At 40.6% G+C, this 129,006-nt stretch overlaps 2 protein-coding genes across 3 annotated transcripts; both read right to left on the bottom strand.

Annotated features, from left to right (window-relative positions):
* Positions 1 to 15,638: 15,638 nt before the first annotated feature.
* Positions 15,639 to 21,685, bottom strand: LOC125372083 (mucin-2-like; the record flags this gene model as incomplete). The annotated part of the gene is made up of 7 exons (XM_048381036.1): positions 15,639 to 15,697; positions 16,318 to 16,425; positions 19,630 to 19,796; positions 20,246 to 20,268; positions 20,780 to 20,864; positions 21,046 to 21,104; positions 21,311 to 21,685. Coding segments are annotated over 7 exons (876 nt in total), but the record flags the coding sequence as incomplete, so codon positions are not given.
* A 37,558-nt stretch (positions 21,686 to 59,243) lies between these two features.
* LOC124129059 lies at positions 59,244 to 128,710 on the bottom strand. Of its 2 annotated transcripts, XM_048381061.1 has the most exons (7): positions 128,555 to 128,710; positions 76,306 to 76,454; positions 75,603 to 75,731; positions 73,771 to 74,422; positions 64,691 to 64,872; positions 63,721 to 63,941; positions 59,244 to 59,810 (listed from the first exon to the last, which is right to left on the bottom strand). In XM_048381061.1, the coding sequence occupies exons 3-7, from the start codon at positions 75,687 to 75,689 to the stop codon at positions 59,648 to 59,650; spliced, it is 1,305 nt and encodes a 434-aa protein (XP_048237018.1). In that variant the 5' UTR covers positions 75,690 to 75,731; positions 76,306 to 76,454; positions 128,555 to 128,710; the 3' UTR covers positions 59,244 to 59,647. The 2 variants fall into 2 exon arrangements, with proteins under 2 accessions (XP_048237018.1, XP_048237017.1); XM_048381060.1 differs by lacking the exon at positions 76,306 to 76,454 and having other exon boundaries at positions 128,555 to 128,709.
* Between the last annotated feature and the right edge of the window lie 296 nt (positions 128,711 to 129,006).

Here is a 129,006-nt window from a genome sequence, read left to right as displayed (position 1 = left end):
GCGAAAAAAACGGAATGACAACAAACCTGGCTTGATCATGGTACAGTTAGAATCTGGAGAACAGAAAAATAAACTACTTCAAAACAAGAAGATATACTTTGATATTGCGTTAACTCAGGCTGAACTCGTAGCGCGAAACAACATGCAGACAATGATCACGGAACTACGTTTCCAAGGAAATCGTCTGGTTGCTATGAAAGACGCATAGGACACGGTGCGGCTGGGTGCATGGAATGTTGGCGGCTGGTCTAGACGTGAGTCAACTAATAAACAATTTCGCGAGTCGCTGATTAAAGATCTCGACTGTGACATTTTTGGTGTGTGCGTAACCTTTTTAAGAAATAAAGAAAATATTCAGGTAGAAGGCTATACGTGGTTTGGCAATAATCGTAGCCAGGCCAACCCAAGGGCCAAGCGTTGATCGGGTGGAGTTGGCGCCCTTTTCAAAAACTCTCTTTTAACTCTGTTTGATGTGACTGTTTTAGATTCATCTGTTGATGACGTCATCTGGTTCAAACTTGTGTCTAAAACTAATCAAGAAGTTTCCTTAGTATTATGTATCTGTTATCTACCGCCGTCTGGTTCCACTAGAACTAATGATGGAGAGAATTTTGTCCAGACTGTGAATGGAAGTAATGCCCCTGATGTTATTCCGGACCACTCTGTCTTATTGTGTGATTTTTCGATTCCTTATAACCGTGATGATACAAACGAAACTCATTCACATAATTCACCACCTGCTTTTAAACAATATAATTTGAAGAATTTCTCCAATGATTTTTTGGCAAGTGAAGATGCCCTGACAAGTATTGATAATACTTTTACATATATCGAGTTTCATCTTTCTTCCCAAAATGACATAAATGCTGCTTATAATGAATTTTTAACATGTTTATATACTGAACTAGATAATAAGGTTGGCACCTCAAAAGACAAAAAAAACAACCACAAGAGGTTAATCATTTTATAAACCATACTGGAAGGACGAACTACAGTCATTGTGGGATATTGTTAAAGACTGTGAGCGTAAGTGGTTAAAATACAGATCTCCTGTTCTAAAGAAATCGTTGAAAGTTCAGTATCTTTATGAAAGGAAATCCTTTGATAAGCGGTTGAGTAAAATCAAAACGGTTATTTAAGTTGCAGGAACAACAGCGGTTGATGGATAAGTACGAGCATAAGGATTCCCGCGAGTTTTGGAAATCCATTGGTAAACTCGGTATTGCTTACGATAGACGTGGCTCAATACCCTGGGAAGTAACTCTAAATGGGTCTGTTGCTACGGATAGAAAAGTTGTTCTGGAGAAATGGAAAACTGATTATTGCTCATTGTATAATGCAGATCCTACTGACTCGTTTGATGAATTATTTTATGAAAATATTTTACATGATGTAAATAGCACTTCTACTAACCCACAGCAATATGACGTTAGCAGTCTAAATGCTCCGGTAACACGAGAGGAGGTAGTTAATGTTATCAACCGTACTAAGCTTGGTAAGTCCCCTGGTATTGACCAAATCCCAGCTGAAGCATTGAAAAATAACACATGTGTTGCTCTATTGCTTAAAATTTTCACTTACTGTTTTGAGTATAATACCTGTCCGGACACTTGGCAAAAAAGCATCGTAACCCCTATCAAAAAGCCAGATAATATCGCCGACGATCCTCTTAGTTACCGTGGTATATCGTTGATATGAATCCCGTGTAAACTCTATGCTGACTTATTAAACCTCCGCTTTACAAAATGGCTGGACGACAACGAAATTCTCGCAGAAGAGCAAAATGGCTTTCGCGCAAAAAGGAGCAAACTGATCATCTGTTTACAATTTACTCAGTCAATAACAACAGAAAGGCAATTAAGAAATCTACTTTCGTGTGTTACATTGACGCTGTCTGTGGTATAAACTGTTAAAATTGGGTATTGGCGGAAAGTTTTATTTTGCAGTTAGATCGATGTACGAAAAAACTAAGTCGTGTGTGTCGGTAAACGGTGTTCTCACAGACATGTTCCCCGTAAGCGGCGTCAGACAAGTGTGTACCTGATCCCCCACATTATTCTCCGTATTTATTAATGATTTGGCGCATGAAATCAACAATCTTCATTGTGGTATAGACGTCGACGGTACAATGCTAAGTTTATTATTATATGCGGACGACATTGCACTTATAGCCCCTGGCGAGCGCTCTCTCCAGTCTATGTTGGACTGTGTCGCGGACTGGTGTAAAAAGTGGAGACTGCAAATCAATTTAAATAAAACTAAGGTCGTTCATTATAGACTTCCGAGTGTCGCAAAAACTACCTATTTGTTTAACTGTGGTGAAAGTTTGATTGACATCGCTCCGAGCTATAAATACCTCAGGCTTTGCTTCCAGGAACATCTCGACTTAAATTATACCGCAAAAGAAATATCTAAATCTGCGGGTAGAGCGCTCGGCGCTATAATTAGCAAATTTAAAGTAATGCCGGAATGCCATTCGAGGTTTTCAATACATTGTACGATAATCTGGTTCAACCGGTGTTATCCTATGGTTCTGCTATTTGGGGTAATCGTGAGTTTGGATGTATTAACGCTGTCCAAAATAAAGCGTGTCGTTTCTACTTTGGAGTCGGTCTCAAAACCCCTAACTTGGCTACTCGCGCAGAAATGGGATGGCTATCACCTCTAACGAAACAAAGAATCGATATCTCACGCTTTTGGTCAAAATTGAATAATGCACACTGGACAAAATATCATCCATTCCAAAAAATCCAAAACTTGGAAATACCACCATTCCAATTGGAAATATGACCATTCCAATATTTGGAAAGGTCATATTTCCAAACTTGGATTTGTTTGGATTTGTTTGGAAATGTTTGGAAATGTTTGGATACAACATGTCATAATCATATCTGTTAAAAGTTGTACAACTTTTGACCTTTTGTGAGATTAGTAATGACATGAAAGTAAATAATTAAGAGTATTTTGGCACTATGTACCACGAAAAGACCAAGTCATGAGCAAATTTAACTAAAAGAAATTCTGTCTTTTAAAGTGGCTACTCTTTATATTTAACGTCTTATTTTCCTTGTCTATAATCATATGACATTGACTATGAACTTTGAACAATTAAACAAATATTTTGTTTTCCCATACCGACTTACGGTTGTCATAGAACAAAGACCGTTTCGAGAATATAGAGGGCCTCATTATTATAATTTGAACTAATATACATATGTACATAATAGAACTAGGTATAAATGAATTTCTTGTTCGTACAAGAATATGAACTTCGAATTATCTCGGAATTATGCGCAACACATAGGCCTGAAAATTTAATAATTGTTCTGGAACTATCTGACGATAATTCAAAACAGGGAACAAGATTTCGTCAAATGAATCATTGAGCCAGGAATGCAACGATTTAAATGCTGACAAAATGAATAAACATATCTGGAACAGAGTAGACTGTTCATGTGGACAATACGTCTATTGCTAATGAAGTTTATCAGCCCATGTTATAGCATTTGTTTCATATAAAAGATAGAAACCAAATAAATGGGACAATTAGTTGTTATGAATTAGCTTTACCTCTGTGACATATCACACAACTAAATGTGAATATGTTTATCAAATAATCAATTACAGTAATTAACCTAGTGTCCTTATTTATACACAATTTAATTACGTATTGGGGTACAATATATAATACACATATACACGGAATGATTTCTTATTTTGTCAATTTAATCATAACCCAAATCATACAAATCAAAGTGTGAAAGTAGTGACTAACTTTATGATAAAGGGTATAAATACTCAATTGTATCTATTAATCCTAATAGTATAACAATAAACCCTGTGTATATACTGAGCATATTTAGAAACATCCGGATCTACGACCGCAGCCATACAATCAATCAAGGAAAGTATATTAGATTGAATTACAAATGTGCTATCACTTAAACAAAATTTTCCGTTATCCAGTAAGCCTAAACCTGGGAGAAATAAATTTCTTTTCTGTTCTGAAGACGCCGTCATGATTAGTTGGCGCCAGTCTAGACTGTCCAATCAACGTGAATATACAAACCGTGATGTTACTTGACCAGTTGATGACACCTGTCAAACTCAAAGTACCCCTGGTCCTCCACCCACCATGTGTAATACTTTAGCGTACTTGATTGTTTAATTTGCAGTTATATCACTGTTAGGCTGAGTGATGAGAGAATACATTTTGTTGTTTTTGTTAACGATCGTTTCCATTTTCAACGTTGTAACCTTATAAGTGACTTACTTTTTTATCATGATGAAATGAAACATATTAAAATAATCAGAGGGACTGACGATCGCTTTTTTTGCATAAATGTCATGCTCGCATTAATTTCATGATTTACTGAAGATAGATTTGAACATTTCTGAGCAACGATCATGTTTGGGTAAGGGGAGTAATCTTGTCTCCGCTTGCAATTGGATTCAGTTCCGAGATCGCAGCTTGACTGTTCGGTACGGCCGAAAGGCGGCATCCATGTTGTTCACGCTCCGCTGATCACGGGGCCTCATTTGTCTGTATTCTGCTTATGAGCCGGGATGCGCATGAAACACGGGTGTCAAAACGAATATATTTACCAATTATATGTACGGTCAATTAGCCAGTCCAAGAGTCAATACCCTGGTTCTACCACCTTTAGGTGTAATTACGTCGCATGCCCTGGTTCACGGTTCGTCTGATCTCCCGTCATAAAACCACGATGTTTATTTACCTGGAGCCTCAGACAGCGCCGACTTCCTGTGTACATGTACGTACATGGCAATAAATGGTTTGACAGTTGTTTAACGGAATCAATCAATAATTATTGACAGAGTGATGTAATTAAAATTTGTCACTATTCACAACTCCTATTTTGATTTTCTATTGTTTAGCTGTATTTTCGATCAGTTTTATATGTATAAAAAATCTTCTCTTGTATTTATAAACCAAACCTAAAAACATTATATAAGAACAATTAGGTTTTTAAACCGTAAGTTTTCTATTAAAAGAACCATGCAAGTAAGATTTCAGCCGTAATATTACTTTAGTCACTCCACAGATTACACATCTTATATGCTGCAAACGCAGCGAATGTAATGCTACTACGTCACAGCTGCCTCGGTAATTAAGGGCTGGAATGTTTTTGTGAAGGCAGTTAGAGCAGACGAATTCCCCCCTCGCTGTATAAAGACGGTCGCTAACCATATATGTGTATTTTTACTGTTTTTGGCTTGATTTGATTGTCCTTTGGTGAAAACAAATGTTCAATTGTGAAAGCAAACCCTTTTCCCCTGAACGTTAAAAGACAGCTGACTTTGTTTTTGTCTGAAATATCAACGTTTGGGGTCGTTTATATATTCGGAAATCCATATTATGGTTAATATTTATAAAATAATATGGACAATGGTAAAATTCATTATCACAGTTTAAGTGCTATTCACAAATGTATGTAAATCTACTTCGTGATGAATGAAGCATGGCAATAAATGTATGCATCTGATTCTTCATTTGTTCTGTATTCTTTGATGAGAATGAGTTTCGTTAATGATGATCACTCTCACATATTTTTTGATAAGAGGATAGGACTTTAACTGGAGAATAGTTATGAAAAAAAAATATATATAAGTATAGGCGGTCTGTGCACATGTGGTGAAACCGATACCTCATTGATTTGATAATCGGGACTTGGAAATCATAGTCTGTTATTAAATTGATTTTATAATATATGGTTTTGACTGTAGTACGTCCTGACATCATAATATTATGTTGTAAACAACTTATCTTATCTTATGTGAAGTAAAAAAATTATTGATAACTTCCTGAATTCCAATTGTTCAATGAACAGAATTATTCGCAGCTCTGGCGTGAGACAACAATAAATTAGATGTTACCAAAGATTGTCCATTTTATGATCTTAGGCACATGTCGGCGCACTTACATGTGAGCCGTCTAGACGACTGTCTGTTTTGTAATTAAATGGCAGCTGCCATCCAGCCGAATACTTAATCTTGAGACCTATTAGTTGTCTCATAATTAACCAAAACATTAGCCCAAGAAACCAAGCTCTAGCTCGCAAACACCCCTTACTCACCCCAATATGCCAAAGAATAACTAACTACCTCAATGATCACCAAACTCAAAATCTTAAACAAAACTGTAAAAAATCAAATATCTTCACCCCTAAATTCAAAATACCCAAAATAGACACAACGCTAGCTAACCAAATAAATAAACAAACCGACCCAAACATAGCTAAAACCACCACACTTGCATACATACACGAAAATTGGCCAAATGGGTGTCACATATACACTGACGGATCTTCAGACCCGATCTCCAACTACACAGGCTTCGGAGTCCATACCACACAACCAGTTATATCCACACAATCTTCCCGACTCCCTAACAACCAATCTATATTCATGGCCGAACTTATGGGCATGGCCTCAGCCCTGCATAACCAACAATCTAAAAACAACAATAAAATCCTAATTCTCACCGACTCCCTTAGTGGACTACAAGCCCTCCAAAACAAAAATACCAAAAAACGACCTAAATTAATAAACCAAATACTTAAAAGCTCCAACGACCTAACAAAAGCAGGCAAACTAATAACCTTCTTGTGGATCCCCGCCCACGTAGGAATTTACGGCAAAGCAGCTAAATTATCTCTTAAAATACCAGAAATAAGCCTAAACCTACCCATCTCAAAATCAGAAATTAAAAGTGTAAACAAACAAAAAATAACCAAAAAATGGCATAATCAATATCAAAACTCAAATAGCCAAATAAAAAAAGTGCTCAGAAAACCACTAGCCAAACCTAAAATCCTACACCCCTCTTAAAAAATTGACAGATTAATTACAAAACTCCAAACAGGACACACGAACCTAAATAACCACCTAAAAAAACTTAAAAGACACACCACAGGCAACTGCCCCCACTGCAAACAAACCGAAACCACAGAACACGCACTCATCCACTGCACCAAATACCAAACACACAGAACCACACTACAAACCACCCTCAATCTAAATAAGGTTCCTACTCTAGATAAAATACTAAACCCTCAAAATAAACTAGAAAACTTCAAGGCCCTAGGCGTATTCCTAATCAAAACAGACCTAATTAAGCGCATCTAAAAACTAATTAATCTACCAATCCAAAATCCAATAAACATACAAACACCCACCTCACCCGGCTCCCTTAGTTCCCTCATCCACCCACCTCAGCATTTATTCCAAATTCAAAAATGTCAAAAATTCAATATAAAAGCCCCCTCTTGGGTTGCACACACCACTTTCACCCTTTTCGGAATACACTAAATGGTCCGGCCAGGCCCGTGTGCGAAATACGCTGCAGTCGGAAAGCGCACGTTAAATCTTCTATATCAGTCAGTAGTTGTCTCAGCACTACACAATCAGCAATCTAAAAAACATAAAAAAATCCTCATCCTAACCGACTCCCTCAGTGGACTACAAGCCCTCAAAAATAAAAACACTAAAAACCACCCCAAACTAATAAATCAAATACTCAATAGCTCAACAACTTAACTAGGGCAGGTAAACAAATAGAGTTCATTTGGACCCCCGCCCACGTAGGAATCTTTGGAAATGAAAAGGCAGATAAAGCAGAAAAATTATCCCTTTAACTCCCAGAAAAAAGCTTAAACTTACCCAGCTCAAAATCAGAAATCAAAAGTCTCACTAAACAAAAAATCAACAAAAAATGGCAAAATATATACCAAAACTTAAATAGCCAAATCAGGAAAGTACTAAAAAAAACCCTAAATAAACCAAAAATACTACACCCATCCAAAAAAATCGACAGAATAATTACTAAACTACAAACAGGCCACACCAAACTAAATAATCACCGTAAAATAGCTAATCTACACACAACAGGAAACTGTCCACATTGCAAACAACAAGAAACACCAGAACACGTACTCATTCACTGCACACACTACCAAACACACCGAACAACACTACAGACCACCCTAAATCTTAAAACCGGACTTACACTAGAATCAATTCTAAATCCACAAAATAAATTAGAAAAAATTAAAACCCTTAGGTTAATACCTAATTAAAACAGGACTAATTAGTCGCATTTAAACCCCAAATAAAATAATAAAACCAAAACTACCTTATCTAACAACCACCAAACACACACAGCTCCCTTAGTTCGTCCCCCACCCACTCTTGTCATTCTTTCCAAATCTCAAAATTTCAAAATTACTATATAAGCAACCCCTAAAGCCCCTAATTCATAGACTTTTCATTGTTCAAATTACTGATAAAACATATTTTAACTTGTTCCTTCTAACCATATTTCCAAACAATTACAAACCATTCCAAACCATTCCAAGTCATTCCAAACATTTCCAGTGTTGGAAATATGTTTGGAAATGTTGCCATTCCAATTTGGGATTTTCTGGAAAGATCGATCTTTCCAAGCTTTGGAAAATTTGGAATGAGCGATCTTTCCAAAGCATTCCAACGTTCATTCCAAATTGGAATGGACGCTATTTGGTCTTGTGGCACCCCCCAAACGTTTGATTTGCCTCCTTAAAACCTGGTCAAGAAAATTCAGTAAATCCTGGGGTAACACTGTGCTAAACATGCTTAACAGTTTACAGCTTCCTGGTTTAGATGTTTATAATGTCTCACCGAGAGATATACATATTATTAAAGAAAAACTGATTAGTATTGATGGTGAAAGGTGGCATAGTGCCTTATGGAACGATTCTGGTCAGCCTAACGGTAATAAACTCCGAACATTTCGATTATTTAAGAACACGCTTCATACTTCCTTTTATGTCTACAATAACTGGAAAAGGTCAAACCGTAGCTGTTTAGCTAAACTTCGTTGTGGCACTCTTCCGTTAGAAGTTGAAGTTGGACGATTTTCTCGCCCTTTAACACCTCTGCCAGAACGTACCTGTAAGTTTTGTAACTTAGATAGAGTTGAGGACGAAACGCACTTTTTAGTTACTTGTGACCTTTATTCAGACCTAAGATATAACTCATTCCATCAAGCGTCTTTAAATAATCCATTTTTCGTGGCTATGACTCCTACTAACCAGCTCGCCTTTTTAATGCAATGCGATGAATTATCGGCAAGCCTTGCCGCTTTAGTGAACCGGATGTTTCAGCGTAGAAAGCATTTTACAATAACTAGTAATATGCCATAGATATTTACCTATATCTATCCAATCATTTACTTAATGCGGGATACATGTCGCGCACCCGCGCGTCTTACACGTTTTACATCGTTTATTTTAAATGTACTTTTTTTCTTTTTCTTTTTTTTTTTTTTTTTTTAACATCTGTGTTTTTAGCACACTATGTGCTTTTATGTGTACTCATGAGATGTTTGGTGTCCCATAGGCCATATCGGCCTGATGATATACAATAATTGTGTTTCACTGTCTGACCTTATGTATGTATATCATGCGACACCTTAATAAATTATTTTCTTCTTCTGTATTTTTCGTGTTTTTGGCTTGATTTGATTGTCATTTGGTGAAAACAAATGTTCAATTGTGAAAGCAAACCCTTTTCCCCTGAACGTTAAAAGACAGGAGTCTTTGTTTTTGTCTGAAATATCAACGTTGAAGTGGTTTATATATTCGGAAATCCATATTATGGTAATTATTCATTGAATGCATGTCCTGTTTTGTATATATGTATATATTATTATGTTAATATGGACAATGGTAAAATTCATTATCACAGTTTAAGTGCTATTCACAAATGTATGTAAATCTACTTCGTGAAGCATGGCAATAAATGTATGCATCTGATTCTTCATTTGTTCTGTATTCTTTGATGAGAATGAGTTTCGTTAATGATGATCACTCTCACATATTTTTTGATAAGAGGATAGGACTTTAACTGGAGAATAGTTATGAAAAATATATATATAAGTATAGGCGGTCTGTGCACATGTGGTGAAACTGATACCTCATTGATTTGATAATCGGGACTTGGAAATCATAGTCTGTCATTAAATTGATTTTATAATATATGGTTTTGACTGTAGTACGTCCTGACATCATAATATTATGTTGTAAACAACTAATCTTATCTTATGTTAAGTAAAACAATTATTGATAACTTCCTGAATTCCAATTGTTCAATGAACAGAATTATTCACAGCTCTGGCGTGAGACAACAATAAATTAGATGTTACCAAAGATTGTCCATTTTATGATCTTAGGCACATGTCGGCGCACTTACATGTGAGCCGTCTAGACGACTGTCTGTTTTGTAATTAAATTGCAGCTGCCATCCAGCCGAATACTTAATCTTGAGACCTATTAGTGTCTTGTCGAGTCAAGTGCGGGTCTCTCTCTCACCTTAGGGAGAATGCGACTGTAAAAGCCCCTCGCTTGACAGACAAGCAGTGAATGTTTGAGATAAATTTAATATTTATTATATATAGTTTAAACTCAATAAATAATTCATAGTCTTTTTATTGTTCAAATTACTAATAAAACATATTTTAACTTGTTCCTTCTAACCATATTTCCAAACAATTACAAACCATTACAAACCATTCCAATCATTCCAAACATTTCCTGTGTTGGAAATATGTTTGGAAATGTTGCCAATCCAATTTGGGATTTTCTGGAAAGATCGATCCTTCCAAGCTTTGGAAAGTTTGGAATGAGCGATCTTTCCAAAGCAATCCAACGTTCATTCCAAATTGGAATGGACGCTCCTTGGTCCTGTGTTAGTCAAAACGGCAAAAGCCAAAAACTGGAAAAAATTCTGCGAAGAAATAAACCATCACACAGACGCAAGAACAGTATGGCGCAAATTACACGCAATCCGAGGTATTAAACGAACCAAAAAAACACCTACCATAAATAACTCAACAAACCCTAAACAAAAAGCAAATAACCTCGCAGACAACTTCTCAGCCATTTGAAGTAATAGTAACCTCCTTGAGGAATTCCAAAAACAATTAAAAAATCATATAAATTCTTCAAATTACCGAAAGATGATAACCTAGAAATTAACCAACAATATACACTAGAGGAACTATTCCATGTACCTAATAATAGAAAAAAAGGAACAGCCCAAAGGAGTAGACCTTACCTCACACCAAATAATTAAACAGCTAGCCCAAAACCTACTGGAATGACTACTTAAACTATACAATAACATCTACCAAAACGGTCAGGTTCCTACTTCATGGAAAGAGGCATTGGTCATCCCAATACCAACGCCGAACAAACCAGCAAACGAAGCAAACTCCTATCGTCCAATCTCCCTAACCTCAAACTTATGTAAAATCATGGAGGCAATGGTCAAAAATAGACTCCAACACTGTCTAGACCAAAACAATATAATAAACCAAGATCAAAGTGGATTCACCCCAGGCCGATCAACCTTAGACAACCTTGCCCGATTAGAAGAAGACATCAAAACGGGCCAACTAAACCGACAATACACAGTAGACATATTTCTAGACTTCTCTAAAGCTTTTGATATGGTATGGCATAACTGGCTAATACAAAAACTAAAAAAAGCAGGACTTAAATCGCAAAATAACCGTGGGTATTGACCAAACGCTTATCGGACCTGTGTCCCTTAGAAAATGGCACACCTCAAGGTAGCATTCTAAGCCCAACTCTTTTCAACGTTATGATTAGTGACCTATTCGAGGGAATACCCAATAATATTCAAACTTCCAAATACGCGGATGATGGAGCCGTCTGGGTCCGCACCAGAAGCATAACTATGGCTAAACAATTACTGCAGAATGCATTCAATTAAATTCAAACATGGGCAAATAAATGGGGTTTCTCACTAAATGCCGAAAAACAACAACAGGGATAGCATTCAAACACAGAATTAGGCTTGCAAACAACCCAAAATACAAAAAAACAAAAAACCCATACAATTCCAAAAAGAAACCAAATTCATTGGACTAATCTTTGATGAACACCTCACCTGGGGTGCTCACATTAAAAACCTAACAAATAGACGCACTAAAGACCTAAACAACACTACGCTGCCGGACAGGTTCCAACTGGGGGGCCTCCAAGGAGACCCAACTATCACTTTACAAATCACTAATTAGATCAAAAATAGGCTATGGATGCCAAATATACAACACCTTAAACTCCTCATTAAGCAATAAACTAAACTTAATTCAATATCAAGCACTCAAGATAATCACACGCACTCAGCATGGCACACCGCACATATCGCTCCAGGCACTAACAGGCGAAATACCCCTTGATCTACGCCGAGAACATCTAACAATAAATTACTGGGCCTCAACCCAACAAAACCAACAAATCCAACAGATCCTTAAAACTAACATAATCTCCAGACTCCAAGCTCTAGCTCGCAAAACCCCTCAATTAACACCAATCTCTCAACGCATAATAAATTGCCTAAATATACACAACCTAAATAATTTACAGTTAAAAACAGCCCCAAATAACACCTTCACGCCCAAACTCCAAACCCCCAAAATCGACATATCTCTCCCCACCAGCCTAAATAATGAAACTGATCCAAATACTGTGGAATACTGTAATTCTCGCGATCTCGACCTTTGGAAATGAGGTAAATATGCCCAAAACACGAGAATGCGATATCGCGAGAACGCGAGATTTCGTGATTGAGATTCTCTTTAATGCAAGCCCCATGCACTTAACTACCCAAGAATGGGTATAACAACATGTGCGTTAACAGTTATTACAGTTATTTGCGCACCGATAAGATAACCCCTACCGACAGGGTGGTGTGGTGGTTCAAAGCCAAAAGATCGATACTGTCGTGTGCCTAATAAAATGCTGTGCGGTGCCTTTGATCAACTAGATTCTTTCGTGTTGTTTATCAAGTCACCAGTTCATCTGTCATGAGTTTTTGTATGTGTGACCAGTGTATCCACAATTAATTAGAATATTTCATATTGACAAACTATATCCAGAAGTTAGGTATTTGCCAATCAAACAGTTAGATATTTGCCCACAACAAATATGCATTTGCTTAGTTGCATCAGTGCGGTTTATTCATGTTATTCACGCTTTTTGTGGCAGATGGAAATTGAAGATAACGATAGCGTCAGCAGGGATTATGGAGGCGATAAGACATAACTTTAGTTGTTTTTCAGGCCACAAACCTTCATAAATATATTCTTCAAAAAAAGAAACGCAAAGCCAGATTTGTGTGAGGAAGGAAAATTGAGGCCATTGATACCAATGCAGTCGTTGTTAACGATGTTATCTACTCAATATGAGGCAAGGACGTCTTGCTCGTAGACCTTCTGCTCTTCAACGTTTTCGTACGGGCTGGTCGGAGATTCTGCGCAGTCCGGGTATTTGGGATGCGGTTGGGGTGGCTATGGGCGTCCTTTCACGTAGGTGGCACAGTCGGATGTAGCGATCTTGGGCAGGGGTGGTTACTCTTTGTGGTCCCCACCTTTGCCGATCACGTGTTGACCCGTGCTGTTGAAGCCTTGTAATGGTGCTGGGCGGTACGTTGAAAAACCCTGGCTACAGCTGATCGGGATTCCCATGTCTGCAAGCAGCCTGTGACGCTGTTTCTTTGCACTCCTGCTAATCTTGGCATGTTGTTGAACTTTGACTGTTCGATTGACGCAGATGCCAGACAAAACCTTTAATACCGTTCACAGTGCTGCTGCACGTGCAGTAGGTGCAGCTCCGTGGCCCTTTTGTTAATGCACTGGGTGCGTTTTTTCCCGAATCGTACGTGTTTCCCGACTAATGGCTTGCAAGTCCTTGTTCTGATCATTTTGATCAGGGGAATTTGTCTCTGACTCTATAATAAATTAAACCTCATCATTTTGCATCTCTTGGTCCGCTCAGTTTTGCTTTTATGGCCAAAAATATCCGTTTTGCGTTTCGTTTAGTGAAGAGTATATATTTAAGTTACATGGCAGCAGGAGTATTTACAGTCTACTACAATTTACAGAGCATATATTGTGTCCAATAAAACAAATCGTAGATACATTTCAACACACTCTTTTCTACTATTTAAGAAACTGGAATGTTGAGACAATTGGCTTTTTATGACAACATCTAGGTAACAAATCATATCTATCGCTGAAATCGAAGAGCATAGTTATGGAGCTGTTAAACATAAAAATCTACCAGGGCAGCTGGTTTTGACCAATCAAGTGCCTTAAAATGAGTTTATTCTTAGACATGTTAAAAGCGATTGACCCCACAGGATATAGCTGAGAACTGTCTCTCTGGCGGCCCTGGGATATGATTGTGGCAGTTACAGGTTTTGTTTGACTGTCAACTAACCAGTAAATCACTTAGTGTCAGTATTAGTATATAGTGTATATAATACACAGTGTAGTTAGTATTAGCATTAGTCATTATTATTATTAATATTAATATTTAGTATTAGTATTTAATATTAGTATTTAGTATATAGTATTAGTATTAGTTTGCAGTATGGGTTTTAGGGATTTTAATGACGATTTGATACTACACCTTTTAACTTAGTTATGCTTGGGTCAGTCACTACCCTATCAGCTCCTTTGTGTCAGCCAGGGCAAATGTTCTGGTTGAGTGGTTGACCCTATTGTTTTCTTTAGGGTCAGCTTTGCATGCTTTTTAACCCACACTTGCACCTCAGTCACTCCACAGACAAGTCACCGACAGACGACAGCAAGTGGGCACATTTTATAGATTTTGTAAAGTCAAGGTATGTTTCGAATTAAATACTCAAACATATATAAACCATCTTTTCATAAATAAGATTATATATAGGTGTACGTTAAATAAGGTATTTGTTATGATGTGTGGGAGATTAAGTCAATGTCTGACTCTCCTGGACAGGGTGTTGTTTGAATATGTTTATAAGGCTTTGTCATATATTTGTTAAATGTTAATTGTAAGTGTGTGGGCATTTATGATAGTTTAAGTATGTTTAGTAATTAATTGTGTTTTATGGTAGTGTTGTGTTCAGATCTGTAAATATGTATAAACAATAGCACTGATTTGATAATAATGTCCACACGTGCAAGAGCATTGTGTAAGGAAGCTAGTTTTATCGTACATTTAGAATACTTTCCATAGTTATAGGTACTGTAGCCCTGGCTATGTAGTCGCGACAGACTAAAGTGTAACCTACATACTTCTGGTATGTTTACTTATCACCACATGCAAATATATTATTATTATTATTATGTTTATCTATTGATCACATTTTACACCACTTAAGAAGTATTTTGATTTGACGTATGCATAAACTATATGTATGTATAATGTAATTCTAATAGTGTACCATGTTCTGACGTATACATATCCTCTATACATGTATAAGGTAATCCTAATAAAGTATCATGTTCTTATTTTAATTGTCATAATTTACAAGATTCTTATTGAGTGTTATTGTGCATTTCAGGGTGTGAAAGAAAGTATACCATACATACTCGTCATCTAATAAAATGAATCACACCCGTAGCCGTGTTTTGACATCATTTTACGGTGCACACACATATTCTGCTACATGATATCGTTATAATACTACTGGGGAATGTTGAAATTAGCTTCTATCATTTGCTCATTTTGTTCAACAGGACCATGACGCTCGTTATATATCGACTCCCTGTATATAGTTAATCGGTATTATTCTTTATACTGCGGTCCAAAGTTATCAGCATTTTCATCTATTGTTGCAAGCTTGACTGAATTGTTTACGCAAAAAGAATCTAACTGATCATGAACTACTGAGGCATTCATATTTTATTAATATGGGTCGGATGCCTTTAAGTCAATAAATATATTTGACCTTGACAAGTGAGACTAGCACGATATGTATATATATTCTAGAATGGGACAAAGATGCTACCCCGAGATGATACATGTTACAGTTAAGAGTCTCAATTAAAGAGAATGTCACCCTTCTGTTTTTTTTAATGAAATTTTTAAACACTCGTCGATGAGCTGGGTATGTCGATGGGTGTGGTGCTGGGTGTGGTGATGGGTATGGCGATGGGTGTGCTGCTGGGTATGGTGCAAGGTATGATGCTGAGAATGGTGCTGGGTGTGGTGCTGGGTGTGGTGATGGGAATGGCGATGGGTATGGTGCTAGGTACGATCATGGATGTGGTGCTGAGTGTGGTGCTGTTTATGGTGCTTGGTCTGGTGCTGGGTGTGGTGCTGGGTGTGGTGGTTGGTGTGATGCTGGGTGTAGTGCTGTGTGTGGTGCTGTGTGTGGTGCTGGGTGTGGTACTGTGTGTGGTGCTGTGTGTGGTGCTGGGTGTGGTGCTGTGTGTAGTGCTGGGTATGGTGATTGGTATGGTACTTGGTGTTGTTATTAGTATGGTGCTGGGTGTGGTGCTAGGTGTGGTGATTTGTGTGGTACTTGGTGTTGTGATTGGTTTGGTGTTGGGTATGGCGCTCGGTGTGATGCCTGGTGGGGTGCTGGGTGTTGGACTGGGTGTGGTGCTGGATGTGGTGCTGGGTGTGGTGCTGGGTGTGGCGATAGGTGTGGTTCTTGGTGGGGTGCTGGGTATGGTGTTGGGTGTGGTGCTGAGTGTGGTGATGGGTTTGGTGCTGGGTCTGGTGCTGGATGTGGTGCTGGGTGTGGCGCTGGATTTGGTGCTGGGTGTGGTGCTTGATGTCGTGCTGTGTGAGGTGCTGGGTGTGGTGCTGTGTATCGTGCTGGGTGTGGTGTTTGGTGTGATCATGGGTGTGGTGCTGGGTATGGTGCTGGATGTGGTGCTGGGTGTAATGCTGGGTGTGATGCTGGGTGTGATGCTGGGTGTAATGCTGGGTGTGGTGCTGGGTGTGATGCTGGGTGTGGTGCTGGGTGTGGTGCTGGGTGTGATGCAGACTGAAGTGCAGGGTGTGGTGCTGGGTGTGGTGATGGGTATGGTGCTGGGTATGGTGCTGGGTGTGGTGCTGTGTGTGGTGCTGGGTGTGATGCTTGGTATGATGCTGGGTCTGGTGTTGGGTGTGGTGCTGTGTGTGGTGCTGTGTGTGGTGGTTGGTGTGGTGCTGGGTCTGGTGCTAGATATGGTGCTGGTGATGGTATTTGGTGTTGTCATTGGTATGATGCTGGGTGTGGTGCTGGGTGTGGTGTTGGGTGTGGTTCTGGGTGTGGTGCAGGGTGTGGTGCTGGGTCTGGTACTGGGTGTGATGCTTGGTGTGGTGCTGTGTGTGGTGCTGGGTGTGGTGCTGTGTGTGGTGCTGTGTGTGGTGCTGGGTGTGGTGCTGTGTGTGGTGCTGTGTGTAGTGCTGGGTATGGTGATTGGTATGGTACTTGGTGTTGTTATTAGTATGGTGCTGGGTGTGGTGCTAGGTGTGGTGATTTGTGTGGTACTTGGTGTTGTGATTGGTTTGGTGTTGGGTATGGCGCTCGGTGTGATGCCTGGTGGGGTGCTGGGTGTGGGACTGGGTGTGGTGCTGGATGTGGTGCTGGGTGTGGTGCTGGGTGTGGCGATAGGTGTGGTTCTTGGTGGGGTGCTGGGTATGGTGTTGGGTGTGGTGCTGAGTGTGGTGATGGGTTTGGTGCTGGGTCTGGTGCTGGATGTGGTGCTGGGTGTGGCGCTGGATTTGGTGCTGGGTGTGGTGCTTGATGTCGTGCTGTGTGAGGTGCTGGGTGTGGTGCTGTGTATCGTGCTGGGTGTGGTGTTTGGTGTGATCATGGGTGTGGTGCTGGGTATGGTGCTGGATGTGGTGCTGGGTGTAATGCTGGGTGTGATGCTGGGTGTGATGCTGGGTGTAATGCTGGGTGTGGTGCTGGGTGTGATGCTGGGTGTGGTGATGGGTGTGGTGCTGGGTGTGATGCAGACTGAAGTGCAGGGTGTGGTGCTGGGTGTGGTGATGGGTATGGTGCTGTTTATGGTGCTGGGTCTGGTGCTGGGTGTGGTGCTGGGTGTGGTGCTGGGTGTGGTGGTTGGTGTGATGCTGGGTGTAGTGCTGGGTGTGGTGCAGGGTGTGGTGCTGGGTGTGGTGCTGGGTGTGGTGCTGTGTGTGGTGCTGGGTGTGGTGCTGTGTGTGGTGCTGTGTGTAGTGCTGGGTATGGTGATTGGTATGGTACTTGGTGTTGTTATTAGTATGGTGCTGGGTGTGGTGCTAGGTGTGGTGATTTGTGTGGTACTTGGTGTTGTGATTGGTTTGGTGTTGGGTATGGCGCTCGGTGTGATGCCTGGTGGGGTGCTGGGTGTTGGACTGGGTGTGGTGCTGGATGTGGTGCTGGGTGTGGTGCTGGGTGTGGCGATAGGTGTGGTTCTTGGTGGGGTGCTGGGTATGGTGTTGGGTGTGGTGCTGAGTGTGGTGATGGGTTTGGTGCTGGGTCTGGTGCTGGATGTGGTGCTGGGTGTGGCGCTGGATTTGGTGCTGGGTGTGGTGCTTGATGTCGTGCTGTGTGAGGTGCTGGGTGTGGTGCTGTGTATCGTGCTGGGTGTGGTGTTTGGTGTGATCATGGGTGTGGTGCTGGGTATGGTGCTGGATGTGGTGCTGGGTGTAATGCTGGGTGTGATGCTGGGTGTGATGCTGGGTGTAATGCTGGGTGTGGTGCTGGGTGTGATGCTGGGTGTGGTGCTGGGTGTGGTGCTTGGTGTGATGCAGACTGAAGTGCAGGGTGTGGTGCTGGGTGTGGTGATGGGTATGGTGCTGGGTATGGTGCTGGGTGTGGTGCTGTGTGTGGTGCTGGGTGTGATGCTTGGTATGATGCTGGGTCTGGTGTTGTGTGTGGTGCTGTGTGTGGTGCTGTGTGTGGTGGTTGGTGTGGTGCTGGGTCTGGTGCTAGATATGGTGCTGGTGATGGTATTTGGTGTTGTCATTGGTATGATGCTAGGTGTGGTGCTGGGTGTGGTGTTGGGTGTGGTTCTGGGTGTGGTGCAGGGTGTGGTGCTGGGTCTGGTACTGGGTGTGATGCTTGGTGTGGTGCTGTGTGTGGTGCTGGGTGTGGTGCTGGGTGTGGTGCTGTGTGTGGTGCTGGGTGTGGTGCTGTGTGTGGTGCTGTGTGTAGTGCTGGGTATGGTGATTGGTATGGTACTTGGTGTTGTTATTAGTATGGTGCTGGGTGTGGTGCTAGGTGTGGTGATTTGTGTGGTACTTGGTGTTGTGATTGGTTTGGTGTTGGGTATGGCGCTCGGTGTGATGCCTGGTGGGGTGCTGGGTGTTGGACTGGGTGTGGTGCTGGATGTGGTGCTGGGTGTGGTGCTGGGTGTGGCGATAGGTGTGGTTCTTGGTGGGGTGCTGGGTATGGTGTTGGGTGTGGTGCTGAGTGTGGTGATGGGTTTGGTGCTGGGTCTGGTGCTGGATGTGGTGCTGGGTGTGGCGCTGGATTTGGTGCTGGGTGTGGTGCTTGATGTCGTGCTGTGTGAGGTGCTGGGTGTGGTGCTGTGTATCGTGCTGGGTGTGGTGTTTGGTGTGATCATGGGTGTGGTGCTGGGTATGGTGCTGGATGTGGTGCTGGGTGTAATGCTGGGTGTGATGCTGGGTGTGATGCTGGGTGTAATGCTGGGTGTGGTGCTGGGTGTGGTGCTGGGTGTGGTGCTTGGTGTGATGCAGACTGAAGTCCAGGGTGTGGTGCTGGGTGTGGTGATGGGTATGGTGCTGGGTATGGTGCTGTGTGTGGTGCTGTGTGTGGTGCTGGGTGTGATGCTTGGTATGATGCTGGGTCTGGTGTTGGGTGTGGTGCTGTGTGTGGTGCTGTGTGTGGTGGTTGGTGTGGTGCAGGGTCTGGTGCTAGATATGGTGCTGGTGATGGTATTTGGTGTTGTCATTGGTATGATGCTGGGTGTGGTGCTGGGTGTGGTGTTGGGTGTGGTTCTGGGTGTGGTGCAGGGTGTGGTGCTGGGTCTGGTACTGGGTGTGATGCTGGGTGTGGTGCTGGGTGTGGTGCTGGGTGTGGTGCTGGGTGTGGTGCTGGGTGTGGTGCTTGGTATGGCGCTGGGTGTGGTGCTGGGTGTCGTGCTGTGTGAGGTGCTGGGTGTGGTGCTGTGTATCGTGTTGGGTGTGGTGTTTGGTGTAATCATGGGTGTGGTGCTGGGTATGGTGCTGGATGTAATGTTGGGTGTGGTGCTGGGTGTAATGCTGGGTCTGATCCTGGGTGTGGTGCTGAGTTTAATGCTGGGTATGGTGCAGACTTAAGTGCAGGGTGTGGTGCTGGGTGTGGTGCTGGTTGTGGTTCTGTGTGTGGTTCAGGGTGTGATGCTGGGTCTGGTGCTGGGTGTGATGCTGGGTGTGGTGCTGGGTGTGGTGCTGGGTGTGATGCAGACTGAAGTGCAGGGTGTGGTGCAGACTGAAGTGCAGGGTGTGGTGCTGGGTGTGGTGATTGGTATGGTGCTGGGTATGGTGTTAGGTATTGTGCTGGGTATGGTGCTGTGTGTGCTGCTTGGTATGGTGCTGGGTGTGGTGCTGTATAAGGCGCTGGGTGTGGTGCTGGGTACGGTGCTTGGTATGATGCTGGGTGTGGTGCTGTGTGTGGTGCTGGGTGTGATTCTTGGTATGATGCTGGGTCTGGTGTTGGGTGTGGTGCCGGGTGTGGTGCTGTGTGTGGTGGTTGGTGTGGTGGTGGGTCTGGTGGTGGGTCTGGTGCTGGGTCTGGTGCTAGGTATGGTGCTGGGTATGGTATTTGGTGTTGTCATTGGTATGATGCTGGGTGTGGTGCTGGGTGTGGTGCTGGGTGTGGTTCTGGGTGTGGTGCAGGGTGTGGTCCTGGGTCTGGTGCTGGGTGTGATGCTTGGTGTGGTGCTGGGTGTGGTGCTGGGTGTGGTGCTGGGTGTGGTGCTGGGTGTTGTCATTGGTATGGTGCTGGGTGTGGTGCTGGGTGTGGTGCTCGGTATGGCGCTGGGTGTGGTGCTGGATGTCGTGCTGTGTGAGGTGCTGGGTGTGGTGCTGTGTATCGTGCTGGGTGTGGTGTTTGGTATGATCATGGGTGTGGTGCTGGGTATGGTGCTGGATGTGGTGCTGGGTGTAATGCTGGGTGTGATGCTGGGTGTGGTTCTGGGTGTAATGCTGGGTGTGATGCTGGATGTGGTGCTGGGTGTAATGCTGGGTATGGTGCAGACTTAAGTGCAGGGTGTGGTGCTGGGTGTGGTTCTGGGTGTGGTGCAGGGTGTGGTGCTGGGTCTGGTGCTGGGTGTGATGCTGGGTGTGGTACTGGGTGTGGTGCTGGGTGTGGTGCTGGGTGTGGTGCTGGGTATGGTGCTGTGTGTGGTGCTGGGTGTGGTGCTGGGTGTGGTGCTAGGTATGGTGCAGGGTGTGGTGCTGGGTATGGTGCTGGATATGGTGCTTGATATGGTGCTGGGTATGGTGCTGGGTATGGTGCTCTGTGTGGTGCTGGGTATGGTGCTGGGTGTGGTGCTAGGTGTGGTGATTTGTGTGGTACTTGGTGTTGTGATTGGTTTGGTGTTGGGTATGGCGCTGGGTGTGATGCCTGGTGTGGTGCTAGGTGTGGTGCTGGGTTTGGGACTGGGTGTGTTGCTGGATGTGGTGCTGGGTGTGGTGCTGGATGTGGCGCTTGGTGTGGTGATAGGTGTGGTTCTTGGTGGGGTGCTGGGTATGGTGTTGGGTGTGGTGCTGAGTGTGGTGATGGGTTTGGTGCTGGGTCTGGTGCTGGATGTGGTGCTGGGTGTGGCGCTGGGTTTGGTGCTGGGTGTGGTGCTGGATGTCGTGCTGTGTGAGGTGCTGGGTGTGGTGCTGTGTATCGTGCTGGGTGTGGTGTTTGGTGTGATCATGGGTGTGGTGCTGGGTGTGGTGCTGGGTGTGGTGCTGGGTGTGATGCTGGGTGTATTGCTGGGTGTGATGCTGGGTGTGGTGCTGGGTGTGGTGCTGGGTGTGGTGCTGGGTGTGGTGCTGGGTTTGCTGCAGGGTATGATGTTAGGTATGGTGTTAGGTATTGTGCTGGGTATGGTGCTGTGTGTGCTGCTTGGTATGGTGCTGGGTGTGGTGCTTTGTGGGGTGCTGGGTGTGATGCTTGGTATGATGCTGGGTCTGGTGTTGGGTCTGGTGCTGGGTCTGGTGCTAGGTATGGTGCTGGGTATGGTATTTGGTGTTGTCATTGGTATGATGCTGGGTGTGTTGCTGGGTGTGGTGCTGGGTGTGGTTCTGGGTGTGGTGCAGGGTGTGGTGCTGGGTCTGGTGCTGGGTGTGATGCTGGGTGTGTTGCTGGGTGTGGTGCTGGGTGTGGTGCTGGATGTGGTGCTGGGTGTGGTGCTGGGTGTGGTGCTGGGTATTGCGCTGGATATGGTGCTGGATGTGGTGCTCTGTGTGGTGCTGGGTATGGTGCTGGGTGTGGTGCTGAGTGTGGTGCTGAGTACGGTGCTGGGTGTGATGCTGGGTGTGGTGCTGGGTATGGTGCTTGATGTGGTGCTGGGTGTGGTGCTGGGTGTGATGCTGGGTGTGGTGCTGGATGTGGTGCTGGATGTGGTGCTGGGTGTGATGCTGGGTGTGGTGCTGGGTGTGGTGCTGGGTGTGGTGCTGGGTTTGCTGCAGGGTATGGTGCAGGGTATGGTACATGGTATGCTGCTAGGTATTCTACATAAAGTATGGTGCTGAGTATGCTATTGGATATAGTGCAGTGTATGGTGCTGTGTATTGTATAAGGTATAGTGCTGAGTATGCTACTGTGTATAATTCAGGGTATGGTGCTGGGTATTCGACTTGGTATTGTGCTTGGTATTGTATAAGGTATGGTGCTGATTATGCTACAGGGTGTGGTACAGGGTATTCTACTGGGTTTTGTGCTGGGTTTGGTGCTGGGTATGATGTCCGTGAAATAGAGCAAACTTATACATTTTGACCAGGTTACTCCATTCCCAAGAGGGTAAGGAAATACATCACCTGGGTAAAGGACAGTTACAGTTATGAAATATGATATCAATGTTAAGCGATACTTACATCTTGACCCCTCCTCCACCATACATAACCACCTGCTGAAAGGAGGCAAAGACAAAGCTAGAAAGGCGCAGACTATTTGTATCTCCGTCGGACAATCACACCAGGTATTTGATAGAGTGCAGCCAGTACGACGCTGCACACTGTTATCTGCTTGACAACAAACCTTTCCTGCTGTGCGGTTTCAAGTACGTTTTTTTTTAATTTTCCCGGTTTCGAAGAGACAGAATGTTAAACATAAGAGGCCAACCATTTGGTACTCGAGGGGTTCTTGAATATGTCACATTCACAAAAACCCGGTGTAAACGTGGATTGCGTTTTTTTTAACTTTCAACGATTCATTTGGGTCATTTTGACATACCACCCTCGTAGTGATAACATAATATTTATCTCGTGACTCTAGTTTGCAATACTGTTGCACCTCATTTACCGTCTACCTGTCTCAATACTGTTGCACCTCACACACCATCTACAGGTCTAAATACTTTTGCACCTCACCCACCATCTGTCTGAATACTGTTGCACCTCACCCACCATGTGTCTCAATACTGTTGCACCTCACCCACCATCTGTCTGAATACTGTTGCACCTCACCCACCATGTGTCTCAATACTGTTGCACCTCACCCACCATCTGTCTGAATACTATTGCACCTCACCCACCATGTGTCTCAATACTGTTGCACCTCACCCACCATCTGTCTCAATACTGTTGCACCTCACCCACCATCTGTCTGAATACTGTTGCACCTCACACACCATCTACAGGTCTAAATATTGTTGCACCTCACCCACCATGTGTCTCAATACTGTTGCACCTCACCCACCATCTGTCTGAATACTGTTGCACCTCACCCACCATCTGTCTGAATACTGTTGCACCTCACCCACCATCTGTCTCAATACTGTTGCACCTCACACACCATCTGTCTGAATACTGTTGCACCTCACACACCATCTACATGTCTGAATAATGTTGCACCTCAGCCACCATGTGTCTCAATACTGTTGCACCTCACCAATCTGTCTGAATACTTTAATACTGTTGCACCTCAACTACCGTCTACCTGTCTCAATACTGTTGCACCTCACACACTATCTACAGGTCTCAATACTATTGCACTTCACCCACCATCTGCCTGAATACTGTTGCACCTGTGTGTTTGGAGGTGTAATCCGTGTAAATGTGACACCAATTTGGCCAATTTTCGTGTATGTATGCTAGTGTGGTGGTTTTAGCTATGTTTGGGTCGGTTTGTTTATTTATTTGGTTAGCTAGTGTTGTGTCTATTTTGGGTATTTTAAGTTTAGGGGTGAAGATATTTGATTGTTTGCAGTTTTGTTTAAGATTTTTAATTTGGTGTTCATTTAGGTAGTTTGTTATTCTTTGGGATATTGGGGTAAGTAAGGGGTGTTTACGAGCTAGAGCTTGGTTTTTGGGGCTGATGTTTTGGTTTATTAAGTTTTGGATGAGAGGGTTTGATTGGGACGCGGCCCAGAAATTTAAGCTTAGCTGTTCCCTGCGTAGACTTAGTGGTATTTCTCCTGTTAAGGCCTGAAGTGAAGTGTAGGAGGTGCCATGTTGGGTGCGTGTAATTAGTTCGAGAGCCTGATATTGTATTGAGTCAAGTTTTTTAGGTAGAGAGTTGTTTAGGGTATTGTATATGGCGCAGCCGTAGTCTAGTTTTGATCTAATTAGTGATATGTAGAGAGAGAGGAGGGTATCTTTGGAGGCTCCCCAGTTAGAGCCAGTTATGCATCTTAGGGTGTTTAGGTCTTTACTGCATTTAGTTGTTAGGTTTGGGATGTGAGCATCCCAGGTGAGATGTTCATCGAAAATAAGTCTTAAGAATTTGGTTTGTTTTTGAAATTTGATTTGATTTGGTTGTTTAGCTGGAGAATTGAGGAGGCGGGTTTCATGTTTTTATGTTTGAATACTATTCCTGTTGTTTTTCCTGAGTTAAGGGAGAAGCCCCATTTGTCAGCCTATTGTTGTATTTTATTAAGAGATTTTTGGAGTAAATTTTGGGCCATTTTCATGTTTTTAGTGCGGATCCAGAGGGCTCCATCATCCGCGAATTTCGATATGTTTACTTTAGGGGATAGGCCCTCGAATAGATCGTTTATCATTATATTGAAGAGGGTGGGGCTGAGGATACTGCCCTGTGGAGTGCCATTTTCTAGGGGACATTGGTCCGATAGAGTTTGGTCTATACCCACGGTCATTTTACGATTGTTTAGGAAGTCCTGGATGTAGTTTATTATCTGACCTTTGAGTCCTATTTTTTTAAAGTTTTTGTATTAGCCCATCGTGCCATACCATGTCGAAAGCTTGAGAAGTCTAAGAAGATGCCTGTGGTATATTGTTTATTTAGTTGTCCTGTCTTAATATTTTGTTCTAGTCGGGCGAGGTTATCTAGGGTTGAGCGGCCAGGAGTGAAACCGCTTTGATCTGGGTTTATGATGTTATTTTGGGTTAAGTAATGTTGTAATCTATTTTTAGCCATTGATTCCATTACTTTACATAAGTTTGAAGTTAGGGATATTGGTCTATATGACTTAGCTTGATTAGCTTGTTTATTAGGTTTAGGGATTGGTATGACTAGGGCCTGTTTCAAGGGAGTAGGAACCTGTCCGTTTAGGTAGATGAGATTGTATAGTTTGAGTAGTGCCTGGAGTAGTTTTAGGGGGAGTTTTTTTAATTATTTGGTAAGAAGTTAGGTCTAATCCTGGAGCTGTGCCCTTTTTCCTGTTTTGGATTACGTAGAGGAGCTCGTCCATTGTGTAGGGTTGGTTTATTTCTAGATTGTTATTGTTTGGTTCTTTTGTGGGTTTGTTTTCTGTTTATCTTGGAATTTTTGGCTGAAGTTGATGTTACTGCTAACGGCCGAAAAGTGGTTGGCGAGATTATTTGCTTTTTGGGTGGGGTTGGTTGAGTTGTTAATGTTAGTTTTTTTTTTATGTCGTTATAAGCCTCTAATGGCGTGGATTTTGCGCCAGACCGTTCTGGCATCAGTACGGTTATTTATACCTTCGCAGAATTTTTTCCAGTCTCTACTTTTGGCTATTTGGACTAGTTTTTGAACCTGGTGGTTTAGTTCGTGGGCTATGTTTAAATATTTTTGTAGTCGCGTTTTGCTTTATTGAGGGCTGATTTACGTTTTTGTCTAGTCTGTTCTATTTCCTCATTCCACCATGGTACCGTCGGTTTGCCTGTGTTGGATGTTTTGAAGGGGATGGAGGTTTTGGCTGCGTTTATTATATAGTCTGTTAGGTTTTTACAATAGAGTTCTGGATCATTATTTTCTATTTCGTTTAAGTTAGCTTCGTTGCAGATATCTTGGAATTGGTCCCAGTTAACTTTATTGTAATGGAATTTTGGTTCTTGGTTTTCTGTTTGGATTGGTACGTTTGTATTTCCTATGGTTATGTTTATGGGGAAGTGGTCACTACCTAACATGTTACCTGTAAACTGACTTGATAAGTAGCATAACAGTCAGTGTGGTTGGAAACTAACTAAGCCGTCACTACTCAATTAAGTAATTAACAGAGAATTGCAAGTGATAATACCCACCTGACACTAATTGCCCTGTTAATCCCAAATCCACCATGAGTTGACATTGAGTTCATATTGCTAATGAGCTGTTGTGAGCGTAACGAGATGATAAACATGAAAGGTGGGACAGGCTTTGATCATGTGTTCTGTAGAAGAGATTATGTCACTTGTTTAAAGGGGCACTGATCTAACGCAATTCCCCGGGACTGGTTGTTGCCTTTGTTATTGTTTTTTCCCAGTGAGTACCCGGATGTATAGCAGAAATCTCGACTAGTTCGCGACCTCTGCTGCGCCTTTCGTAAGCGCATTAGTCACCTTTATGGGTAGTAATAAGGGCGTATGGTCACATTGATCAACAAAATGAAATACAGTTTTCGAGATAATAAGGAAATGTAGGTATCTTGGTGGGTGGCATTGGTAATGGTGACGAAGTTTTGATAAGTCACTTGCTTGGCAATTTTGCGATTTTCGTTTACGCTATTTTGACTTGCAACATAAAGTAAATATTTCACCTGAGCATTGCTTTTTTTATAGTGTGAATTTTGCTTTACTGTCAAAATGTGTAACATTTTCAAATTTATTAAACGTCTAAATATTCAGTTATTTTACAAAGTGACTGAAAAACATTTCCATCTGTATTATTATATTAACGAACTCCAAACATTTTGATGTTTAATATCATCACCAAGAGACTGAAAATGTTACTTTGAAAAGTACATTTCTATGTTGTTTGGCTTCTAATCCTACATAATCTGTTGTGAATGTTTATAGGCCATTTTGATTGTCTTAATCAATCTGGACAGATTTTTTTAGTCAAAATGACTGAAATATTTACACTTTTTATAAATTGCCTGAGAGAATCACATTTTACAAATTGACGGTAATATATACACGCTTACAAAGGAAAAGACCTGTGAAAACAACGTCTATCGCGCACTGAAGAATTTCCCAACCAAGACGTAGAGAAACAAGAACGAATCGGTTCAAAAGAAGGAAAACAAAATGCAAATACTTTTATTACAACCTACCAAATTTATGTGTATAAATGTTAGGCACCTTCCTTGTTCGAGGAAGGTATCCGTGAATATCCACACAAAAGAACATTATCCCACTCGTCTGCAGCTGTACAAAGAAACTTATTCGATGTCACGTGTCCTTTGTCACAATCAAATATTTTAAAAGATATATATCGTTTCGGGATATTATAACCCGTGTTCGTTTCTCAACTGATCACTTGGATTGTTTCAGGTGTTTCACATAGGTGACAAGTCTCAAGGGTCGGCTGAGAAAGCCCACGTGACAACTATTTTCATAACGTCCACGGTTCCTAAAAAATCCAATGATCAATCAATCAACGTATTATCAGTTAACCCTTTGAACAAAGTATGTTGTTTTTACATCGGCACTTCACGCCATGGTATGAGTGTATTCCCTTTGTTTTAGTAAACCTAGACATGTAAACACTCACTTTTGACATATCAACTGTGCAAGATAACAGTGATTAAGCAATCAACATGTTTTCTGTTAATCCTTTGATGACTAGGAACGATCCGTTGATTTACAAAAAAAAGTAAATCAACTGATCATTCACCTCTTGCTGGTCTGCCACGTGCATATTACATAACACACATTTCACCTCACTTCAAACCTGGATTTAGATTGAATAATTACCCCGGACACAATAAATGCCAAACGGGAACCTTTGTCAGGTAATCTAAGTGGTGCTACCACTTATTGTACCTGTAATAAATTCATTAACTGAGCATCAAGTTAATGATGACAAATACACAAGTGTAGGGTTATACGAGAAAACGTGGATGACAACAAGGGAGTAGTAATCGTATTATTGACGCAATCCGAAATCCGAAAATGCTTTCACTGCATGGATACTTTTTTAGTATTAAACTTTAACCATCTGTGGTATTTCCAAATGACGACATCTGATGAGCTCCGCCATTCTTTTTGGCTGTTTGTTTAGGCTGAAGAAATTAATTAACATGAGCCCTTTGTCGAAATCTTTATAGATCACAGTTAACCAATCAGTGTTTATGCAAAAATGCGTAAAACAAATATTGCCTCCAGCCTCCAAGTTTATTTAGCTGTCCTTGCAGACGGTAGCCCAGTCTCTGGTCACGCTCAGTTGCGTTACGTATCATCCGGGTACTCACGGGGGGAAAAACAATAACAAAGGCAACAACCAGTCCGGGGAATTGCGTTAGATCAGTGCCCCTTTAATGTCTATTTAGGATTGGCTACATCCCTTGATGCTACCAAGCACCCCCCTCTGTATCCGCCAATACTATTGCCAGTAGCCGAATTAAGGTCCCTTAAATGTAATATACATAGTTTTTAGTCGATTGTTCAGGTGGTTCTTTAGAAATTGATTTTTTGTATCAGTGTCTATTTTGGCCTACCAATTAATATATATCAAATATCAATAATAAGTGAGATAAATATTTTCAATGTGGCTCCCATTGCAACTAAAGCAAGGAACGATTCAAATTAAGCCTGATTCAGCTGCTACATTGAAATGTATTTGCTCCTCTAATCAGTAATTCAATCAGTTGTATTGTGACTTGATATTTGGCGAAAATATCTGTTGTATGAAATCCTAATGTTACTTACTTTTGTATTTGGGATGATATATGTATTTGGTAGCCTAGTGGGTAATGCGTTCTCCGAAGCACTGGGTTCTATTCCCCACATGGGTACTGTGTGAAAAGCCCATTTCTGGTGTCCCCGCAGATATATTGCTGGAATATTGCTAAAAGCTGTGTGAAACTATACTAACTTGCTCGCTCATTATATAGTATTTTGAGATTGCTTACATGACTTGTGTGATTGAAAGTTTTGATAATTATGAATACCGTATTCGACGTAATAAGCGCCCAGGGAGCTCTCAAAATTTCGTGGTTTATGCTGGCAGCCTGAAATGTTTATGTATGACAAATATATTTTTCCAGAATTAAATTCCACCATAGTTAAGGGTGCATATCACACACGAGTGTGTAAATAAATAAGTCTTGTATACATTGATCAATTGGAAAGGGTGCTAATTGGGTTTGTTCACTAGCCAATATATTAGCAAATATTCCCGTGGGCACTTATTAGAGCGGGGCGCTTATAACTTCAAATACGGTAGTTCTGTTTTTATGTATAAAAACCTATTTTATGCAATTTTGCATTGCCTTGTTTACCCTTCCTTATATTTTGATGTAATGCAAACATTTGAGAAAAATTCAGGTGAGCCTTATGGCACTATAGGAATAGTTTTCAGAAAATCAAATACAATTTTGTATTTTCTGTAAAATTTACTGTTTGCTATGTTTTTTTTACATTGGTAAACATGGTTTGGTTAACAGTTGCTTGATAAATATGTCATTACCTTACTCATTGAGAAACTAACTTTTTACCCTTTGTCAATATATGTCTTATATTTTTAATAACAAGCTTTTAAAGATGTTATAAATTGTTTCAGGTACCTGGATTTCACAATGACACCAGATCAGACAAGTCATACAAAGGACTCTCCGGATGATGAATAATCCTCCCCAGAACAACTAACAGGTTCACCTCAGAAAGTGATGATTCTGAATAAATAATGCCACATCAGTGTGATTCTGTAGGTTGTTTTATTACGACATTAATCAAGTCTAAAGGAATTAATACCACAGCAGTGAGACTATGTGTATGTGGTGTACACTGACGCTGACTATACAAATCTGAATGACTTTTGTGGCTTACTGCACAAACATAATTGACTTTAGATATTCTTCTACCTACCAAATTTTTTGTTTTGCTTCTTTAAGAAATATGATATTGATCATTCATAACATAGGTGCTGAACATATATCAACTATACTAATGCCCGAATGTTTTCCTACAATTAATACAGCTCACTGAACGAAGTTTTGGTTCCATGTCAGTAGAAAAATTACATTGATATTTTTATGTACTGGTACTTTATTAGGTGTGTTCTGTGGATGCCATTAGTCTTATGCACCAAATTTGGGTTAATGATATTCTGTTTCAAACTTAAATGAAGCTCGTCTGTCAAGATGTTACAAGTACTGATACAATTCCAAAATAATCTTTTAATCTCACCAGGAACAAAGGCCCAAGTGAGCAAATAGCCAATGACTTTCATTTTTTTGTCAGAGTGAGTATTGGGTTATGCCACTTTATGAGCAAAATTCCAACAATATCATGATGGGTGAACGGGATACCCGGATGCGTTTGGGTAAGAGTCCGGTGGTATCCGGAAGGTATCCAGATACCGCAAACTGCATTTTTGTTGCTGTGGGAATGCATGCTTTTCTGCAGCAGTTTTCTGCAGCAGCAGACTTGATTCCATACATGTACTACTATATTGAAACCAAAATTTACTTGTTTGTAAAATACACTAAAATATTGATGTCACGGAACTTTTGTTGTTGCGTATATATTTTTAATGTTGGTAATAAATAAAATACCACACGCATTCTCGTTAGATACCATTTTTACGAAACTCGTGAAAATTTGGTTTTCGTTCTTTCAGATACCATAACAAGTCCACTCGTTTCGTAAAAATGGTATCTAACGGGAATGAGTGTAGTATTCTCTATATACGTGACAATAATATCTTAATACTTTTTTCATTGTGACAACTTTGTTTGGAGGGTTATGTAATAATTTGTTTTGTTTGATGTTGACAGTATTTTTACATATTTTACACCAATAATAACATATTTGGTATTAAGCCAGCTTTTTATATAATATATTGCAATTTCTGGAATAAGCAATATGACATTTACAATCTAACAGAGGCCATTTCATTTAAACCATCACAGAAGAAGAAGAAAAATATTTTATTTACGTGTCACATATTGCAATCATATAAAAAGCGACCAATGCAATATCTGGCCGCAGGGCCTATAAGAACGAACATTCACTATTTACATTTCTTTAAATTCGTAAAAAAACCATAATTGAGCAATGTAACTTGCTGAAAACAGCCGAAATGTGCTCGACACTATACTAATAGGTGTATCATACAGAGCGCTGAGCGCTTATTGGATGATTTACAACTTCTTCATACACCTGCAGCGCTACACGCTTATTATATAATATACAACGTCTTCCATACACACAGCCTAAACGCTTATTGGATAATTTACATCAGCTTCCTCTCACCCAGCGCAGAACGCTTAATGGATCATATACAACATATTTCTCTCACATAGCTTTTGAAGCTTATTGGAAAATTTACGAAACCTTCCTCTCCCACAGCGCTGAACGCTTTTTAAATAATATGCACAATCTTCCCTACACAGCGAAAAACCTTATTGGACAAAATTCAAAAATCTTTCTGACACACAGCACTGGACGCTTACTGAAATATGATTCACAACATCCTCACACACATTGCGGAACACTTATTGGGTACAACAACTTTCATACTCACTGCGCTTAACGCTTATTGGATAATTATAACTGTAGTAGTGCATGTATTCTATGTTGGAACATGTGTAATATAGAAGCGGCTAGGGGTTTACAGAGCTTCTCACATTGCAGCATAAATATAACCTGATCACTTGGAGATAAATTAGGAATGATGAATTTAAAATACTAGCTTGATCATACAACTCATACCTAATATCTGAATGCAACGGCAGATAGTAAGGAAGTGACACCTCCATATCCCTGAGATTACAATATTCACACATCTGTCCCTCGGCAACACAAACATCACATCTTTCTTTTTAAACTCTTCGAGTATCTTTATGAATTTACTTTTGGTTCGTTGAATTGGAATGAACGATGCGGGACCATTGGCAATATATATTGTCGGATGCCATGCACCACGTGATATATGGGTACCAATATATGTCATGGCCCACTTGACATGCCGGTGTCACGTGACAAGCAATTAACCAATTGAATTTCAAAGCCAAGCCCCTTAGCTGATTGCAAATAACCACATCCACAACAACAATACGCGGCTTTAAAACCCCTTTCTTATTTATTACCTTTGTGTATATTTTTATTCGACTTTTCTGATACCTTATTTATCATTTGTCAAGTTATCTAACTCCAGTATTACAAATGCAAAATAAATGTAAAGGTTTTGCAACTTTAACATGGAATAACTGTTTAAATCCTAAAGAGTTTAATTATTATACTTATGACCTGATGATATATAAGCTTTGCTCCGTATTACATTTTAAATAAGGGTATATGTGTTCTTCTTGTGGTTTCAACATCTATATTTCTATATTTTCATTATTGATGGAATGCCGCCCGGGTATATATGGAATTGACAGTCATTACGGTACCAATATCAATAACCAGTAGCTTTTATGATGCATGGGTTCTGAGAGAAAAAAACCCCGCCAAATATATTTATACTTATTACAAGCATTCGTAAAACACTGATCCGTATGTCAATGTGATTTAAACAACATTTAATTTCTAGATAGATAAGATTTTAGTGGACGGAAATCGCTAAACAGGGATGCCCTATTTGAATGTCTCTCCGTTGACAACGTCGGGAAACAGTGTACAGAGTGTGGTTGTTGTTGCTTTAAGTGTTTATGAGGTCGCCTTCTGCCTTAGCAATTTCGGCTGACCTGTGCCTCTTTCGAAATCATGTATGTGAGTAGGGTACACATATCTATTGCGAGTTTTGGTATTCATTGAATTTCTGTTCTTGTATTGATATGATTTCAATTTTCGTATATTTATACAATTCATCTCTCAGAAATAGCGTTAGTTTGGCCTTTGTTATTGCACCTTGCGGCTTTACTGGATCTACGGCAGATAGCGGATCTACGGCAGATAGTGGATCTACGGCAGATAGTAGATCTAAGGCAGATAGTGGATCTACGGCAGATAGTGGATCTAAGGCAGTTAGTGGATCTACAGCAGATAGCGGATCTAAGGCAGATAGTGGATCTACGGCAGATAGCGGATCTAAGACAGATAGTGGATCTACGGCAGATAGCGGATCTAAGGCAGATAGTGGATCTACGGCAGATAGCGGATCTAAGGCAGATAGTGGATCTACGGCAGATAGCGGATCTAAGGCAGTTAGTGGATCTACGGCAGATAGTGGATCTAAGGCAGATAGTGGATCTACTGCAGATAGCGGATCTAAGGCAGATAGTGGATCTACGGCAGATAGCGGATCTAAGGCAGATAGTGGATCTAAGGCAGATAGCGAATCTAAGGCAGATAGTGGATCTACGGCAGATAGCGGATCTAAGGCAGATAGTGGATCTACGGCAGATAGCGGATCTAAGGCAGATAGTGGATCTACGGCAGATAGCGGATCTAAGACAGATAGTGGATCTACGGCAGATAGCGGATCTAAGGCAGATAGTGGATCTACGGCAGATAGCGGATCTAAGGCAGATAGTGGATCAACGGCAGATAGCGGATCTACGGCAGATAGCGGATCTAAGACAGATAGTGGATCTAAGGCACAGAGCGGATCGAAGGCAGATAGTGGATCTACGGCAGATAGCGGATCTAAGACAGATAGTGGATCAACGGCAGATAGCGGATCTACGGCAGATAGCGGATCTAACTGCAATTCTTGTTTTAACTGACCCCGGGCTGGAGCATGGTCTTGACATTCCAGTGAGCAATGGAATCAGGTTGATTGCAAGATGGACAAACCTTGTCATAATGCTTTTTGTGACCGAGTCTTAGGCGTGAGATGGCAATTTCAACTCACTTTTCATTTGAGTATGAATATGGCTTTAGGTGGATCTTGGGTTGAAGTTTGTGTAGCTTTCTGCCGTTCTTACTTGCGTCCCACTCGGCTTGCCATCTTTGGGTTATGGAGGCTTTGACTTTGCCTTTTATCTCGTTTACCAAATGGCATAGGCTGTGTCTCCGCTTTGTCTAGAGTTAGCATCGTCAGTGTGTCTGCTGTTGTCAGAGTATAGAGTGTATATCTCTTGCTCTATTTGCGTTACCACACAACACCAACTTCATATCATATTGTATAAGTACATATTGCTTCTTGAATGTGGGTTATTTACACATGAGAAGAATAACTGATTGAAACGGTTCCATCTGCAGTAAGGCTGGTTTTTAGTATACTATTCCTACACTATGTAAAATGCACCCCTTACATTATTCGTGGACTAGTCCAAAGTATTTTGTTTGTTATTATTACTTGACTCTCTGTTGAAAGACATGTTGTTGTTTTATATAGTCAACATATCTCAACATATATAGTCTCAACACCCAGTAGATGAAAGGGAAACTCTGTTATTAATCCTTTGAAACAATAGTTGTGTTCATAGTCAAGCTATTGTTATATAAACCCTATGAGCAGATAGTGAGCAAGACAGTTAAGGAAAAGATTGAACAAAAATAAGAGGTACTCCAAAATAAGTAGGAGATTAAAATATTTAGTAAGTATTGTGTTTTTTAAAAAAATGGGTGCGTTCATAATCAAGCTATTGTTATCTAACTCACATGAGCAGCTAGTGAGCAAGCCAGTTATGCAAAAGATTGAAACAAACACCAAATTGTGAAACATAATAAGATTAACTTAATGCTTAACAAGATTGGCTTAGCTACTCCATACCCGTAACAGAATATTACATAAAAATGGAAAAAAGTAAATTACTAAACTCCAAACAGGACACACCAACCTAAATAACCACCTAAATTTTTTTAAAAAACACACTACAGGTAACTGCCCACACTGCAAACAACCAGAAACCCCAGAACACGCACTCATCCACTGCACACACTACCTAACACATCGAACCGCATTACAAACCACCCTCAATCTAAACAAGGCTCTAACTCTAGAAGCAATACTAAACCCACAAAATAAACTAGAAAACTTCAAGGCCTTAGGCGTATTCTTAATAAAAACGGAACTAATAAAACGCATCTAAAAACATAATAACCTACCAAATCAAAATCACATAAACAAACAAACATCCACCATACCCAGCTCCCTTAGTTCTCCTCCCCAATCCCATCGGCATCTATTCCAAATCTCAAAATTCCCAAATTCTATATAAGCAACCCCTAAAACCCCCCTCTTGGGTTGCACAGACCACCTTCGCCCCTTTCGGAAACACATTAAATGGCCTGGCCGGGCCCGTGTGCGAAATACGCATCAGTCGGAAAGCGCACGTTAAATCTCCAAAGTAAGTAAGTAAGTAAGTAATTAATGGTTATGCAGGTTGATGATGGTTAACTCACAGCGTGTCGGAAGATCCGGGGTAGAATAGGTCTTCAGCAACCCATGCTTGCCGTTAAAGGTGACTATGCTTGTGGTAAAAGGCGACTAACGGGATCGGGAGGTCAGGTTCGCTGAGTTGGTTGATACATGTCATCGATCCCAATTGCGTGGATCGATGCTCATAATGCCAATCACTGAATTCTCTGGTCCAGACTCGATTATTTTACAGACCACCGTCATATAGCTGGAATATTGCTGAGTGCGGCGTTAAACAACTAACAAACAAACAAATCATGTTCAAGATTTCGTGTTTAAATTCCTTAACTGCTAACTCATGAAAACTTTTGCATTATTGTGGGACGATAAGTTAATATTTAATTTGATCTTACATCCATTTTATAAACTTCGAGAAAATTGATTTGATACCAAACTGTTCACCCATTTCCTAAAAATCGTACAACATGGGAGGTCGTTTACCATTCTATCTATACACGAAACACGAAATGAGCGATATTGTTCAAATAACAGCTCATTTTAAAGTAATGAACATATTACTTTCTTTCTTCAAATACCACGAGGTGCCAATTGATATCGTCATTATGTTGATAAATAAAGCGATAAAACCCTTTCCATATCCAATAGAAATCTGCATAAAGCAGAGTCGATTGTTCAATTTCGACTATGTTATGAGCATGTGTTTATGAATCACAAACGGCCTGATTGTCAATACGTTAAGCCGCATTATATGATTGCTTTATATAACATCGGTTCAGTTAACGTTGTAATGGTTTTCATTGCAAACTGTTCACAGTGATGCGTACTGGATTCTTCTAAGCGCAATAACCACAGTATCTCACTATGGAGATCGAGAATTTGTTTTAAACTTTAAGCAGGTTTTGTGCCTTGTGAAATTGTTTGGCATATAGAAAAGAAAATATTAAATAACATTTTGGATTTACATAAGTAAAATATATCAATAAAATCTTAATACGACAACGAGTCGTTTCCTTGTTCTGAAAAGTGTCTACGTAAAGGTATTGCTATCATATTCCCTTTGTTAATAATTTGCATTTGTAACATTTTTATTTATTTTCTTGTGTGTGTTGTGAAATTAATTTATAGTTGTAGAACACAACTTGATTTCTGTATAGTAATAATAAGCGAAATTCCACGGCCATTGCATCAGAACATGATGACTGTTCACATACAATGTTTTCCGTACAATTAAACCGACAGCTCTGCACAAACTAAATTCAGCACTTTTAAGTGATAATATTGAAGCTTTCACCGCCTAAACCTGTGCAATCCACAACGCTGACATTCTGCTATGTGCACGAGAGCATGTTACTTATCACATAGTGGCACACAGTACAAACCAATCCAAGGTAAGCACAAACCAATTTCAACACTTTCAAGTGATTATAATATAGATGTCGGCTGATCTGCTGAGTGCATTAGACAATAATGCTACTCACATACCAAGGAACGCACCAGGAAAAGTACCAGACGCCTTAATCACTAACCTGTCAATATCATTGCAATTATCCCCCACACTTTACTAACATATACAAAGAAACAGATTGATCAACTTAAAACATTGCAATCTGCACATACCTTGCAAAAGTAACGCCAGAAGCCGACATTGATGACCTGCACAGGATCTACGCCAGCATCCCAGGGGAGGCAAATAAACATAAGTAAGAGGCATCATGTGTTCGACTATAGACAGTTTGCATCATAAAATATGGCTACATTGGCTGTGAATAATGCTGCAGCAAATACGTACAGACGTCCACAAACGTCCGCAAGACGAGATTTTCATTCTAGTGGGATCCTGTCTAACGAGCTATAAATAGTACTAAACTGTGAAAAAAGTACTTTATATAAAAACATTATTTAAAGTCAACAATAGGATCGAACCTTGTTTAGGCAATCAAGTGAAAGATCAGACAACCAAGTAACAGAGATTCTACTGCTTATAATTAAAGAGAAACGTTTAAGTAATACGTTCGGGAGCAGTTTTAATGTCTTGCCAAAACACTTCTTTTGTAGTTGACTCATAATTGATAAATGCTTCTGAGCTTATGATGAAACATCGACCTGGTTCAATGCAAGAGAGTAATCAGTCTTGATTACCTGCCGATAAAAAGTCGATTGAGCGTAAAAGGCAAAAGCTAAAATCATAACTGTAAGTTATGTCCATAATAATAACGTTCTGTATTTTTTAATTATATACATGAAGGTCGGAACACGCATGGCTCGGTCTTCTCTACAATGGTAACGAGTTCCTGTGGGCTGACGGGACCCTGGTACAACATTATCGCTGGAACGTCAACGTCAGTGAACCAGATAAGATAGAAACCGAGAGATGTTCGGTGTTGAAACGAAAGGCGCTTCTTTGGCATTCTAAGCCTTGTACTGAGGAGCACCCTTTACTGTGCGGCCCGTATCCTATCTTAGGTGAGACACGCCCCCTAACATAACCCTAACCCTAACCCTAACACTTACTGGACATCCCGTAGACTCAACCAAGCGAGACATGACTGTACTATTCCTCATGTGAGATACGTCCGTACCCTTCTACACGTGTGACACGTTCGTACCCTTCCCCAGGTGAGACACGTGCATACCCTTCCCCAGGCGAGACACGTCCGTACGATTCCCCAGGTGAAACACTCTAACATTTACTGTTCGGCTCTCTTCAAACGCAATCATTGAGGCTGCCAACCTCTCCTTCGCTGAATCCTGACTGCCATATATGAGTCTCATCCCTGAATCCCGAGTACTAAATGCACAATGTACTTTTGCATAGAAAAAAAAGGGTTCGAAGTCAATTAACTGAAAAAAAACCGCCGAAAAATAGTAATATATAAGGAAAAAAATTATTTGCGCCCCGCCTACACCACTGCTAAGTCGCGAATACCCTCTAAATATGCCCCAAATACCACGTGTGAAAACGGGGTGGCAGCCTCATCAATCCATTGTGGCGTTAAACACACATGTAGCAGCGGCCAAGCTCCGCATCACAGGGATTGTCCGGGCAAGCGAGTAATAATTCTCATTGAATACAAAATGATTTTTAAAAAGTGAAACTTAAAAGTGCCTTGGTTATGTTCGTTCTGTAAATCGAAAGTATCGTCTGTGGGGTAAATACATTTTGTGTTTGTTTTCATATTCGACACCAGAACCTTAGTTAATTTCCTTCAAAAAGTGGCGTGAAAGGGTGGAACTTCTAAGCAATGCCACGTTAATCAAACAGCGGGCGTCATCTCGGGCATGTGCAAAGGATTGCTCGAAGCTTAATAACTGTATGTTTTACTCGCTAGGGGGCGCCTGGTGCCAAATGTACAGTGACATCACTTCCTTTTTGACACAGACCAGAATTGGTACTGTGGTGTGGAAGAAGCAACAGTCGCAGTGGACTAAATCCTTGAACCTAGGAACTGACAAAATTGGTGTGATGGTATAGAGATTTTCACCCGAGTTTCTTTTGATATTACACGTTAGTGTCATCACGGTACATTACATGTTATTTGTGATTCATCGACCAATGTAACTTCACTGCAATAGATAACGGCAGTTGCCGTAAATCAATAGTAAACATTTTACATAACTAAATGGGAACGGAAACATGGACATCGATACATTATCAACAGAAACCGTTTGTATGGAGAATTATTGGAAAAGTATTCATTCTATGTATCTGTAAAGCAAGATGTGCCAAATAACACACTTCACATCACAAGGGATAGGTGATCTAAACATGTCATGTACAAGTTTATTGGTATTATTATTGAATAAACGAGACAGTAATCCAAATGCAAGAGTAGTTATGACTCATGAGGACAATAATGAAGTTATGTCTCATAAGGACAATAATGGTTACCGTATTGGACGTAATAAGCGCTCCGCTCTAATAAGCGCCCACGGCGATATTTGCTAATATACTGGCTCGTGAACAATCCCAATTAGCACCCCTTCCGATTGATTAATGTACACAGGACTTATTTATTCGTGTATAATACGTATGTTATTTGCATTCTTAATTATGGGAAATTAAATTCTGGAAAAAATATATCTGTCGTATATAAACATTTCAGGCTCTCAGCATAAACCACGAAATGTACGATCTTTCAACTCTGTTGGTTTTCACCAAAATAATATTCTAATAAGAGCCCCCTATTTCTAACTTTGAGAGCGCCCTGGGGGCTTATTATGTGAATACGGTATAATTTACCAATGGATCCTAGTGTTTATGTATTTTGAGGAAACGCCCGTTGCCACGTGCATTTCACACCTGCAAGGAGTCATGAAGTACGGGGTCACGGGTGGCCCACTCGTCTAAGGCGCCGCGATTCGCTGTGCAGAGTTGCGTCTCTTGGACACGCCAGAAACCTCTGATTGTGGGTTCGAATTCCGGTTCGCCCCGATTATGTTTCTAAGTTTGTCAGCACCATACCCGTGCTCGTGGGTTTCACAGAAGTGGTAAACGTCTGAGACCTGCATCACTTTGGGCTTTCCCCCCACATTAAGCTGTCACGCTGTGATATAACTGGAATAATGTTAAAATCGGCGTTAAACCCAACTCACTCATACAGTACGATCGCAACACAAAGTGCTGTATGTATTTGGGTAGCATGCAAGAATGCTCCATCAAATGAGTGTTGTCGGCGAAATATGAGACACACCCTAAGGCCATATCAGACCACCTCCTCCCCGCCCCAGCTTCCCACCCTATAATAAATGGCGAATCCCTTATTCTGGATACCCCGTCTGTACTGAAACCCCTTTAGTAAGGAATCCCAGTTACTACGACAATCCCGATATTCTGGAAACCCCGTTGGCCTGGAATCTTCTGGATGATTTGATGTGGCAATGTACTGTCCGGAATAAGGGGTGTTCACTCTATATACATCATAATGTCATTACGGTACACTTTGTGTTATTTCTTAGATAGAATGTACAAGCTACAAAAATATTTACCCGTATTAAAATAATGATGACTCCGAGAATACAAACCATTAATGAACAGGGGAGTTACGTTTGGTATCTCCCGGATATTCTCACAATTTTCACTTCCATGCTATGTACTATACCCTTTTCTCCCAAAACAGATTGGCATATCTCGCCCTCATTTGAATGCGACCGCTCAACTGCGGTTCCCAGCTACATCTATGGGGAACATCTCACAAGCCACTTCTCTCTCAAAAATAACGTTATTCAATTTACAATGTCATCGAGTTTGATTCTCCATAAATACGTCATGGTAGAACAGTGTTTTATCGTGAATTAAACCATGCTTCGTTCTTCACAATCTCAGCAGCTGTATGCAGGTTCTCCCTCGCATACCGTCATGTCATCCCGATGCTTGAGGCTTGACTGATGCTCAGTCGTAATAGTAACATGAGAATCCCCTTAACCCCAAATTTATATTGTGTTAAGGTATGTGCTCTATGTATAGTTTTAGCTGTTACGATCACAATAAATAGTCTGTTGCATGTCTGTGTTTTATTGGCATTATTTACTGATGCATTTGTGTCCTTATATACTGAACCGCAAAAGAAACGTCACACCCCATGTAACATTGCATGAAAGGTTTTCATTTAAATATCTGGGTAATATTTGTCAAAGTGTCTAAAATTTAACAATACCTTGTCCGAAAAAATGAAATTTGATGATAAAAAAACCCTAAGCAGATGACAATAAAACCAATCGCCCAAAAGAATCACAGCAACGGCCAGGGTAACCCGATGCACATGAGTTCCGTGCAAATTGAAATGCACATGCGTTCCCCAATTTCTTGCCCTATTAAAAGCTTGACAATCCGCCCGGCAAGTAGCCAATGTATTTCAAGTCCACGTAAGGACCATATACAGACTCCAGCAACGGTACCAGACCACCGACACTACAGATGACCGAGTGGAAGACCAAGGGTCACTACCCGACGTCAGGATCGTCAGATTGTGCGACAGCATCTTCAAGATTGCTTTGTTACTGCTGAGGAAACTGCTTGACAGTCCATGGGGACACACCAGCGACACATCAGTGCGGACACCGTGCGACGACGATTGACGAGCAGACACCTCCACTGTCACAGGCCACACCAAGGACCCATTCTGACACCACGTCATCACCGGGACCGTCTTCAGTGGGCAACACAGCACGAGCATTGGCGCCACCAACAGTGGAGAAGAGTCCTCTTCTCAGACGAGAGCCGTTACTGTATCTAAGCAGCAGCTGGCAGAGAGAGAGTCTGGCAACGCCGTGGGGAACGTTATTCGGTTGCTTGTGTTGTTGAGAGACACTCGTGCGGTGGTCCGAGCATCATGGTGAGGGGTGGAATTGGTCTTGCACAGAGGGTCGGCCCTGTGGTCTTCCAGAACATCGGTCCTGGGAGAGGCAATGGTGTCACAGCAGCTCAGTACATTGATTAAGTCTTGAGACCACACGCCATACCTCATTTGGCACGTCGCCACAACCACGAGTTTTTCAGTATGATAACGCCCGTGTGGCTTTGGCAAAGTTAAGATGTGGCTCACATCGTCTAAAATTAGAAACTGGTAGATACGTGGGCATGCCAAGAAAGCAAAGAATATGTGATATGTGTAGCTGCGGATATGTTTAAAGTGAATACTTTTTTATATTAATATATAGTGCATATGAACACCTACGGCAGTTGTATGTCACCAAGAAGTATTATCTATTTCCTAGTTTACATAAATTTAAGTTTATTTTCTACACGAATAATTTGAGAAAAGAAATGTTAAAAATTGGCTGCAGCACCGTTACAACATGTTATGGGCCGATGGCCTATACTTATTGAATAAATGATGATGAGAACACTGTGTCCGAAGAATCTTTGCCATTGTTTTGATAACATAATATTAGATATAATTTGACATTTTTCACAACCAATAATCATTATTACATAATGTAATGTGCCAGAGGAGACAATACAGTGAAACCTCGTTAATCTGGATTGTAAGATCCATAGGGAAATTGTCCTGATTAAGGAATTAAAGACACGTGACTATTTCCCGTTCATAAGATGTAATTAATTGGATTCCAGCTGTACACGTCCGCAATGACTGAATCCTGCACTGTACCAGGAAATGTCACCCGAACTTGTCATAAATCATCAGTTGCATTCTGAAGATGAACTCTTAAATGCAATTTTTCACATAAACGCCGTCAATGCAAGGAAATAACCAGTCTCGATTATGCACGAAACAGATTCCATTGGACGTACATGGCACAAGCGGTGAAAATTATATGACCACCAAAAACCAGAAATTCCGTCCCAGCTGATGTGCACCAGCCGTCGCTGTCTCAGGAGGAGCTAAATGATAATGCACAAAGTTTCATTGACAATCATTACTTTCCCTGTAAACAGATAATATTCCAATGGATGATAAAAAGTGTTATTTTATATAACTGCAATAAAAATACATATAAAAATCACAGATACTATACAATAGTGACCAATATAGCTAGTGTATAAAAAAACTTCAATCGTTTGATGGACAATCGATGGACAGCTTAGTGACCGATTTGGAAATCAGACTGATACTTTGTATTTGGACAAATGATTGCAAACACCCCTTTTTCCTAATTTATCGACTAACATCGACTTGTATTTTTCGCGAGTGTGTAGCAACACTCTAGCGACAACACTGCTGGAACATTAGAAATGTTCACACGCCCATTTGGGTATCAAACCTAGGCCTTCAGCAGGACGAGAGAACACCTTCTACCACTGGGCTATCACACCTCCCTCATTCGACTATAAAAATAACATGAGTTCATTTCTGTTCGGGTGGGTTCATATCACGATAATTTATGAAGGTATATCTCACACAACACGATGCAAATACATTATTTTTTAACTGTTTTGTATTAATCTCTTTATGGTTCATTCGGATCCTGATGCATTTGTTTGCTGGCAAAAATAACATGCGGTACATTTATGATTTAGTCGGTGGTCTACTGCTCACACTTTTTGTCAATTTGTGCATCGCAAATCTCGAAGGTAAACCTTTTTAATTTGGAAAGTGTTCGTGTGATTTCATTAGTGAATGTGTTGATAGAATTAATTATCAGTCTCAGATTTAATAAAAACAAACTTTCAACTATCTAGCAGAAAGCAATCACGTCAAGCAGATCAATCGAACGTAATGCTCGAGACAATCACTTTCTAATCAGTTTATAGATTTTAAAATATAATAAGAAGCTCGGTAATATGCGTGTCTTGCACAAACGAGATTATTTACAGACACGAAAAGGCTGAAAGATTTAGTCACTCACTTGGTAGAGAGTGGAATCAGATATAGCAGGACTCTGCATGAGATAGAGCTGTCTCAAGACGGTATCGATCTGTCGGCGTCTTTTAAGTCAGTTATACTAGCGGGTAGCGGGTAGCGGGTGATCAGCACAGATTGTAAAGGTGTGGTGATTGTGACACACACAAGGTGCTCGGTGATATAAGCGGGTAGCGGGTGATCAGCACAGATTGTGAAGGTGTGGTGATTGTGACACACACAAGGTGCTCGGTGATATTAGCGGGTAGCGGGTGATCAGCACAGATTGTGAAGGTGTGGTGGTTGTGACACACACAAGGTGCGCGGTGATATATGCGGGTAGCGGGTAGCGGGTAGCGGGTGATCGCCACAGATTGTGAAGGTGTGGTGGTTGTGCCACACACAAGGTGCGCGGTGATATTAGCGGGTAGCGGGTGATCGCCACAGATTGTGAAGGTGTGGTGGTTGTGCCACGCACAAGGTGCTCGGTGATATTATCGGGTAGCAGGTGATCGCCACAGATTGTGAAGGTGTGGTGGTTGTGGCACACACAAGGTGCTCGGTGATGACGGGAGGAGGTGATCGCCACAGATTGTGAAGGTGTGGTGGTTGTGGTACACACAAGGTGCTCGGTGATGACGGGAGCAGGTGATCACCACAGATTGCGAAGGTGTGGTGGTTGTGGTACACACAAGGTGCTCGGTGATGACGGGAGGAGGTGATCACCACAGATTGCGAAGGTGTGGTGGTTGTGACACACACAAGGTGCTCGGTGATATTAGCGGGTAGCGGGTGATCGCCACAGATTGTGAAGGTGTGGTGGTTGTGACACACACAAGGTGCGCGGTGATATTATCGGGTAGCAGGTGATCGCCACAGATTGTGAAGGTGTGGTGGTTGTGGCACACACAAGGTGCTCGGTGATGACGGGAGGAGGTGATCGCCACAGATTGTGAAGGTGTGGTGGTTGTGACACACGCAAGGTGCTCGGTGATACTAGCGGGGAGCGGGTGATCAGCACAGATTGTGAAGGTGTGGTGGTTGTGACACGGTGATGACGGGAGGAGGAGATCCCCGCATGTGGACGTGCTTGGTGTACCTGACTGGAAAACAATTGAATACCTCCCATGTATGAAACCCATTTGCAATTTAATGTAGGAATGAAATTTATGATTGGGAATATGAAGAAGAGCAACTTGTGTTGGTTTGTTGTAACAATGTCCAATGGAGGTCTAACAAACTTACAAACAGTAAATAGAAAAGCGTATTATCCAACTAGTCTCCAAGCCTAACCACTCCATCCATTGTTGTGTTCTCTTGCTAGGGCAAATCAGTTAAATGGAGACATATTCTGACCAGGGTGTCCGAGGGTGCAGTAGAGAAACTAACATGCAAACTGGCTCAGTGACGACAGTGCAATTCGTTGATATTATCTTCTTTGAAACCAGTGACGCCAGTTTAAGATTGTGCTGCTCAATGTCAGGACTGTCCGTTATTAGTAATTTGGTCAGGAGAATAAGTGTTTCTTTCTGAAAATGTGTCATTTCCAGTTTTGTTTCTAACTTTGGATGAACTCATGTATTCTTTTTTACTACTACTACTAGGGGTGACTGAAACGTTCTGAGCCTACGTATGAAGGATGAATAGTGCACCTTTACCAGTCTGTATGTATTAAGTACAATACTTACCTTGCTTTGAGGCTGCATTTGAACCAAACAGACAAACAGACAGCATATTTGTGCAGGTGTTAAAGTGTATCCTTTGCAGATAAAAATGAACAAATTGGCTTCTGTACTGTCAACAAGTATCTCCAACTGAAAGGGCTAACTCCAACAGCCATCCATGCAGACATGGTGTCAACTTTAGGGGATGATAATCCTTCCTTTGCCACTGTAAGGAGGTGTTTAGAGGACTAAGAGAGGGCCTCGAAGATGATCCAAGATCAGGAAGACCTGTGAAGAAAATGTTGATAAAATACAAGAAATTGTTATGGTTGATCAACGACTACACTGGGAAAAAAGTCGAGTGAACTTAATTAGTATCTGCGACCTGAAGCTTAAGTAAACAGCGAATTTGCTATCGTTCTTAGTAGATTCCACGCGTTCGCAGCATTGAAGAGATGGCGCCAAGGACTTCGGTCACTGTTCTGCTCGCCATTTTGAGGAAACAATGCGATGATATGACTCAGAGTGCTCGGTATATAATGGCCTTGTAACGTGGTCAATGCTATTTTTTCATGACTGACAAAGTTATGAAGTTTATAGCTTGTACTCTATAATGAAGTGTGGTTAGCGAAGTTTGCAAGTGTAAAATAAGACAATTTTATGTTAATCAATGCATTTAACGTACTTGTGCTTTGGGAGCTTTTCATTCAAAGAAACGAACAGATAGAAAAGAAATTACTCTTATCTGATCAGGGATATATGATTGCTGACAATAAGCTCATATGCTTCTCTGACTAATGGTAGCTATGGTTTGATTATGGAAATGGTCAGTTAAACCCCTCGGCGTTCCCAGCCTTGGGGTTAAACTGACCATTTCAGCGATTAAACATCGGATCTAATATTGACTCTTTACTTAAAATGCAACTGCATTAGTAAACCTACGACAGATTAGTCCTACTAGTCTAATTGGCAAACATTTACTAACTGGATACTAAAGTCTACTAACGTGTTGTTTTGAAGCAGATCAAGCTGACATTGAGTCAAACATTCACCACTATCAGCCATAGACTAAAACACATTTAAAGCAGTGGAATAATTTAACCTCTCCACCGAAAAAGAAGGCAAAGTTTGTTTGAGGTCTAACTGCTACTAGAATGTGAAAAAAGAATTCATAAAAAAGTTTATTAAAATCAACAATACAATCAGTGACGACAAAACATATAACGTCAAAACCAGAGAATATTCATGGCACTGAATATATATGTGCATATATTTTTCAATTTTGAAATTTACACCCTCCTGGATTTTGTCCTTTCCCTGTTGTTCTGTTATACATTCTTTTGTCCCATATCCCGCTTTTCCAGAATACTTTATGGAAATCTATATCACTCCAACGATTTCCTTGTTCTGCCTGTGTTTTCCAGTGAATGTGGTCAAATGTCATTCCAGATGATACGGTGTGGGACTGTAAATAGTCGCCGATACAGGCTGTGTACTCAAGGTATTCACACAGTCCCTGGGAGTCTAAACGCCCTTCTCCATGTAGTCGAGATAATATTCTTGAGTTCGCGGAGATCCACTGTGACATTGCAATTTCTTCAGGCTTTAGTTTACTATTCTCTCTCATTATGACAAGTTGGCTACTACCTGACCTGAGCACCGGGTCGGCTGCGTTTTTGTTCTTACCGAGTTAAAATAAAATAAAGCTTTACTCATTATTTAGTGCAATATTCAGTCTCGTTTATTTGCCAAAACAGATTCTGTTCCGTGTAAAACGTAAAATAGCGGTGAAAATAATAAATTTTGCTGAAAAAATATTCATAGGTTACTGAAAATTAATGATAGCAAGAAAAGGGTTCGCATGTCCTGCCCTACCGGAAACACCCGCCATTCCCACAATTTGCATAAGAAAGTAAGCGTTTGTCGGTTGGTCAACGCCACAGCAGTACTCCACCTATACAACGGCTGCCTGGAAACAATCGAGTCTTGATCAGACAATTTTTAATTGCTTTTATTGAAACTACACACGATAAGTACATTTTGAATAACGCCTGCTGTGCACAGGTGCAGAGATTCTACTGCTTATAATTGCAGAGAAACGTTAAGTAAGACGTTAGATTTGCAACACATTAGGGGGCAGTGTTAATGTCTTGCCCAAACACTTCTTTTGTAGTTGACTCGGCATAATTGATAAGTGCTACTGAGCTTATTATGATATATCGAGCCAGTTCAAGGCCAGAGAATATTAAGTCTCGATTATCTGCCGAAAGGAATTCCATTGAGCGTAAAAGGAAGAAGAACATAACTGTAAGTTATGGCCATAATAATAACGTTCTGTATTTTTTAATCATATTCGTGAAGGTCGCAGGTGGCATGGCTGGGTCTTCTCTACAATGGCATCAAGTTGCTGTGGCCTGACGGGACCCCGATACAACGTCACAAATAATGAACCGGATAATATCGAAAACGAGAGGTGTGCGATGGTGAAACAGAAGTTACTCCTTTGGCATAATAGGGTTTGTAGCAGAGTGTACCCTTCACTGTGCGGCCCGTATCCTATCTTAGGTGGGACACGCCCCTAACTTAACCCTAAAACTTACTGTGCAGCCCGTATCCCATCTCAGGTGTGACACGCCCCTAACTTAACCCTAAAACTTACTGTGCAGCCCGTATCCTATCTCAGTTGTGACACGCCCCTAACTTAACCCTAATCACTTACTGTGCAGTCCGTATCCTGTCTGAGGTGTGACACGCCCCTAACTTAACCCTAAAACTTACTGTGCAGCCTGTATCCCATCTCAGGTGTGACACGCCCCTAACTTAACCCTAAAACTTACTGTGCAGCCCGTATCCTATCTCAGTTGTGACACGCCCCTAACTTAACCCTAACACTTACTGTGCAGTCCGTATCCTGTCTGAGATGTGACACGCCCCTAACTTAACCCGAAACCTACTGTGTAGCCCGTATCCTGTCTCAGGTGTGACACGCCCCTAACTTAACCCTAAAACCTACTGTGCAGCCCGTATCCTGTCTAAGGTGTGACACGCCCTTAACTTAACCCTAACACTTACTGTGCAGCCCGTATCCTATCTAAGGTGAGTCCCGCCCCTAACCTAACACTAACACTTACTGTGCAGCCCATATCCTATCTTAGGTGAGACACGCCCCTAACCTAACCCTAACACTTACTGTGCGCCCCGTATCCTTCTTAGGCGAGACGCGCTCCCTACTTAACCCTAAGACTTACTGTGTAGCCGTTTCCTATCTTAGGTGTGACACGCCCCTAACCTAACCCTAACACTTACTGTGCAGCCCGTATCCTGTTTAAGGTGAGACACGTCCCTAACCTAACCCTAACACTCACTGTGCAACCGTCTCCTATCTTAGGTGAGACACGCCCCTAACCTAACCCTAACACTTACTGTGCAGCCCGTAGCCTTAACCAGGTAACACAATCGTGCCCTCTCTCACGTGAGACAAGTGTGAACTCGCAACCTTTCCCCAGGTGAGACACGCCTGTACCTTTTCCAGGTGAGCCACACCCCTAACCTCCCCAAGGTGAGACACGTCCGCACCCTTCCCCAGGTTAGACACACGACTAACCTCACCGTAACGCGTACTGAGAGGCCTTCTTCGAACGCTAACATTCTATTGTGGCGTTAAACACAAAGTTAGCAGTGGCCAGGCTCTGCATCATAGGAATCGTCATGGCAAACGAGTAATAATGCACATCGAATACAAAAAAAAGATTATTTAAAAGTAAAACTATAGGTGCCTTTGTTAAAACCAATAATGTTACATTTATGAGCAAAAGGTACTAAAATAATAACAAAATATTTTTTCTGTAAATCGTTCGCCGATTATCGACAGTTGCGTTTGTTTGGTAAATACAGTTTGTATTTTTTTCAGATTTGACACCGGAACCGAAGTTAATTTCCTTCAGAAAATGGCGAGAAGGGGTTGAACTGCTTACCAATGCTACGTTAATCAAACGACGGACGTCATCTCGGGCATGCGCAAAGGATTGCTCGAAGCTGAATAACTGCATGTTTTACTCGCTAGGGGGCACCTGGTGTCGAATGTACAGTGACATCACATCCTTTCTGACACAGCCCAGCACCGGAACTGTTGTGTGGAAGAGAACAATTGCAGTAGACTAAATCCGTGAACCTAGGAACTGACACAAATTCAGTGATGGTATAGCGATTCTCACCCTTGTGTCTGTTATTACACGTCAGTGTCATCATGGTCCATTATGTATTGTTTGTTATTCATTGACAAATGTAACCTCACTGCAATAGATAAAAGTGAATTTTGAGATAAACACTGTTTTCAATGTAGAGCTGGGTCATCTGTAGATTATCTGGAAGTAACCTAGCTTTACATTGGAAACTGTTGATCTCCTGGGTGAACATGCCATGTAACTGATGTAAACACAAAGATGAACATCAGTACAATACATAATCAATAGAAACCATTTGCATGGGCCATTAGTGGAGAACTGTTCATATTATGTTTCTGTTAAGCAAGATATCCGTTGGCAGATAACACACTTCAAATCCTTAGGGATATGTGATCCAAACATGTTACATACAATACATTGCTATGCTCGATATCCGCTTAACATTCCATCACAGGATGAGAAATGTTAGTTTTCCAGACACCTTAATTGGCGTCTAGGGATAACATTGTTTGTTGAACGATTATTTCACAATGTTCTTTCTTCAAAGATGATGATGTCATATTAAAACTGGATTACTGAACCGCAAATGAAACGTCACCTTCGATAGATATATGAGAAACCTTATTTGTCCAAACACTGTGAACATACTCTGAGAGATGAAACTTGGCAAAACTGATCATCAAGGTTTAAATTAAAGTGTCAAATGTTCTTAAAGTGAAACTCGACACTTGTCTCTGAGAAGATGGCATCACCAGTCAGTATCTCGTGTGTCCCCCATGTGCATTGATGACTGCCGTGCAACGTCGATACATGGAATGGGTGAGGCGGTTGATGAAGGCCATAGGCACTTAAGCCCACACTCTGAGGAACGCCTGACGCAGTTCAGCTGTGGTTCTCAAGACTTGATCAATGTTCCGAGCTGCTGTGACATCATTTCCTCTCCATGGACCGATGTTCTGGAAGACCACTAGGGCCGACCCTCTGTGCAAGACCAATTCCACCCCTCACCATGATGCTCTGACCACCCCTCGAGCCTCTCTCAACAACACAAGCATCCGAATAACGTTCCCCAAGGCGTCGCCAGACTATCTCTCTGCTATCTACTATTGATATACAGTAACGGCATTCGTCTGAGAAGAGGACCCTTCTTCCGGCGATGACGTGGTGTCAGAATGGATCCTCGGTGTGGCCTGTGACAGTGGAGTTATCTGTTCGTCAATCGTCGACGCACAGTGTCCGCACTAATATGTCGCTGATGTGTCCCCATGGTCTGTTGAGCAGTTTCCGTAGCAGTAACAAAGCAATCTTGAAGATGCTGTCGCACAATCTGACGATCCTGACGTCGGGTGGTGACCATAGGTCTTCCACTACGTGGTCGGTCATCTGTAGTGTTGGTGGTCTGGTACCGTTGCTGGAGCCTGTATATGGTCCTTACGTGGACTTGAAATGCAGTGGCTACTTGCCGGGCGGTTTGTATAGCTTACAGTCGTCCAAGGGCGTGTGTCGCTGATTCCTTATCAATCTTGGCATGTAGTAGAAATTTAATCACAAATGAAAGTTGGGTGGATTATTATAGGGCAAGAAATTGGGGAACGCATGTGCATTTCAATTTGCACGGAACTCACGTGCATCGGGTTACCATGGACGTTGCCGTGATGCGTTTGGGCGATCGGTTTAATTGTCATCTGTTTGGTTTTTTTATCATCAAATTTCATTTTCCCGGACAAGGTAATGTTAAATTTTAGAAACTTTGACAAAAATTACCCAGATATTTAAATGACAGTTTTTCATGCAATGTTTCTTGGGGTGACGTTTCTTTTGCGGTTCAGTATATATCCCAGCCTCGTATATGCGACCTCTCAGTGTAAATATAAAACGTCAACGCAAGGAAATAACCAGTCTCTACTTGTCCGATCTCTACTTGAGCGAGGCCAGGAAGTATGAAGAGGGGAGATTACTTTGTCAGAGGTTTGACCTTGACCTTGCAAAAGTAACGTCAGAACCCGACATTGATGACCTGCACAGGATCTACGCCAGGACTGCAGGGGAAGCAAATACATATCCGAAAGAGACATCATGTCTCCGACCATTGACGGTTTGCATCATGAAATCTGGCAACATTGGCTCGGAATAATACTGCTGTAAATACGTCCACAAAGAGAACGTCCTAAAGAAACGAGGCTTCCGATCTAGTGGGGTGTCGCCTAACCAGGTCTAAATAGAACTAAATGTTATTAAAGGAGAAAAATAATTGAGCGTAACTTTATTTTTATATTTTCCTTTGGCATATAATCCATATTACGATCAGTGATGATACCAGGTGTTCGTGAAAAGGGAAAGCATGTCCTGCTCTACAGGAATCACCCACCGCTCATACAATTTGGATACAAAAGTACATTTTTGTTGCCTGACGCCGTACAGCAGTACTATATATACTAGTAGTAGTACTATAGACTCATATATAACGTTTTGTCAATCAATAAAAAGATCAGTGACGATAATGCAACGTCAACGCCACAGAATAATCGGTCTCTATTGTTTGCCGAAACAGAAACCACTGGGTGAAAAAGGTAAAAGAGCAGTAAAAATTATAATATTGGTGAAAAGTATAAGAATGGATAACTAAATATTAGTGATGGCACAGGGTGTTCGCACAAAGCGTTAGCCTGTCCCGCTCTACCGGAAGCGCCTGCCACTCATACAATTTGCATAAAAAAGTAAATGTTTGTCTGTTGCTCAACGCCACACAGCAGTACTCGGCGGCCTGTAAACAGTTGAGTCTTGATCAGACAATCAAGTGACAGGCCAGACAACCCAGTGACATGATAGTGCATTTACTGTTTTTGTTGAAACTACACACGATAAGTGAATTTTAAATCACTCCTGCTGTGTACAAGTGCATAGATTCCACTGCCTATTATTAAAGAGAAACGTTTAAGTAATACGTTCACAGCAGGGGGCAGTTTTAATGTCTGGGTCAAACACTTCTTTTGCAGACGACTCAGCATAATTGATAAATGCTACTGAGCTTATGATGAAACATCGACCCAGTCCATAGCCAAAGAATTAACTGCTTTGAGCGTAAGAGGAAACAAATGAAAGATAATAACTGAAACTTACACTACTGCCTAGAAGTTAGGGCAACGCGTGACACAACCCGTGTGCAACCCGTCCGCCACGCGGGTGTGTACCCCGTTCGCCACTCGTCTGCAATGCGTAACACACTCATTAGGGAGGGAACAAACTTTTGACCAAAGGAGGACCCATGTTAAACTGAGATTGGAAGAAGGAGAGCATTTATTTATGTCCTGACGATTTATGATGTACACTTGCTGATGTCTCCTTTTCAGATGTGATTTTGTTGGAAAATGTGAGTACCGTTGTGATCAATCTGTTCCATCTTATTTATACGACCATTGGCTTCTGCTGATCTGTTGCGATGGTGTTGATCCTTGAAAATGTTATTGTTATTGAAAAGTGTGTGTGATTTGACATTAAACGTCTGTAGTACGACTTCCAGTGATCATGTTTATAAGGTGTGGTGGAGCATTGTTTTTATTGGACCCTAATTACTTGATGATGGTTGGGTCTCAGCTCGGTAGCCGTGATGCTGAGAAAGAGCAGCATTTACTTAGTGAGAGTAGGTTATATCATGGAGAATACATTTGAGGAAGAGGGTTCTACTAAGAGAGATACGTTATCTTTTGTGTAAAAAAGTGCTTACACTAGAACATCGTACTGATTACGAAATGACACATCATTTGGACGCATTTACATGTATATGCAACGACAACACTTTGATTCTATAGCACAGAAGATCGTGCCAAGATTATTGCCGTATAACGGTTCACTCCTTTTCAGACGTACCATTCAAATAAATAAGTTCAGGTGTAACGGTAATCACATTCTCACCGTTAATGGAGAAGCCTAAATGACTATGTTGGTGATTTTACGTGCGCTTTCGCAATTTGGTTATTACAGGGGTACATCACAGAGGATTTCGCACACGGCGTTGCAGTTATACTATTGGGTGCAAAAAATGCGTCAAGAATATTATAAAGAAGTGCAAGCGCCCATATAGTTAAACGTTTACGGAACTAGTCTAAAACAGCTCGGGGTTTGGGGGTTGGTTGGGTGTAAAGGAGGTGTAATAAAAGATATAATAATTGTGGAAAGGTTTGGGCTTGGGTTGGTGGGGCTGGGGTCAAGCGGTTGAAGGCATGGCGTCGGCTGGCGAGCGTGTGGGGGACGAGGACCCTTGGAGCGGCTAGTAGAGGAGTTGGGGCAGGAGCTTCCTCGCTGTGCACTCTTCCACTTCGCTGAGGGTCTGGCACAGTCTGATGGTCAGTCAGCCGAGCGGCTGTGTTAGAGATGTAGGCTGAGCTGGTCTTGATAGTTCAGTCCACCAGGCAGTCAACGAGGTCCTGGTATCTGTGAACATCGTGCTCGAACTGTTCCTCCTCCATATACTGAACCGTGACCAGCGGTGGGCGTGGACGGGCGCTCGCGTCAGGGATTGCCTAAAAGTCGGGCCAAGAAAAGTCGGGCAGGGCCGGGCCAGCGGGTTATACTGAAAATGGATTGCAGAACAATAAAACGAAACATGCATATCTAGGCAGATCGCAAATGTCCACAAACGTATCGTTTTGCTCATTTAATTGAGTTTGAATCAAAATGTATCTTCAACAATGTAATAAACTGATAATTATGACTACATACCGTGAGTCAGTGTCTTGACTGTGTGTTTTCTTTGATGAGAAGGTTTCTCACCGACCTTAGCGTGTAAGGGGTCTGATGTCCTGGGCAGGAAACGACAGTGTTTTGACTACTCTTCTTTCATTAATTAACGTGTTGGGCATCCCTAATTAACCTTTACTAATTCATGTTAAACCAACACAGGATGTTTTCTTGAAGTGGATATTCGCGAATGTCATGGGGCTGACACGACACGTGTTAATAACTGTCCTAGCACTTCTAAAGTTACTAAACATTCTTTATATCTAAAGACTAGTATTATTTCTAATTATATACCACTTTATTGTCTCATATTGCGGTAGTTAAGGAAAACACAGTGCTCAAAGTGAAGCCCTTTTCACACAACATTCTCAACATAGTCTGTATCAGAAGTGTTTGGCTTGTGTTGGGTCAGACTTGGCCCGTGTGAATTTCCACATCCACCGTTTAAAACCGTCAGAAAACCTGAGAGCAAGGCGTCCTGTGAAGGGTGTGACCCAAACTTCTTACCATAGGCCGCAGAGATTGGGATGGGCGAGGCGACACCAGGGACGGGCCGTGCACCAATGGCGTCACATTAAAAGCTTTGCCTCCGATCCACAGTTACACGTATACATTGCACATGAACATCAATGACAGGGAAAAGAAAAGACAGAGGCACGACCGTGCTTCATGTTATGGAGAAAAACCTGAAGATGACTCTTTCAGTAAGAAACATGAAACACTCCTTCAATAAGAAACACGAAACACTCTTCAATAAGAAACATGAAACACCCTATCAAAAGGAGGAGCGGTCGGGTAGCTTAGCGGTTAAAGCGTTCGCTCGTCACGCCGAAGGGGCGGTCGGGTAGCCTAGTGGTTCGAATCCCGACATGGGTACAATGTGTGAAGCCAATTTCTGGTGTCCCCCTCCGTGATATTGCTGGAATATTGCTAAAAGCGGCGTTAAACCAAACTCACTAAATCACTCGTCACGCCGAAGACCCGGGTTCGATTCCCGAAATGGGTACAATGTGTGAAGCCCAATTCTGGTGTCCCCCGACGTGATGTATACTCCATACTCACTCACTTTCAATAAGGAACATGAAATATTCCTTCAGTAAACCATCAGATAGTCTATCTAATTTACTGAAATAAATTTCGACAAAACAGTTTCAAAACCTTTAGGGCTTGGTCGAAAATCTAAAGCTTAAAATTCAGGGTTTTGTAATGATCAGCGACCCCATTCCCGTGTCTTCCAACATGTGCTGGCACCCAAATACTATCGCATCCATTTAGCTTGAGAAGCTGCAGAGTACTGGAGTCATCCGATTGATTATTTGATATGCCGCGAGATGATCCTTGACACTATGTGTAGGCAACAGTCTTTATGATCCGGGTAGAGATTAGATCTTCAGCAACTCAGCAACTTGGTTGATAAATAAATATATAATTGCTCATGATATCGTTCACTGGATTGTCTAGTCCAGACTCGATTATTTACAGACCGCCTTGATATAGATCTTTGAAAGGCATTCAGAAGTGATACACATAACAAAGAGAATATATGGATGTCAACTTCTTTATTAAGAGGAACACAAGGTTCCCCTTACAATCCCAGAAATAAGGTTAAACCTACCCATCTCCAAATCAGAAATTAAAAGTGTCAACAAACAAAAAATCACCAAAACATGGCATAACCTATATCAAAACTCAAATAGCCAAATCAAAAAGGTTCGCAAAAAAAACCTAACCAAACCAAAAATTCGACATCCGTCCAAAGAAAATCGACAGAGTGATTACTAAACACCAAAGAGGACACACCAACCTAAATAACCACCTCAAAATAATAAGAAAACACGCAACAGGAACCTGCCAACATTGCAAACAACAATAAAACCCAGAACACGCACTCATACACTGCACCCACTACCTAACACACCGAACTACACTACAAACCACCCTAAATCTAAATAAGGCTCTTACTCTAGAAGCAAAAGAAAAATTCAAAGCCTTAGGCGTATACTTAATCAAAACAGGACTAATAAATCGCATTTAAAACCCCAATAAACTACCAAAACCAAACCACATAATCAAACTAACAAACTTCCATACTCAGGTCCTTTAGTTCGCCCCCCAAACCCTTTTGGCATTTTTTCCAAATCTCAAAATTTCCAAAATTCTATATAAGCAACCACTAAAACACCCCTACTGGATTGCCAAACAACTTTTTCCTCTTTTCGGAAACACATTAAATGGCTTGCATTGGCCGGGCCCGTGTGCGAAATACGTTGCAGTCGGAAAGCGCACGTAAAATCACAAATATAAGTAAGTAAGTATGGTCCTCGGTAGGAAGTGACAACTTGGAGAAAACAATATTTCAGGTAAATATAATCATAAAAAAACACTATTGGCCAGGTCAGCACATAGTGGTAGTGGTTGTTGGAGCACCTAGCCTAGTCGTAGCTAGGCTCAGGGGAAGACCTTGCTCTCTCTTTCATCTCTGGACCAAAGCTTATATAGCCAAGGTCATCTGACATTTAGTAAGTCATAAACATTGACACCAGTAATTCACCATACTTGCACATCTCGTTATGGATGGCAGACAGTTGATGTACAGTACAGTGGCGATTAACAATTGGGATTAGAATCTTATAAATAACGACAATTAAGTGTTTCAAGGCATATAGATGTCATGGCTACGGTGTAATTTGCCCTTGTTTAGGGTCTAAACGCATGAAATGAGCTACCGCCTCACAGCTTAAACACAACATCCTCATAATCCAAACATATTTAGAATTTAAACACATTTAAGAATTTAAATTCATTTAGAATAAAATATGTTTAAACAAATTCATATCATCAGGCTATAAGTCAAATATGGATGAGATGTGTAATATATTTATGTTAAAATTACATGTGCAAATCAGATTCACAGGCACTTGCATAACACATATATCACAAGGTCTTACAACTTGGTACAAGGTTAACATAAAAACGTACCAATAAACCAAGCTAACGGTAAGAAAGATAATGTATAGATATCAACTTCTTTATTATGGGGAACACAACGTTTCGGAGTACATACTTACTCCTTCATCATTTGAATACATGCTATTAGGAGTAAATATATACTCTGAAATGTTCTTTTCCCCATAATAAAGAAGTTGACATCCATAAATTATCTTTCTTATGTGTATCATTTCTAGGAACTAGGAAAACTAGGTGACTTGGAAAACTGACCTTGTGACGTCAACATGACGCAGGTGGTCGCATGACGAGTGAGTGAGTGAATGAGTATGGTGTCACGCCGCTTTTAGCAATATTCCAGCTATAATCATGGCGGGGGACACCAGAAATGGGCTTCACACATAGTACCCATGTGGGGAATCGAACCAGGGTTTTCTGCGTGACGAGCGAACGCTTTAACCACTAGGCTACCCCACCGCCCATCGCATGACATTTTCAAAATGTCTGACATGGAAGAGCCTAAACCTTTGAATCAGATCACGAATGTTGGTACCTTTATGTGTAAACATTGTTCTACACTGTATTTATAACGATTAATTGTATGGAATAAAAATATTCTTTCTCCTGACCTCGTGTGAGGTTGTTATACGAGGGGTGTTAATTAAAGATTTCCCCTGACTCACTTCCGATGGACCTAGTGGAATGAAACTTGGCATAGGTATTAGTCTTTCTCCACATAGGAACCACCAAGAGTTACACACTTCTCCCATCGTTTTATGCAACTATGGAGACCTCGCTTGTAAAAGCCCTCATTTTGCGTCTCAAACCAGGACTTGACTTCAGAAATCAGTGTTTCATCATCTGTGAAACGTTTTCCCTTCAAAAATGACTTCATGGTTGGAAAGAGGTGGAAGTCAGATGGTGCAAGGTCAGGAGAATAAGGAGGATGTGGAAGGATTTTATAGCCACAGGACCGCGCTTCTGTCTGGGCAACATGAGAGTTGTGTACTGGAGCATTGTTGTGCAGGAGACGGACACCCTTGGTCTGCATGCCACGCCTCTTAAGCTTGATAGCGTCCCGCAATTTCCGCAGCAGTGAAGCATAATAAGCTCCTGTAACTGTGGTACCCTTTGCCAAGAAATCCATCATCACTACTCCGTGCTGGTCCCAAAACACCGTGAGCATGACCTTGCCTGCAGAGGGTTGGACATGTGTCTTCTTTGGGGGTGGTGACTCCACGTGCTTCCATTGCATCGACTGAACTTTAGTCTCAGGATCATAGTGATGGACCCATCTTTCATCCTGTGTGATAAGTCTGTCAAAAAAGTTTGCCTGTTTTTTTTGGGCACATGTCCAAAAGATCCTTTGAGCAATTGACTCGTTCCTGCTTTTGGAAAGGTGTGAGCAGCCTGGGAATCCATCGTGCAGACACCTTATGCATGTTCAAATTGTCATGGATGATTTTTTCACAGACCCTACACTGATCTTGACATCTTGTGCTAACTGGCGAACAGTTATACGTCGGTCTGCCAAAATGGCGGTCTCTTGATGGATACTTTCCTCATCAATGGCTGAATGGGGGCGACCAGGAATGGCAGCTGATTCCACAGATGTCCGACCACACTTGAACTGGCGATGCCAGTGTTTAACAACGTCATATGATGGGGCATCTTCCCCATAAGTTGCTTTCATTTCATCGAAAGTTTCTTTTGGTGTGCGACCTTTCAAATATAAAAACCTAATCACTGCTCGGTATTCTACTGGCTCCATTGTCACTCGATCATAACACCTGTAAAAGTGGTAAGATTAATAGTTCGGTGCTGCAAATTCAGACATAACCAATAGATACATGTATCATTACACATGTGAAATTTCAACCAAATATGATAACCCCTAAGTGGTTTAATGAACACCCCTCGTATTGTAGTGGGTGAGGGTGACCCAGTTATCGGCCAACTCCGCCTTCATTTAGTGAGTAGCCAATGGCCCAAAAGTGTGGTGATATGTCAGATACACCATATGGGGTATTTGGGATATCAGGGTCTGTTTTCAAGTAATTATGGAAATTATGCCTGCTATTGTTTAATGAGTGATTGTATACACATGCCGGCTAAAGAGACGACGTTTGCATCAGTAATAATATATCTCTTTTATTACTAGCTTCTACAACTCAGTGAATTCAGGTAAAGAAAATACATGCACCAATTACACCATTTCTTTCATCGCCTGTTTAACTCTCTGTGGCAATTCGGCCTCAAATCTCAGAAGAGAATCATCAATAACCGAGTCTGGAGGGAAGCAGACGCTCTCTTTATGAATGCATAGACGCACGTGATGAATAACGCCATCACTTGGGGACACACGAGGTCTGAAAGAACAAATTGAAACTTCAATGGCAGAGATAAAAGATTAGTTGACATCTCTTTTGTAAAAAAATATATTCTTGAAAACAAGGTCACTATCAATCAATAAGCAATCGGTGTGGCGTTTCTCTGCGAAAACAAGCCAGTAGCAATTCTGTCGTTGAACATATGACATGCCAACGTTCTCATATCAGATACAACACAAAACGATAATTATTACAAAGAAAATTTTCAAATACTACTACTACTACAGCCTCAGACGTATCCAAGCCAACAAACCTGATCTTGTCCTTTTTGATAAATCCAATGAAACTGCTGGTTCAGAAAAATGATCCTTGAATGAATGATGTTCATTCTCATAAATCACGGCAGTGATACAGAGATGTAATTGGATACAGGAATTAGATACAATAGGAGAAAACATGTCAGTGGAACATTTCCATACATGATCTTCTATAACTCGCCAGTTTTAATAGAATTGGCTTATAAGTAATGGACATCAAATGAGAGAATTTTATGGCAGAAGGATACATACCGTAGTATTGAGGCAAAAACTTGTTTCTAATTTCTGAGAGTTTTAGACATTCTAATAAAAAATGCATTTCATCACATATTAAATTTTTACACAATGTACATTTTCTTTCCTCTCTTACAATATTATACCATCTTCCTGTTTCAATGGGTAATCTATGATTTGCTGTTCTAAAACGAGGAAGAGAGATGCGTAAGGTGATTGGTAGTTCTAGTAAATAAGGTTCCAGGGATGTTAACTCTTTAAACATGTTATAATAGTAACTTTTAGATGAATTTTCCTTTGATTCTTGCCGTCTTTGCAGAAAATTATCAATGAGAACATGTTTCACATTTCGTTTCAACCAAGCGGCACTAATAAAGGTGAAGAGGCTAAACTTACCACCAAAACCTCTCAATGTGTTGGATAGACTACAGAAAAGCTTATGATGCTGTACCTCACGAATGGATTTTGAAGTCACTGGAATGCATTGACCTCCCCGAGCGACTACTTGTTTTAGTCAAGTCTTTAATGAATTGCTGGTCAACTAAACTTGAGATGTCTTTGCAGGGGAAGGTGGTAACTTCGGAACCCATTTCTATCAAAAGAGAACTTTTTCAGGGTGATTCTTTCAGTCCTTTGCTTTTCTGTTTGTCATTAAATCCTTTCAGCTTTTTGCTTAGCAAAGAGGACGATAATCATCTTGGACCTCCTCAGCACAGATCCCTAACACCCCTCACTCACGTGCACCTCCTTTACATGGATGACCTTGAACTTATTGCCAATGGAGCATCCACACTACAAAAAAAACAGATTTTCCCTGTCAAGTCCTTTTCAAATGATATTGGCATATCCTTTGGACTCGACAAATGCAACATTCGTAATCTGAAACGTGGCAAAGTAGAAGAGGGAGGATCAGTCAGTTTACTTGGAGGAGGAGCTGTTGACCATCTCGTGGAAGGTCAGGGCTATACGTACTTGGGGATGCAGACTAGGGCCAAACTCAAGAATGCCCTTATCAGGGAAAAACTGGCAGAGTGCCAATGTAGACTTAAGAAAATCTGGAGTTCAGAGCTGAACACTCTCAAATAAAGTCAAAGCCAAAAATACTTATGCTGTGCCCGTCCTTTCGTATTATTTTGGTGTTGTTGATTGGAAGAACCAAGAAATTCAGGGTATTGACGTCCTCACACGAAGAATCTTGGCAGACAATAGATCCCACCACCCTCGCACTTCCCTCAATTGCTTATATTTACCAATAATGATGGGAGGGCGTGGTTTGATTAATGTGGAGGCTCTTCATGATAAAATTGTTTTGTGCACTTTTGCACACATTTACTTGTCAGATGATCCTCTTATGAAGCATGTCAAGACTCATGATGAAAACAAGGCATTCCACAGGTTTCGTAAAGGAGCCAAGGATGTTGGACATAATCTCAATGTCAGTGTTGATTTTGTTGACGGTGCTGTAGTGCTGGACGGTACAGAAATGAGTGTCAACCAAGTGAAGTGCCATATCAATTCGGCCCAGACAAAAATTTTCAAGGAGAGGCTGTCTGAACGACCACTACATCGAATTCATGTGCAGTGTGTTGAGAAACGCAGTAACCCTGCAGAGTCCTTCGCTTGGATGAGGTCGGCTTGCCTGAAAAGTGAAACAGAAGGCTTTCTGTTTGCTGCCCAGGACCAGTCACTTCCCACTCGAAATCGTCAATATATGACTTTGCATCAAAATGTAAACATGAAATGTAGATTATGTAATGAATTTCACGAGACTGTCCAACACATTGTCAGTGGATGCCTAGCTTTGGCACAAACACAGTATCTTAAGCGACATGATGAAGTGGCTGGATCCTTTTATAACCGTCTTTTGACACAGAAGTCCATTCATGGTACAACACAGAATAAGTAGAGGGCGTAATAGAAATGATAAATACAAAATTCTTTGGAATAGGCCCGTAAACAGCCTCAGTCGTATCCAGGCCAACAAACCTGATCTTGTCCATTTTCATAAATCCAATGAAATCATGTATGTCATTGAATTTTCTGTCCCTCTTGACAATAACGTGATTGACAAGATTGAGGAAAAACATGGCAAATGTGCGGACCTCGCTTTCGAAATGTCACGCTTGCATCCCCAGTATCAAGTTGTCCGACCCATTGTTCTCGATGCCTTAGGTTTGGTACCCCCTAATCTGTTGACTGACAATGGGAGTGTACCCGAATTAGCTACCAGGAATACAGCCCGTCTGACAATCTGGGTAATGCAGAAGGTTGCAGTGTTGGGGAGTCTTCACATTCCTGCCTGACAATGCGTTGACAACCCACACCCCGTTTGCTGCATTTCTTATCTTAATCTGTAATGATAATAAAACTCTTTGGAATAGGCCCATATACAGGGGCCAAGTTTGTCAAGTATCAAGTTCAAGTATCAAGGGCTCGAGAATATTTTATGATAAACTCATAGCTACAACTAACTTTCCTCTGATGTGTGATAAATGGGAAAATGAACTTAATCAAAGCATTTTATGGAATAATGTTTTCTCTGATTGTAGATTGTAGAATGTGTACAAATGATATGAAACTAATATATGTCCAGTACAGATTCTTATATAGATCTCTCTATACCAAAAAGGAATTATTGAAAATTAATTTAATGGATGATGATATATGATATATTTTATCAACATTGTCGTTATACTGAATCTATCAACTACACCGCCAATACCTTGAATCTATCAACAACATCGCCTGAAAACTGAAATTTATTAACAACATTGTCTTTATACTGAATCTATCAACTACACCGCCAATACCTTGAATCTATCAACAACATCGCCTGTATACTGAATCTATCAACTACACCGCCAATACCTTGAATCTATCAACAACATCGCCTATATACTGAATCTATCAACTACACCCCCAATACCTTGAATCTATCAACAACATCACTTGTATTTACTGCATCTAATAACAACATCGCCAAAATACTGAATCTATCAACTACATCGCCAAAATACTGAATCTATCAACTACATCGCCAATATACTGAATCTGTCAACTACATCGCCTGTATAAAAAGAGCGAGAGAAAAAAAGTTGTTTGACTTCCCATTGTTCTTGGTGCCTTAGGTTTGATGAGCATCATGCGCCAAACAGAGAAGCAAACATCTAAATTGTGCGCCATGCATTGACACGCACGTGCAAATTGTGAATCACGACCGTAAGTCGTGGTGATGTCTTTACGAATATGTACAAAAAATTCATAATTATTATTATTTTAGAGAAAAAGATTGAACATTATATGAAGCACATTTACTTTTGCCATAAGGTTACAATAAAACATTTATACTTCTGACTTTTTTAACATCGAACACTTTCTTTCAGACTCTGACAACTTACACTGTGTAAGGGGCTTTGGCGTTGACCCCATGAGTCGATGGAATCACCACTCTGTCGGGAATATAAAAGTACTTGTAAGCCTTCCATTGAGGTGGGGTTGACCTGGAGTATTCTAAGTGTTCCATGCCAGAAGAATGGTTCCTTGTTTTGCCGTGGCTGGTGTAGTGGAACATGATGTAGAAGTGGAACCCTGCTGCCTGTGGGTGCTTGGCAGTTAGTTCCTGAGATTTGAATATCAGCAATGTTAAGTTCTGTACGCTGTTATATCCTAATGGTGTAGGGGCGGTCGGGTAGCCTAGTGGTTAAAGCATTCGCTCGTCACATCGAAGACCCGGGTTGATTCCCGACGTGGGTACAATGTGTGAAGCCCATTTCTGGTGTCCCCCGACGTGATATTGCAGGAATATTGCTAAAAGCGCCGTAAAAGCATACTCACCTTGGGGGCACGGGTGGCCCAGTCGTCTAAATCATCGCGTCCCTTGGGAACGCCAGAGACCTATGATTGTGGGTTCGAATCCCGGTTCGCCCCGATTATGTATCTAGGTTTGTCAGCACCATACCCGTGCTCGGGTTTTCGACGAAGTGGTCAACGTCTGAGACCTGCGTCACTTCGGGTGTTCCTCACACATTAAGCTGACATGCCGCGACATAACTGGAATACTGTTAAAAGCGGCGTTAAACCCAACTCACTCACTCATACTCACCCACTCACTAATTGGGTAAATATCACTTTGAAAATGGTAATTATCGTTGTTCCCCATCTATTAAACTCAGACAGAGTACATTACCTCATGGTGTTATTTTTTATGTAGCATCACTGTAAATGAATAGACAGTTAAATATTCAGATGCTTTGTTATGTTTGTTAGTTTGTTGTTTAACGCAGCACTCAGCAATATTCCAGCTATATGATGGCTGTTTTGTTATGACAGAAAATAAGGAAACTAAAGGATCATAAGGTCTTGTCTTACCTTGATGAAAGGTTTCAAAGTGACATTTTTCCTGGGAAGAATGATCTCATCAGCATCAATACCCATCACCCAGCTGTATCCCGATAGTCTCTCTCTGCAGTCTAACAGGACAAAACTCTCATCTTGAAAAAACTGCCCATCATGGTCATGGCGGTGTTTATACAGATCCCGATAGGCGACACCTGCAAATAGAAGAAGAATCAGCTGTATACTTGTAATGCTTATAACCAGCTTTGAAGAAGCCGTCCTAACATCCTCCCTCTTCCAAGCCACATGCTGGTACACACGCACAGATGATACGGTTACCACCAGAACCCTGATATCCTACTGGGCAGCCTTAACATTCAACACCAAACAGAATAGTTTGCCATTGAGACAGGAAACATCCTCGATATAATCACACATAACCCTTCCTCGATACAATCACACAATACTCTCCCCCGATACAATCAAACCTTATCCTTCCTCGATGCAATCACATCTGACCCTACCTCAATACAATCACTAATTACCCTTTCTCGATGCAATCACACATTGCACTCGATAAAATCACACAATACCCTTCCTCGAAACAATCACACATTACCCTTCCTCGATACAATGACACATTATCCTTCCTCGATGCAATCACACATTACCCATCCTCGACACAATCACACATTACCCTTCTTCGATACAATCACACATTACCCTTCCTCGATACAATCACATAATACGCCTCCTTGATACCATCACACATTACGCTTCATCACTACAATCACGCATTACCCTTCCTCGATACAATCAAAAATTACCCTTCCTCAATACAATCAAACATTACCCCTCCTCAAAACAATCACAAATTACTCTTCCTCGACAAAATCACACATTATCCTCCCTCGATAAAATCCCACATTATCCTTCCTCGATACCATCACACATTACCCTTCTAGTCCAATCACACATTACCCTTCCTCGATACAATTCCACATTCCCTTTCTTCGATACAATCATCCAATCCCCTTCCTTCGATACAATCATCCAATCCCCTTCCTTCATACTATCACGCATTACCCTTTCTCGATACCATCACACATTACCCTTCCTATATACGATCACATAATACGCCTCCTCGATACAATCACACATTACCCTTTCCTCGTTACAATCACACATTATCCTTCCTCAATACAATCACACAATACCCCTCCTCGATACAATGACACATTACCCTTCCTCGATACAATCACACATTACTCTTCCTCGATACAATCAAAAATTACCCTTCCTCAATACAATCAAACATTACCCCTCCTCAAAACAATCACAAATTACTCTTCCTCGACAAAATCACACATTATCCTCCCTCGATAAAATCCCACATTATCCTTCCTCGATACCATCACACATTACCCTTCTAGTCCAATCACACATTACCCTTCCTCGATACAATTCCACATTCCCTTTCTTCGATACAATCATCCAATCCCCTTCCTTCGATACAATCATCCAATCCCCTTCCTTCATACTATCACGCATTACCCTTTCTCGATACCATCACACATTACCCTTCCTATATACGATCACATAATACGCCTCCTCGATACAATCACACATTACCCTTTCCTCGTTACAATCACACATTATCCTTCCTCAATACAATCACACAATACCCCTCCTCGATACAATGACACATTACCCTTCCTCGATACAATCACACATTACTCTTCCTCGATACAATAGGAAAAAGCCCTTCCATGATACAATCACACATTACCCTTCCTCGATACAATCATACATTAACCCTCCTCGAAGCAATCACAAATTATCCTCCCTCGATAAAATCCCACATTATCCTTCCTCGATACCATCACACATTACCCTACTAGTCCAATCACACATTACCCTTCCTCGATACAATTCCACATTCCCTTTCCTCGATACAATCACACAATCCCCTTACTTCATACAATCACGCATTACCCTTTCTCGATACCATCACACATTACCCTTCCTCGATACAATCACATAATACTCCTCCTCGATACAATCACACATTACGCTTCCACACTACAATCACACATTACCCTTTCTCGAAACAAACAAACACTACCCCTCCTCAAAACAATCACAAATTACTCTTCCTCGATAAAATCACATATTATCCTCACTCGACAACATCACCCATTACAACTACCAGTCCAATCACACATTACCCTTTCTCGATACTATCACACATTACCCTTCCTCGATACAATCACACAATACCCTTCCTCGATAAAATCACACATTACCCTTTCTCGATACTATCACACATTACCCTTCCTCGATACAATCACACAATACCCCTCCTCGATACAATTACACATTATCCTTCCTCGATACAATTACACACTACTCTTTCTTGATATAAAAGCACATTATCCTTACTTGATAAAATCCCACATTATCCTTCCTCGATACAATCACACATTACTCTTCCTCGATACAATAGGAAAAAGCCCTTCCTCGATACAATCACACAATACCCCTCCTCGATACAATCACAAATTACCCTTTCTCGATACAATTACACACTACTCTTTCTCGATATAATAGCACATTATCCTTCCTTGAAAAAATCACCATTACCCCTTCTCCATACAATCACACATTACTCTTCCTCGATACAATAGGAAAAAGCCCTTCCATGATACAATCACACTTTACCCTTCCTCGATACAATCATACATTAACCCTCCTCGAAGCAATCACACATTATCCTTCCTTGATAAAATCACACATTATCCTTCCTCGGTACAATCACACATTACCCTCCAAGTCCAATCACAAATTAACCTTCCTTCATAGAATCACACATTATCCTTCCTGGATACCATCACACATTACCCCTAATTGTTCAATCACACATTACCCTTACTCGATACAACTACACATTCCCTTTCCTCGATGCAATCACACAATACCATTCCTCGATAAAATCACACATTCCCCTTTCTTGATACTATCACACATTACCCTTTCTCGATAAAATCACACATTACCCTTCCTCGTCACAGTCACACCTAATCCTTCCTTGATAAAATAACACATTATCCTTCCTCGATACCATCACACATTACCCCTCATTGTCCAATCACACATTACCCTTACTCGATACAACTGCACATTCCTTTTCCTCGATGCAATCACACATTACCCTTACTCGATACAACTGCACATTCCTTTTCCTCGATGCAATCACACATTACCCTTCCTCGATAAAATCACACATTACCCTTCCTCGATACTACCACACATTACCCTTCTTCGATACAATCACACAATACCCCTCCTCGATACAATTACACATTACCCTTCCTCGATACAGTTACACACTCCTCTTTCTTGATATAATAGCACATTATCCTTACTTGATAAAATCCCACATTATCCTTCCTCGATAACATCACCCATTACCACTGCCAGTCTAATCACACATTACCCTTCCTCGATACAATCACACAGTATCCCTCCTCGACACCATCACACATTACCCTTCCTCAATCACAAATTACTCTTCCTCGATAAAATCACACATTATCCTTCCTCGATAAAATCCCACATTATCCTTCCTCGATAACATCACCCATTACAACTACCAGTCTAATCACACATTACCCTTCCTCGATACAATCACACAGTATCTCTCCTCGACACCATCACACATTACCCTTCCTCGATACTATTACACATTCCTCTTCCTCGATACAATCACACAACACCCTTCCTCGATACAATTACACATTATCCTTCCTCAATACAATCACACAATACCCTTCCTCGATACAATTACACACTACTCTTTCTCGATACAATAGCACATTATCCTTCCTTGATAAAATCACACATTATCCTTCCTCGGTACAATCACACATTACCCTCCAAGTCCAATCACAAATTAACCTTCCTTCATAGAATCACACATTATCCTTCCTCTATACCATCACATATTACCCCTCATTGTCCAACCACACATTACCCTACCTCGATACAATTACACATTCCCTTTCCTCGATGCAATCACACAATACCTTTCCTCGATTGAATCACACATTACCCTTTCTCGATACTATCACACATTACCTTTCCTAAAAAAAATCACACCTTACCCTTCTTCGATTCAATCAAACATTACCCCTCCTCGAAACAATCACACATTACCCCTCCTCGAAACAATCACACATTAACCTTCTTCGATAAAATCCCACATTATCTTTCCTCAATACGACCACACATTACCCTCCAGGTCACATCACACATTACCCTTCCTCGATACAATTACACATTCCCTTTCCTCGACACAATCACACAATACCCTTTCTCGATACACACATTTTCCACTACTAGTCCAATCACACATTACCCTTCCTCGACACAATCACACATAATTACCCTTGATACAATAACTAATTACTCTTTCTCCATACAATAGCACAAAACCCTTCCATGATACAATCACACATTACCCCTCCTCGATACAATCAAACATTGCCCCTCCTCGAAACAATCACACATTATCCTTCCTTGCTAAATCACACATTACCCTCCAAGTCGAAACACACATTACCCTTCCTCGATACAATCACACATTATCCTTACACTTACACATTATCCTACCTGGATATCATCACACAGTACCCTTCCTCGATACAATGACACATCATCCTTCCTCGATACCATCACATATTACCATTCCTCAAAACAATAACACATTCCCTTTCCTCGGTAGAATCACACAATGCCCTTCCTCGATACAATTACACATTACTCTTTCTTGATACAATTACATATTACCCTTCCTCGATACAATCACACATTACCCTTCCTCGATACAATTACACATTACTCTTTCTCGATACAATCACACCTTATCCTTCTCGATACAATTGCACAATACCCTTCATCGATGCAATCACACATTACCCTTCCTTAACACAATCACACATTACCCTTCCTCGATACAATTACACATTCCCTTTCCTCGATGCAATCACACATTACCCTTCCTTCATACAATCACATATTACCCTTTGTCAATATAATTGCACAATACCCTTCATCGATACAATGACACATTCCCCTTCCTCGGTATAATCACAAAAAAACTTTAATGCAATCACACATTACTCTTCATCGATGCAATCACACATTACCCTTCCTCATAACAATCACACAATACCCTTTCTCGATAGAATTACACATTTTCCTTCCTCGATGCAATAACACATTATGCCTCCTTGATACAATCACACAAAAACCTTCCTCGATACAATGATACATTACCCTTCCTCGATGCAATCACACATTATCCTTCCTCGACTCAATCACACATTACACTTCCCTCGATAAAATCGCACATTATCCTTCCTCGATACAATCACACATTATCCTTACACTTACACATTATCCTACCTGGATATCATCACACAGTACCCTTCCTCGATACAATGACACATTATCCTTCCTCGATACCATCACATATTACCCTTCCTCAAAACAATAACACATTCCCTTTCCTCGGTAGAATCACACAATGCCCTTCCTCGATACAATTACACATTACTCTTTCTTGATACAATTACATATTACCCTTCCTCGATACAATCACACATTACCCTTCCTCGATACAATTACACATTACTCTTTCTCGATACAATCACACCTTATCCTTCTCGATACAATTGCACAATACCCTTCATCGATGCAATCACACATTACCCTTCCTTAACACAATCACACATTACCCTTCCTCGATACAATTACACATTCCCTTTCCTCGATGCAATCACACATTACCCTTCCTTCATACAATCACATATTACCCTTTGTCAATATAATTGCACAATACCCTTCATCGATACAATGACACATTCCCCTTCCTCGGTATAATCACAAAAAAACTTTAATGCAATCACACATTACTCTTCATCGATGCAATCACACATTACCCTTCCTCATAACAATCACACAATACCCTTTCTCGATAGAATTACACATTTTCCTTCCTCGATGCAATAACACATTATGCCTCCTTGATACAATCACACAAAAACCTTCCTCGATACAATGATACATTACCCTTCCTCGATGCAATCACACATTATCCTTCCTCGACTCAATCACACATTACACTTCCCTCGATAAAATCGCACATTATCCTTCCTCGATACCATCACACATTACCCTTCCTCGATATCATCATACATTACCCCTCCATGTCCAATCACACATTACCCTTCCTAAACAAAATCCCACATTATCCTTCCTCGATACCATTACACATTACCCTTTCTTTCAAGTAAAAGATACAACATTGCCATATCATCTGTTATTGGTTTATCTATGTTCATCCAGAATAGAAGTTTCGCCTATGTATAACCATTTAGAAGGAAATGGATTTGAACTTTTAGAAGATAAACTCCTGCAGATACTGTTTGATATTGTGGAAACCTCTCACTTTACTTTGTTCTGGAATTTAAACGCAACAACGTCTAATGGGCCAGATTATGTAATAGATGAGGATGTTCCGTATTTACCAGTTGCACAAGATTATAATTCAGATTATTTTGACTATCCAAGACATACAAGTGGTATTGTTGTAGACACATATGGAAGATGTATTTTACAGTTGTGCAAACCTTTCAATATCCATATTCTAAATGGGCGCACAAAAGGAGATACGCCCGCAAATTATACATGCATATCCCATCAAAGATGTAGTATTTCCTCATTTCAAGTGACATTTTTCACAATCACTATGATTTATTGGTTTTACTTCGTACGGAATCTAACCATATGCTATTTAAATGTATCATAAAAGTAAATAACAGCCGTTTCAATCAGCTCCAACAACAAATAATTTACAACTGATTCCCACCATATATATATTTTATAAATTGAATTGAACCTCCGAGAATTAGTACTGAACAGGTTTTTGAGGAATACCGAGGATTAGCTGAAAGTGACATAAATGCATCTACGTGTAGATTAACGGATATCTTTTCGTATTGTGGCAGTAAAACGTTTCTTCAAAACTAAGAGGAGGCGTATTTTTCGACAACAACCTGATTGGTTTGATAAACTGTGCGCAATGCTAAAAGAATACACGTACTTAAATCAATCCAGGAAATACAAAGGTATTGAAAATTTACCGAGATACTTAAATGCAATATCAAACTTCAAGGAGTGCTGTTAACATAAAAGATCTAAGCACAAAGAGAAGATAAGTGAAGATATTAATGATGCTGTGAAAAGTAATGGCAGCAAAAACATTTGGCACACTGTGAAACATTTTTTACGAAATACATGTACCAATCATTCTTCTACTGTGGATCCGTCTGTTTTATCGCTATTTCAAGTGTCTATTACATCAAGGATCTACAGTCATAGTTTCAGATTTTGAGCGTCAAGTAAATGATTTTGTTGATAACCACAAATGTGATGCATGCATTTATAATCCACTGAATACAGATTTGTTTTGATCATTAACTGAGGAAGAGATTACATAGGAAATTGAATATGTAAGGAATGGGAAAGCACCAGGGGTGGATGGCATTCCTGCAGAATTTTTAAAGGTGGTCATTTATTACATTGTTCCACATCTAAAAACTTGTATTTAATCAGATTCAGAATCACAAGCTGATTTCCGAGAACATTATTCTAGAATAGTCAACCTATTCTCTTCACAAGCATTATACAGTAAGTATCTTTTCAGACCAAAAGGACGTTTCTTTTGTGCGTTTATAGATATTAAAAAGGCATTTGACCTTTGACCAAGAAAAACACTTTTATACTTATTGTTACAGAAAGGATGTCTTGGAAAAATACACAGTAGTCTCAAAAACCTGTACGGCTCCGTTAAATCTTGCTTGAAAATTAATAGTGAGATAACCCCATCATTTCAAACATCCTCTTAAGTTCGTCAAGGATGCATCTTAAGTCCGCTTTTGTTTATCTTCTTCATAAATGAATTAGTGACAGAAATGTAACATCTTGTAGCCATTGCATTTTTATTTCACAAAGTATTAAAGATTTAATGCTCCTTCTATTTGCGGACGATGTTGTGACATTTTCATATACTGTTATTGGCCTACAGCGACAACTTGATTGTGTTATATGATTTTGTAAAAAGTGGGGACTTGAAGTAAATTTTTGAAAGAAAATGCAATTGCAAAAGACATGAAAAATCTTCCCTCTCGAATGTCATTATTCCAATATATAATATATTTCAACAATACAAACAGTTTTCTTGTGCGTGCAAAATATTTGACTCTAACGTTTCACCAATCTTATTATATGCATCTAGGGAATTAAATATCCAGAAAGTATTGAAGAAGTCCAAGCAGCCTACTTCAAGCGAGTTGGAAAGTTTGCTGCTGACAAAGCTATCCTTGATGAGACAGGACGGCATTGTCTGTATATATCTACTCAGATGAGAATTGTTAAATATTGGATTAGATTATTAAGAATGAATATAGATATCCCCATCAATGTTATATTATGCTAAGAAAATTGGATGAAATTGGAAAAATACAAATTGGATATCAGAAATACGCTATCTTCTATTCTTTTGCGGATTTTCTCATGTGTGGATTGCACAAGACGTCGGTGATGATAAACAATACATCAAGACAATGTAAAAATGTAGATAAGTCCGACTCTATGTACACATTGTAATTAAGCTTTTGTTACTGATGAGTATCATATTATGTTATATGCCCTGAGTACTCAAGTATTAGAAATACCTCACTATAGCTCTACCAACACTCAGTCAATGGTAAAGTTGCCGAACACTAGAAACGTACAACTCCTTAAATCTGTTGCTTAAAACATGTTTTTCAATTACAAACTCTCACGTGACCACTTTTCTTGACACGTAAAACTGTACTTAGGCCATGTGGCCGTACTACTGAATAAATTACTACTATATGTTATTTTACGTTATTTTGACTTATGTTATTTCATGGTGCGATGACACCACATACGTTGTGCACAGTGACACAACCTTAGCACCTGGAGTAACAAAAAAACGTTACAAGAAAATTGTTTAATAATATTACCGTCTATTCTTCCTGGTAATTCGAAGGGCTGAACTTCCAGTATTCCTTGTTTGGAGTAATACCGAAATATCTTTCGTATACTTTCTGGATTGTCCAAATCAAATATCAGAATCTTGTCAACTCCCAGTAGCTTTTGGATTTCTATCCATTCCACTAATCGCTGAGGCCTCAGGTCTTTTCCAAATAAGGTCTTCCCACACAGAGCTAAACCTCCTGGTCGTTGGACTGGTCTCTTCACTGGAATATAATCCTGTACGTCATGGCTGCACGAGGACGACGTCAGGGACATCTGTTCCACATCTGTCCCAAGCGGTAATGAACAAGTGTATTGTGTAGCGTGGTAATGGCCTCCACCTGGCATCTTGTATGGTTCCGATGCATTGGTTATCAACAACGTGTGGTTGCTCAGTATGATGCAGCACTTCAAGGTCACATGGGCGCCATCAAAGGTGTTTATGATGATGTTCAAACGACCCTTTATTGGTCGGTCATTTACTGCAAAAGCAGTTAAGAAAAAGGTTGACATTCTTCCAATCTGTCTGAAGTACTGAAGTGGTTTTCCGCTGTTTTCAGATTGAGTAGCTGGCCGAGGTATCTTGTTAAACGAGAATTGCTTTCCATCACTAGACATGGACAGTTCCCCAATGTCCAGCTGAAACATTGAGTTGAGATAAGAAACACTTAATGCAACTTAACAATGTTCCTGTTATATGAATGTATGTCAGATCATGATCAGGTTAAATTGTGAGGAACGCCAAAAGGGATAACAGGTCTTTAGTTTTATATGGGAGTTTTATCCGGGAGTTTTATCCTTTTTATGAAAGTTCGGGTATGGTCCTGGCAAACCATAAATCACACACAGGAGGAATCTTGCATTTTGGGTACATGACAGGATACTGTCGCGCAGGCCCGAACAGCGATTCGCGGAGCATTAGACGCCTTGGCGACCAGTGACTGCTTAAGAAAAGGCATATGTACAATTCAAAATATGTCAATTAATTCTTGTCACTTTCGTGTCAAATTTGTCAACTGAGGAGCAAAACAAGTCAAACTTTCAGTTGATTTTATCATATGTTTGATTTTCAAATGAAGATATCTTAAGTTAGATATATTATTTCCATAAAGTCAACTGCATTGGCGCTAAGTCAGCACTCATCGAATACTTCTACGTTGTTTTATTTTATAAAATACTATTTGAGTTAAAACATTAAAAATGAAGAGATACATTCGCATAATACCCAACTGCTGGTGGGTATCTTTGAAAATAAACAAATTTGCCTTTTGCGGCACACATTTACAACTCATCAAGCATGGTAGGGGGAATGTGGTTGCAAATTTATTTCTTACCCCAGTCGTCTTTGAACCAATATATTTTTACACAAAATCACCCAGCCACAGATTACTTTTTACAAAATGTTGCCGGAATAAGTGGTGGTTAAATAGACATAATCAAATTTAACATTTCTTTCAAATTTCAATTACATAAAAAAAACAACTCAGTATACCGTCTCTTGCCTATAGTTTACATGTATGCCATAAAACGCTTTGAATGCTTCACTTGTGCATTGAATGCTAAAACCCTCAAACCCTGAGTAAGAGTCGTATGATGTTTGAAATCGTAGACGAGCATTTCAGTCCAAAGGCTTGACCGGCTGGAATAGTGGACGACATAAAGGGAAGGTTGACTAAAAGAAAGTTTTCAATCATAAGAAATCTGAACATACATACTGTGTGTCCTTTAAAGAGGAAGATCGTTATATAGATACAATGAGGTTATCGTAAAAAAAAAGAAAAAGTACTCAATATGAATGTTCGTGTAAATATTTACTCACATATTGATCACTTCTCCACCATACAAATCCAGGTATTGAAACAAGAAAAATGATTGCACACAATGCTGCAGATCTGTGGCGGTTCATACCGCTATGGCCAATCAGTTAGGTATCACTTGAATCTGCTCTCTGAAAGAAAATTAAATTGACACTTTTCAAAAGACTCTAAATTACACAAAACGTCAACGCCAGAGAACAATCAGGCAAAAGATTAGAGCAATAAATGCAATGCTCAAGAACAAGTTTGTCTTCTGCTAAATATAGGGAGAAGTGGGATATATCTAATCAACTGTAATTTAGGAAAACATTCTTTTTGTCCCATGTATCTATTTTTTTCCATTGTGTATATTTTTAAGTGCTATTACCATGACATTCGATGTAAGTTTCATAGCTAGTAAATAAGTATCGCAGTATCGAGAAGACGTGTAACTAGCATACATGCAACTCGGGATGTTATTTGCTTTTTTTTAGCTACCTTATCACCAAACTGTTAACTAGCTACCATACTGTCCAATAATAAATCTAATTTAGAAAGTCGGTCTTGCTAAATGTTCCAATTGTGTCTACCAACATTTCAATTCTGAAAGTCATGCCATTCTTTGCATGAAAGTAAGGATATTAGCGAAAATATTCCATCCATCTAGCATTTTTAAATGCAGTCGACCCTATATGACAAAATAAAAGACTTTGAAGTCTTTCTTACCAAAGACGTGCCAACGTTAATGTATTGAGTCAGTTTCCAGCATCCCAAAGACGTCGACGTAGCCATGGTCACAAGAAAGACAAAAGGCCAAATTATACCATTCATTTGTTGCCTCTCCTTGAGGATCATTGGGACTGCACATAGTAAGACTGTCAAAGAAAGAAATTAAACGACTCCAGCAATTTTTGCTGATGGGTGGGTCTACAGTACAGAGAGTAAAGTTCTTGATGTCGGTTTGAAACGTTTGGCCAAAACAGAAACAAATGTCCACTAAATCAAAGACTGCATGTCCTTGAATTTGAAATTTGCAAAAAGGGAATTGTTGCCCTAAACTTAAGTAACATTCTCAGTCAAAAATAAGTTTACCAAAATGTCCGACAATATTCCAAATTTCAGGAACCATCAACACTTTCATTTTCGTATATGAACACCATTTCATCCAGGTTGTTCAATTATAGGAAGGTGTTCCAGAAAGTGAACTTGGCAGCTAAAGATGTAAATTCCACTACTTGTGGCTGCCAATACTCATCATACTTCTTTAAGCCTGTAGGTCATATAATCACGGGTGACTTCTCTGTTGTTGACAATAACAACCTTCGTCAGATATTCAAATATGGATCAGAATACCGTGAGGAACCTGCTACGATTTGGGAGCACAACTTGAAACTCATTATGGATGCTGTCGAAGCATATGCCAAATAACTGGCCAAAAGAGTAGAGGAAACTGTTGAATGTCTTTCAGCGTCTTTTCTGCGTTATGTTGTCATTGGTAGAGAGCACAAAAGTATTGACAGGAAACGGAAAGTCCACAAGTAATCTCGATTGTACAATTCCGACTGTTGAGAATTACTATCAAATAGTGATGGTACCAGGTGTTCGCGAATAGGTGAGCGCAACCTGCCCAACTGGTGGCATTCGTCACAAACACATGCAAAGGCTAGTTAATTGTTCACCTGAAAAATACACGGGAACATGTGGTCAAAGTCAAAAGAGGGAATAGCAGAGGGCATAATTTTGGTCACTGATGCTCAAATTTGGAAATGTCCACCACATGTCTACCATAAAACCCTTTGAAAGCTTTACTGGGGCCTTGAATGTTGTTACCTTGATGAAACAACTTTTGAGAAAGAGTGGGATGACGCTCTTTGAAATTTCTGAAGAAAGAGCATGAGACAGACGAGGCGGTTTCACTGATCACTGATCACCTTTATTTCTAGTTCAGGAGGGTAAATCAGTGGAAGAGAATTGGCTGTTTGATGGTTATTAACGATATCAGATCATCGATATAACTTATAGCTTTAGTCAAACCTCATGGCCAAATTAACTTGTTAACTTGTTCGGGGGCGGGGACGGAGGCAGTTTCTGTCTCAGCCCAAACACTTTTTTTGTAGTTGTCTCAGCATATTTGATAAATGCTATTGAGCTAAAAATGAAATTCGGGGACTTCAGAACACAGGCAGAAAATATCCCCCCATTTCAAATAAATATAAAACGTCAATGCCAGAGAAAAACCTATCTTGATTATCCAATGAAACAGATTCCATTGACTGTAAAAAAAAGCTGGTGAACATTATTTGAATGGGTCACTGAAAATCAGTGATAAAACCAGGTGTTTGACATGAATAAAGTGGGAGTTTATACATAAAATATAGTGAAACGCCATTAAAATATAGTTTTGATCGACAATGCAAAACATATACAGATAACATAATTACATGTATAAAATTTCTGCGTTTTAATATTGACCAACTCGGCAGATAATAACTGGTCAGCTGACGTACTTATATAAGCAGCCTAATTGCTGACATAGCAAATGTCAGGTACTTATATAAACAGCATAATTGCTGACATAGCGACTGTCAGGTTAATCAGAACTGACTAGCTCAGCAGAATAAAGATCGGTCAGCTGCCTTTAAAAGCAGGCAGGTTGTGTTAACAATAACTCACACCTTACTGCCCCCACAGATACACCCTCACACAACAGGCAAACAAACACATAGACATCGACACAGTAAAACTACAAACAAGAAAACCAGCACCACGCACGCCCCAACCACTTCTCCCCAGGCCACAGACAAACATCATACCACTACCTAAACCAACACAACAACACACACAACATCTAGAAAACATAAAATCTGTTTGGGACACACCCACCGAAAATACCTTCACCGCACCCAACACAACAACATCCAGGAGATCTTTAACGGCAGAGTTCTCCATACACCCAAACGCCACAACATCTACACCTGCAGGCAAAACGGTGTACTCCCGGTTTCCCAACATTTGAAAACTTAGAACAAGCCACAGAGCACGCAACATACCCAGGCCGACCACCCAAAACACCACAGCCACTAGGGCAACAACTATCGGACCCAAACAAGCACAAGAACCAAGCATCGCAGCCTCCAAATCCACCATCACCAACAAACAAACACAACAGCAACCCACAACACAACAAATAAACACACATCAAACCAACATTGACACCTCAACCCAAACCATAAGCGTAGAATACTCACTCACAACAGAATATGACCCTCTCGACACATCGAATGTCTTCTTCAAAACCCTTGAAAAACATAACCATAAAACACCAAATCAGACAGGATTCAAAACCCTAAACAACCTTACAATGTTACTAGCATATATACTCAAACAAAACACCCCCGGCGCCAACAATAACATTAAGTCCTTTCACACAGTGGCTTTCAAACTAAATCTTACTAGTCTCTCCTTTGAAAACTTCAATAACACATTAAAAGAAATCTCAAAATAGAAACCACAACAACCTGCGCCTACAGAAAACTTCATCCCCAAACTCGAAACCCTCTAAATAATGGAAGGTCTACACATACTACAGTGGAATGCCAATGGACAGGCCACCCACGGCCACGAATTAAAAATTATGTTTCGGAAAAACCAAGTTCCTCATATCATATGCGTTCAGGAAACCCACTTCTCCCCAAAATCTAAATTCACCCTACCTAATTATTACTTGGTAAGACTCGACAGGTGGCCTAATCATATATATCAGGGAGGACATAAACCGTAAAGAAATACCAATTAAAACTCCAACTCTAGAAGCTAATGGTATACAAATAACTCATCACAACCAAAAAATAAACATTGTTAACATATACAACTGGACAGTGAAGACTTAGAAACCCTAAATCCACCATCTTCTTAGGGGGCTTTATCGCCCACCACCCCTCCTGGAGTGTTTAAGATAAAACAGACCAAAACGGCAAACTCATCGCCGAATGGATAGAACAAAAAACCTAATACTACTAAATAACAACCAACCAACTAGATATGATAAAATGAATCAAAATATGTCAGCTATAGACCTAACTTCGTGGGAAGTGCATGAGGAGCCACTCGGCAGCGACCACTTTCCAATCAACATAACCATAGGAAACATAATCATGCAAACCCAAAATGAACCACAAGAACCAAAATTCAACATAGCCAAAAAAACCTATCCCTTTCACAACACCAATAAAAGACAAAGCCACAGTATCCTGGTGAACGAGGAAATAAAAAAAAAACTAGGAAAAAACGCAAAAGTGCATTTAATAATGCTAAACGAGACTACACATATCTAAAGATAGCACATCAATTAAACCATGAAGTACAAAGCTTACACTGGACAAAATATCATCCATTCCAAATAATCCAAAACTTGGAAATACCACCATTCCAAATGGAAATATGACCATTTTAAAATTTGTCAAGGTCATATTTCCAAAGTTGGATTTGTTTGGATTTGTTTGGATATGTTTGGATACAACATGTCATAATCATATCTGTTAAACGTTGTACAACTTTTGACCTTATGTGAGATTAGTAATGACATGAAAGTAAATAATTAAGAGTATTTTGGCGCTATTTACCACGAAAAGACCAAATCATGAGCAAATTTAACTAAGAGAATTTCTGTCATTTAAAGTGGCTACTCTTTATATTTAATTTCTTATCTTCCTTGTCTATAATCATATGACATTGACTATGAACTTTGAACAATTAAACAAATATTTTGTTTTCCCATACCGACTTACGGTTGTCATAGAACAAAGACCGTTTCGAGAATAGAGGGAGTCAATATTATAATTTGAACTAATATACATATGTACATAATAGTACTAGGTATAAATGAATTTTGATAAGTGTTCGTACAAGAATATGAACTTCGAATTATCTCGGAATTATGCGCAACACATAGGGCTGGAAATTTTATAATTGGTCTGGAACTATCTGACGGTAATTCAAAACAGGGAACAAGATTTCGTCAAATGAATCATTGAGCCAGGAATGCAACGATTTAAATTTGACAAAATGAATAAACATCTCTGGAACAGAGTAGACTGTTTATGTGGACAATTATATGCTACGTCTATTGCCAATGAAGTTTATCACCCCATGTTATAGCATTTGTTTCATATAAAAGATAGAAGCCAAATAAATGGGACAATTAGTTGTTATGAATTAGATTTACCTCTGTGACATATCACGCAACTGAATATCAAATAACCAATTACAGTAATTAACCTATACATGGACCATGTATGCAGTGAGTTCTTTATACAGAGAAAAGTGAAATTCAACAGTTGGCAATAGTTGAACAGTATTTGTTATGGTTGTTATGGTTGAGTAGTACAACTTTCGGTGAAAATATCATCCCTGAAAGCCTAACATGACCCACAAATGATTGATGTTCACAAACAGTTAATGTACATATGAGGGAAATTCATTTCTCTTTAATTTTGTACTTGACCACTGAATAAGCAATACATTCATATCAGCAACGAATGACTTTTACCAATGTTGAACGCAGAGGGTAATGTGTTTTTATTACGTATTCCAATGGGACTATGATCAACATTCAAGACCATTGTCCCTCGACAAATCATCAGTAGCTTGTAGCGCACACAATAACTTAGTCTTCACCTGTATGTACCTTGTTTGTGAATGTGATTGAAATGTGTTGTGGGTGGTTCACCACTTTAAGTGAGATCAAGGCGATGTTAATAACGTATGCTATCCCATGTTCTACGTTTGAAATATCAACAAAAATAACAGAGATTATCCGTACTATTGAGACCCGTGAAGATCAGATGTAAAGATTGAGGTGTCTTGCAACATCGCGTTGACTCGATCCTGCTTCAAGAATTCCAATTGCTCGAAGACGCTCATTTTCGGACAGACGTGGCATTTCGCAATGTTGAATAATTGCGTAATTTTGTTTTTTTTCTGAGTGGTTGTCAGCACGATGCTAAACAATGCATATGGAATCCCGTTCACGCACATGTTTTCATACCCATTCTTGGGTTGTGAAATGCATGGGGCTTGCATAAAAGTCAACTTTTGCATGGAATGCATACTTTTCTGTAGCAGATTTTGTGACTTGATTCCATACATGTACTACAATATTGAAAACCAAACTTTACTTGTTTGAAAAATACACTGATATATTGGTGTGATAGGAACTTTTGTTGTTGAGTATACTATTCACAACAATTATCTTTTTTAATTGGGACCGCCTCCGTGGTCTTGTGGCAGAGCGTTCGCCCGGAGAGCGGACGGTTCGGGGATTCCCAGCCGCGTCAAATCAAACTACGTTAAAAGATGATACTTGTTGTTACCCTGTCTGGCGCTCGGCATTATGGGTCTAAAACAAGGACTGGTCGGCTTGGAGTATATTGTGTCTGAGTGGGGTATTCATGTTAAACTGCGGCATGGTATCTCAGTGGGATAGCACTATAAAGTGACATCAGTCCGGACTAGTACAAGCAGCCACACACACACACGTGCAAGCACGTCGCAATATAAGTGCAATAATATTGGACGTGCAAGCAAACCCTATTTTACCACCTCACCTTTTAAAGTGTCTACTTAATAGTCGTTTAACGTCCATAAAATTACCATCAAACAATTCACTTCATTGACAAGGATACGCAACTTGGTCGTTATGTGATGTCCGCAGCAAAACATTATTGAATTCCTTGTGAGGCTCCAAACGTTTCTAATCGCTGCCGTGGTCTATTGGTAGAGCTTTCGCCCGGAGAGCGGATGGGACGGGGTTCGATCCCCGGACGCGTCATACCAAAAGACGTTATTATAAGATAGTACTTGTTGTTACCCTGCCTTACTCTTTGGGGCTAAAACAAAGACAGGTCGTCTCAGAGTCAGTATTCTGTGTCTGCGTTGGGTATTGATGTTCAACTCTGGCATGGTATATAGGTGGGTTAGCATTATGAAATATAATGACTTGTACGAACAGCCACACACACAAACACGCGATAATTTAACGCGACATTTAACCCTATTTCACATCACCTCAACTCAAAACGTTTCTGTCAACACTCATATGTCCTTCTAAACAGAATGCATCAGTTGTTTTACTAAGAGTCAGATTAGTCCATTTCCACATACAAGCTAATGTGACCGGAAACAAACCTTCAGCTACACAACCATGTCTCGCAACAACCACCACCAGCCTACATCTCCCTTTCTCCCCCCACCCTCCCTCCAGCTACACAACCAAATCTCGCAACAACAACCACCACCCTAGCTCTCCCCTTCTACCCCAACCCTCCCTCCACCTACACAACCAAGTCACGCAACAACCACCAACACCCTACCTCTCCCCCTCTACCCACCACCATCCCTCCAGCTACATAACCAAGTCTCGCAACAACTACCACCACCCTACCTCTCCCCCTCTACCCCCCACCCTCCCCCCGGCCACACAACCAAGTCTCGCAACAACCGCCACCACCCTACCCTCACCCTCCCTCCAGCTACACAACCAAGTCTCGCAACAACCGCCACCACCCTACCTCTCCCCCAACCCTCCCTCCAGCTACACAACCAAATCTCGCAACAACCACCACCACCCTACCTCTCCCCCTCTACCCACCACCCGCGTAGTAGCCTCTTGCATTAAATATGTGAAATACGTGAGGGATTGAATGTTATTTTAAACCACAACCTGCAATAGTCCAGCTATATGTCGACGATCTGTTGATAGAAACTGGATCAGGCCAATCTAAGTGATATTTATGTTCAAATATAATAGTGTCCAGCCATCAGTCGTCGTTGACAGTGCATTAATCTACAAGACAATGAAGCGATTTTCCGTTATTCCCGGTGTATTGAAGACGCGAAATGAGATATTGGGTTGCGTACGGGTGTACTAAGCAATAGTTCCAAATGTCATTTCTTCAAATATTCAGCAAAAAGGCTGATTTAGCGAGGAGGAAAATTTTGATACCCCGCAGTCATTGTGGAGAAAAGAAGTGGAATCCCATTGGACATGCCATTTTGTGTATATTGCATTTTGAAGGATGTGTCTATAGGCTGGAGGCTAATATAAGTCCTGTTGGGGGCTAAGAAAAACGCCAAACACATAAAAGCAAGGGTGAAATGTCCCTTTGGTCGTTTACTGGCTACGTTTCAACGGAAGTTCCGTCAATATTCAGGAATATATGTGTCACAGTTGTCAAAAATTCAATTTTTAATATTTCACAATAATACACAACAAACATCCCGCTACATGAATACATGCAACAAACATACAAGACACAGAACTCACCTCGACACCCTGGATTTATAACACAATGGACGAGCAGGGGTGAGACTTCCCTTTGGTCGTTTTCTGGCAACGTTTCAATGATTTGTTTCGTATTGGAGAAAACACGCTCACGAGGTTTTTGGTAGACAGAGCATGCCCTGGGGGTCGGGAGAAACCGCGGGGGCAAAAACCCCGGGAAAGTGTTTTTCCATGCTTATAAACCGAAAAAAGGAAACTTAAAACAACATTTATCAACATTTTTATTTTTCGAACATACTTTCCATGAACCTTAGGAAACGCGCGTAAAATATCTGTTGCTGGCGTACGGATCTTGAAAAGGACATTCTAAAAACCAGTGAGGCTTATCAACACCTCTGTAGCCTCGTGGTACACTCACTCTACAGATATGAAGGTTGCGAGTTCAATCCTCGGGAATATAAAGAAAACATTTGTCATTTGATTTTACATTTCATTACATGTTACAATCTGAACGGAAGTTATATAAATAAAACACCCAGGACATTATATAAAATCCCTGGGATATTATATAATATCCCTGGGATGTTACATAAAATCCCAGGGACATTACAACGTCCCTGTTTATGAGATTTAACCCGACTGGAAAGTAAAACCTCACAATAGGTTTTAATGCCTATAGAAAGAAGTCTCTTACTTAATAGCGATCCCAATGAATAAGTTTATAACATTGCATTCAGTACCATCTGCGTCGCTGTTGTTAAACATTGAATCTTCCGCACGTAACTCTTGACACACACGAGGTTGATGACTAACAGATCCCGAATACATCTCCACCCCTCCCTGGGAGAAAGGGGAGGTGTGATCCCTGACCTCCAAGTTTCAATGTGCCATGTCTGGAGGTCGAGTGATTATTCACAACTCTTACTGCAGTACTTCTCTCGAAACAAGGAGTGAGATTTGACAGTGTTGAAAATAAATCAGCAGATCAGATGAAACATGTCACGAATGAATAGCCTTGCTGTGGCTAAACAATTTGTAACATTTTCGGAAACTTTGATATGTAAACAACAAATATAATTCAGTTTAATGTCATCTTAGTTTAATCCTGCTTATCTTGTGGATACCATAAAAATAAATCAAAGTCTATTTTGAGCTGGCATGAATATCATAAAACACTTAAAGTACTCACGGAAATGAAAAAAAAACCGTTTTTCTCAATTTAAAAATCGACACATAGTGTTACGTCGCTGTAAATACGAAATAAAAAAACAAGTCGAAAAGTACTTGTCTGGATTTGCTAGTTTGATCTCAGTGAACAATACAAAATGTACTTTACAGGAGGTAATTTGTCGTCACTTTCAACATTCAAAAATAAAACTAAGTCCAAATTGACATAGCAGAAACAGACTATAGGCATTATGCACCTGTTCTCACCTGTCGTCAAGGTGTCATAGGTAATGGACATTCACCTTGATCTACTTACACCTGGTTATGCCCTGTTTCACAATAGTTTGTTTTATTCACATTTTTACACACTTTTACTTGTAAAAAGGCTTACAAACCTGTGATATGCTGTATTTGTGCCAAGGCCCAATTACTACTAATTGAGTTGTTTGAATATTTACATATTTTGTATATTAACTGCATTTATTTAAGATCTGAGATCGAAAAATCAGGGTTTTTTCATTTCCTCAGAAACGAATGATGATAAATAGAACCCATTAGATATAGTTCGTGACAGAACTTGTAACTGGAAAGGAATCAATAGAGAAAGACATTTCACATTTATCATTGGATTGGTCTCTGGCTATTATCCAGGAGTTAATGAAACAAATGGGTAATTACAAGGTAGAATCCATTTGGAGCTTCGGAGCGAGTCACGAAATCAATAGAGAGATGATCAATCTAGCGCGTAGGATTTTGGTATTTTTCCGATGGTGACACACATGAGTTCATGGTCAGATATAAACTTGTAACGAATCAAATGGAGGTAATGAGACATGTGACAAGGACAGGTCAGGCTCGAACACTATAAAATGATACCCTCAACATTAGGAGAGTGGTGCGCGGTTTACAGTCGATCGAGTCGAATCCCGATCGTTCTAAGTTTCCACCAGCTAGTGACGAGCCTGGCCAGTCTGATCCTGTTCTGTATTGATAGATGGACTGAGAGTAAGTAAAACTATGTGAGTATAAAACTGGTGTTGCGTTTCTTTATTATGCGTGTGTGAATGCTGCTAGAGACAACTTGGAGTAAGGGTCGTTAGACCAATCACTCCTTGACGGAACCGAGCCGTGGTGGACAAGGCGAGGGCAATGTCCTGGCTTAATTGACCACAAGGACCAGGAACGGCAATACATTTAGTAACTGTAGCAGGGTCGCACTGGACCCCCGAAACCAGTTACGACATGGTGGAGATTGCGGGTTTTCTCTTGAACAAAATGTTTAAGACGATCCCATTCTTTGTTTCGTATTGTCGTTCCCATCCTTCAATTCCGTCTTCCCACCCTGACTTATTTTTGAAGGTACGGTTTCACCTTTGACGCCTGGATAGGGTATTCTGGCTGGTAATGTCTGGTAATGTCTCATACACCAAATTCTGCATCTACGTCAAGTGACTGTCTTGCCCCCACTCGCCTCCTTACTGGTACGATTTTCTCGAATTCCCCCCGAGTTGTCATAACTCAACCGCCCTCCAAATCACCCCCACCGCCCCCTCCTCCCCAGAAACCCTCCTCGCCCACTATTTCTGACCATAGTTTGGACTTATCACCCTCTCCCGGCGAGCTTTTACATCAGTACGCTTGTGTTCTCCCTGACGTTTATTCACTAAGTTCGTCCTCAGGCCCCGAGGCACAAAATCCAACCCCTGACTTCAATATGGGAGATGCGACCTTGATGCCAGAACATTTCACTGGTAGAGACACGACCCATGCTGCTGAATGGCTTGACCGTTTCCTTCATTTTGGAAACTTTAAAAAGTGGACTGACGCACAGAAAGTAGAAGTTTTCCCACTATTTTTGAAGGACTCGGCGTATCTCTGGTATAAAGATCTTATACCATCGCTAGGGGAAGAAATCGTCATTTTCGATGAAGTAGAGAGATTATTCAGGGACAAGTACGTCCACCCAACTGACCGGTGGGCCCTTCTAGAATCTTTCGTGAGTCGTAGGTTATCCCCAACTGAGCCTATAGACACGTATTTAGCGGATTTGACCCAAACAGCTAGCCTATTAGGTAAGACTGACATGGACTTGATGGATGCATTTGTTCGGGGACTGGATGACGGTACGAGGCAACACGTGCTAATGAAGCAGCCGACGGCTCTGAACGAAGCTGTTTCGTTTGCAAGTTTGGCTCGATCCATAATCCCTCAAATACCAGAAAATACAGGTGTCAAGTTGGCAATCGATACTCTGAGAGACCAGATTGCTACACTCGCGGCAAAGCTCGCACCATCGTCGTCCCAGGTTAATACCTTCCAGTCACGACAGAATCGATATTCCCAACCCCCCAGACAGTCCTCTAGGTATTCAACTCGGCCGTGGCAGCCTCCCCGACAGCAGTTCCAGCCACTCTCGTATCCGGACGGACCACATCAGCAGAGAAGCCAGCCCCCTCCTCAACGCACACAGTACAACACGGGACGGACCATGGCTCGGGCACGCCCCTGTTACAGATGCGGTGGTGAGTATGATTTCTCTCACCCTGATAGATGTCCCGCGCGTAATGCAAGGTGTCATTATTGTCAGAGAGTAGGACATTGGCAACGTGTTTGTAATGCCCGGTTGCAGTCCGGAGCTCCTCAAAGCAGATAGCAATTAAATTCACGACCACGCAGGCCACCTTGCCACTGTGCTGAGCATGTTTTTGACCCCACTAATTTGCACTCGCATGAGTCGCCAGTTACTATTTTACCAAGTTACAGTCGTCCTCAATCGCCTGTTTTACAAGTCACTTCAAAAAATGACAACAAGCATAGGATTCATGTTATTTTGGGTGAACAATTAGTTTCTACAATTGTGGATTCAGGCGCTTCTATTAGTATTTTAAGTCGGGAAGTTTTTTATGACTCGGGTCTGTGGAAAGAAATCCCCATTCAAAAGTCTGATGTGACCTCTCTTCAGGGAATAGGTCAAAATATTGTGCCAGTATTAGGACAAGTTTTCCTTCCCATCACTATTGGTGATTCCCACATGGAACAACGCTTTCAAATAGTTGCAGAGTTAACGTCACCAATGTTTTTAGGATTAGATTTTCTGATTCAGAAAGATGCTGTCTTAAATTTCCAATCTTGTACTTTGTCGCTTCATAATGGCTCCACAGTTGTTCCAATTTGGGCAAACAATGATATCCCACCCCTCGTATCGGATCCCCATCCACAGATGGTAGAGCAGGAACCCATCCCAGTTCGAGCACTGCAGGCATTCACAATTCCCCCTCAGTCTGAAATCATTTTCCCAGTTTACATGGGTTGCTCCCCGTCTGATCAGGTAGGCATATGTGAACCTAACCCAGTCCTATCGGAAACACATCAGGTTTTAGGTGCTCGTTGTCTTGTTTCGGCAAGTTCAAGGAAAAGCGTGTACCAAATCATTAACACTAACGATTTTGCTGTGGACATTCCAAAAGGTCATGAAGTTGCTCATTTCACTTTGGTACACTGCGATGAAATTACACCTCTACAGTCACATTCCCCCTCCGAATCGGAACCCTCCCTCTCTCAGTCAGAAATAGAAGCGAGATTACGTGAGTTGAATATTGATTTTTCTTCATCTCACTTGTCACAGGAGCAACAAGCACAAATAGGTCAGTTGATAGCCAGGTATCGCGACTGTTTTGCCATTAATCTCTCAGAAATTGGGTTAAATGATTCAGTGCAACATGATATTGCTACAGGAGATGCCCCACCCGTTAGGCAACGATTTTACCGTACAAATCCTGCTATGCGTGCAGAGATAGATCGTCAAGTTCAGGAGTTGGTAGACTTAGGCATATGTGAACAAGATCATGATAGCCCCTGGGCTTCTCCAGTTGTTATGGTGCCTAAGAAACAGGCTAAGGGTTCTCCTCCATCATGGCGTCTAGCCATCGACTACAGAGTTGTGAATTCGTGCTCATTGCCGATAGTATTCCCAATGCCGAGATTAGAAGATGTTCTTGATGTTTTGGGCACAGCACATGCAAAATATTACACAACCATAGATCTGGCAGCGGGATATTGGCAATTAGCGCTGAATGAAGAAAGTAAACCCAAAAGTGCAATTGTGACAGCTAGTGGTACCTATCACTTCAATCGTATGGCCTTTGGTCTGGCCTCTGCCCCTGCAACATTTCAAAGACTGATCAATGACGTTTTCCGCAATCTAAATTGGCGTAAAACAATGTGCTATTTAGATGATGTTTTGTGCTTCTCCTCGGATTTTGAGACACATTTAACAGATTTAGAAGAAGTATTTTTGTGCCTACGCAACGCAAATTTGAAAGCGAAGCCATCAAAATGCCAATTTGCTAAACTGTCAGTTGCTTACTTGGGACATATTTTTTCCAGTAGTGGAGTACAAGTAGACCCTGAAAAAACTAGCGTGATAGCTTCGTTTCCGACGCCAAAAACGCCAAAAGACGTTAAAAGTTTTCTCGGAATGGTAGGATTTTATCGTTGCTTCATTCTAAGTTTCTCCAAAGTAGCAGCTCCTTTACATTCATTGTTGAAAAAGGATGCTAAATTTGTTTGGACGGAAGCACAAGAACAGGCATTTCAAACCCTCAAATCTGCTTTGCTAAAACCACCAATCTTGGCATTCCCAGATTTTGAAAAAACATTTATCCTATACACAGATGCTAGTGATGACGCTCTAGGGTATTTGCTCGGTCAAAAGGATGCCGAAAACAGAGACGTGGTAATAGCCTACAGTGGTCGTGCTCTGTCAAAAACAGAGAAAAACTATGGAATTACAGAAAAAGAATGTTTAGCAGTAGTATCAGGTATCAAACATTTCAAGGTATATTTGACACATGCCCCATTTACTGTTGTGACAGATCACAGAGCTTTACAGTATTTGAAAGACAATAAGGACCGCTCAGCCAGACTGAGCCGCTGGTCACTCTTATTGAGTGATTACACGTTCACAGTTCAGTATCGACCAGGCAAAAACTTGGGTAACGCAGATTTCTTGTCCAGATTGCCTTACCCAGAATGCCCACCAGAGTTAGATGACCCACTTTCAGATATCCCCTATTTGTTTGCTACTGATACGAACAGTACAGACAATGATATCGCCACGTCCGATGACCAAGGCGACCAAATAACGATTGTGCCTGCAACAGACGTTACATCAGAGTTGTATGATGCCTCCACAATTGACGACCCTCTCAGTGTATCGTCCGACCCCCTAGGAGATTACTCCATAGCACAGAGGCAATATGACGACCACAAACTACGGGCGCTGATTGATTGCATTAAGTCTCAAACCTTTTCTACTGATGACAAGGCCACACGTACATTATTGTTACAAAGCCAGGATTTTATCCTTGACAATGACATATTGTACCACTTATATGCGCCGCCCGGCCGGGGCCACAGGAACGACAGAATCATTCGTCAACTGGTGATACCTCAGTCGTTGGTACAACATGTTTTACAAGCATACCATGACAGCTTGTTAGCTGGACATGTTGGTATTGACAGAACATTCAATGCTATTAGACAGAAGTACTATTGGCATCACATGCTGGAGGACATAAAGCAGTATATTTTGTCATGTACTGCCTGTCAAACAAATAAACGTGACTTTCACAAGAGACCTGCCCCATTACAACCATTACCAGTCCCTGGTAAATTGTTTGATCGTGTTCAAGCTGACTTCCTAGGGCCGTTACCACCCACAAAAGCAGGTCATAGGTATGTTTTTTTGTTAACCTGCGCCTTTTCCCGATGGAGCGTGGCTATTCCGATTTCCTCGTTGGAGGCTGTGGAAGTAGCCAAGACATTCTACTCAAAATACATTTGCGTTTATGGGATTCCCAGAGTGTTATTGACTGATAATGGCACTTCCTTTACCAGCAAACTTTTTACAGCGGTGTGTTCAATATTGGGGATCAAACCATTGAAAACTAGTAGTTATCACCAACAAACTAACGGAGCTTGTGAAAGACTAAATTCGTTTATCGTGCAAACGCTCCGCATGTTTATCAATGATAACCAGGACAATTGGGATGAGCTTCTCCCTAGTGTGATGTTTGCCTATAACACTAGCCCGGCAACACAGAGTACTGGATTTTCCCCCTACTTTCTCCTGTTTGGTCAAGAATGCTCCGTACCCGTTGATGTTGAATTACAATCATTTGAACCCCTCCCACAAACAATTAAGCAACGGCTTGATGTAATTTTACATCATATAGACGTAACTAGAAAATTGGCGCGTACCAATTTACAAGAGGCTCACAACAAAGCCAAATATTACTATGACAGGAACACCTCAAATCCCATTTTCCAGCTCGGTGATAAAGTATGGCTTCATTCCACGGCACGTGCTGTTGGGAAATGTAAAAAGCTAGGCCAGATATTCCAAGGACCTTTTTACATTGCGGATGAACTGCCACATTTCACCTATAAGTTACGCCGTTGTAATGATCACAAAGTCCTGAAAGTTCCGGTCCACGCGAACCGGCTTAAACGGTTTGTCAACCCGAAAGATAGACCAACTAACCCAATTCCAGTTGTTGCTACGGACAACCGAACGATTCTGTCTCAATCTGACAACAATCATACGGAAATGACCACCCCGACGCCTCAGACATTAACCCCCAAGCAGGCACAGAATCCCGGTTTTGATTTACAGGAGGATGACGTTTTCATAGTAAAACGAATCTTAGCGCATAAAATAGATTCACTGGGAAAATTTCACATTACAGGAGGCTACATGGGAACCCGAATCTAATATCCCTCAAGGATTGATTCGTGGTTACTTGATACAGAAGTCATTAAAAAAGAAGCGCAAACGTTAGAAATCTCAATATATATTTCGAATAGTGTTTCAGATTGATTGTTATATTTCGTTTCCTTTTTAGTTCAGACACTGCAGATTTCGTGTTGGAGACGGATCCCTCTAATATTGATTTTTGCATGTGTTTATTTCAGGTTTAGAATTACATGATGCTATATGCATGGAGCACGGCTCATATCGATACATGCTATAGATCATTTACTACGGTGTTAAGATGATTCAATTGTCACAAGGTTATAGGAAAATACAATCGTGCATATATGTTGAAAATGTGTATTGTAATTGTCAAATATTGTGTTTTGAATACTCCGAATACTTGGATTATTTACAGTTATGTGTTGGTTGACATTGACGAAAACAAATCATGTTCATGGGTTATGGCCGCACATGTATTTCGCGGGCCACGAGAATACAAATGAGTTACAATATAAAGAAATGACGACTACCGGTCGCATGTTTATATACTCCTTCTACGAGATGATTCTGGCTGCACATGTATTTCGCAGGCCACTATAAAGCAAGTTCGCTTTGTGTATATATACGAGAAAACAAATGAGTTACAATATACGTATCGCATGGTTATACAATACGGTTACAAATACAGTGAAGTGATATACGATGATGTGAATTGAGATACAGTCATGTGAACTGAATACCGTCATGTGACGTGGAATACAAAAACGAGACAATAAATAATGTTGTGATGATATATGTTGATGCTGTAAAAGAAGTTCACTATTGTTGGATGTTGCTTACTCGCACGATTCCCAGTGTGAGATTATATATTACCTACTTGTGACAATTGTTATCATACTTCTAAGATACAGTCAGCGAGGTGAAGATTCGAGACGAATACAGTCAGCCAGTTACTAGGTTTCACAAGACATGGAAACCTTTTCTTACAAAACATGAGTGATCTATGATATTTAGTTTGAAGTTCATAATTATGTTTATACACTTATTTCTTTGAATTTTAGAATCCAGAGGCCTCCTCCGACCAGTATGGGTCTTATTCATTGTCATCGCGTTGGTTAGCATCCAGAATCGGGTTAATTCCGTGCATACGGAACTCCGACTTCCATGGGGAGTTGTCTTCGTACATATGTCACGAATCGACATTTCCCAGAATAAATGGATTCATATCTTTCAATATAAATTGCCTGATTTAGATGGAATGGGCAATAGATCAAGATATCGAGACTTTTGTTACACATATACATTGGCCTGTTATACCGTTTCGGCGATGGATGGATATATAGAAAAGGCCGAACGAGAGTTGTTCGCGTATTGGACAAATGTCCATACAGACATTAACCTGTTAATTCCCCATATTAACATTTTTCACAAGGATTCCCGCACTAAACGGGCGATACTTCCTTTTATTGGATCAATTAGTCGTTCGCTGTTTGGTACTGCTACAGTCGAGGATGTTGAACGACTGGCGCGGTATGTTAAACAATTGTCGTTGCATGCTGCTAATACTTCTCGTGCTTTTCAAGTCCAAGTTCGTCAGATGTCGTCATTTATAACTAAAACAAATGAACGCATTTCATCCGCTCTCGCGGGTATTGAAACGAACCATAAAGATATTATACTTGTCACTAAACAAATACAAGATGTGGAGAGATTTATTTTTATTACGATGAAAATCTTGTTAGATCGCCTCACGTTCCTAACTACTATTAGACAAGAAATTGATGAAATGTATTTAGGCATTCAACAGTTAGTTAATCAACGATTGAGTCCATCTTTACTCCCAGTTTCGGAAGTAAAGAGAGCGTTAAAAATGATTCAAAAACGTCTCAATGCAGAATACCCGTTGTTTCACGTTGCACATAAGGATCCAGGTTATTATTATCGGGAACGCACTGTTCACTGTTCTCGGAATTCAGATTCAATTTTAATTTCGCTTATTGTTCCTATCCAGACTCATTCTACCCTCCTTGATGTATATCGAATAAATTCTTTTGGCTTACCATTTAATCAATCAAGTACGCATGTCACTCAGGTTATGAATTTACCAGATTATCTTGCTGTTTCGGAGGCTAAAGATCAGTATATTGAATTTTCGGCTAGGGATTTTCAAACATGTTATGGTGAACACGAAAAACACTGTCCAATTTTTCACAGTCCGAAACCAACAACATCGCTCACATGCGCACTTGCTTTGTTTACTAAAGACACACAAGAAATTAAATCCTTGTGTGATACAAAATTCCGATTAAATGGGCTACGTTCAATGGCTCTAGAAATTCAACCAGGCACTATTCTTTTAACTGGCATAAAAACCATAATATTAACGTGCAAGGGTCGCATTGAGAAGCGTCCAGCTTGTCAGATTTGTATATTTAAAATTCCTTGTTACTGTGCGTTGAAACTGGATGAATTCGACATAGACATGAGAATTCATACATGTGTGAAAAAGTCAACTACTTCAAAATTATACCCACCTAATCTTTTACTTTTATCGGAATTTTTTAATGCATCCATCTTGAAAAACATTGATAGTTTACAGCCCCTTCTGAAAGATTCTGCTTTTAAGATCCCACATTTATTAATTGATGATAAAGTTTTCGATGAAATTCGTAGAAAGGACACAGAATTTCAAGTTGATTTAAGCCTTATTTCTCAACGTATGAAAAAGGCACAGGTCATTTCGGATAATTTAATTGATGGTAATTGGATGGATTCCCTCCCACCTTACGCTTTAGATGGGGATTTAACCAACCCATATCACTTAACGGCAAGCATAGCCGCGGGTTTATCCCTGTTTCTCTTAATAGTCGTTCTTTTCTTATGGATTAAAGTTCGACGCTTATTTTTTGTATTGACCTTACTTACAGCAGGCTCCCCAACTGACGGTTTGACAATTTGGAAAACACATCAAACTACACCCTATCCAAATTATCCCCCTCCTTCATTTATGTCGTTGATTAAATCCACTATTTCCATGGATGTTTTTCTGATCATATCGACAGTATTTCTGGTATTCATTTTGCTTTTTCGAAGAATGAAAAAAGTCAATCGACCGGTTACTTCACTGGTTTTACATTTGACAAATTCCTTTGCTTGTCATGAAATTGTGGTCTCACAATTTTATCTTTGTCCTCGAGACCTCACGTTAACGGCTGGAAATCCTTTAACTAATTTTCGTATTCAGCAGGTATTCCTCACTTATTATTTACTGTTTGATTGTCACAATTTGCAAATTCAAACCCCGACACAATCTATATATATTTCGGGAAAAATTTATGTAAGTTGGCTAATGGCGTTTCGTTTAAAACGATTCCTTCCTTCCACGACAGGTGTTTTTATGGTACTTCAACATTGTGGAGTCGCTTTTCCGTTACCTCTGACATGATTAACTTTGAGATCAGTTCCTCAGAGGTTTCTTTAAGCCCTGTTGATCTCTCCACTTTGGCCGGCTGCCTTGAAATAATGATAATGGCTTTCGTTGCCCAAATAGGATATTATGGCACGTATTACTTCATAATTTATTGTCTTTGTTATATCCCAGCCTTTTAACGACGGGCCACTTGTCACCCTCAGCATCATAGTCGGTAGGGTATACTAGTATTTAAGGCCCCTACCACCCTACAATCGACCCCACTCTCGTCGCTTCTTTCATTGGTATCGGTGAGACGTTGTTTTTCATTTTTGTCTATCACATTGTACAGGGTGTCTTTGTGCTTTTTGGCTCATTCCCTTGTAAAGGATTTTATTGTTGAGATACAGTTAGGCTCCGTCTTTGACATTTTTTTGCTATTTCTTCTCTTACTCCTCTCTCCGTGTTAAACTTTTTGATCATGGATGCCCTCTATAACACCACCTATTTCCAATGGTTAGCTTTTGATAAGGTCTTGGTGGTTGACCAGCCACTGGCGGACACCATACGAGGCAATTCGGCTCGTATAGCTGAAGGTCCGCGCTCTTACACGACTATCAGCTGTCCGAGATTTTTCCGTGCACTTCCATTTTGGAGGGTAGTCTTGTACTTGGCAGGATTATTACCCTGCCTAACTGACCTTCGACAAATGGACGACGCATCGTTGGAACAGGTAACAATATTAGCGGAGTATTTCCATTCACAAGGCCTGTACCTTACCTGTGCGCAGACTGCCTTATCCAGAACGGCCCCCTTTAGCATCATGGAATTATGGATAACGCGGGCCAACCTTAACTTGCCAATACAACTCACAGCGTCTGTCAAATTTTTTGACTTTCTGGAAATGGAGTATGGGCTGCCGTCGTGTCGAATTGTGCACCATACGCCTATTTCGTCCACGTTTAATGCCCCATTAGTGGCCCAGGTGGTATCTCAGACACGGAGCAGATACCAAAGGTGGTTACAACAGCCGCTGTGTGTCTACTGCAAGACGCCAGTTGTTTTTGAACTCGAGTTGACTGTACGGATCGTCCCGTTGCCATGTTGCTTTGCAACAATCCATAGATCGTGCTCTCTCCGTTTTAGGTCGTTACCTAGATTCACGCTAAACGTCCCCGAGGTCTTTTGTCCGGCGTGCGGTGCCCCTTACCTGAGAGGGCGACTTGCCCTTCAGGAGACCGAAACGGCGTCGCTTCCTCTGTTGGAAGGCTGTCTACGCCGCCATCAAATTTACCGGCGGTCTTCTAGTGCTCCGTTACATAACTTACAGCGTTTCCCAGACGAGAGACGTTCCTCTCCCCCACTAGTTGCCGCACGGCCCCTATCACCACACCGCATCGACTCGCCCAGCAGTGGGTCATCATCCTCTTTTGATCCCGACATGCCTCGGTTAGAAATAGCGTGGTCGGATGTCGAGTAAGGTTACTTTAACCGTTACTTCGACTTCACTTCTTGTACACTATCATTTCTCTTCTTCTGTCCAGCTCACCTTCATCTCTTTTTAACTCCCTGTAATAAGTGTCCGACGAGAGTGTTTATAAGATCCTATAGCGACATTGATTTATTGTTTCCGAGTAAGATTGTTAGTCATTAATGAAACTTAGTTAAGGATGGTAACGGATAAGCATCCTAGCGACATATAGTCTCAGATTATCTTGCTAGTGCAAGCATAGCGTTATACGCCTACGTTTTCATAGTTCTCTAATCATTGCTTCATGTAAACGTAATTCTAGTTCTTTGAGTGTCCATTCTCTGTGTATCAATGTGTGCTCTCAGTCCCACCCTTGATAATTTTATATGTTGTTCCTTTTGCTCTTGATAACTACAAAGCATTTGTTGAATGTTGTTGATTAGAACATCATGATAGTTTATCCGACTGTAATGTTCAAGCAGTCCATGGGTTGTGCAATTTGATCGTGCTTATTAATGTCTTTTTCTGATGATATGTGACTACGCAATTGGACCTGTAACAATTAATCCAAAAATTCGATTCCTGACGTTAGCATCCTTATATGCAGATATGTATTGGCCGGAAGACTATTCTTGTGTCTATAGTCTTATTGTTACAGGCAGCTGTCTGAGCTGCAGGTGGCACATCGTTCTATGTATTGATATTTCTATAATTGGTATGGTATTAGTCACTTGTTGTTCGTGAATTACCAGTATTTTTAAGTGTTGTAGATGATGGCCGTACCCCATTCTAAAGGGCGGAGAGTCAAGCACTTCCCCCGCTGTCGTCTGGTCCACGCCAAATCATTATTCTGGCTCCTGGCTACACGCTTGCTGTCGAGGATGCACGCTGTCCTATCACCTCTGCCGCTAAACCCAGACCGCTAGCCAAAGAGAGTTATCTATATCTGTCAGCACCCCGACGTCTACATCTACAGGTGCTCACGACGACCGCATATACACTGTAACTCTGTCGGCACACAACATCTTTAGAAAGCGACCAGTCAACACTCAAGCAGTGTCACGAACAGTCGACCTCTCGCTTTGCCACTCCAGCCGAGGACCTGACTGTGTGCATAGACCGCGTGTGTTCAAGGATTCAAGAACGTTGGACAGCGTTCCGCCAGTTGACTTTACGAAACAAGAAAGGAGCCAGTGAATTCGATTGGGACCAGCGACAAATGAACTTTAGTGAATGGTGGTGCATTATTGTGGCCATGTGCAGTGACATTTGACTTTTATGCATCGCTATTAATTAATTCTACATGGTATTTGAATAATATTTCATGGTGTTTATGCTTTGTGGTTATACGAAATAACACAGGATCATTAACTTCTTCTTTGCCAGGTAAATACATTTTTAACTGTAAAAGTATTCGTTGTTTTCAAATCGTTCTAACATTTGAAACTTGATTACAAATTTATATATATAATGATCGATCCTGTTTTACTTCCATTATGTTTATTGTGATTGTATTTCATATCTCAGACCGGAACTCATGCTTAGATCTTCCGAGCTGTGGGCAGCTCTTGTCCACAGGCGGAGGATGTTATAAGGTTAAAAATGCACCTCAGAAACGAATGATGATAAATAGAACCCATTAGATATAGTTCGTGACAGAACTTGTAACTGGAAAGGAATCAATAGAGAAAGACATTTCACATTTATCATTCGATTGGTCTCTGGCTATTATCCAGGAGTTAATGAAACAAATGGGTAATTACAAGGTAGAATCCATTTGGAGCTTCGGAGCGAGTCACGAAATCAATAGAGAGATGATCAATCTAGCGCGTAGGGTTTTGGTATTTTTCCGATGGTGACACACATGAGGTCATGGTCAGATATAAACTTGTAACGAATCAAATGGAGGTAATGAGACATGTGACAAGGACAGGTCAGGCTCGAACACTATAAAATGATACCCTCAACATTAGGAGAGTGGTGCGCGGTTTACAGTCGATCGAGTCGAATCCCGATCGTTCTAAGTTTCCACCAGCTAGTGACGAGCCTGGCCAGTCTGATCCTGTTCTGTATTGATAGATGGACTGAGAGTAAGTAAAACTATGTGAGTATAAAACTGGTGTTGCGTTTCTTTATTATGCGTGTGTGAATGCTGCTAGAGACAACTTGGAGTAAGGGTCGTTAGACCAATCACTCCTTGACGGAACCGAGCCGTGGTGAACAAGGCGAGGGCAATGTCCTGGCTTAATTGACCACAAGGACCAGGAACGGCAATACATTTAGTAACTGTAGCAGGGTCGCACTGGACCCCCGAAACCAGTTACGACACTATCTTCACAAACTTAACTTCCATTAGTGTATGTGAAAAGTTCATATGTTCATAGGCTTCTTCACCGAGTGTACACTGTAGTGGACGTTTTCAGTTAAGGATAAGTATTATATCTTGAAATAATTAGGATATTATTGTCATTGTTATTCCTTCAGATTATTACAAACACAACTTATTTTATGTTTAACATTAAACAGTGAGTGAGTGAGTGAGTATGGTTTTAAGCAGCTTTTAGCAATATTCCACCAATATCACGGCGGGGGACACCAGAAATGGGCTTCACACATTGTACCCATGTCGGGTATCGAACCCGGGTCTTCAACGTGACGAGCGAACGCTTTAACCACCAAGCTACCCGACCGCCCCACATGAAACAGAGAGAGGTATGGAGATTAAGATGATTTGGGCATTATTAACATTATTCTTAATTCTTGAGGATATTATGTTTTGTTTCTGTGTTGTTTTATGCCGCACTCGGTAACTTAGGGATATTACAACATACACACATGTAAGTTGAGTCTGTATTATTAAATTTGTATTGTTTTGCAGAGACTTGACAAAGTAATAATGAATGTAAAGTCCCTATTCTGAAAAGTAAGCATATAATAAATGTATCTACCAGAAAAAGTGCATAACAAAGGATAATCATATGTCACGACTCTTTTGTACGTCAAAGTCCATGATATTTGTGATATGTTATAGCTACACGATTGGTTGGACACGGACTGGTCATGATACGGCAATGAGAAATTGACATATATTTGATGTTACAAGACTAGACACTGATATTATCTCTCATGTTTATCAGTTAACAAAAGTGACAAGAGCCCAGCCAAACGTCGACTGCACGATTCCTACCACATCAGGAGCGCGTGTCATGATTCACTATCAAACAATGATGATACTGGGCGCTCGCCACCTGGGGACCGCCACAATCACATGCAAAGGCAATTATTTACCCTAATAGGCACGGGAACACACGGTACATATCAAAATAGGGAATAGCATCGCACATCATTTTGGTCACTGATACGTCAAATCTGGAAATGCCGTCTACACGTCCAACACAAAACCTTTGGAAAGCCCCATGCACCCAGGCCCTGAATCCCTTGAACACGGCCAAACAACCCCCGAGCACGACGCTTGTCGAACTCCAAAGTTATGATAATTACAGACATTTTCCCCTGACCAAAAGTAATCTATTCTAGTTCTGGAGTAGATCGTATTTACCCGTATTAATCGTGGTATGACATTTAGTGCCAGTTACAGGAGCCCGCGATAAACAGAACATAATAAGACACGCACCAAACCTATTCTCTTGATGTATAGGTTGCTCTTATTTAAAAACTGTTGGGTTAACAAGATACGCGTATTATGCTATGCTTTCTTTCCTGCTGTGCTATCATTCTAATCGAAATAATGACATAAATTGTTACCACTCATCTTCCCATATAATTTAAACAAGGTTGGGTTCATGACAAACATATTTAAATATATACAACAACTATACTTACTTATACTAAATTTGATACCTTATTATTTAAAGAAAATACCTGTGAAGATCCGGGTTGGAATACGTTCCAGTCAACCCATGCTTGTCATAATCGGCGACTAACGGGATCGGGTGGTCAGACTCACTGACTTGATACATTTCCCAATCGATGCTCATGGTGTCAATCACTGCATTGTGTGGTCCAGACTCGATTATTTACAGACCACCGTTATATAGCCGGAATATTGCTGAGTGTGGCGTTCAACAACAATCAAACAAAAAATATTATTCAACACCCTCCGACATTTAAACTACACATAATATAATCAGAGAATAGAATAGACTATATGTTATGGTCTCTGGTGTAATATAATGATTCGAATGCCTGTAACGGGCATTGTTTAAGAAGGAAATATTAGCGGATTTGTCCTCTTGATCAGATATGCGCTTAAGTAGTGGTTTTGTATATCTCCAGGTTGGTGTTTACAGTGTAGCTCTAATTATTTGTTGATAATTCAACAAGCAAAATAAAACAAAACTATTCTACCATGGCGAAAGGTGAGGTGAGGGTTAACGTGGCCTTCAAGAATATTGCTCTTATATGGCGACCTGCATACCGCACGTGCATGTGTGTGTGTGGCTGCTTGTATAGTCCGGAGATTTTAGAGTGCCAGTCGACTGAGATACCATGCCACATCATGAATACCCAACTCAAAAACAGTGTACTCCGAGCGGACCAGTCTTTGTTTTAGCCCCTTAATGCCGAGCGTCAGGCAGGGTAACAACAAGTACCAGCTTTTAACGTATTCTGGTATAACGAGGCCGAGGATCGAACCACCGACCTTCCTCTCTACGGGCGGACCTTCTACCACTGGACCACGGAGGCTGTCAATCGCATTTTTCGAATAAATGTCATGCTCGCATTAATTTCATGATTTACTGAAGATAGATTTGAACATTTCTGAGCAACGATCATGTTTGGGTAAGGGAAGTACATCTTGTCTCCGCTTGCAATTGGATTCAATCGGGCGAGCAGTTCCGAGATCGCAGCTTCACTCTTACGGCCGAAAGGCGGCATCCATGTTGATCACGCTCCGCTGATCACGGGGCCTCATTTGTCTGTATTCGGCTTATGGGCCGGGATGCGCATGAAACACGGGTGTCAAAACGAATATATTTACCAATTATATGTACGGTCAATTAGCCAGTCCAAGAGACAATACCCTGGTTCTACCACCTTTAGGTGTAATTACGTCGCATGCCCCTGGTTCACGGTTCGTCTGATCTCCCATCATAAAACCACGATGTTTATTTACCTGGAGCCTCAGACAGCGCCGACTTCCTGTGTACATGTACGTACATGGCAATAAATGGTTTGACAGTTGTTTGACGGAATCAATCAATAATTATTGACAGAGTGATGTAATCTAATTTTGTCACTATTCACAACTCCTATTTTGATTTTCTATTGTTCAGCTGTATTTTCGATCAGTTTTATATGTATAAAAAATCTTTTCTAGTATTTATAAACCAAACCTAAAAACATTATATAAGAACAATTGTGTTTTTAAGACGTAAGTTTTCTATTAAAAGAACCATGCAAGTAAGATTTCAGCCGTAATATTACTTTAGTTACTCCACAGATTACACATCTCATATGCTGCAAACGCAGCGAATGTAATGCTACTACGTCACAGCTGCCTCGGTAATTAAGGGCTGGAATGTTTTTGTGAAGGCAGTTAGAGCAGACGAATTTCCGCCCTCGCTGTATAATGACGGTCGCTAACCATATATATATATATGTGTATAAGCCCGAATTAATAATTCTGAGGAAATTTTAGATATACCAATTAAACCTGACAATCATGTAAACATTGAAAACACGCACAGCACGTGCACTAAACAGGCGTCGGGTAACGCCGAGATTCTCGCTGCAATTGACAATATGAAGCAGTTTTTCAGTAATCAACTCAGTGAGAGTGAAGCTAGAGTTACGATATCTCCAACAGCAGTGTTGAAGCAGGAGACTGAGAAATTGAAGAAAGAACTCGATGCTGAAATAAAGATCCTTAGGGATAAAGTTGTGTATCTTGAAAAATCTCAGAGAACGGCTAATGAAGATAACTCTAAGAAGTGAAATGCGGTGGAAAAAACTCTAACAAATCTAGAAAAGAAATTCTCGGAAGTTGTAAAAGGTAGAACTGCAGAAGATGATCTGGCTTGTAAAGTGGTTGTCAGAAATTTGGCTTTTGATGAACGTGAGAACAGTGATCCAACACTCACATGTCAACTTGTGACCCATGTAATTAGAGACGGCCTGAAACTGACAGATGTACGCGTGACACGTGCGGAGCGAAAAAAACGGAATGACAACAAACCTGGCTTGATCATGGTACAGTTAGAATCTGGAGAACAGAAAAATAAACTACTTCAAAACAAGAAGATATACTTTGATAGTGCGTTTACTCAGGCTGAACTCGTAGCGCGAAACAACATGCAGACAATGATCACGGAAATCGGGAAGGGGAAGAAACTACGTTTCCAAGGAAATCGTCTGGTTGCTATGAAAGACGCATAGGACACGGAGCAGTTGGGTGCATTGAATGTTGGCGGCTGGTCTAGACGTGAGTCAACTAATAAACAATTTCGCGAGTCGCTGATTAAAGATCTCGACTGTGACATTTTTGGTGTGTGCGAAACTTTTTCTAAGAAATAAAGAAAATATTCAGGTAGAAGGCTATACGTGGTTTGGCAATAATCGTAGCCAGGCCAACCCAAGGGCCAAGCGTGGATCGGGTGGCGTTGGCGCCCTTTTTAAAAACTCTCTTTTAACTCTGTTTGATGTGACTGTTTTAGATTCATCTGTTGATGACGTCATCTGGTTCAAACTTGTGTCTAAAACTAATCAAGAAGTTTCCTTAGTATTATGTATCTGTTATTTTACCGCCGTCTGGTTCCACTAGAACTAATGATGGAGAGAATTTTTTCCAGACTTTATTAGAAAAAGTGTACCTATATTTGAAATGGCCGAGTGGGTAAGCAAGACTATACTCATGTAAAAAAATGGGTGTTCCGTCGTTGATTATATGGTCACGGCACATGAAGATTTATATCTTTTAAACGATATAATTTGAAGAATTTCTCCAATGACTTTTTGGCAAGTGAAGATGCCCTGACAAGTATTAAACATACTATTACGTATATCGAGTTTCATCTTTCTTCCCAAAATGACATAAATGCTGCTTACAATGAATTTTTAACATGTTTATATACTGAACTAGATAATAAGGTTGGTACCTTAAAAGACAAAAAAACAACCACAAGAGGTAAATCATTTTATAAACCATACTGGAATGACGAACTACAGTCATTGTGGGATATTGTTAAAGACTGTGAGCGTAAGTGGTAAAAAATGCAGATCTCCTGTTCTAAAGAAATCGTTGAAAGTTCAGTATCGTTATGAAAGGAAATCCTTTGATAAGCGGTTGAGAAAATCAAAACGGTTATTTAAGTTGCAGGAACAACAGCGGTTGATGGATAAGTACCAGCATAACGATTCCCGCGAGTTTTGGAAATCCATTGGTAAACTCGGTATTGCTTACGATAGACGTGGCTCAATACCCTGGGAAGTAACTCTAAATGGGTCTGTTGCTACGGATAGAAAAGTTGTTCTGGAGAAATGGAAAACTGATTATTGCTCATTGTATAATGCAGATCCTACTGACTCGTTTGATGAATTATTTTATGAAAATATTTTACATGATGTAAATAGCACTTCTACTAACCCACAGCAATATGACGTTAGCAGTCTAAATGCTCCGGTAACACGGGAGGAGGTTGTTAATGTTATCAACCGTACTAAGCTTGGTAAGTCCCCTGGTATTGACCAAATCCCAGCTGAAGCATTGAAAAATAACACATGTGTTGCTCTATTGCTTAAAATTTTCACTTACTGTTTTGTGTATAATACCTGTCCGGACACTTGGCAAAAAAGCATCGTAACCCCTATCAAAAAGCCGGATAATATCGCCGACGATCCTCTTAGTTACCGTGGTATATCGTTGATATGAATCCCGTGTAAACTCTATGCTGACTTATTAAACCTCCGCTTTACAAAATGGCTTGACGACAACGAAATTCTCGCAGAAGAGCAAAATGGCTTTCGCGCAAAAAGGAGCACAACTGATCATCTGTATACACTTTACTGTCATTAACAACAGAAAGGCAATTAAGAAATCTACTTTCGTGTGTTACATTGACGCTATGAAAGCTTTCGACTGGGTGAACCGTAACTGTCTGTGGTATAAACTGTTTAAATTGGGTATTGGCGGAAAGTTTTATTTTGCAGTTAGATCGATGTACGAAAAAACTTAGTCGTGTGTGTCGGTAAACGGTGTTCTCACAGACATGTTCCCCGTAAGCGGCGTCAGACAAGTGTGTACCTGATCCCCCACATTATTCTCCGTATTTATTAATGATTTGGCGCATGAAATCAACAATCTTCATTGCGGTATAGACGTCGACGGTACAATGCTAAGTTTATTATTATATGCGGACGACATTGCACTTATAGCCCCTGGCGAGCGCTCTCTCCAGTCTATGTTGGACTGTGTCGCGGACTGGTGTAAAAAGTGGAGACTGCAAATCAATTTAAATAAAACTAAGATCGTTCATTATAGACTTCCGAGTGTCGCAAAAACTACCTATTTGTTTAACTGTGGTGAAAGTTTGATCGACATCGCTCCGAGCTATAAATACCTCGGGCTTTGGTTCCAGGAACATCTCGACTTAAATTATACCGCAAAAGAAATAGCTAAATCTGCGGGTAGAGCGCTCGGCACTATAATTAGCAAATTTAAAGTAATGCCGGAATGCCATTCGAGGTTTTCAATACATTGTACGATAATCTGGTTCAACCGGTGTTATCCTATGGTTCTGCTATTTGGGGAAATCGTGAGTTTGGATGTATTAACGCTGTCCAAAATAAAGCGTGTCGTTTTTACTTGGGAGTCGGTCTCAAAACCCCTAACTTGGCTACTCGCGCAGAAATGGGGTGGCTATCACCTCTAACGAAACAAAGAATCGATATCTCATGCTTTTGGTCAAAATTGAATAATGCACACTGGACAAAATATCATCAATTCCAAAAAATCCAAAACTTGGAAATACCACCATTCCAATTGGAAATATGACCATTCCAATATTTGGAAAGGTCATATTTCCAAACTTGGATTTGTTTGGATTTGTTTGGAAATGTTTGGAAATGTTTGGATACAACATGTCATAATCATATCTGTTAAAAGTTGTACAACCTTTGACCTTTTGTGAGATTAGTAATGACATGAAAGTAAATAATTAAGAGTATTTTGGCACTATGAACCACGAAAAGACCAAGTCATGAGCAAATTTAACTAAAAGAAATTCTGTCATTTAAAGTGGCTACTCTTTATATTTAATGTCTTATCTTCCTTGTCTATAATCATATGACATTGACTTTGAACTTTGAACAATTAAACAAATATTTTGTTTTCCCATACCGACTTACGGTTGTCATAGAACAAAGACCGTTTCGAGAATATAGAGGGCCTCATTATTATAATTTGAACTAATATACATACGTACATAATAGAACTAGGTATAAATGAATTTTGATAAGTGTTCGTACAAGAATATGAACTTCGAATTATCTCGGAATTATGCGCAACACATAGGCCTGAAAATTTTATAATTGTTCTGGAACTATCTGACGGTAATTCAAAACAGGGAACAAGATTTCGTCAAATGAATCATTGAGCCAGGAATGCAACGATTTAAATTTGACAAAATGAATAAACATCTCTGGAACAGAGTAGACTGTTCATGTGGACAATACGTCTATTGCCAATGAAGTTTATCACCCCATGTTATAGCATTTGTTTCATATAAAAGATAGAAACCAAATAAATGGAACAATTAGTTGTTATAAATTAGCTTTACCTCTGTGACGTATCACACAACTAAATGTGAATATGTTTATCACATAATCAATTACAGTAATTAACCTAGTGTCCTTATTTATACACAATTTAATTACGTATTGGGGTACAATATATAATACACATATACACGGAATGATTTCTTATTTTGTCAATTTAATCATAACCCAAATCATACAAATCAAAGTGTGAAAGTAGTGACTAACTTTATGATCAAGGGTATAAATACTCAATTGTATCTATTAATCCTAATAGTATAACAATAAACCCTGTGTATATACTGAGCATATTTAGAAACATCCGGATCTACGACCGCAGCCATACAATCAATCAAGGAAAGTATATTAGATTGAATTACAAATGTGCTATCACTTAAACAAAATTTTCCGTTATCCAGTAAGCCTAAACCTGGGAGAAATAAATTTCTTTTCTGTTCTGAAGACGCCGTCATGATTAGTTGGCGCCAGTCTAGACTGTCCAATCAACGTGAATATACAAACCGTGATGTTACTTGACCAGTTGATGACACCTGTCAAACTCAAAGTGCCCCTGGTCCTCCACCCACCATGTGTAATACTTTAGCGTACTTGATTGTTTAATTTGCAGTTATATCACTGTTAGGCTGAGTGATGAGAGAATACATTTTGTTGTTTTTGTTAACGATCGTTTCCATTTTCAACGTGGTAACCTTATAAGTGACTAACTTTTTTATCATGATGAAATGAAACATATTAAAATAATCAGAGGGACTGACGATCACTTTTTTTGCATAAATGTCATGCTCGCATTAATTTCATGATTTACTGAAGATAGATTTGAACATTTCTGAGCAACGATCATGTTTGTGTAAGGGGAGTAATCTTGTCTCCACTTGCAATTGGATTCAGTTCCGAGATCGCAGCTTGACTGTTCGGTACGGCCGAAAGGCGGCATCCATGTTGTTCACGCTCCGCTGATCACGGGGCCTCATATGTCTGTATTCTGCTTTTGAGCCGGGATGCGCATGAAACACGGGTGTCAAAACGAATATATTTACCAATTATATGTACGGTCAATTAGCCAGTCCAAGAGTCAATACCCTGGTTCTACCACCTTTAGGTGTAATTACGTCGCATGCCCCTGGTTCACGGTTCGTCTGATCTCCCGTCATAAAACCACGATGTTTATTTACCTGGAGCCTCCGACAGCGCCGACCTCCTGTGTACATGTACGTACATGGCAATAAATGGTTTGACAGTTGTTTAACGGAATCAATCAATAATTATTGACAGAGTGATGTAATTAAAATTTGTCACTATTCACAACTCCTATTTTGATTTTCTAATGTTTAGCTGTATTTTCGACCAGTTTTATATGTATAAAAAATCTTCTCTTGTATTTATAAACCAAACCTAAAAACATTATATAAGAACAATTGTGCTTTTAAACCGTAAGTTTTCTATTAAAAGAACCGTGCAAGTAAGATTTCAGCCGTAATATTACTTTAGCACTCCACAGATTACACATCTTATATGCTGCAAACGCAGCGAATGTAATGCTACTACGTCACATCTGCCTCGGTAATTAAGGGCTGGAATGTTTTTGTGAAGGCAGTTAGAGCAGACGAATTCCCCCCCTCGCCGAATAAAGACGGTCGCTAACCATATATGTGTATTTTTACTGTTTTTGGCTTGATTTGATTGTCCTTTGGTGAAAACAAATGTTCAATTGTGAAAGCAAACCCTTTTCCCCTGAACGTTAAAAGACAGGAGACTTTGTTTTTGTCTGAAATATCAACGTTTGGGGTCGTTTATATATTCGGAAATCCATATTATGGTTAATATTTATAAAATAATATGGACAATGGTAAAATTCATTATCACAGTTTAAGTGCTATTCACAAATGTATGTAAATCTACTTCGTGATGAATGAAGCATGGCAATAAATGTATGCATCTGATTCTTCATTTGTTCTGTATTCGTTGAGGAGAATGAGTTTCGTTAATGATGATCACTCTCACATATTTTTTGATAAGAGGATAGGACTTTAACTGGAGAATAGTTATGAAAAATATATATATATAAGTATAGGCGGTCTGTGCACATGTGGTGAAACTGATACCTCATTGATTTGATAATCGGGACTTGGAAATCATAGTCTGTTATTAAATTGATTTTACAATATATGGTTTTGACTGTAGTACGTCCTGACATCATAATATTATGTTGTAAACAACTTATCTTATCTTATGTTAAGTAAAACAATTATTGATAACTTCCTGAATTCCAATTGTTCAATGAACAGAATCATTCACAGCTCTGGCGTGAGACAACAATAAATTAGATGTTACCAAAGATTGTCCATTTTATGATCTTAGGCTCATGTCGGCGCACTTACAAGTGAACCGTCTAGACGACTGTCTGTTTTGTAATTAAATGGCAGCTGCCATCCAGCCGAATACTTAATCTTGAGACCTATTAGTTGTCTCATAATTAACCAAAACATTAGCCTAAGAAACCAAACTCTAGCTCGCCAACACCCCTTACTCACCCCAATATGCCAAAGAATAACTAACTACCTCAATGAACACCAAACTCAAAATCTTAAACAAAACTGTAAAAAATCAAATATCTTCACCCCTAAACTCAAAATACCCCGAATAGACACAACGCTAGCTAACTAAATAAATAAACAAACCGACCCAAACATAGCTAAAACTACCACACTTGCATACATACACGAAAATTGGCCAAATGGGTGTCACATATACACTGACGGATCTTCAGACCCGATCTCCAACCACACAGGCTTCGGAGTCCATACCACACAACCAGTTATATCCACACAATCTTACCGACTCCCTAACAACCAATCTATATTCATGGCCGAACTTATGGGCATGGCCTCAGCCCTGCATAACCAACAATCTAAAAACAACAACAAAATCCTAATTCTCACCGACTCCCTTAGTGGACTACAAGCCCTCCAAAACAAAAATACCAAAAAACGACCTAAATTAATAAACCAAATACTTAAAAGCTCCAACGACCTAACAAAAGCAGGCAAACTAATAACCTTCTTGTGGATCCCCGCCAACGTAGGAATTAACGGCAAAGCAGCTAAATTATCTTTTAAAATACCAGACATAAGCCTAAACCTACCAATCTCAAAATCAGAAATTAAAAGTGTAAACAAACAAAAAATAACAAAAAAAAATGGCATAATCAATATCAAAACTCAAATAGCCAAATAAAAAAAGTGCTCAGAAAACCACTAGCCAAACCTAAAATCCTACACCCCTCTAAAAAAATTGACAGATTAATTACAAAACTCCAAACAGGACACACGAACCTAAATAACCACCTAAAAAAACTTAAAAGACACACCACAGGCAACTGCCCCCACTGCAAACAAACCGAAACCACAGAACACGCACTCATCCACTGCACCCACTACCAAACACACAGAACCACACTACAAACCACCCTCAATCTAAATAAGGTTCCTACTCTAGATAAAATACTAAACCCTCAAAATAAACTAGAAAACCTCAAGGCCCTAGGCGTATTCCTAATCAAAACAGACCTAATTAAGCGCATCTAAAAACTAATTAATCTACCAATCCAAAATCCAATAAACATACAAACACCCACCTCACCCGGCTCCCTTAGTTCCCTCCTCCACCCACCTCGGCATTTATTCCAAATTTAAAAATGTCAAAAATTCAATATAAGCAACCCCTAAAAGCCCCCTCTTGGGTTGCACACACCACTTTCACCCTTTTCGGAATACACTAAATGGTCGCTCAGGCCCGTGTGCGAAATACGCTGCATTCGGAAAGCGCACGTTAAATCTTCTATATCAGTCAGTAGTTGTCTCAGCACTACACAATCAGCAATCTAAAAAAACATAAAAAAATCCTAATCCTAACCGACTCCCTCAGTGGACTACAAGCCCTCAAAAATAAAAACACTAAAAACCACCCCAAACTAATAAATCAAATACCCAATAGCTCAAACAACTTAACTAGGGCAGGTAAACAAATAGAGTTCATTTGGACCCCCGCCCACGTAGGAATCTTTGGAAATGAAAAGGCAGATAAAGCAGAAAAATTATCCCTTTAACTCCCAGAAATAAGCTAAAACTTACCCAGCTCAAAATCAGAAATCAAAAGTCTCACTAAACAAAACATCAACAAAAAATGGCAAAATATATACCAAAACTTAAATAGCCAAATCAGGAAAGTACTAAAAAAAACCCTAAATAAACCAAAAATACTACACCCATCCAAAAAAATCGACAGAATAATTACTAAACTACAAACAGGCCACACCAAACTAAATAATCACGGTAAAATAGCTAATCTACACACAACAGGAAACTGTCCAGTTTGCAAACAACAAGAAACACCAGAACACGTACTCATTCACTGCACACACTACCAAACACACCGAACAACACTACAGACCACCCTAAATCTTAAAACCGGACTTACACTAGAATCAATTCTAAATCCACAAAATAAATTAGAAAAAATTAAAACCTGTAGGTTTATACCTAATTAAAACAGGACTAATTAGTCGCATTTAAACCCCAAATAAAATAATAAAACCAAAACTATCTTATCTAACAACCACCCAACACACACAGCTCCCTTAGTTCGTCCCCCACCCACTCTTGTCATTCTTTCCAAATCTCAAAATTTCAAAATTACTATATAAGCAACCCCTGAAGCCCCTAATTCATAGTCTTTTCATTGTTCAAATTACTGATAAAACATATTTTAACTTGTTCCTTCTAACCATATTTCCAAACAATTCCAAACCATTCCAAACCATTCCAAGTCATTCCAAACATTTCCAGTGATGGAAATATGTTTGGAAATGTTGCCCTTCCAATTTTGGATTTTCTGGAAAGATCGATCTTTCCAAGCTTTGGAAAATTTGGAATGAGCGATCTTTCCAAAGCATTCCAACGTTCATTCCAAATTGGAATGGACGCTATTTGGTCTTGTGGCACCCCCCAAACGTTTGATTTGCCTCATTAAAACCTGGTCAAGAAAATTCAGTAAATCCTGGGGAAACACTGTGCTAAACATGCTTAACAGTTTACAGCTTCCTTGTTTAGATGTTTATAATGTCTCACCGAGAGATTTACATATTATTAAAGAAAAACTGATTAGTATTGATGGTGAAAGGTGGCATAGTGCCTTATGGAACGATTCTGGTCAGCCTAACGGTAATAAACTCCGAACATTTCGATTATTTAAGAACAGGCGTCATACTTCCTTTTATGTCTACAATAACTGGAACAGGTCAAACCGTAGCTGTTTAGCTAAACTTCGTTGTGGCACTCTTCCGTTAGAAGTTGAAGTTGGACGATTTTCTCGCCCTTTAACACCTCTGCCAGAACGTACCTGTAAGTTTTGTAACTTAGATAGAGTTGAGGACGAAACGCACTTTTTAGTTACTTGTGACCTTTATTCAGACCTAAGATATAACTCATTCCATCAAGCGTCTTTAAATAATCCATTTTTCGTGGCTATGACTCCTACTGACCAGCTCGCCTTTTTAATGCAATGCGATGAATTATCGGCAAGCCTTGCCGCTTTAGTGAACTGGATGTTTCAGCGTAGAAAGCATTTTACAATAACTAGTAATATGCCATAGATGTTTACCTATATCTATCCAATCATTTACTTAATGCGGGATACATGTCGCGCACCCGCGCCTCTTACACGTTTATTTTAAATGTACTTTTTTTCTTCTTTTTTAAATTTTTTTTTGTTTAACATCTGTGTTTTTAGCACACTAAGTGCTTTTATGTGTACTCATGAGATATTTGGTGTCCCATAGGCCATATCGGCCTGATGATATACAATAATTGTGTTTCACTGTCTGACCTTATGTATGTATATCATGCGACACCTTAATAAATTATTTTCTTCTTCTTCTTCTGTATTTGTCGTGTTTTTGGCTTGATTTGATTGTCCTTTGGTGAAAACAAATGTTCAATTGTGAAAGCAAACCCTTTTGCCCTGAACGTTAAAAGACAGGAGTCTTTGTTTTTGTCTGAAATATCAACGTTGAAGTGGTTTATATATTCGGAAATCCATATTATGGTAATTATTTATTGAATGCATGTCCTGTTTTGTATATATGTATATATTATTATGTTAATATGGACAATGGTAAAATTCATTATCACAGTTTAAGTGCTATTCACAAATGTATGTAAATCTACTTCGTGAAGCATGGCAATAAATGTATGCATCTGATTCTTCATTTGTTCTGTATTCTTTGATGAGAATGAGTTTCGTTAATGATGATCACTCTCACATATTTTTTGATAAGAGGATAGGACTTTAACTGGAGAATAGTTATGAAAAATATATATATAAGTATAGGCGGTCCGTGCACATATGGTGAAACTGATACCTCATTGATTTGATAATCGGGACTTGGAAATCATAGTCTGTTATTAAATTGATTTTACAATATATGGTTTTGACTGTAGTACGTCCTGACATCATAATATTATGTTGTAAACAACTTATCTTATCTTATGTTAAGTAAAACAATTATTGATAACTTCCTGAATAACAATTGTTCAATGAACAGAATTATTCACAGCTCTGGCGTGAGACAACAATAAATTAGATGTTACCAAAGATTGTCCATTTTATGATCTTAGGCACATGTCGGCGCACTTACATGTGAACCGTCTAGACGACTGTCTGTTTTGTAATTAAATGGCAGCTGCCATCCAGCCGAATACTTAATCTTGAGACCTATTAGTGTCTTGTCGAATCAAGTGCGGGTCTCTCTCTCACCTTAGGAAGAATGCGACTGTAAAAGCCCCTCGCTTGACAGACAAGTAGTGAATGTTTGAGATAAATTTAATATTTATTATATATAGTTTAAACTCAATAAATAATTCATAGTCTTTTTATTGTTCAAATTACTAATAAAACATATTTTAACTTGTTCCTTCTAACCATATTTCCAAACAATTACAAACCATTCCAAACCATTCCAAGTCATTCCAAACATTTCCTATGTTGGAAATATGTTTGGAAATGTTGCCAATCCAATTTTGGATTTTCTGGAAAGATCGATCTTTCCAAGCTTTGGAAAGTTTGGAATGAGCGATCTTTCCAAAGCAATCCAACGTTCATTCCAAATTGGAATGGACGCTTCTTGGTCCTGTGTTAGTCAAAACGGCAAAAGCCAAAAACTGGAAGACATTCTGCGAAGAAATAAACCATCACACAGACGCAAGAACAGTATGGCGCAAATTACACGCAATCCGAGGTATTAAACGAACCAAAAAAACACCTACCATAAATAACTCAACAAACCCTAAACAAAAAGCAAATAACCTCGCAGACAACTTCTCAACCATTTGTAGTAATAGTAACTTCCCTGAGGAATTCCAAAAACAATTAAAAAATCATATAAATTCTTCAAATTACCGAAAGATGATAACCTAGAAATTAACCAACAATATACACTAGAGGAACTATTCCATGTACCTAATAATAGAAAAAAAGGAACAGCCCAAAGGAGTAGACCTTACCTCACACCAAATAATTAAACAGCTAGCCCAAAACCTACTGGAATGACTACTTAAACTATACAATAACATCTACCAAAACGGTCAGGTTCCTACTTCATGGAAAGAGGCATTGGTCATCCCAATACCAACGCCGAACAAACCAGCAAACGAAGCAAACTCCTATCGTCCAATCTCCCTAACCTCAAACTTATGTAAAATCATGGAGGCAATGGTCAAAAATAGACTCCAACACTATCTAGACCAAAACAATATAATAAACCAAGATCAAAGTGGATTCACCCCAGGCCGATCAACCTTAGACAACCTTGCCCGATTAGAACAAGACATCAAAACGGGCCAACTAAACCGACAATACACAGTAGACATATTTCTAGACTTCTCTAAAGCTTTCGATATGGTATGGCATAACGGGCTAATACAAAAACTAAAAGAAGCAGGACTTAAAGGCCAAATAATATACTTTATTCAAGACTTCCTAACTAATCGCAAAATAACCGTGGGTATTGACCAAACGCTTATCGGACCTGTGTCCCTTAGAAAATGGCACACCTCAAGGTAGCATTCTAAGCCCAACTCTTTTCAACGTTATGATTAGTGACCTATTCGAGGGAATACCCAATAATATTCAAACTTCCAAATACGCGGATGATGGAGCCGTCTGGGTCCGCACCAGAAGCATAACTATGGCAAAACAATTACTGCAGAATGCATTCAATTAAATTCAAACATGGGCAAATAAATGGGGTTTCTCACTAAATGCCGAAAAACAGGGATAGCATTCAAACACAGAATTAGGCTTGCAAACAACCCAAAATACAAAAAAAACCAAAAAACCCATACAATTCCAAATTCATTGGACTAATCTTTGATGAACACCTCACCTGGGGTGCTCACATTAAAACCTAACAAATAGATGCACTAAAGACCTAAACAACAACTGGGGGGCCTCCAAGGAGACCCAACTATCACTTTACAAATCACTAATTAGATCAAAAATAGGCTATGGATGCCAAATATACAACACCTTAGACTCCTCATTAAGCGATAAACTAAACTTAATTCAATATCAAGCACTCAAGATAATCACACGCACTCAGCATGGCACACCGCACATATCGCTCCAGGCACTAACAGGCGAAATACCCCTTGATCTACGCCGAGAACATCTAACAATAAATTACTGGGCCTCAACCCAACAAAACCAACAAATCCAACAGATCCTTAAAACTAACATAATCTCCAGACTCCAAGCTCTAGCTCGCAAAACCCCTCAATTAACACCAATCTCTCAACGCGTAATAAATTGCCTAAATATACACAACCTAAATAATTTACAGTTAAAAACAGCCCCAAATAACACCTTCACGCCCAAACTCCAAACCCCCAAAATCGACATATCTCTCCCCACCAGCCTAAATAAAGAAACTGATCCAAATACTGTGGAATACTGTAATTCTCGCGATCTCGACCTTTGGAAATGAGATAAATATGCCCAAAACACGAGAATGCGATATCGCGAGAACGCGAGATTTCGTGATTGAGATTCTCGTGTTTTGGGCATATTCACCTCGTTTCCAAAGGACAAGATCGCGAGAATGTCCCCTACAGTATTCCATAATCAGCCCTCTGTCCCTGCAGTCCATATATACTCAACAACAAGTTGACTTTAATGCAAGCCCCATGCACTTAACTACCCAAGAATGGGTATAACAACATATGCGTTAACAGTTATTACAGTTATTTGCGCACCGATAAGATAACCCCTACCGACAGGGTGGTGTGGTGGTTCAAAGCCAAAAGATCGATACTGTCGTTTGCCTAATAAAATGCTGTGCGGTGCCTTTGATCAACTAGATTCTTTCGTGTTGTTTATCAAGTCACCAGTTCATCTGTCATGAGTTTTTGTATGTGTGCCCAGTGTATCCACAATTAATTAGAATATTTCATATTGACAAACTATATCCAGAAGTTAGGTATTTGCCAATCAAACAGTTAGATATTTGCCCACAACAAATATGCATTTGCTTAGTTGCATCAGTGCGGTTTATTCATGTTATTCACGCTTTTTGTGGCAGATGGAAATTGAAGATAACGATAGCGTCAGCAGGGATTATGGAGGCGATAAGACATAACTTTAGTTGTTTTTCAGGCCACAAACCTTCATAAATATATTCTTCAAAAAAAGAAACGCAAAGCCAGATTTGTGTGAGGAAGGAAAATTGAGGCCATACCCTGTGTTGATACCAATGCAGTCGTTGTTAACGATGTTATCTATTCAATATGAGGCAAGGACGTCTTGCTCGTAGACCTTCTGCTCTTCAACGTTTTCGTACGGGCTGGTCGGAGATTCTGCGCAGTCCGGGTATTTGGGATGCGGTTAGGGTGGCTATGGGCGTCCTTTCACGTAGGTGGCACAGTCGGATGTAGCGATCTTGGGCAGGGGTGGTTACTCTTTGTCGTCCCCACCTTTGCCGATCACGTGTTGACCCGTGCTGTTGAAGCCTTGTGATGGTGCTGGGCGCTACGTTGAAAAACCCTGGCTACTGCTGATCGGGATTCCCATGTCTGCAAAGCAGCCTGTGACGCTGTTTCTTTGCACTTCTGCTAATCTTGGCATGTTGTTGAACTTTGACTGTTCGATTGACGCAGATGCCAGGCAAAACCTTTAATACCGTTCATAGTGCTGCTGCACGTGCAGTACGTGCAGCTCCGTGGCCCTTTTGTTAATGCACTGGGTGCGTTTTTTCCCGAATTGTACGTGTTTCCCGACTAATGGCTTGCAAGTCCTTGTTCTGATCATTTTGATCAGGGGAATTTGTCACTGACACTATAATAAATTAAACCTCATCATTTTGCATCTCTTGGTCCACTCAGTTTTGCTTTTATGGCCAAAAATATCCGTTTTGCGTTTCGTTTAGTGAAGAGTATATATTTAAGTTACACTACTGCCTAAAAGTTCATTCCCCTAACACGTGTTGAGAACGCGTGTAACACGCATGTGACACGGGTGCTCAACGGGTTGCACACGGGGTGAGCACCCGTTGGACACGGGTGTGCAACGGGTGTGCAGCGCGTGTGCAACCCGTTGCACACGCGTGTGCCACGCGTGTAACACGGGACCGGGTTCCAGTTGAAGTTGACAAAATTATCAAATGAATAGTGAGATAAAACAAAACAGTGAGATGTAAAATTTGAGTTAATGAGCGGCCATTGAGCTGTGTTAACCAGACCGTAAATACAAGGTCGGCCCGTCTTAATTAGTGTTCGGTTGTCAGACTTTTATGGCATGAACCATTCCACTAGGGTCCCGTCTAGCCATTGTGCCTAGCCGACAGTAGAACAGTAGTGAATTTAGATGCGAGTTTATTGCTAGAGGAACCCTCGTGTTGACACGATTGTCGCGGGTTGGTAAATGTTCGCCATTAATAAAATGATTGTTTGTGGATTGCGAACATATTCATTTGCCCACACGTGTCATTCCATTTGATTGCAAATAAAACGTTTTTCGTTCGCCAAATTTATGCTTTAGACAGTACAATTATGATATAGCCGTCACCACTACTAATGTCTCATTATTTCACGTAGGAATATGTCCCATTTCCCCACACCCCACTTTCTGTTTTGTATTTTGAAAGAATAAATAAAAGAAGGTTTTGTGTGGGACACTTTTATACTAATTATAAGAGGATGTTGTAAATGAGTATGAACAGCCATGCTGTCTGACTGTTGATAGAATTTGAGATCTTCACAATCACCGGGTGTGACCATGTAGACAGAATCTCGTTAGGGTTTGTGATTTTTACATTTGCCAATGACTATAGTGAGTATTGCTGGGGATACCAAACGTAACAGTTTATTATTAGAGGTTGTGAGTACCTATACCACGTAGATAGGAAATCTTTAGGATTTTAATCCTTCTTTGAGAGGCATTTAGAAGTTGGAGTACTACGTTAGGATAAGATTTATGGGTGACTTTAATCCTTTCTTTCTCTGTTGGTAATCCTTTCACGTTGATTGGAGGAAGTCACTCAAACAGGTCATGACAGGTCGTGAGTTTACTCACTAACTACTGTGAGCGTTTTTGGCATAACATCTTTTCTTGTATAAACATAGAAACGATGCTCACTCACTCACTGTTAATCTTCTGCAGTTTGCTGGCAAAGTGGGGATAAACCTCAGTGTCAAAGACGATCAAACTTAGTTCGAATCCTTGTTTATGTGTGACATCTCCCAAATGGGGACATTTTCATAAACTTGGCAAGTGATGATGAATTTTAATATTATATTATTATAGTTTATGAAATTGTTAATAAAACTTTAATAAAATTGTGCTTCACTCTCACGAAAAATATATTGTCTGTGAGTAAATTTATATGTCACGTTTCATCGACATTTTTCAGTGATATTGGGACTACATGAAACATGGCTGGTTTTACATTTCTGATACAGGTGCTTGACTGACTGAGTAGTTCATGATCAATTAGATATGTTTAAAACAGTCAAGTTTGCAACAATAGATGAATAAGTTCATACATTTGGACCGCAGTTACCGATTAACAACTTAAGACATAGAGACAGGGAGGAGATATATAACCAAACCTATGGTCCTGTTGAGACAGTTGACAGTTAGAACGTTGAATTAAATGACAGTAACTAATTTGAACATTCCCCAGTAATATCATAAAATACATCATAACTCATAACAGTCCGAGAAACAGCTTCCAGCCATATACTAGTATTGAAGGGACAATCGCTTTTGACAGTTTAAAAATAAACTCACCTTAAGGTGCTTGGCAAGTCAAAACTGACCTCCCTGAATATGTTTTTTAGGTTTGACAGCAACTATGCTTGTGGATTTCAGAAATAGACATGATTTGTTAGCTAGATGTTATTACAATAAGCGAAAATGTCTTAAAAGTCCACAGTTTGTTTAATAGTACAAAAAGTGTGTTATAGATCTATCAACTTTTTCTTTTATTGAACATAATATTTGCACTATATTGCTGTTAGCTGTAAATAATCTAGCCTCCCCATGTACGTAACTTACATATATGTATGTATGACCAGAACAGCAAATAAAGTTCTGGTAGATAGATTACAGCCTATTCTAATAAGGATAAGGGGGTTTTGGGTTTGGCTGGGTGGGAGTGGGTGATAAAAGAATATTCAATAATATGGAACAGTTTGGGCCTGGTGGGGGTGGGGGTGGGGTGGGGGTGGGGGGGGGGGGGGGGCAATCGTGGGAAGGCACGGCGTCGGCTGGCGAGCATGTGTGGCTAGAAGTCTAGCGGCGGTATCCTTCTAGTAGTCTCTTGGTCAGCTTCTCATCCTGGGGGTCGGGATTCTGGTAGAGACTCTTGGCAAGGAGGGCGGCGGTATTGGCGACGACGTGGTTTGAGGTCGGTACGCCACTACTCTGGAAGAAGTGGTTCAAGTCTGTGTAGTTTGTGATGTCGTACACGATGTCCTGTCCCCCCTTCTTGTGCACAATGACGAAAGGGACTCCTTGTTTGGCGTAGAGATGTTCCTTTGGGGTGTTGATCTTGTCAACCTTGTAGTGGTTGATCGGATTGTCTGACTTTTCCACTAGTAACTAAAGTTCTTTGGTATGACCTCTTTTATCCCTGCTGACGTTATCCTAATGTTCAATTTCAGTCTGCCTCACCAAGCGTGAGAAAGCATTGTACATGTTCTGATAAACCACACTGATGCAATTAAGCAAATGAATATTTGCTGTGGGCAAATATCAATTTTCTATATATATATTTGTGGATATGAAGCATTCTAGTTAATTGTGGATACACTGGGCAGACAAAATTGTGTTTATTTCCAGGCCATCCTGATCGTCGTTTACTACTATAAGGTGTATGTTTTGAGGCAAGATCAAAGGCGCCGCACAGCATTTATTAGATAACAGACGGGGTCGTCCGTTTCGCTTTAAACAACCACCCCACCCTGTCTGTAGGAGTTATATAATCGATGCGCAAATAACTGTGTCAAGTCCACTGCCGGGCTGATGCGGTGTCAGTGTCAGCGATGAACATGAATGCTCAAATTATAGACCTGTAGCACTCACAAGTTGCTTAGCCAAAATATTTGAAAAGTGTATATTCAATTCTCTGATAACAGCAAATATAACCTTAGAAATAGATTCAACATACAAACAATCAAATGTAGAACACAGACCTATGCTTAATAATAATTTCTTCTGGATATGATCAACCTGCGGAACCCTCTATCCGATGAAGTAACTAATGCTCGCTCTTTAAAAGAAATCAAATCATTAATTAATCGTTCTGATGCAATTACTAATAATTTAGACTTCAAATATTTTCATAGATCATGCCAAATTGTCCACTGTCGCCTTAGGCTCGGCTGCAGTGACTTAAACGCTGATAAGTTTAGACGACGTGTATCAGACATACCAGACTGCACTTGTGCATATCACCTTGAAGATGCAATTCACTTTTTCTATAACTGTCAAAAAATACGATAATATCAGAAACACTGTGTATTTGTACACACATGGGTATGGTCTAAACATGATATTACGTGGCAGTAGTTAAGCAGTTCTACAAACATGACTCTTCTTAAATCAGTTCACGACATCATTGTCAAAAGCAAAAGGTTTGAGTAGCTTAATTTTATGCATGTAGTAAAGGAAAACTGCATTACCTTATTTCACAGACAACACTTGCTTCAGTGTATTGGCTTCGTGTATTTCATTTGTGCATTTTGTATGTTTATGTTCATCCCTCTCTTATATATATCCAGCTGTTGTTAAGATGTTACCTGTAGAGGTATTTACGTAAGCAAGTTTTGCTTGTTTACCGATCCAAATTTCTTTTGAAATAAAAATACGTTTAAGCCAACACAGCTAACCCTAAAACACATGATTGTAAACTATTCAAAAGGGAGCACTAATCTCTTGCTTCTTCTCGGGTGTCGGACTCAAACTCAAACTCATTTATTCTTAGAATAACATGACATACAATTATCTACAATTTTTATTATGTACAATTTAACAAAAATAATAAAAATAGGATACGTGGATACTAATACAATTTACCAATTGTATTGTACACATTGTTAAGGAATTTAGATAGGCCTTTTAGATTTCTTACACTGTTTGTGGTCATAATTTTCTTAAATGTTTGGAAACTTAAGATATTGCTTATTTAAAAGTTCATATCGCCGTTGGTGAAAAGCTTCACATTGGAATAAATAATGCAATTCATCTCCCACAGTGAAAGATTCAGAGAGTGGACACTGGCTGTCTTCCCTGGGAATGTTCAGCCATCGACCAGTTTCAACTGGTAATCCTTGATTAGAAAGTTCTGACTTTAATTTTGAGAGCAGTAGATATTTCGCAAATGAAGGTTGATTCTTCAGGTAATACGACCTTTGGATTTCCGCTTGGGCTTTCTAGCTGCCGTGAGTCAATTTGCTCGTTAACGCAACCGGGCATGACAAGAGACTGGGCTACCAGTCTGCAAGGACAGCTAAATAAGCTTACGCATTTTTGAAAACTGATTGGTTACCCGAGATCTATGAAGATTTCAACAAAGGGCGCATGGTAATTAATTTCTTCAGCCTAAACAAACAGACAAATAACGGCGAAAGCTCATCGGATGTCGTTATTTGGAAATACCCCTGATGGTTACAGTTTAATAATAAAAAAGTATCCCTGAGTGAAAGCATTTGCGGATTTCGGATTGCGTGGATGATACAATTACTACTCCCTTGTTGTCATCCACATTTTCTGGTATAACCCTACACTTGTGTATGTGTCGTAATTCACTTGCTGCTCAGTTAATGAATTTATAACATGTATACTTAGTTGTAGCACCGCTCAGATTATAAAGGTTCAAATTTGTTCTTTCTTGTACCTGGGGTAATTATTCCATCTAAATCCAGGTTTGAAGTGAGGTGGAATGTGAGTTATGTGATATGCACGTGGCAGCCCAGCAAGAGATGTATGGTCAGTTGCTTTACTTTTTTTGTAAATCAACTGGTCATTCCCAGACATCAAAGGATCAACAGGAAATACGTTGATTGATTAATTACTGTTATCTTGCACAGTGGATATGTCAAAAGTAAGTGTTTACATGTGAAGGTAGGTTTACTAAACCTAGGGAATACACTCATATCATGGCGTGAGGTACAGATGTAAAAACAACATACTTTGTTCAAAGGGTAACCGATAATACACTGACTGGTTGTTCATTGTTTTCTAACTCAATGTATGTTTTTAAGAACCGTGGACATTATAAAAATAGTTGTCACGTGGGCTTTCTCAGCTAACTTGGCACCTATGTGAAACAATTGAAACAAACTAAGTGATCAGTTAAGAAACAAACACGGGTTATAATATTCGATACATTTAAATAACGTTTAAAAACGATATATTTCAATATTTTAATATATTTCATATATATTCCAAATATTGTTTCCAAATAATTATTATTAAAGCATTTGATTTTCACATAGACATTTGACATCGAATAAGTATTTTTGTACAGCAGCAGACGCAATGGATATTGTTCCTTTCTGTTGATATTCCCGGATACATTATAACTTTGGTAGGTTGTAATAATGATATTTGCATTTTGTTTTCATTCATTCGCTGCAGCTTTGAACAGAATCATTCTTGTTCCTTTCCGTTTGGTTGGGAAGTTTTTCGATGCGCGATAGACGTTGTTTTCACAAGTATTTTCTTTTGTAAGCGTGTATATGTTACAGTCAATGTGTAAAATATGATTCACTCAGGCAATTTATTAAATATCTAAATATTTCAGTCATTTTACAAATTGACTGAATAATCCATTCATTTATTTAACCGACTGACTAAAAATGATAAAGACGATCAAAAGAGCTTAAACACATCACAATATATTAATTATGCTAAGAAAAGAAGCCAAACAATACAGAACTGTACTTGGTGATGATATTAAACATAAACAAATATTTGGAATTCGTTATCATATTAATAAAGATGGACATATTTTCCAGTTAATTTGTAAAATAAAGTGAATATTTAGGCGTTTAATAAATTTCCTTAGTGAAATCTGTTTACATTTTGAATGTAAACATATACACACGGTAAAATAAGCAATGTTCAGATGAAATATTTACTTTGTGTTGCAAGTCAAAATAGTGTACACAAAGATCGCACAATTACCAAGCAAGTGACTTACCAAAACTGCATCACCATTACCGATGCTCCCCACAAATATACTTACATTTCCAAAACTGTATTTCATTTTTGTTGATCAATGTGACCATACTTCCTTCTACTTTCAATAAAAATGCGCTTACGAATGGCGAGCACAGGTCGCGAACAAGTCTAGATTTCTGCAATATCATCCGGGTACTCACTGGGAAAATGCAGTAATGCACACTGTGGGGTCAAGCGATTGACCCCACAGGATATAGCTGAGAACTGTCTCTCAGGCGGCCCTGGGATATGATTGTGGCAGTTACAGGTTTTGTTTGACTGTCAACTAACCAGTAAATGACTTAGTGTCAGTATTAGTATATAGTGCATATAATACACAGTGTAGTTAGTATTAGCATTAGTCATTATTATTATTAATATTAATATTTAGTATTAGTATTTAATATTAGTATTTAGTATATAGTATTAGTATTAGTTTGCAGGGATTTTAATGACGATTTGATACTACACCTTTTAACTTAGTTATGCTTGGGTCAGTCACTACCCTATCAGCTCCTTTGTGTCAGCCAGGGCAAATGTTCTGGTTGAGTGGTTGACCCTATTGTTTTCTTTAGGGTCAGCTTTGCATGCTTTTTAACCCTCACTTGCACCTCAGTCACTACACAGACAAGTCACTGACAGACGACAGCAAGTGGGCACATTTTATAGATTTTGTAAAGTCAAGGTATGTTTCCAATTAAATACTCAAACATATATAAACCATCTTTTCATAAATAAGATTATATATAGGTGTACGTTAAATAAGGTATTTGTTATGATCTGTGTGAGATTTAGTCAATGTCTGACTCTCCTGGACAGGGTGTTGTTTGAATATGTTTATAAGGCTTTGTCATATATTTGTTAAATGTTAATTGTAAGTGTGTGGGCATTTATGATAGTTTTAGTATGTTTAGTAATTAATTGTGTTTTATGGTAGTGTTGTGTTCAGATCTGTAAATATGTATAAACAATAGCACTGATTTGATAATAATGTCCACACGTGCAAGAGCACTGTGTAAGGAAGCTAGTTTTATTGTACATTTAGAATAATTTCCATAGTTATAGGTACTGTAGCCCTGGCTATGTAGTCGCGACAGACTAAAGTGTAACCTACATACATGCAAGAGCACTGTGTAAGGAAGCTAGTTTTATTGTACATTTAGAATAATTTCCATAGTTATAGGTACTGTAGCCCTGGCTATGTAGTCGCGACAGACTAAAGTGTAACCTACATACTTCTGGTATGTTTACTTATCACCACATGTAAATATATTATTATTATTATTATTATGTTTATCTATTGATCACATTTTACACCACTTAAGAAGTATTTTGATTTGACGTATGCATAAACTATATGTATGTATAATGTAATTCTAATAATGTACCATGTTCTGACGTATACATATCCTCTATACATGTATAAGGTAATCCTAATAAAGTATCATGTTCTCATTTTAATTGTCATAATTTACAAGATTCTTATTGAGTGTTATTGTGCATTTCAGGGTGTGAAAGAAAGTATACCATACATACTCGTCATCTAATAAAATGAATCACACCCGTAGCCGTGTTTTGACATCATTTTACGGTGCACACACATATTCTGCTACATGATATCGTTATAATACTACTGGGGAATGTTGAAATTAGTTTCTATCATTTGCTCATTTTGTTCAACAGGACCATGACGCTCGTTATATATCGACTCCCTGTATATAGTTATCAGCATTTTCATCTATTGTTGCAAGCTTGACTGAATTGTTTACGCAAAAAGAATCTAACTGATCATGAACTACTGAGGCATTCATATTTTATTAATATGGGTCGGGTGCCTTTAAGTCAATAAAGACTAGCACGATTTGTATATATATCTTCTGGAAGGGGACAAAGATGCTACCCCGAGATGATACATGTTACAGTTAAGAGTCTCAATTAAAGAGAATGTCACCCTTCTGTTTTTTTATATGAAATTTTTAAACACTCGTCGATGAGCTGGGTATGGCGATGGGTGTGGTGCTGGGTGTGGTGATGGGTATGGCGATGGGTGTGCTGCTGGGTATGGTGCAAGGTATCATGCTGAGAATGGTGCTGGGTGTGGTGCTGGGTGTGGTGATGGGAATGGCGATGGGTATGGTGCTGGGTACGATCATGGATGTGGTGCTGGGTGTGCTGCTTGGTATGGTGCTGAGTGTGGTGCTGTGTATGGTGCTGGGTCTGGTGCTGGGTGTGGTGCTGGGTGTGGTGCTGGGTGTGGTGCTGGGTGTGAAGCTGGGTGTGATGCTGGGTGTGATGCTGTGTGTGGTGCTGTGTGTGGTGCTGTGTATGGTGCTGGGTGTGGTGCTGGGTGTGGTGCTGTGTGTGGTGCTGTGTGTAGTGCTGGGTATGGTGATGGGTATGGTACTTGGTGTTGTGATTAGTATGGTGCTGGGTGTGGTGCTAGGTGTGGTGATTTGTGTGGTACTTGGTGTTGTGATTCGTTTGGTGTTGGGTATGGCGCTGGGTGTGATGCCTGGTGTGGTGCTGGGTGTGGGACTGGGTGTGGTGCTGGATGTGGTGCTGGGTGTGGTGCTGGATGTGGCGCTGGGTGTGGCGATAGGTGTGGTTCTTGGTGGGGTGCTGGGTATGGTGTTGGGTGTGGTGCTGAGTGTGGTGATCGGTTTGGTGCTGGGTCTGGTGCTGGATGTGGTGCTGGGTGTGGCGCTGGGTTTGGTGCTGGGTGTGGTGCTTGATGTCGTGCTGTGTGAGGTGCTGGGTGTGGTGCTGTGTATCGTGCTGGGTGTGGTGTTTGGTGTGATCACGGGTGTGGTGCTGGGTATGGTGCTGGGTGTGATGCTGGGTGTAATGCTGGGTGTGATGCTGGGTGTGGTGCTGGGTGTGGTGCTGGGTGTGATGCAGACTGGAGTGCAGGGTGTGGTGATGGGTATGGCGCTTGGTATGGTGTTAGGTATTGTGCTGGGTATTGTGCTGTGTGTGCTGCTTGGTATGGTGCTGGGTGTGGTGCTGTATATGGCGCTGGGTATGGTGCTGGGTACGGTGCTTGGTATGGTGCTGGGTGTGGTGCTGTGTGTGGTGCTGTGTGTGGTGGTGGGTCTGGTGGTGGGTCTGGTGGTGGGTCTGGTGCTAGGTATGGTGCTGGGTATGGTATTTGGTGTTGTCATTGGTATGATGCTGGGTGTGGTGCTGGGTGTGGTTCTGGGTGTGGTGCAGGGTGTGGTGCTGGGTCTGGTGCTGGGTGTGATGCTTGGTGTGGTGCTGGGTGTGATGCTGGGTGTGGTGCTGGGTGTTGTCATTGGTATGGTGCTGGGTGTGGTGCTGTGTGTGATGCTGGGTGTGGTGCTGTGTGTGGTGCTGTGTGTGGTGCTGGGTGTGGTGCTGGGTGTGGTGCTGGATGTGGTGCTGAGTATGGTGCTTGGTGTGGTGCTGTGTGTGGTGCTGTGTGTGGTGCTGGGTATGGTGATGGGTATGGTACTTGGTGTTGTGATTCGTTTGGTGTTGGGTATGTCGCTTGGTGTGATGCCTGGTGTGGTGCTGGGTGTGGGACTGGGTGTGGTGCTGGATGTGGTGCTGGGTGTGGTGCTGGATGTGGTGCTGGGTGTGGCGATAGGTGTGGTTCTTGGTGGTGTGCTGGGTATGGTGTTGGGTGTGGTGCTGAGTGTGGTGATGGGTTTGGTGCTGGGTCTGGTGCTGGATGTGGTGCTGGGTGTGGCGCTGGGTTTGGTGCTGGGTGTGGTGCTTGATGTCGTGCTGTGTGAGGTGCTGGGTGTGGTGCTGTGTATCGTGCTGGGTGTGGTGTTTGGTGTGATCATGGGTGTGGTGCTGGGTGTGATGCTGGGTGTAATGCTGGGTGTAATGCTGGGTGTGATGCTGGGTGTGGTGCTGGGTGTGGTGCTGGGTATGATGTTAGGTATGGTGTTAGGTATTGTGCTGGGTATGGTGCTGTGTGTGCTGCTTGGTATGGTGCTGGGTGTGGTGCTGTATGTGGTGCTGGGTACGGTGCTTGGTATGGTGCTGGATGTGGTGCTGTGTGTGGTGCTGGGTGTGATACTTGGTATGATGTTGGGTCTGGTGTTGGGTGTGGTGCATGGTGTTGTGCTGTGTGTGGTGCTGTGTGTGGTGGTTTGTGTGGTGGTGGGTCTGGTGGTGGGTCTGGTGCTGGGTCTGGTGCTAGGTATGGTGCTGGGTATGGTATTTGGTGTTGTCATTGGTATGATGCTGGGTGTGGTGCTGGGTGTGGTGCTGGGTGTGGCTCTGGGTGTGGTGCAGGGTGTGGTGCTGGGTCTGGTGCTAGGTGTGATGCTGGGTGTGGTGCTGGGTTAGGTGCTGGATGTGGTGCTGGGTATGGCGCTTGATATGGTGCTGGGTATGGTGCTGGGTGTGGTGCTCTGTGTGGTGCTGGGTGTGGTGCTGAGTGTGGTGCTGGGTGTGGTGCTGGGTGAGGTGCTCTGTGTGGTGCTGGATGTGGTGCTTGGTGTGGTGCTGGGTGTGGTGCTGGGTATGGCGCTCTGTGTGGCGCTCTGTGTGGTGCTGGATGTGGTGCTGGATATGGTGCTGGGTATGGTGCTCTGTGTGGTGCTGGGTGTGGTGCTGGGTGTGGTGCTGAGTGTGGTGCTGGGTGTGATGCTGGGTGTGGTGCTGGGTGTGGTGCTCTGTGTGGTGCTGGATGTGGTGCTGGGTGTGGTGCTGGGTGTGGTGCTGGGTATGGTGCTGGATATGGTGCTGGGTATGGTGCTGGGTGTGGTGCTCTGTGTGATGCTGGGTGTGGTGCTGGGTATGGCGCTGGATATTGCGCTGGGTGTGGTGCTGGATGTGGTGCTGGGTGTGGTGCTGGGTGTGATGCTGGGTGTGGTGCTGGGTGTGGTGCTTGGTGTAATGCTGGGTGTGGTGCTGGGTGTGGTGCTGGGTGTGGTGCTGGGTTTGCTGCAGGGTATGGTGCAGGGTATTGTACATGGTATGCTGCTAGGTATTCTACATAAAGTATGGTGCTGAGTATGCTACTGGATATAGTGCAGTGTATGGTGCTGTGTATTGTATAAGGTATAGAGCTGAGTATGCTACTGTGTATAATTCAGGGTATGGTGCTGGGTATTCGACTTGGTATTGTGCTTGGTATTGTATAAGGTATGGTGCTGATTATGCTACAGGGTGTGGTACAGGGTATTCTACTGGGTTTTGTGCTGGGTATGATGTCCGTGAAATAGAGCAAACTTATACATTTTGACCAGGTTACTCCATTCCCAAGAGGGTAAGGAAATACATTACCTGGGTAAAGGACAGTTACAGTTATGAAATATGATATCAATGTTAAGCAATACTTACATCTTGACCCCTCCTCCACCATACATAACCACCTGCTGAAAGGAGGCAAAGACAAAGCTAGAAAGGCGCAGAATATTTGTATCTCCGTCAGACAATCACACCAGGTATTTTGATAGAGTGCAGCCAGTACGACGCTGCACACTGTAATCTGCTTGACAACAAACCTTTCCTGCTGTGCAAGGTCACAGAGATATCGCGGTTTCAAGTACGTTTTCTTTTAATTTTCCCGGTTTCGAAGAGACAGAATGTTGAACATAAGAGGCCGACCATTTGGTACTCGAGGGGTTCTTGAATATGTCACATTCACAAAAACCCGGTGTAAACGTGGATTGCGTTTTTTTAACTTTCAACGATTCATTTGGGTCATTTTGACATACCACCCTCGTAGTGATAACATAATATTTATCTCGTGACTCTAGTTTGCAATACTGTTGCACCTCATTTACCGTCTA

This window comes from Haliotis rufescens, unplaced genomic scaffold, assembly GCF_023055435.1.
Source record: "Haliotis rufescens isolate VD_foot unplaced genomic scaffold, xgHalRufe1.0.p SCAF_35, whole genome shotgun sequence".
Taxonomy (NCBI): domain Eukaryota; kingdom Metazoa; phylum Mollusca; class Gastropoda; order Lepetellida; family Haliotidae; genus Haliotis; species Haliotis rufescens.
The sequence above is the reverse complement of the archived record's forward strand: the minus strand, read 5'-3'. Positions and strand labels throughout refer to the sequence as shown.

Bases quoted from the DNA above. Each gene is read 5' to 3' on its own strand.
- LOC124129059 (XM_048381061.1), bottom strand. From the start codon at position 75,689: ATGAACCGCCACAGATCTGCAGCATTGTGTGCAATCATTTTTCTTGTT. The intron at 63,942-64,690 runs GTAAGACAAGAC...TTCAAATCTCAG, and splicing joins CTTTGAAACCTTTCATCAAG to GAACTAACTGCCAAGCACCC. The intron at 59,811-63,720 runs GTAAGTTGTCAG...TTGTTCTTTCAG, and splicing joins GCCAAAGCCCCTTACACAGT to ACCTCGTGTGTCCCCAAGTG.